Raw genomic sequence first — 121,115 nt, 5'->3', positions numbered from 1 at the left:
GTGCAGATAATTACCCACGTTTGTCCTGGAAAAAAAATATGCCACACACCGGGGTCGACCCAGGGGGGAGCTAAACGAACGCACCCCCTCTGACGGTAAATTAATTCCACTCAAAAGAGACAATACTCAACCATTTTTTTGGTGGTGTAATTAGTAATTAGTGGGTCTAATTACCCAAAACGGAATATTTAAACGTTTTATTAAATGGTTTTTAGTGGTTTGGTTTAAAAACACTAAAAAATTAAGTATTATTTTGTCAGTAAGACATTGTTTTAAAGGGAAGGTACACTATTGGTTGATGTCAAAGACCAGTGTTCTCACTTGGTGTATCCCAACATAAAATTATGCATTATATAACAAACCTGTGAAAATTTGGGCTCAATTGGTCATCGGATTGGGAGAAAATGATGAAAGATAAAACACCCCAGTTGGGCAAATTTGTGTGTTTTCAGATAGGAATATTATTTTAGTGAGAAATAACCTATATTTTAAAATTTATGCTACTTCAAAGGGAGCAGTTTCTCACAATGTTTTATATTATCAACATCTCTCCATTCTCCAATGTTTGTTACCAAGTCAGTTTACCAAACGTGTAAGACAAAGTTTACTATGCAGCGCTACTGTTTAAACAAACATTTATTCAAAAGAGACAAGCAACGCCATATTATAAAGTGGTGTAATTAGGCTAGGATTTTTTGTTCATGTGCTGGATTTGGAACTTTGTGACTTGTGATCCGCAGTAACCAACTCGACCGAAGTATCAACCGTAATGCCATTCACATCTATCACTCTACGTTTGGATAGTGCTATGCCTGTGAGGCTTGCACTGGACTCCATTTTGGGTGTTTTTCTGATATCACTCAAGAAGGAGATATTTTATGGACACTATTTCTGGCACTGGGTCAACACCATTTCCTACAGTAAGATGGCTATTCCACACACTCGTGTTGGTATTAAGTGTTTGTTTGCATACTGATCTCCATGTTCCCTATGCATATTGTCATCAAACAATCCTATGTTTCCAACACTATGACGACTTAAGACAGTCCCACAATAGGCCTATGTCCTATTATGCGAATTCATCTGGCACCTTTCACTTATCCAGTTGCGTGTTACTGAGTGGTGATGTTCACTTAAACCCAGGCCCTGCTGCAAAGCACCCCTGCACGCCATGTTCAAATCCAGTGACGAGAAATCAGCAGAGGGCAACCAGTGTAACACTTGTAATCTTTGGTGCCACGCCAGTTGTGAATTCATCTTAAATGTGTCAAACCCGCAAACCTGGATGTGCCTCTCATGTATCTCGACCGAGTTGCCTCATTCCTCCAACTCTTTTTTTGAACTTGAAAACCCTCTTAACCATCTTGTGATTATACGGGAATGCATCAATTGAGACGTTGCCACCCTCACCAATGTCTTGAATCGTCACGTCTAAGACCATGGATGCTAGGAGTATCAAGAACAAACTTTCCGAGTTGGAAGTCCTGCTTGAGACAAACCACATCCATATCATTGCTATTTCGGAGACATGGCTTGACTCATCAGTCCCTGATGGAACCATCAGTGGGAATCACACCATCTTCCGTAGAGATCGTCACTCAAGAGGTGGTGGGGTTCTTCTCGGCATATCACCCAACTTCCAACCTAGTGCCATCACCCATCCCAGCCTCGATATGCTGGAGTGTGTTTTTGCTACATGTATCGTCAAAGGCGAAAGATGGTTATGTGGTTCTTATAATCGCCCCCCTCATGATGCAACATCACTAGATCGTCTCGAAAATGCCCTGCTCGCCATGAACTTAAACCAGTATGCTAATGTCGCCATAATGGGTGATTTTAATAATAAACTGGATGAGAAGACCACGCCCTTTTGTTTCAGTTGAAAAATTTCACCTCTGCCCATAGTTTCCATCAACTCACCAATGGTCCTACTCACACCATGCCTAACAATCGTGCTACTTTATTGGCCTTGGTTTTTACGACAAATCCATCAAAAGTTACTAACATTTCTGTTCATGATCCATTTTCCTCTGATCATTCCATGATCAGTTTCTGCATTCGCGGGTCTCCACGGGTCATGGCTAGAACAATGAATCGGCATTATCTTGATGCCAAGTGAAACACTGCGTATATCTACGTGAGCTGGTAAGACGTTGCCCCTGGGACACAGCTTACTCTGGAGGTGTTGATGCCACATGGAACCAGTTCCTGGACCTTTTCTTTTCTTGTGTCAATGCGAGCATACCATGCAAAAGTCAACGTAAACGCAGGACATTTTGGATGACAAGTGACATTCTTAAACTTGTCTCATTGAAACGGAAGTGCTTTCACAGAGCAAGAACATGTACAAATGATGAACTTCGTGCGAACTTGTGGGGTCAATATTGCTCTGTTCGGAACAGATTGAAGAATAAGGTTAAATTGATGACTTATTGAATCTTAAGGACAATGGTAAGCATTTCTGGTCTTACATTACGTCCGAAACAAACGTTCTGTTGCTGATGTAAGGGCATTTAAAATCACTGGTCTCATGTCAACTGACCCTATTGTAATACCAATGCTTTCAATTCACATCCCACTTCACCAAACCCATAGACCGGCAGCCCAGAGCAATATTGGTTAAATGAACGAGGTACCAATATTGGAGTACTGGAACATTTAGTGGATAACCTGACATAGTCATTATATGGATGTCTGCCGGGGACCCCCCGCTGCGTTTTGCGCATGGACCCCCAACAAAGAGGAAAAATAATGGGCTGAATCAAACATTGTTGGTACCACATGAAACCAAGTGGAAATGGTCATTAACACGATGCTTAGTAAAAAATATCAACCGCCAGACAAATTATCTGTGGCATTAGGCCTGCCAGACACCCCCTCACCAAATATTTATTGTACAATTATTAGTAGCAGTGAAATAAAGTGCTCAAAATTAGTTTTTGTCGGGATCCCGACAATAACACGTGACCAATTTTTATGTGTTTTATATATAAGAAACGTTTTAAATTTTTGTCATGGTTCATGACCATTAAAAGTAAAAGTTAAACTTTTGTTTGTTAGAGCTGGTGGTACTCTTTGACTCAAAATTATTTTGAGTAATTACCAATAGTGTCCACTGCCTCTAAGTGAGAAATTACCTCTTTATAAAAACTATTCGTTAATCCAGAGAGAGCCGTTTCTCACAATGTTTTACACCATCAACAGCTCTCCAATGCTGTTACCAAGTAAGTTTTTATGATAATAACTGTTTTGAGTAATTAGACCTACCAACTGTTAGGTCTTTGCAATACTTTTTAAATTTTAAGCCTCATCATCTCAGTTGACCCAAACTTGTAAAAAGTTGATCATCTACTGGTAACTTTTATTTGTAAAACAATATCGTGGTTTATTTACTCTTTCTCTGAGGTACAGACTGACCTCGCAAAATAAGGCAGTAACCTTTGTTGCCTTTTTAAAAGTTAAAATGCATTAATTTCATAATTCATGACAATCCACAGTCACTAGAAAAATACCTTGACAAAAACAAAAATTATGAGAAGAAGAAAAAATAATAGTAATAATGCCTGAAATCTGAATTTTAATGTTTGATATCCCAAACTGAAAACAAATGTTTCAGGATTACAAACAAAATTGTAATTATCAAACCCTTTTACAAATAGTAGAAAATGTACCTTTTCCTTAAAAAAAGGAATGAACCCCTGGAAAACCTGAACTTTAATGTCTGAAGATATTTTGTTGTCTTCTAAACAAAATTTTACATTTGGATTGCAATGTTCCCAAAACAAAGGTATCATACATAAATCTACATGTGCGCCTAACCCTAAAAATAACAGAATAAATAAATAAAAACATTAGTTTTTAACCTATTATTATACTGCTGTTAACAGAAAAGTTTAGTTTTTAACCTATTGTACTGCTTATTAACAGAAAAGTCGACACTAGGCATTAACCCAATCTGTGTACATTTGCTTTACTATATATTATAACTTACCTGGAGGCAGATAAAATAGGTCTAGTTGCTTTACGTCTAGCTTATTTAGTATTGAGTGATCTACTTTAAACATTACTCTATGGAATTAGATCCCTGCTTAAAATGACTCATTGTAAAAAGAGTCTATTTCCTCGGGTAATAGGACTTGAGTAACAGCATTAGCTAAACACTTGAACACTGCCTTGTATGGTTTACACCATTTATAGCTCATTTAGAATTTCCAAAAGATTTATTGCTGCTGATGAAAGGACTGAAAATCTGTAAATATGTAAGCTTTATTATCTGTGAATTTCTCTTGAAATTGACAGCATAATTTCTAATGAACCACAAGTGTGTTGCTTGTTGCTTGGTGTGGGAAACTGGAATTAGTTTAAACTAAATACAATATTCTAAAGAACAATATCGGAAAAGATATCAATCTGATTTTAGAATGTAACAATCAATTTCCAGGAAAATGTTTATTACAATGGGTTAGAATTTTGTTTGGATGAAAACGAAAAACAATGGTTTTTTTAATGTTACTTTCGGGATATTTCCTCTGCATGTGTACATTTATAGCAAACATGATTTTTGTGGTCATCAAATCCTATTTTCCTGACTGTGAAAATAATTATTTCCCCCCCTTTTTTTTAATAGACAATAAATTAATTGAATTGAGGTGGGCTAGTATTTTTAATCACTGACTTTAGGGAAAGCAATCCTTCATTATCTTCAACATGAAAGCATTAACTTTGTTTTAAATTAGGGGACGTTGATTACACACAAAATGAAGGTGCAACGGCTTAAATCCTGCAAGCTCATGCCAACTTAGGAAAAGAAGACAACATACAGATTGTTCATGAATCAGTGTTGGCTGACTAATTATACAAGCATTTAGAAGGGGCTTAAGCGGCCCTTAAATGCGATGGAAGCTTCCATTAGAAACTCAATTTAACTTGATTGGGAATCCCTTCTTCACTAGAGAGAAACCTTAATAGGGCAATCTTTAATTAAACTGGTGAAATGCATGCAACCTTCTTGTCTGTCGGCCATGGCTTTATAATTAGATTAATTGGTTGATCAAAATGTTCAAGATGTACTTGCAAGGATTCCTGAACGATACTCAGTCGTTAGTATCCCATCCGTTATTAAGCAATTAACAGACACTTCAACTAGACACTCTAGAAGAAGGCTTTTAATCTAATTGAAATTTATTTATTGTTCACAGATCTTAATCAAAGACAAATATGTCTTTGTTTGTTTTCCAGTCACATCATGAAGCAGGTCTACCCCTTGGCTAAATTTACCTCCCATTTAGATCGGGGATGTGACATTCACCATCATAATCCAATCTTAATGGGAACGTGCTCCCCAAAGACAATTGTGACAGCTATGGACACACTACATTGTACATCGTCGGTCTACATGTAGTGTATAATATTGCCTATAGGGATGTAAGGAGATGAGCTTGGAGTATGCAGTAATTGCACACGTTTCCTGTCTGTGCAGGCTATCTGAACAACAGTTGTTAAGAAACCAACATTATCACAGCTTGGATGTCATAGGCAGTCAAGGGGGTGTGTATGCAGGTGCATGATATGCAACATCCATCCTTGCTGAAGCTACAGCTATTGCTGAGCTACCGTCCAGTATAGACAGACATTAAATGTAATGACATTTTAAATGTAGTCTACTGATTAGACAAACCATGTCAGGAGAGTTTGATGATTTGGTCAAACAGGGATACGTACGTACGCGGAGTCGCAATCTTGGGGTGAGTATTTTGCTGAATGCATCATGTTCTCCGCATCATCTGAAGTTAACAAAATGTAACAATTTTGTTTGCTGTTTTGGCTGACAAAAAACATAAATGTTACCTTCACAAATTTTGATTATTATTATTATGTAGGATGTATATTTCCATTGCGCAAATCATTTTCTTTGAACTAATGACTGCATGTTTATCATGGTGCAGTTTTCACTTGATCATCACTGATTATAAAACAGAGATTGAGGGAAAATAAGAAACTAAGACACCATGTTTGTACTAGCAGTATTCTTTATGACTTTTTATCAACTTTTACACACGAGAAACAGTGACAAAAGGTACATGTAATGTATTCTTCTACATTTATTTACAGAATAAATAAAAGAAAGCAGGTTAGATCAACGTTAATTTTTATTTATTTTGTATTTATTTGTTTTAATAGTTATTATTGATATCCAACAGCAGATAGCCGCCATTTACAGGTATCATTCAAAACAACAGATAAAACTATAGTGTATGATAAATATAACTGTCACCCTTGAAGCTTGGGACTAAATTAAAGGTTAACATGAGCTTTGAAGAAATTACGACTCATTTGGGTGAACCATTTGAGAACGATTAAAAAACTATTTATTCAGAATCTATTATTAGTACTGCTCGCTGATATTGCTGTAGTGTAGACGCTGAGGCCTTGGGCAGTCCTGTGTAATGTAAGGTCATATACATCTGTACATCAACTGATGCTGGACTGTTTCCCTACAGATTCCATTATGCTGATCAACCTGTATAACTTGAATAAACCCTTTGATAATGCAAAAGGTTTATAATATGACAATGGGATCATTTCAAGTTCATTTCCCTCCACAATTTTGTGTCTTAATAAAAGTAGTAAAAATATTCTTTTACAATTGTCCTTAAAAATAAAATTAAGTTGTTTAGTGATTAAACCATGAAACACAGTGTTGCTGAAAATTAAGGTTAATGAGATGAGATTCAGCTCATTAGCTGACCTCATGCCATAATATAGCAGACATATCACCAACAAAGGCACCCCCATTTATGAAATGTGATTCTAGTGTATGTGTATAACTAGATTTCCAACCATTAATTGGCAAATATTGCAAAACATTGATGACAAAATGTATGTGATATTCCTATGCAGTCAGTGTTCCAGCCACATAGCATTTATACAGCAGTGGTTAAAGAGATCTAGAACCAGCAGGGTCATTGGTGCTATATGGACCTCCACCCTCAAAACATGTGTACTATTAAACTAATCTGTCATAGTTATCTACAATATAGTGTTAATTGCAACACCATCTTCAATATGAACGCAAAATAACTTGACACAAAATGTATAATCTTTAACAAATTTAGATTCTGTTTAAAAATAAAAACTAATGTTTGCATAGGCATATGTATTGGGAAAATGCTTGATATACAATTATGTTAGTTTTTGAGTAAGCAGATAAAATGGTTTGAAACTGTGACCTTCAGACTAAGTGCCTGCACTTACAAAGTGAGCAACCCTAATTTTGCTGGTCTCCCTATTTTGTCAATAACTTAGTTCGGGGATTGCCAGTCGCTTGCCATTCAACCTTAAACTTCAGTATTGCGTTGATAGACCATCCGGCATGTTAATCCAGAGGTCACAGACAGGTTCATATCCAGTTGTAGTCACTTTTATTTGAGTTGAACATTACACATTAATATTCCATTTAATTGTGGCATATTACTATATAACCGAAAATTCATTGGGTTGTCCTTTTTAACCGATCCCTAGAAGAGGTGTTCCTTTTCAACCGTGCTGGAACAGCTGTAATCTTCTTAAATTAGTTTTCAGTTGATGAAACTGCCTACAGGATTAATATCTCAAATGCTGTATTGATTGCCTAGGCTATAACAAAGATCACAATCTTAAACCAAACATCTTATTTGTTCAGTAAAGTAAAAGGGTTGAGTAGACTATGTTAACATTTTACCAAAATATATTCCTGCAGGAAATAAAGCTAACATTACAGCCAGGCTTGAGTACAGCAGTGTCACTGTATATAGACATGTAGATATACCATACATTAACAGATAATTGGTTGGCAATGACAAACAAGCATTCTCCTATTTCCTTTACACCCACCCACCTTCCATTTTTGATAGAGATATGCATCTGTCAAAACTGTGAAAAATACTCCGATGCTGTGGTTGAAAAAGAAATCGGGGGACGGGGGGACTTAAAGAGGGACTTGTATTATTTTTTTAACTCTTATTTTCTGTTAATACTGCTTTTAATTTTCCGTAACATTCTTAAATAATTTACGTAATTTTTATATCGTAATTTTATCGTGTGATTTTATGTTTACTTTTAACATGTAAGTTTGTTCGCAGGGCCCAAATGGAAACCAGTTTTTTACTGATTTGGCTCACCCTGGGTAAATAAAGGAAATAAATAAATAGAGTGTGTGTAGAAAACACTGACTGAGCAATCGGTGCCCCCCCCCCCCATTGTGTATCACACATAATGTAAATGTTTTATCCACCATGAATGTTAATTGCTTGCATGGCTTTGTATAGTAAACCACTGAAGAACCATGTTATCGTTGAGACGATGAGCTAATCAGCTGTTTAGAGGAATACATCATAGCTCTGAGAAATACACATAGGACCTAATTTATATTTACTGATTAATTTGCATTGCAGATATGGCAGCGACGTTGGGTGCAGTTCAAGAAGGTATCCAGTAAAGGTCCAAAGCGACTTGAGAAATACATTGACGAGAAGTCTGCTCTTTGTGGTGGATTGCACAAAGTCATCTTTCTTGACCTTGTAGTCTCAGCTACTAGACTTCCTCGTGAGACAAGACGATATGCATTTGCAATCAACTTTAAAAATGATGTAAACAAACATTTCTGCTGTGATTCAGGTAAAAAACTTAATCATCTATTGTAAAACAATATGTTAAAAGAGACTATTTGTTTAAATATTCAGAGGTACTCCAAAGCTGAGATGTGTGTCTGGAGCCTGTCATAGGTATAGATTTGAACAAGCCACATGCTATTTGATTTTTACGACTTATAATTTTAGAGTTTGAAAACAGATACAAAAACAGTACAGAGGAATTCAATTCTCTAAAAACTAGATGTTCAAGTTTGTGATTGATAATTATATTTTAATCTTCACGATTCACCTTTTCCATACATGTTGGCTGCTCACCTTAAAAAGAGTTTGGGGAAGTTTTGTCATAGTCATACACTTAAATTTCTGGTTTGGATCAGAAATGATGGCTCTGAAAGTTTGTCCATAGGCACAAAATTTGTCACATGATCGATGTTGTAGTTATTTAAATAGTCAATCTGACTTTTGAGTTTGGGGAAAAGCATTACTTACACACACTTGCCATAAGAGAGCACTGTCAAATAATATGATAGCCATTGTTAATGGGTTACTTGTAGGTTTTTGAATATAAACCATGACAGAAATACTAACATAAGTTATTTTATTATAGAACAATTAATGTTTACAGATAATGCTGTTTCAAAATGGAAAACATTCAAAAACCTTCATTTATGCCACTGACAATGCACACAATACATTTAGTATGCAAGACTGTTTTATCCATAGCTGATGGACATAAGGTAATGTCGGTTGTAGATAATAATTCTTGCCTAGTTTGTAAATAACTCACTTATCAGTCTTAGATTTGTTCAAGTTCTAAATAAAAGATCTTGATCCTGACTTTTAAACAAGCTTTACAGCTATTGAAAATTTGAAGCTACATGTCAATTTTCAAACAATGAGACCTTTGTCACCGAGACTCCTAGAAACGTACCGAACAAAAAATTAATGTTTTGACAGCTTCTTCACATGTAAAACTATAAAATCACTACTTTTGACATTCCTTTTCCATGTTTGTTGTGGTAAATTTTGTAAAAGAAATCTGTTTACAATTGAAAAAAGTCTTAATTTTATTATACGGTAATGTATAAGCAAAGACAGTTTTTTTCATGAAATGTAAATTTTGTCATCAAAACAGATACAGAAGCTGATGACTGGTGTAAGGTATTGTGTCTAGACCTTCACTCAACAGAGCAGTGTGCAATACAAAACCAGGAACCTGACTTATTGTTGTGTGGACTTCATAAAGAGCATAGTGGTAAGAATGAATCTCCATTTGTGAATGTGATCAAACCAACCTGTCTGCTTGCCCTGTGGCTGGAATTGGGTAGACAAGTGCTGTGAGCAAATTCTTTGGACAGAATTAGACTTTACTTATACTGATTAAATCCCTTTTAAAATTTCTTTTAGTGTCGTTGGGCTTTAAAATAATCATCCATAACTTTAAAAAAATTCAGCGGATTCAAGACTCATGTATATATTTCTTTTAATCCAGGTTGAAACAAGGCATGATCAGGTGTTATTTAAAGCAAGACTTAAAAATCTATACCTCGATACCACAATTAAGCTGCACTTTATTCTGCATAGATTCTAAAAAGTTGTTTGTTTTGTTTGTTTGTTTTTTTATTTCCAAATATCACAATAAATAATCATAAAACATACGAGAACAAAAGAACAAAGGGTGATAAGAGGAGGGCACCAGGAAAAAGCCTAGGCTTGTACAGAGCCTGGACCCTTTATAATATAAATTAATTGGTTTTACTTTATAACAATAACAATGTTGATTGATGAAATAAAAGTACAGTGAAAGGTATAATGCAAGTTAGGATCAAGTTAACATCCTTGTTCCAGAGTTTTAACTTTCATCATTTGTGTATTCGATATGAAAGCCAAAAATCATTTTATAATCATTGTAATGAGTATTTTTATTGTGAAATACATTATAATTTAAAACAAGCATTTGATTTCAGAAAAACATGTTATTTCGGTAGAGGCGAGACTGGCACAGTCTTTTTAGAAGTCAGATTCTCAATTAGTTACTTTGTTGCACATGTTAATAGAGACCCATGCACCCTTAATACATGCCCCAGTGTCTTTACATGTATTTTTACTTCAAAAATGGCACATGAGAAGTCAGGCAGTTGGAGTTTGAATTAAGAGAGTCACTGGACACAATTGTCAAACACCAGTCTTTTCACTTGGTGTATCTCAACATATATGCACAAAATAACAAACCTGTGAAAACTTTAACTCAATTGGGCGTCGAAAGGTCGAGATAATAATGGAAGAAAAAGCACCCTTGTCACACAAAGTTGTGTGCTTTCAGATGCTTGATTTCTAAAATCTCATTCTGAGGTCTCAAAATCAAACTTAAATATTTTATTGGAAAATTACTTCTTTCTCGAAAAATACATTACTTCAGAGGGAGCCGTTTCTCACAGTGATTTTATACTATCAACAGCTCTGTTATGCTTGTTAAGTTTTTAAGCTTACAATTATATTGAGTAATTACCAATAGTGTCCAGTGCCTTCAAAAGTGGCTTTTTATTCCTCAGAGAGATTTCATGTAAATCTTGTTCCTACACCACAATTGTCCATTGCTGGGGAGTGCACACTTCAAGTCACGGATGAGAATATTTACCTATGGGATGTATACAATGTGCGACTCAAGCTAGCATCATGGTCATTGCAATCACTACTACAATATGGAAGAGATACTACAAGATTCATATTTCAAGCTAACAGGTAGGAATGTTGGTGTTTTAAAATAATTGTCTACATACTACATGTACTACTGCAAGAAATGTACCTTTACAGATTCCTTAAAAGATTTTCATACCTTTTGCAGTACAATTGTTTTGGTTATGACATGAATCCCTACTCACTGTGAGTCGAGATGTATATGTAATAAAATTTACCTGTAGAAGTTTCAGCTTCATTAGTCATCAAGTTTTTGAAGAAAAAAAAGTGAAAAACACAAACTATGTTTAGGAGAGTTGCTTCAATATGTTGTACATGTTAAAATTATTTTTGAGATTTTTTTTTACTCATTTCTCCTGGGTGTATCACAACTGCATAAAATAACAAACCTGTTTAAATTTGAACTCGAGTGGTCTTCGAAGTTGCAAGAGAATAATGGATGAAAAAATACCCTTTTTGCCCAAGTTGTGTGCTTTAGATGCCTTGAATTCGAGACCTCAGTCAATGTCTCAAATTCAATTCCAATACTCTAGTGAGAAATTACTTCTTTCTCAAAAACTACGTTACTTCAGAGGGATCCGTTTCTCACATTGTTTTATACTATCAATAGCTCTCCAATGCTCAGTACCAAGTAAAATTGTATGCTTACAAACATTTTGAGTAATTACCAATAGTGTCCAGTGTCTTTTAAGGGAAGCTTTTTACTATTATTATCTTCAAATCAGGTTAGTTCAATGAAATTCTGCGTGTTTTGTTTCGTACAAAAAGTACACAAACATGTACCCTTTATGTGAAGAGGAATTTACCAATAACATTACAGAAACGATAACTAAAAAGGGAAATTCAACAATTTTGACCAACAATTTTGTGTTCCAATCCACTACGTTAGTGTCAGAAGGAGAGACTGTAGTTGAATTGAATGATGAACCAATGGAATTCATAATCAAGCAAAACGTATTGTTTGTGTTTGTACACTGTAGGTATTGTGAGAGTGTGGAAGGTCTCTTTACAGTGCAGACAGTGAATGGAGAAGAAATCTACCAGAGAGTACACCAGGCATCAATTGCCATCGCAGAAATGTCAGACAGAATCAATCAAAGAGAACAACACAACTATCGACCCCAATACGTTCCTGTAAGAAACACATTTTCATTTGGGTGGAGTACTGGGGGTCCGAAGAGGGGCAAGCGGGGGGAAATAAATAATATCGGGTGGCTATTTACTGAAAAGTGTATCGAACCACTCTTTTGTAATTTGTGCATTTTCCCCCATTTATTCACTGTTGTCATGGTGATTGATTCAGTATGTTTGTGAATTTAATTAAGATGTGGCAGACAGGTTTAATCAAAGGAATCAAAACGTGGTTCAAAAAAATGTATCCGGAAATACTAGAGTTGGATCCCCTTTTAGAGGAATCAACTTATGAAAACAGAGGAGACAATTACATTCAGGGGCAGTAGTCACCACTTGTATGTGACCCACTCTGAAAATGAGTCACATGTCGCCCAATGCAATATTAAGTTATGGACAGTTTAATGTGTAAAAGGTAATTTAAAACAAATGGTTAACCTTTAGAACACTTACTTTTAGGCAATAAAGCTATGAACACAACAATTTTGTGATCATACTTATGTCTAATTTGTATCCTTTTTGCACACAATGGTAGTTTAAAATATCATTTTACTTGTAGTTCGTTTTTCACAAAAATGGTGTAGTGGCTAATTTCAAACGGGAGTAACTCAGTAACGCGATACACCCCAAAGCTTAGACATATACTGCTGCTGATGTGTTCTTTCCAGCCATGCATATAACTCAATTCCTGAAACTGCCTACATCTGACTCATTTTCACAGAGCGGGTCACATATAAATGTGTGTGTTATTCAAGATTCTGCATTACAAATAAATAGAAAACCACATACAATGCAATTTGATAATAACTCAACTTACTCTTACACAGATGGATGGATGTAACAACACATTCATAGAGTCTGCATCTCATCTCACCACAACAGATGAGAATGGTAACGACTGCACAGTTATTTATAGACAGCAACCCAAGAACCACAATGCAACATCATTCCACTTACCACTTGGTATGTATGTCTTATTGAATGTTCTTCAAAACCTGACAGTTTTGATTTGTAATTAATATTAACAAACTTGTTGTTTTGACAAAAACAACAACATACAAATGAAAACCATTCCAAAATTTGTCCAACATTGCCAACTGATTTTCCATTGGAAGAGTGACTTATGACCCAAGTACTATTAGGAGTGTAGCCTTTCTTGAGAAACTTCCATTCTGTAAGCCTTTTTTGAGACAATGTAAACATTTGCAACAGGGAGTTGTATTCCTTGTTATATTCTTGTAGAGGTGGAATAATATGCACAAACCAGACAAAAACTTAAATATTTGGATGTATGATGGAGTTGGCCTTCTAAGAATTGGAATTAATGAGGAAATATATTGGGAATACCTTTTGAAAGAGACTCTTTTAGATTTTTTTTTTACAAAGTAATTGCTTTGCATCCCCCCAAAAAAAATATAAAAAAATAAATAAAAAATACCCCCCCCCCAAAAAAAAGTAAAAAAATAAATAAAATAACAAATAAAAATAAAACAATCCAGAAGACTAAACAGACCATGGCCAACTCTGCCCTTTGATGTGGAATTGGTATCTACATAAAGACACCCATTGAGCGTTTTTGCCCTGCCCTGAGTACGCACAAATTCAAAATGCAGAATTTCTTATGAAATCTGTAAATCTTGATATTTTATGGATTAATCAGTAATTTGAAAAAGAATTTACTCTTTTTCAATCCATGTAAGTTGTTAAGTTCTATATAATAGGGAACTTGTTGTCATTTTTACTTAAACATTTGACTGTCTTTCTTGCGCATTGCGGGGAGTGGAAAACTATAAAAATTGCCTTAACTCGTGCACAGCGCCGCGCAGTTGCCTGTATCAAACAGCTTCTTAAAGCTGAACAGTTTATCTGTCCATTCATGTAACAATGATGATGTATGGTTGAAAAATTCGCTGTCCAATGAAATCCTTTGTTTTAAAGCATTACTTTTTCCTTGTTGTGTCATGTGGGTGTGTGCAACGAGTGCGATTATTAGGCATTGATTTCTTACAGGGACAGCTCATTTGTGGGGGGGGGGGGGGGGGTGTCATTTTCTTTCTGGGTCTTGTCCATACAGGAAAATAATGTTCAATAAATGCAATCATTGCAACTGTTGGACCCTCCAGCTGATAAGCTTTATCTATCGTTGTAATGTCTCAAACCACAAAATGATGTAGTTGACGACCAGTCCAGGAAAATGTTAAAGGAACATTACAGACATACAGAATTGGTTTTTCTGGCAAAAAAGTTGCTGGCAGTGTAAGCACTATATGTAATCCACCTTATACATAACTGACAAACCTGTGGAAATTTGAGGTTGATCGGCCATCTGGGTCACGAGAGAATAGTGAAAGTGCATCGATGGCAAAAAAATGAAACGCTCCCTGATAAACTCCAAACGCGAAATTAGATTCGCAAATATGAAATTTTAGACAGAAATATTTCAAGGGATGTTTTCTACTATCATCATCATTAGACCGCGTAAGTCTTATGTAAATCAGTGATCTTCACGATTTTAGTTTCTTACCAATTCTGTAACTTTCCTTTAAAGTGGTTAAAAAGCTTGCCATCACACCTACTATATACATTGTTAATAGTTATAAAATTGTGTCAAGTTTTATTCTTTATTAGATAAATTGAGTCAGTGTGCAACCAGTTCATCAAAGGTATCATCATCCTTACAGTCATCATCATCATTATCAACCTAATCAACATTGCCATTACCACTAGCATCATCAGCAACATCTTCATCATCTGGTTCTAGCAGTATTCATCATATCAAGCCTTTTGGCTATTGACCTCTTGCATGCCGCACTTACATGCGCATATCCTGTCCACTATTTCGGGAGTCAAAATGTACACTAAGGAATTGACCCCCCAAATAGTGGAAAGGGTAAATACGCATCGAGTGTGGAGGTGCATTCCATGGTCATGGGTCAGCTTAATTGCCAACTTAATGTGTCAGGATTTACCTTTAACCCTGAAACCTATGTATCCTTTAATGTTTATTAATGAGTCTTTTGTAAAGATCTTGTGCTACAATGGGCATTCATTGACCACCGTCCACTAACAAACTATTGCTGTCCCTAACAAAGTGAGGTACTGCGGCTCGATTGTTCACACAGCCTGACTTTGACACTTTATATCAGTATCTTAATGACTCTCTAACAGACGCCTTGCATAATGCTACACTGACGCGCACGTTACCTGCACAAAGAACAGCTATCGTCCAATCATTTGCCTCTTTTGACCCCAGTGAGGGCGCTGTTTGAGCATGCCAAAGTCAGTTCATGATTCATAAACAATTGTTCTGTGCCCCAACCCTCTTCTTTAGTGACCATTAATGACATTGAGGTGGGAAATCCTCGAAATACATTTTAGTTAATCAGAAGAGCAACTGTCAAAACAAAATGCATGGCATGTCACCTCAAACTTTTCTGAGACCCTTGATTTGCTACATTCAAAATTGCTATAGCTTATGAAGGATTCAAAGAATTAACAGGTCCCATAGAACTCAGCTAACTGCCCAAGAAACACATCGGGCAACAATTGTATGCATCAAATATTTGTACCTGCCATTAGTCTGAGGCTCTTATCTCCCTCTTATTAAAGGTCACACGTGGCAGTCATCATATCGCATCATTGCTCATCTTAATAAGGGAATCAATGTGTGGTGTGAAGAGGTTTTCAACTAGTGGTTTAATCCCAACGAGGCCTGGTTCTTGATAATTTTATCGAGACGAAGAACCACGCCTTGGCGAGTTTAAACCACTATAGTTGAAAACCGATTCAACACACTTTGATTCCCATTCATAAATACCTTTTCGGTAAAAAAAAACCATCAACACTAATGGTCAAAAAGTAAAAAAAATGCAAAAATTATAATTTTATTAATGATTTCTTTCAATACAATGACCCTCCAGCTATGAAATGGTAAGGCCCAGTCATGGCCCTCGGGTAAACACAACTCCTTATGTAAGAGAATGCTGTGAGTGTCGCGTGTATCGCGTGATATGGCACAACTGTCTCGGCTGTTGCTCTCGGCCAATAGGAATGAAGAAACTGTCTTATAAGCACAGGTGCAAACTCGCATGTCACGCCTATGTTTCAACACTTATTGGTCATAAACAAAGTTTTATACACACCCACGTGACGCGCTCTCCACCAATACGAATAGCGAAACTGTCTGAGGTATTTATGAATGTGTTTTTAGTGCAATGTTAGAACATTCACAAAAATAAGCTGAGGATTCCTTAAGGGGTGACCATCCAATCATGAACATGCTGACATGACCAAGGTCTCAATTCAACATCATGAACATGCTGACATGACCAAGGTCTCAATTCAACAAGGTTTCTGTATCCTGCTAACACTTTTTCATTTGTTATGAAATAAAATAGTATATAACTTACCTAAACCTTTTGCAAAAATGAGTGAAAAAATGGTGCCAGGATACGGAAATTTTCCCTTCAATTCTCACGGTTAGATTGTTACATTTTGCAATGGGTCTTGTCTATAAGGGAACCTGTAGGCTAGCTTTAGATTACAGGTGACAATTAATGGAACATTATTTTGTGTATCTTTTACCAATCATATCCTACCTGTAATTTTTAATTTTAAATTGATTTTAACTTTGTTATGTGCGTGTCTGAAAGTATAATATTCATTCGAGGTTTTATGTTTATTTATTTTATTAAGTCAAAACTCCTTAACTTTGTTGAAAGTATGGAAATTGATTATACATGTTTTATGAGCTTTTCTTTTCTATGTAACGTAAAGTTTAAAATAACACTTGTAGCCTACTTACTGTAGGCCTACATATTTGTAGATTAAATGCTTACTAATTGCTGCATTCCACCTTTCTGTGTAAAGCGTTAAGCTTCAGCCAAGTGTATACTCTCTGCAAGCTACAATTTTGTACTCAAGAGAGATTTATAGAAATCTTTGAGCTCAGTTCAAATTTCACTTTAAATAAATTTGTACTTAAACTGTAGGTGTTCAACTTTTGCTCATGCATTATGTACTATAATACTTGTACATGTCATGATCTCACATGTTACCCCAAATTGTAATTGCCAATTGTATACCAGTTGGATAGCTTAGTGTGCCGTATAAAAAAACCAAAACATGCTATATGAATGGTGCAGAAATATGTGTACAAAATGTTATGTATTTATACAACACCACAGACAAAGTTTAGAAAGTTTTGTGGTTTAACCATTTACATAAAGACTGTACTGCGTTGTGGTAGATCTAAACAAAGACTTGTAGAGTAACAATACATTTGTTGTCGTTATGCTTCCGTTAGACAAAACCCAAGGACTGTTTTTATGGTACTTTACTCAAACTTAGTACTAGCACTGCATTAGCAACCTAGTCATATTCAGAGTCCATACTTGGTACTCTACTAAGAAAGTATTTGTACGAAATACTTGACTGAACTAAGGGGCCATTCATAATAGTCAATGTTGAACAAAATTTATCATTTTTTCTAAATTGTGTGTGGTGGGTCAAAAGAAATAATTGAAAATCGAAATTCACTAAAAAAAAAGAAGAAAAAAACAATTTTGAAAAAACTGAATACAAAGAATATATATTCTAACATTAATTATTATGAATGGCCCTCAATCGTCAGACATTGATATGTGATCAAAGTACTACATTCCTTTCTGCTTTCCTATGTATATGTGTTAAATGCAAGTATAACAGGAATAAAGCTCTGAAAACCGTAAAACAGGAGTTGTCTTTGACTTTTCTTTGCATTCACATTGAAAGATAGTTCCGGTAATCGTAAAAAGCAATGTCTTTTAGTAGGCCGGTAACTAGGGTGTCTTGATGTCTGGCTGCTTAATTATGGCTTGGACCATATACAGCAGCCAGCCACTAACCCAGTCATTACCATGCAGTGAAGACTATAGGTCCTTACACTGTTATTCCCTATTTTTTAATCACGTTGACTATCAACTTGGATAGCTAGCTGTCAAACTAGGAAATTCAAGGGAGGGGGTAGCGGCTCGTTTATCTTTTAAAGGCATTGTACACTTTGTTTAATTGTCACAGACCAGTAATCTGATTTGGCCTATCCCATCATATGCATTAAAGTCATCTGGAAATAGAATTTTTTTTCCTTTCAAACATAAGAGTATATGCTTACGAACAATAAAACAATTTTTTTAGTAACTGTTTGTCACGATTTATATGTTTAAAAAATATATAAAGTTGTTTGGGGGGCTGACTCCGCCTACCCCTTTTGTGACGTAAATCGAGGCAGACTTTGCCTGCAATGCGTATACTAAACACACGTGCAAAGTACATGTACGTCCAAGTCGTGAGTTGGTACATTTCAAAAAGTGTTTTTCTACATTCAGCAGCAATACACCTGGTCGGCATTGCCGAAAAAAACAATTTTTTTTTTTTTAAACTTACAAACTCACGACTTGGTCCGTACATGTACTTTGCAATTGTGTTTACTCTACGCATTACAGGCAAAGTCTGCTTCGTTTGACGTCACGAACAGCGCCCTCTCGAGTCGGAGTCTACTCTTAAATTTGTAAATAACATAAGAACTGATTTTTTAAAACCTTAGTTAACTGTTTATTCACATTCCACTCATCAAAACACATATATTGGTGACAAAAGCTTTATTTTGAAAAAATACCACTTCCAGGTGACTTTAAGTAACAAACCTGTGAAAATTTTGACTTGATTGTTCATCGCAGTTGCAAGAAAATAAAAAAATATAAAGCACCCTTGTTCCAAAAATTTGTGTGCTTTCGGATAAATAAAAGGCTTCAAGCCTGAAGCCTTTTATTGTTTGAGTGAGAAAGTACCTCCGTCTCAAAAAACTACAATACTTCAGAGGGAGTAGTTTCTCACAATCACTAACTCTCTATCACTCAATGTAAGTTGTTAGGCTTACAACTAGTTTGAGTAATTACCAATAGTGTCCAGTACCTTTAATGAAGTGGCTTTAATGAGAAAATGTTTTCTCTACATGGAGAATTATAGGAAGATGGTCGTATATGAATAAACAGCCACCACCCACCAAAATGAAACAAAAACAAATTTATACTGTACAAGTGTTTAATTTTATTCGACGAACAAATTTCAAGCTGAACTAAATGGTAAATAAAATTGCTTGTCCATAATAGATTGATGATGACTGGTATACCTTTGTATGTGTATTATTTGTACAAATGATAATGGCAATCATTTAGGAATCAATCATATACATGTATGTACTAATAACAACATTTCAAGAGTATTAATTTCACAAAGGAAAAGTCTAATTTGGATTTACCAGTGATATCATGGCTTAAAGACACTGGAAACCTTTGGTAATTGTCAAAGACCAGTCTTCTCACTTTAGTGTATCTCAACTAATGCACAAAATAACAAACCTGTGAAAACTTGAACTCAATTGGTCGTCAAAGTTGCGAGATAATAATGGAAGAAAAACACCCTTATCACACAAAGTTGTGTGCTCTCAGACCTCGAAATCTTATTCTGAGGTCTCGAAATCAATCTCAAATATTTTAGTGGAAAATTACTTTTTTTCTCGAAAACTATGTTACTTCAGAGGGAGCGGTTTTTACACTTTTTTTTAATTTTTTTTTTTATTACTACATGTATCAACAGCTCTCCACTGCTTGTTACCAAGTAAGTTTTTATGCCAACAATTGGTTTGAGTAATTACCAATAGTGTCCATTGCCTTTAGAAAAGAAAAGCTTGAGACCATCAGTCCTGGGCCCAATTTCATAGAGCTGCTAAGCACGAAAATTTGCTTAGCAGGAAATTTCTTCCTCAAGTGATAACAACAGTCTTACCAACCGAATTTCCATGTGATTTTTAGGATTTATAAGCAAACAACAGCTGATTACTAGTAACAAGCAGCATACAACAAATAGAAATTTTGTTGGTAATCCTGTTTTTATCAAGAAAGAAATTTCATGCTAAGCAAATTTTTGTGCTGAGCAGCTCTATGAAATTGGGCCCTGGTTGGAACTGACATTGGGATTTTTGAGCCAGTTATTAAGGATGCTGACCCGAGTTACTGTCTCATACCAGACAGACACATGTAGATAGTACATAAGCAAATACCTTGTTCCTATAGACTAGTAAAACATGTACTGTAGAAGTTAGTATCATTTAAAGGCAGTGGACACTATTGGTAATTGTCAAAGACTAGCCTGCACAGTTGGTGTATCTCAACATAGGCATAAAATAACAAACCTGTAAACATTTGAGCTCAAACGGTCATCAAACTTGCGAGAAAATAATGAAAGAGACCTCAAGTTCTAAATCTGAGGTCTCAAAATCAAATTCGTGGAAAATTACTTCTTTCTCGAAAACCATGGCACTTCAGAGGGAGCCGTTTCTCACAATGTGTTATACCATCAACCTCTCCCCATTACTCGTCATGAAGAAAGGTTTTATGCTAATAATTATTTTGAGTAATTACCAATAGTGTCCACTGCCTTTAAACCAAAAAAAGGGAAATTAATATACACATATTGACTGGCAACGAGGTTACTAGTATACGTCTATTCCCACGAGGGACTTTGAGTGACCAGAAGAGCGACCTATTTCCCCGAGGCCAAAGGCCGAGGGAAATATGCCCCTCTTCTGGTCACTCACAGGCCCGAGGGGGAATAGACGTACTATACTAGTTACCAATTATGCCAGTCAATAGGTGTTTTATAACACAGCTCGGTTTATAAATGTCAAATAAGAACAGAAAAAGGAATTTTGTAGCTTGTTCACGGTTCAAGTCAAGAGAGGGCGCTGTTACCGCGGGCACTATTTGCAAAGACTAGTGCCCGCTCTGGTAGTATTCCCGCAAAACACGATCAATAGTCTGTATTAGTTCATCCCACGTGACTGTGTTTCAGCCAACCAGAATACAGAAAAAGCAAGAGGTGTGTTATAAATTAGGATATCACTAGTATATTGTCCTAAAAAAAAGGGGGGGGGTTTCACTTGAAGTAAACAAACTATTTCAAACCATAACATTAATATTTAATGCTTGTCAATTTACAAAACTGCCATGATCTTGATTTCTTTCAGGTAATCAAGACTGATCCTTAAACAGCAGAATTTCTGACCGCCAATAAATTCTTCTTTTTGCTAGATTCTTCACCTCTGTTAACTATCAATTATTTGAAAAAGAGATATTATGCTTAATATGCTTAAAATAGATCTTCAAACTCGTTTGTGCCATCACTTATATTGGTTTCTTTACAGAATTTTTTTGTTATCTAAGTATGGGACACACACAAGTACATAGTCTTTTTTTTAATTTACATAGGCTTAGTTCTCTATCAGTGTACATACTCGACTTAATAATAGTCTATCTACATTATTTAATATCAAAACTCCTAATCAATTTTAATACCAATTGACAGTAGGGCAGAGTTACCAAGTGAGCCATTAGTTCAATGACTAGAACAACATACAGTCAGCAAAGAATCCAGCACTTTTCAAATAAATATGGCCCACATCCTATCAAATACATACATTGTTAAAGGGAAAGGAAATTACAACCACAAAATATTTGTGACACTATGTATTTGCAATGAATCATGAAATGAATACATGTATATCCATCAAATACTTCCATACAATTTCCCCCATAAGTTTAAACATTGTTTTTGTTTTTTTAAAGTATGAATAGCTTCCACAATTATCAACATGGTCATAGCCTTGCTCAAGGCAGTCGAATTATTCACTCCGAAAAAGACCGCCGCTGTGCGTAAAACCCACCCGTATTCACTGTGCGTAAAACCCACCCGTATTCACTGTGCGTAACATCGCACGACACGATGCCCCCGTACACTATCCGCATGCGGAGGCCGTCAGGCCGACAGCCATGTAGGATCTGTGTTGAAGCCACTGACCTCATTACTATAATAAGCGAAGAGTTCCCACGGTCAGCTCATTACCATAATGCCCGCGAAAGACGAGACACGTTTACCTCACACACCACCACGGACGCATGATAGGGTCCAAAGGTCGTGATAAGGGAAGTGCGTGATTGGACGTCAAAATGAATAATTCATTTGCCTAACATCCTGTGTTGTCTGATAGGTCTGACGAACGATATACATATTCATGAGCTGCATACTAGCATATCCTCGAGCCCCCCCAATTTCGTCCACTAATGGAATTTTTTCAATACAACACATTAAAACGGGAAGATACAGATCCGACAAGGCTGTCGGCCTGACGGTCTCCGCATGCGGTTAGTGGTGTACGAGTGCGATGACTTGTGTGAACAGTATTCGTGCGATGTGACAGTGTGTATACGGGTTGGTCATTCGGTGTGATCGCATACACCATGCACAGGGTATACGGCGGGTGGGTTTACAGCTGCGTCTTTTCGGAGCGAATAATGCGACTGCCTTGAGCAAGGCTAACATGGTCAAGGTATTTCAATAAATGTTTGCATATTAATAATTAAAGACACAATAACTGCAAAAAGGAACAAAAACATTAGTATGGAATATCCTGGAAAGTTGTATGACATTGAACACAGTGACCAAGGGATGTCATGTTTTTTGTCATAAATCTTGGTTGTCTTGCAATTCAAGCCATATGACAAAATTACCAGATAACATTTCATTATTTCCCCTTTTATTTTAGAGTAGTGTAGACAAAGCAATGTCAGACATTACTAACCTTGAATTTAATAAACCCAACCTTATTTTGTAGCCTTGGAATTCCCAACGTTAAATATCTGTTTAAATTCCTAACGTCCGACGTTTTTCTGCCTGGAACAAACTCAGAGTAGCCTCAATCTGTTTCTATGACAATAAAAATTTGATAACTAAATAAATCTATGAGTGTATTATCATATTTTTCTTACAAAATGGTCAAACACTTTTAAGGTTCTCAATGATCTTCTTTTTTTTTTTTTTTTGGGGGGGGGGGGGGTAAAACAAGTATACCCAAAGTGTGCATGCAGTCATTTTACATGTATTTCGCCCCTCCAAGAAGTCCAAATTCAAATGTGTTTAACTATGGACTTATCAAATGCATTCAGTCACATATTGAGCAAACATTTTCAGTATTTACAATTGTTAAATTAGAAAGTCCAGCACATACAGTCAAAAGTACATGTAGTACTGGGTATTGTGAAATCTGTATCCTACTCACAATACAACTATACATGTCCATGCAAGATACGAAGCAAGTCTTTAATCAATATTTACAATCTTAATCCCATAGAGTGGTCCTGCATAGTGTATGCTGTTGGGAATTCAAACACTGGAAATAAGGTCAATCTCTTTGATGTACCATGGAGGTAGACACTTACAAATAACTTATCCTTACAATATGCAACACAAATTGATATTGTCATAATACCAAAGCTTTTGAAGCTAACAATATTTACCCACACACATGGGCCCAAGCTTATAGCGCTGCTTAAAGACATTGGATACTGTTGGTAATTGTCAAAGACCATTCTTCTCACTTGGTGTATCTCAACATATGCAGAAAATAACAAACCTGTGAAACATTGAGCTTATTGGTTGTCGGAGTTGCGAGATAACTATGAAAGAAAAAAACAACCTTGTCACACGAAGTTGTGTGCTTTCAGATGCTTGATTTCGAGACCTCAAATTCTAAACTTGAGGTCTCAAAATCAAATTCGTGGAAAATTAATTCTTTCTCAAAAACTATGTTACTTCAGAGGGAGCCGTTTCGCACAATGTGTTATACCATCAACCTCGTCCCATTACTCAATACCAAGCAAGGTTTTATACTAATCAGTACTTTGAGTAATTAAAGTCCACTGCCTTTAACGTTAAACAAATTTATGTGCTTACTGCAGCAGAAAAAAACTGCTTAGGCACTAGTGAATTTCAAAATAGCCAGAAAGTTAGGCAGCCATCTGGCTCACAATGGATTTGCTTTGTTGCGTCATTAATTTTCATACAAGAATAACTTGTCAGTGTTCTTCAGGTTAGCAGCGTTATGAAATGGACACCGCGCAGTAAGCACAAAATTTGGCCTTGGATGATGTAGTTAGTAGACTATTAAAGGACTACGTTGCCTTGGATCGGTCGAGTTGGTCTTTGAAAAGCGTTTGTAACCGTTTGTTATAAAATGCATATGGTTAGAAAGATATTTTAAAAGTAGAATACAATGATCCAAACAAATTTGCCTCGAAAATGCATGGTTTTACACATGTACTTTTACTTTGTGAACTATCATGGTCGGCCATTTATGGGAGTCACAAACTTGACTCCCATAAATGGATGACCGTGGTAGTCAATGAAGTAAAACGAAAACCATATTCTACTTTTAAAATCATCTAATCATATGCATTTTATAACAAAAGGTTACCAACGCTTTTTAAAGACAAACTCGACCGATCCAATGCAACGTGTTCCTTTAAATTCGCTTTAGCATTTTGCTGGTTTTACAGATCGGTTATCAATAGTTATATCAAACAGATGTGCTCATGAGAAGTGGCTTTGTCAGTATTATCACCATATCACCTCGGATTGATCTAGTTTGTGCAAGTGCTTTGGAAAACGATTCAAGGCCCTATTGTGAACAGTGTGTACACATGGTAGGCTTTAAATAATATTGCCTTATTGGCCAGATTTCAAAAAACAAGTAACGTCTATTTTAAAATGGAACTGCCATGGAACTGGCAAGCTACCTCTATTGCATCACTGTGAACAGGATGATTCTACATCACAAAATATATGCAATGATTTAAATTGTTTAAGATTTGTAGCCTAATTCATCATTGGTTTGACTCATAGTGCCATGAGTGACTAGCAGACATTGACCTCAATGTGCACAGAATGGGTAGAGAAGACGCTATTCTAGAATACCTGCAGCATTACAAAACCTCTGGATTCTGACTCTTCCATTATCTTGTTCAAAAAAGATGTACCAGCTTTTACTTCCCTGTATAAAGAGAAAATGCATCATTCAACTCAGAGTCAATGGGGGAGGGGGGGGAGGTGATGGATTGGCAAACAGGAAACAAAACAGATAGCAAGCGAGAGAGGGGGGTGGCAGACAGGAGAAACCCAGATTACAAGCGAGAGGGGGCAGACAGGAGAAACTAAGATTGATAGCGAGGGGGGAGGGGCAGGCAGGAGAAACTCAGATTATAACGGGGGGGGGGGGGGGGGGGGGGGGGGCACACAGGGGAAAATCAGTAGTCTGGTTCCCAGACCCAAAATCTCTGACTAGGCTCTGTCGAATTTAAGGTTCGGTATCACCCAAAATCACGTGACCAAAAAGGAGGAATTCCTCCTTTTTTGAAGTTATCCGAAATGTTCCAAACGTGTTGTCGTCAACATTCGGACAGTATCGTTGATGGTCGGTATGGAATCATAATGTCAGTCCTGTCGGCCCTAGATCCAGGAGTTTTTATGCCAGCTATTGTTATTTAAAGCCAATGCAGGCGTTGTGCCTAAATAAAGCGTTTACAAAGCGATGCGACAAGTTCAAAATATAAACCTTTTTCTTCAAAAATATTTTCTCAGTATGAGTCAATGGATGGTGTTTTTACTTGAGTGTTCATTAGAGTTAGACATTGAGGATTAAGTGTCATGATTTTTAAAGGCAGTCAACACTATTGGTAATTATTGGTTTTATTAGCATAAAACCTTTCTTCATGACGAGTAATGGGGAGAGATTGATAGTATAAAACATTGTGAGAAACAGCTCCCTCTGAAGTGGAGTAGTTTTCGAGAAAGAAGTAATTTTCCACGAATTTGATTTCGAGACCTCAAGTTTAGAATTTGAGGTCTTGACATCAAGCATCTGAAAGCACACAACTTCTTGTGACAAGGGTGTTTTTTTCTTTCATAGTTATCTCGCAACTCCGACGACCAATCAAGCTCAAATTCTCACAGGTTTGTTATTTTATGCATATGTTGAGATACAGCAAGTGAGAAGACTGGTCTTTGACATTTACCAATAGTGTCCACTGGCTTAAAATTGGTAAAAATGGGGCAAATCTGGTGACTAGCTGTGGAAATTATACGTGTTGAACCAGATTGTCATTTGCCAATCAAAAGAATCTTGTAACCCTCCGGCCTGGCGGCCGTCGGGAGGAGGGTTACGTTATCGCAACTAGTGCAGACATGGTTTCCCTGGACATGACCCCAGACCCTAAAAAGTTGCGTCATGCTTTATTTTTAACCGTGGGTGATACCTGACCTAAGATTTTTAACAAGAGACGTCAAGGAATCTTTGGTCAGGGGACCAGACTAGAAAGTCAGATGCAAGGGGGGGGGGGGGGTTGGCACACAGGAGAAACCTAGATCAAAAGAGAGGGGGGGGTGGGTGTCAGAAATGAGAAACTCAGATTACAAGCAAGGGGGGGGGGACAGACATGAGAAACTCAGATTACGAGCGAGGGGGGGGGGGGCAGACATGAGAAATTCAGATTACGAGCGAGGGGGGGGGGCAGACATGAGAAACTCAGATTACAAGCAAGGGGGGGGGGCAAACATGAGACACTCAGATTACGAGCAAGGGATGGGGGCAGACCACACCCAGGTTAATAGCACGGGTGGTGGGGCAGATAGGAGAAACCCAGATAACAAGCGAGGGGGCAGACAGGAGAAACTAAGATTACAAGCGAGGGGGGCAGACAGGAGAAACTAAGATTACAAGAAAGGGAGGAGCAGACAGGAAAAACCAAAATTACAAGGGGGGGGGGCAGGCAGGAGAAACCAGATCAATAACGAAGGTGGAGGGGGGGGGGGAGAGACAGAAGAAAGCTAGATCAATAGTTAGGGGTGGGGGGGCAAACAGGAGAAATCCAAATTACAAGCAAGAGGGGTGGGGGACCAACAGAAGAAACCTAGATTACAAGTGAGAGGGGGAGGGGAGGGGGGGGGGGGGTGGGGAGCGTACAGGATAAACAGTGATTACAAGAAAGGGAGGGGGCAGACATGAGAAACTCAGACTACGAGTGAGGGGTGGGGGCAGACAAATCCCAGAATAATAGCAAGGAGGCGGGGCAGACAGGACAAACCAAGATAACAAGCGAGGGGGGGGGGTGGACAGGAGAAACGGAGTTTTAAAAAAAGGGAGGGGGCAGACCGGAGAAACCAAGATTGTAGGCGAGGGAGGGGCACAGGTTTAATCCAGAAAAACCCGGACTACAAGCGAAAGGGGTGGGGGAGGGGGTGGGACATAAGAAACCCAGATTACAAGCAAGATGGGTGGGGGTAGGGTGGCAAACGGGAGAAACCAAAATTACAAGCGATTGGGGGGGGGGCAGACAGGGGAAAGTCAGATTACAAGCAGGAGGGGTGGGGGAAGGGGTAGCAAACAGGAGAAACCCAGATTAAAGCAGGAGGGTGGGGGAGGCAGACAGGGGAAAGTCATATTACAAGATTACAAGCAAGGGGGCACCCAGGAGAAACCCAGATCAAAAGAGAGGGGGGGCAGACAGGAGAAACTCAGATTACAAGCGAGTGGGGGGGGGGGGTTGGCAGACATGAGAGACTCAGATTACGAGCAGACACTGAGAAACCCTGAGAATGCTGGTCGATGGTGTTCAAATAACAGAGATGTCAAGAAATACAAGATGAACCTCTAGACATAATCAACTGCCAGCAGAAGATAGTTTTAAACACAAAGTAAAACAATCTCAGTTGAATGACAGAACTGATGCAGATTGAAATTTAGTTGTCTTGGAGATAATCACAAAGTTGATTGACGGGAACCCCTTCAATTAACTTAGGTATTTATAAACATCTGAATGGCATTTTTGGTGAGCAGCAGGTACAGCACCAGATATCAATATACATGTAGGAGACTTGACAATAGACCGATCCAGTAGGCTCCGCCCACGATGCACGTGTGAGCAAGAACACGTGGGGCTCTCCAATGCCTTTCTGCACAACTCTGCCGCACGTGCCAAGATACACGCACGCATGTCGGACCTTCGTTGCGTTGTGATTGGTCAATAAAACTGCAGTTCATTGATACAGGCATTTAAAGAATGCTCACTACCCCTTCACCCTTGGCAATCATCAAATCATCAAACTTCTCAAAACAATTTGATACATTGCATTACAGTTAGTTTTAAAGAGTGAAAGGCCACTGTGTTTCTTCTACATCTTCAGTAAAACAACACTGTTACCATAATAGTGTGATTGTATGGGGACTTGGGCTGGGGCAGGGAATATTATATTTACCTGATAACTTTAGTAGGCAAGGCAACTCTTGTATCTAGTCTGCAGGATGCTCAGGACATGACCGATTCCTCTCAAACCACATATCTATACAACTACAATCAAAACAATAATAACAACAAATTACAATCAATGCATGGAGGTAATAATAATAATAACTAATAATGAAAAATTTATAAAGCGCCTTTTCCAAAGGATGCAAAGCGCTAGGGATAATGCAAACAAAAACCCAAAAGAGAATAAAGACTAGTATTAAAGGCAGTGGACACTATTGGTAATTACTCACAATAATTGTTAGCATAAAACCTTTCTTGATGCGAGTAATGGGGAGAGGTTGATGGTATAAAACTTTGTGAGAAACAGCTCCCTCTGAAGTGCCATAGTTTTCGAGAAAGAAGTAATTTTCCATGAATTTGATTTCGAGACCTCAGATTTAGAACTTGAGGCCTCAAAATCAACCATCTAAACGCACACAACTTTGTGTGACAAGGGTGTTTTTTTCTTTCATTATTATCTCGCAACTTCGATGACCGATTGAGCTCAAATTTTCACAGGTTTGTTATTTTATGTATATGATGAGATACACCAAGTGAGAAGACTGGTCTTTGACATTTACCAATAGTGTCCACTGTCTTTAAGCAAAAATACAAAAAGTGACAGAATCAAAAACACATTAGATGGAACGATTAAACAGATGAGTTTTTTAAAGTCCTTTAAACTGTTCTACAGAAGAAGCGTTCCGGATGTTTGTTGGGAGTTCCAGTTTCGGGGACCAGCGATGGAGAATGCACGGTCTCCAAACATCCTCAAGGATTGAGGTACTACCAGATTGGATTGAGATCGAAGACCTCAGGTACATGTACATGTAGTAAGATTGTTAAGATGCAGCAATATTCGAACATCATGCTGGTTCGCATGTCTGTTACTGCTGACAATGCTTTTTGTCTATGTCCAATAACCTTTTGACAATACCAGCGGGTATTGTCAAAAGGTTATGGGAGATAGACAAAACCCGTTGTCAGCAGTAACAGACATGGGCCACTGACATTCCAAAGTGGCTTATGTACACAGTCCATGTGGATTCCGATTGTGCATTAGGCCGACACCAAAACAAACATAAGAAAAACAAGTTCATTCCTAGCTAAACCGGAAATGAGTCGACCACATTGAATTGCTAGGTGAGATCCACCATTGAAGTCACATTTCGTTTTTGGAATCCACTTTGTCCAGTTTTCTGAACATAAAAAACATTTTATTTTTGTAATGTCTCAGAAGTGGAATAATGTCTCAGAAGTCAACTGATTGAAATTATTGTTGTTGGTGTGATTCCTTCCCCCTGTTGCTATGGCATCCCTTGAATCGTGTAGCACCTCCTGTCTTACCTTTTATGATAAATACACAGGCATGGTAGTCTTGCTATAGTGTCTCCTTGTTGCATATCATCTAGGCATATGACACACTCTCCAGCATCTGCTGACAGGACATCCTCTGGGAAAAGTGATACATCCAAAAGGAGTATTACTGGTAACATTCATTTTGTTCAACTATCAGTTCAATTCCTACTCCCTCAACCTGTGTATCCTGATCAAGATGTGATTTCCCTTGTCAGACTGATTCACTCGTTGAGTTCTCAGATATTTGCATATTTACACTTGAAAAGTATCAATCATAAAAGTATTAGTTTATGCTGTACTTTTTATCCTTAACATGAAATTGGACATCACCTAACTACATTGTGGTTTAAAGGCTATTCATAAATACCTCAGACAGTCCCGCTTTTCCTATTGGTGGAGAGCGCGTCATGTGGGTGTGTATAAACCTTTGTTTATGACCAGTCAAAAGTGTTAAAAACATGGGTGTGACACGTGAGCTTGCACCTATGCTTATAAGACAGTTTCTTCATTCCTATTGGTCGAAAGCAACGGCTGGAACAGTTGTGCCACATCACGCGCGAAGCTCACAGCATTCCCTTATAAGGAGTTGTTTACCCGAGTTGCCCTAGGACCTTACCATTTCATAGCTGGAGGGGTGTTGTGTTAAAAGAAATCATTGAACCATTTAAATTTTGGCATTTATTTTACTTGAGACCCAAAAGTGTTGTTTTTGTTACCAAAAAAGGTATTTATGAATGGGAATCAAAATGTGTTAAAGCGGTTTTCAAGTAGTGGTTTAAACCCGCCGGGCCTGGTTCTTGATAACTTACCTTGACTTCGTCTCGGTAAAATTATCAAGAACCAGGCCTCGGCGGGTTTAAACCACTTGCTGAAAACCTCTTCACCACACACTGATTCCCTCATTAACGAAATTCATCTGGAGTGCGAAGTGGAATTGTGCGTTTGATAACACACAATATCTATCAAGTGGACTTGTTTCCCACCGACCCCATATGCAACACTTCCTATACACATCATGTTAGGGTAAAGTCAAATTTATTAATTAAATTTTTAATAAATTGTAGTAAAACTGTTCAGCTATAATGTATTTTAGAGGCATAACTCAACGGCAATATTTACTTGTTAACAGTTTATAAAAGAGACAAACTTAGTTAAAAATCATTTAATTTTTACCACACAATCAAACTTACCAATATGTTCACAATGTTGTTTCTCGAAAAGCTGTTTACCAACAATTGTATGAAAATGCAAGATGTATGCTGATGACTGTATTGATCATTTAAAACTTACCGTTATATACAATCCTTGGTTTTGTCAAACATATTACCAAATGGCATTCCACATCATCAGGGGGCACAGATTTAGCACAGACTGGGCACTTGATTCCTGAAACAAAGTGTATCCAATTAGATAGCAACAAAAACTTGAAGAAATTATACAAAATGTACACTACATAAGCCAGGTTTTACTCCTAGTCAGGTGTGTGTTAGACTAAAAAGTTCAAGTAATTTCAGGGGTGCCAGTCAGAAGCCTTTCAACCTGTACCTGCCAGGGATCACAACCAAGTTTACCATACATAATGGGACGAATGTCTTACCAACTAGACCACCATGAATCCATTAATTGCCTGATATGTAGATACTAGAGGCATGAATCCCACGTTTTAGCAGCAGGTACTGCAGCAATTTAAAATGTTAAATTTGCATCGGTATAAAGAACATATTTGTAAGGGTAAACCAAAATTAATATTCTTTATCCCTGACGCACATTTAATTGACCTCTATAATAGTAAAGATGTTAATTAAATTTGCATTGGGGATACAAAAACAAACCTTGTTGCAGAAGCATAGGTGTTGTGAAGAGGTGTGCTGGTAGTGACTGAGCATGAAAAGGGAAGGTCCTCCCACGACTGCGAGTTACAACAGGAAGGGATAAATTGTCCTCGGGAGAACTATCATCAGATTCTGTGCCAAGTGTCAAGTCCATTAATCCAGGTATGTTCATACCACTACTGTTGTTAGTATCACCATTTTGAGCACTACCAAGAGATCGGGCTCTGTTTCTAGAGTGTTGTTGAGAGGTGGACACTGATGATGTGGCTGCATAGGAAGAAGTACTGGCATGATATGATGCTCGTTGATTATTGGACTGGTGGCCGTTGCTTGTACCACTCCCCATTGCCAGATGATGTATTGAAGAAACAGGATTTGTATTACTAGATTCACCAAGACTATGAAGACCAGGACCAGCTATAGAGGGGTCATGTACTGCTTGGTGGGGATGCGTAATGGGACTACCATAATTTGTCCTCACTCTCGGACTCGAACTCACTTTCTGTCCCATTTTAGCTCTTTATTACTTCTGGCATGTTTAACACGTTCAGGTTTTTGATAAAGATGTAATGTCATGAGTGAGTCGGAGTTCCTTGTTGTCTTCAAAACATGCTCATCACAACATTGATTTGTTGTATGGATAAGAAGGTCAATCAGTCAGGGTTCACGGCTCAATTCAACAACCATCACGATCACGAAAACACTTGACATGCGACTTTACAGCATACGCATACACACCACTAGTCCTAACCTAAGCTAGTGTTAAAAACGAACGAGGATCACCCAACATGATGATGTACCATCCTCCATACGTTACGTATTTATTTAGTTAGGGAAACAGAAAATGAATGAAACATCAGGCAGGTTCTCGCTTCATTTCACACATGACATATTTGTTAATATGATGTTTGATTATTTACAAAGGCGTTTACTCATCAAGTGTCGACACATATACATACACATGTGCACCATACTGCCTTCTTTGTGGCATAAACATCACAAGCAACAGAGAAACTGCGATTTCTGGTGGTGCCATTAAATCATGGCAGCAGCGACATGTCAAGTTCCGGTATTCAGGATAGAGGAGAGTCGTCATTAGTCGAGTTCTGAGATGATCATACAAGCAATACAATATTCAATACATTGCGGGCTCTGACTAATGCTGTATGCTGTGTGCGTCAACATAGTCGGGGTTCTTGCCGTCGTTTTAACCCCTTTTCATTGTCCGCATGTAATTTTTTTTTGCTACCACACGCTGGCCAGCGTAGACACACATAAGGTATAGGCACTTTCCCGGATCCCTTCACTGTCAACCCCGTGGCCAGCGTGTGGTACGAAAAACAAAACTGTTGCCCGTGTTTACCCAATGCTGCATGCAGAATATACGTATGTCACGGATGGATGACCGGAACTATAAAAAAAAAAAAAAAAGCTGTGAAGAAGCCTCCCGGCCGGCTGTGAAGGTGACAGAAGTTAAAAGGGGTTGTTTTTGTCCCATCCTACAACCAAACCGATTCTGGCCCCCGGCGGTCAACCCCGCAGTACATCATACATTGTACATGCAACAACAAGGTACGTGAATATTCTTGTTTTGGTAGAGCCGTGTGAATGAATATTAACATTTATCTGCCGTCACCTCCCACTTGCCAACATGTTTATATGACATGATTGTTTCGACCATGGAGGAATAATAAACTAGTTTATTCCTCCATGTTTCGACTCAGTGATCGATACCATTGTTTAGACATGGCCATGGTGATACATGAGCGCTGTCATGGCTGGCTGCTGTATTGTCTGATGACTTAACCAATTTGTTTTGATTCTGAATTAGGCCTATGTATGTGCCAATATAAATAAAGGCCCCAACAAATTTTGTTTTTGTTTCATGTTTGTAAATGTACATGTAGTGTTGTCTACAAATTCAACAAACTCGGCCGGCGTACATTAACAGTATTAATTGATTATTGGGTGAGTATGGTATGGAATTCAAGCATGTAAAGTCGGGAGGTTCTGACCCGATTCCCCCTGTTTTGCATCACTTACACTGACTTACTACACTCATTTCCTCCATGCTACACTTATGGGCAGTGCACACTATTATTGGTAATTGTCAAAGACTTGCCTTCACAGTTAGTGTATCTCAACATTTGTATAAAATAACACACCTGTGAAAATTTGAGCTCAATCGGTCATAGGCTACATGTATATCATTGAACATTGCCTATATTGCAGATTTTATTGTGACATCCGAACGGCAGTGTTATCTGCACCGGTATGTCATTCAAATCGAAGTGTCATCTAACCAGCTGAGATCTCCAAACCAGTTAGACTTTTGCACCGTTTAAGACCTCTGCACCGTTGGTGCTCCACAATGGTCGAGACCTTTACTTTGGCGGAGACCTCTGCACCAGTGGTGACCTCCGCAACAGTGGAGACTTCTGCAACATTGGAGACCTCTGCACGGGCGAAGGCCTCTGCATGGGCAAAGGCCTCTGCACCGGTGGAGACCTTCGCACCGGTGTCCGAGACCTCTGCACTGGTGGAGACCTCTGCACTGGTGGTGACCTCTGCACCATTGGAGACCTCTATTGCAAGAGACCTCTGCACAGTGGAGACCTCTGCACCGGCAGAACCTCTACATCATTGGAGACCTCTGCACTGGTGGAGACCTCTACATCGTTGGAGACCTCTGCACCGGTGGAGACCTTTGCACTGTTTGAGACCTCTGCACTGGTGGGGACCTTACTTTGCACCGGCAGAACCTCTTCACTGTAAGAGACCTCTGCACCGCTGGAGACCTCTGCACCGGTGGAGACCTCTGCACTGGTGGAGACCTCTGCACCGGTGAAGACCTCTACATGGGTGGAGACCTCTCTGCACTGTAAGAGACCTCTGCACTGTTTGAGACCCCTGCACTGGTGGAGACCTCTGCACTGTTGGATAGCTCTGCACTGTTGGAGACCTCTGCACTGATGGAGACCTCTGCACTGTTGGATACCTCTGCACTGTTGGAGACCTCTGCACTGGTGGAGACCTCTTTACTGTTGGAGACCTCTGCACTGGTGGAGACCTCTGCACTGGTGGATACCTCTGCACTGTTGGAGACCTCTGCACTGTTGGAGACCTCTGCACTGTTGGAGACCTCTGCACTGGTGGAGACCTCTGCACTGTTGGATACCTCTGCACTGTTGGATACCTCTGCAATGTTGGAGACCTCTGCACTGTTGGAGACCTCTGCACTGGTGGAGACCTCTGCACTGTTGGAGACCTCTGCACTGTTGGAGACCTCTGCACTGGTGGAGACCTCTGCACTGTTGGAGACCTCTGCACTGTTGGAGACCTCTGCACTGGTGACTGAAAACCAACTATCTTATGTGTTTTTAACTATCATTTTCTTTCTATGATTTCTCACAGGTGTTGCAGACGTTTCCATGTATGATGAATGCTTCAACTTGACAAAATCCTCATCAAACTTCATGTTTGGACTAGAGTCGCAACAATACTTTTCATTTCTACCTGCCGAGATAACACTGTGTATTTTGGGAAATTTTCAAAATGTAAAAACTCTGTGACTTCTGATAGAAGAGATTATTTCAAAGAACTTGTTGTACCTTATAAAACATAGAAGGATATTAAGGATGCAGTACGGTGATACAAGATCCCTCAAATTTAAAGTGATTCTTTTGGGAGAATCTGGAGTAGGTAAAACGTCACTGTTTCAGAGATTTCGCTCTAGAGACATTCCATCATCTGCTAAGTCAGCACTGATGTTGGACTGCTATCAGCACAGTCGACAGTTTGCAGTTGGACCCCAAGGCCGTAAAATTCAGGTAGTTTTTTTTTTTTATAGATCCGTTTTGACTATTCTTCAATTTGTCCGTGGGCTAGAGTACCCCCCCATGTACCCCACCCCAAATCCTCCGCGAGTGGTATTATTTGATTCGGGAGACCCATTTGAGTGATTATTTTGATGTTACCAGTGAAAAAGGCCGCTTTCCGAAATTGGTTTTAGTGCCTTTCTCTCGGTCTGTGAAACTCATATAGAGACTTGGTTTTGGTGTCTTTACTAATGTTTAAATGGCCACTTTATCAAAATGATCCAATACTCTTTAATTTGATCTTATTGGGTTCCTCGACCCTGAAAACCAAGTCTCTATGAGTTTCACAGACCGGGATATGTATACAAAGGCACAACCAATTTCGGAAAGCGGCCATTTTGAAAAATGGCCGTCAACTTAATTCATCCCAACTATTTCACTGGTAACATCAACACAATCTCTCAGATGGGTCTCCCAAACAAAATGATACCACTCACGGAGGATCTGGGGTGGGGTGCATGGCCTTTGGGTGGTATTCTATAGCCCACAGACTTCAACACATACCTAAAACCCAGAAATATTCATACTTGAAAAATAAAAAATCTGACATAAAACTTCCAAATCAAGGTTGTGATCCTGTATGATCACTGTTTTGGATCTCCAGGCCGAGGCCTTCATGATCACTGTCTTGGACCTCCAGGCCATGGCCTGTGAAAATCACCGTTTGAACCTCCATGTCAAGGCCTGTATGATCCCTGTCACGGACGCCCATGTCAAGGCCACTATGATAATTGTCTTGCACCCCATGCCATGGCCTGTTACAGATCTCTCTCTTGAATCTCCAGACCATGGCCTGTATGGTTTTTAATGCACAAAGAACAACTTTTGTCCATAATTTGCCTCCTTTGACCCAAGTGAGGGCGCTTAACAGACCATTTTTATACAAAGGCACTGGTCTGAAAGTATCAGTAATGTGATAAATGTACGAAAGAGCTGGGCAAACGTGAATCGGCTCGGTCCAGTAACAGCGACCAGCCACCGACCAGGTCATCACCATGCAGTGAGACCGGGTCGTTGAACTACTATTCCCTTACTGTTTACTCTTTTTACTTTATTGACAGCTGGAGCTCTGGGATACAGCCAACATGGAAAGAGCTCGTTCACTCACGGAACAATACTATAGAGAAACATCAGCTTCTCTGCTAGTATATGACATCGCAGATTCTTATTCATTAAGAAACATTGAAACATATTGGCAACAAGAGCTGCAGAATCACGCGTCCAGCTCCTGTGCAATATCATTCATTGTGGGTAACAAACATGACTTAGAGGTAGCTAAATATGATTCTGAACATTCAACTGTTTCCTATGCTAAGGAGGTCATTGGAAAACAAAGTAAATGTAAAGAGGTATTTGAAGTGTCGGCCAGGGAAGATTACTGTGTGGAAAGGATGTTTCATGGGGTAGCTGAACATCTCTGGAAATGCCACACACAGCAAAGTTCTAAGCAGAAAAATACCTCGGGTGTAGCATCCGGAATGCATAGAAAGGAAAGTTTATCAATTAGATCTGCTGATGGGGGTATACATGTTGCACATCAGGATGTGAAGACATCAGGAAAAGGATGGGGATGTTGCTAAAATAACATTATCCATGTCAGTGGACAAACGTAATTGCCATAATGGATTGTATTTAGGAATGTAGCAAATCAACAAACTTGAGGGAGGGAGTGGTTAGGGTTGGTTTTACTTTTGATGCCCCCTCATTCCAAGCTATAATATGAAAATATAATTTTTTTTTTTTAAACAAGCCATCATGAGACAGTTTTGTCAGACTATTGTTGCTTAAAACCCAACAAACAAGAGAAGGGATTGTTGCACAGTAATGTACATGTAACAGACATACATGTAGGAACAAATTTTAACGGGAGGGCTGATTATATTTTTGTGGAAAGGGTTCTGGTCAGTTAAAATGTATAGATTTAGGTTAGGGGCATTAAAGGGTTTGGGTAGGTCTTTTGTCCACAGATTTACATTAAACTTACATATGTAGAAGTGTCGTGGCAGAGTGATTAACTTAGAGCACCAAATTCAAACTGATCTGGTGTTTCTGATCTGCAGAGTGTGGGGTTGAATCACAGTCATGACACTTGTTTCACTTTATGGTAATGGCATACTAATAAAACTCACTCAAAATTGGTTTGATTGAAAAGTTCAAACTATGTGGCCACCAACATAAGATACTCCTCTCACTTCCCAGTGTGAATGCAGTATCATTTTCAGAAATGAAAACAATTTTGTTTTATGCTTTTACCACAAAGTGCACAAAACTTCATAATTATTGCACCTGTCTGCTGGATTACAGTATGCAAATAGAATTATTTATCGAGAGGATTGTGGTACTGTTTTTGAATTTCACAGCAATTGAGCTTCCAGACTGAAATAATTAAATTAAAAAAACTGTTATTTGTCTCTTAGGTATGTAATAAATATATTGCATACATCAATAACTCACATGTGTAGGAAGTTGTATTGGTTTATTTTTGAAATGTTAATGTACTAATTAAATTGCTGCAAATGGTTGTGTTGTTCGCAGAAGTGTTATATTTTTATAAAACAACTAAGTGGCATAAAAATAGAAAACGCAAGGGAATTTTTCAAGCTTTAAGTGGGAATCTATAATTTAATCGAGATGAGCTTATCTTGTCTTTGTTCAAGTTGTAAACAAAGGGAACAATGGATTGACAGCACAAATAGCATTCAGAAGGTTATATGGTTGTGAGTCTGATGACTTTCACAACAGGGAATTAGGTGAGGGATAAACAGACTAAGGAGTTTGTCCATGGTTCAATTTGATGAAAAAACCAATGAGGATGTAATGAGAAAATGTCCCAACAACAGCAGAACAAGCAGATGTTCTGGTTTTACCAGAGTGACATGTATGTGTGTTTGTAAATCATTGTCATTATAATGACAAATGAAGTGTGATCAAATTGATATCTCAAATGTGAAAGGTTCAAACTTTAAAGTCCAATTCATACAGTATTTATAAGTCAATAGAACAAAGAACAGACATGAGCTCTTTATAGTTAGTATTCCTAGTATGATATACACAGTTACATAAAATGAATGCAAACAACACAAAGCCAACAAGTGTGTTGAAGCAGCGTTTGGATGCAAGTTAAACCGAATGTAATATAATATGTCAATACAAACCACAAGGGAAACTGACTGGGTAAATGTTTAAATGATTTTTGGGGTTGAACAAAGAATTGACTACAGTGGGATTTGAACCAACTATCTGCGGATTAACGTGCCGGCGCTCTACCACTATGCTCTGATCGTCTTCATCTTTCTCTCAGTTCCCGAAAAAAGATATTGACAAAATAGGGACACCGCCAACACAGGGTCAGATAGCTCAACTGGTAGAGCAGCAGCACGATAACCCCAAGGTCGTTGGTGCGAATCCCACTCTAGTCAATTCTTTTATCAACCACCAAAATAATATATGGAAAGGTTTGTGGTAACACTATGTAATGACTATCTCTAAATGAGTTGGGGTGGTTCTGAAAAGAACCGTTGGTTTCAATTTGACCATTCGATCAGTATGCTCTGATCATCTTCAGCTCACACCAGAAGACGATCAGAGCATACTGATCGAAACATCGAATTGAGACAAATGGTTCTTTTCAGAACCACCCCCAACTCACTTAGAGATAGTCATTACATGGTATTACCGCAAACCTATTCAAAGCGTATTTCCACCATGCAAAGTTTCAAATCCTACTTATAATATAATATAGTAAAGAAAGAAGTTCATGGGTTTTGATTCAATTTCTTTTATGTAGTTTACTAGTTATGAAGAAAATCTGCAATCGCATCAGAACGTTTCAGAGAAGGATGCAATGTGTAGTGATATAATGTGATGTATAAAGTACTTTTGAATAACCCTGAAATTTGTATACTTTAGAGAAGACTTCCATTTCTACCTTTTTAACTGGCAATATAAACCAGAGGGCTGTTTGATTGGCAAAGTGTATTTGAAGTGATTTAAAAACCTGCTTTGATGATTTTGTTGAAGTTGGTTTATTTCACCCTTCAAAACTTATTTTTATTTTTTACAGAACCTAACTACTTTCTTGCTGAATTTCAACTGTATGCTTTTAAAAATCATATGGAAATTTAAGTGCCTTTTATGAAACTTCTAAAATGTTTTTATCACATTCCATTTAACTACATGCAAGTCCATTTCGCCAATTTCATAGAGCTGCTTAAGCAAAAAAATAGCTTGCTTAGTTTACACAAGTTCCTGGCAAAACTGTCACGCCCTAGACATTGCCTGTGACTGGTGTTAAGCTGTTAATTATTTAGCATAACAGTTGAGTGGAGTCTGCCGTATAAAATGGATTTTTTTTTAGCTTAAGCAGCTCTATGAAATTGGGCCGTGATCGAGATGGCACATTGACATGTAGATTGAAGTAACCAACAATAAGGATTTTGTTGATGTCAGTTTCTAAATCATAGATAAATGTCTCTAACCAGTGCGAGGTCATTAACCCATTTTTAAGGAGGTGGAGGGGGGTTCTGTAGGTTACTAACAGTGTTAATATCTCGTCTCTTATCAATGAAGGGAGCATGTTATAAGTTTATATCACAATCATTGTTGCTATGGATAGACCAATCAGAATCAAGGATTCAAGCCTGCTTGAAGATTAACACGTTTTTGTCTATGGTAAAATTCCTTCATAAATTAAAGCATTGTATTATGTATTGAATGGTGCCTTGATTAAATTAAATGTTCATTTATTTGGTACTTTGATGCATTTCATTCGTGGCTGGTAGTGTTCACTGGTCTTTAATCGCTAATATAATAATAGTAGTAGTTGGTTAAAAGCACTGGACACGTTTGATATTGTCAAAGACAAGAATTCTCACTTGGTGTTTGTCACATCCCAGCATGTGCATATAACAGACCTGTGAAAATTTGGACTCACAAAGTTGATTATTTATGTAATGAGTTAAAAATTACCTTTCTCAAAAAATACGTTTAGTTTTAAAATGAAGGGAGACATTTCTCAAAAATGATGTATACTATGGTATTACTTTGAGTAGTTACCAATAGTGTTCAGGCCTTTACGACAGATTGGCTTATGCACATGGTGATCACAGCCACACACGTCTTGGCCCGCAAACTTGTGGGTGCTAATAACATGTACCGCTATCAACACATGCCAGGTCTTAATGTTCACAACACACAATCACAACCGTTGAGTATGCAATATGAACCCTACCAAACATTCAGCTTAAGAAAAATGTACATGACAAGTTTGACAGATTCGTCTGTGTTATGACGCTGTTTAATAACAAATTGAATTGATGAATGGGAATGAAAGCATATTGAGTGGTGACGGAAACAAGTAATAAAGTAAAGGCCCAAGCTGAAGGCGAGGGCCTTGATCGCACGACCACGATCCCTGCAAGGTTTTAAATGGTCGTTTAAGAACAAGTCACTGTTCTTTTATTCCCATTCCTAAATTCCCTTATGTTAAAAAGCGAAATAATTTTACAGGTATAAAAAATCTGTCACAATCTGTTTCTTTTTGCAAGTTTTCAAAGTCTCTAAATTTTCAAAAACTTTTGTAAAAATGTTTTGTTTGCATTGGGTTGTGTATACGCACGTGTATAGATACATGTAGATTAAGCACCATTACTAATGGCTATGATTGCAATCCCCGTAAGTAAATTGGCGTACATGTACATGAGCTTGCGTGCCAAACAGGCAAAGCCAGCTGGTCTTACACAGCTCCAGCTGTGTATTTATCGGCTGTTTAAACACAGTGTCTTTCCCAAACACGAAAATATCTGGGGGTATTTATGAATGGCTGTCAAAGGCTTTCAGGGTCATGGATGTGGGATAAAGGACCATGTCTTATATCGATTATCCTCAACCCTGCAGGTTTTAAACTGCCGGTTAATACCTCATCGCCATTCTTATATTCACCTGAAACAGTCAATCAATTTCACAAAAAATGACCTAAACACAAGAGACAATTGTTAAACCAATATTTAACAACACATCTTTTAATTTAAACTCTGTAACTTTAATTGCTTTAGTATTAAGTGTTTTACAGACACTACCCATTGGTCTTTTTCCTCCTTGTTTTATGTTTATTATTAATTTCTGATTAGAACCTTCATTAGCTTTGATGACAAGGTTGTCTTGATCTATCCATTCTACTGCCCAGCTCGCCACATACACACAGCCCACTCAGCCTGCTTCCCTGCTTAGGTTGCAAAATAATTGAGTCCAATAGACCTTATGCATTGACGTCATCCAGCCGCCAAGTGAGGTCAAATGGTGACGAAACAATCGAAACGCACTTAGATTGGCCAATGAACAACCTCCTTTTGACCTCAATGCGGGGGCGCCGTACTGAAATGACGTCATGTGCATAAGGTCCATCAGGTTCATTCTCACACTTATAAGTAAAATAGCTCTTGTGAATTTGGATGCAGTTCCAGGGGATTGTCAAGTTGGATAGGTATTATGATTAAATCACAGGATGCAAGATTACTACAGCCTACTAAAAGGATATTGGGTTTAACATCTTTGAGTAGCATTCACACAAAACAGAATGACGCTTTTGCCTATTAAATTGGTTCATTTAAAATAGAGGTAAAACTGACAAGGCAATCCAAAATTTGAAACTTTGTAAGAAATACACGTTAAAGCTATTATACACTTTCGGTAAACAGTAATGTCCAAGTCCCACACTTCGTGTATCACAACTTATACACAAAATAAAAAACCTGTGAAAGTTTAGGCTCAATCGGAGTCGGGAGAAAATAACGGGAAAACCCACTCTTGTTTCCGCATGTTTCGCCGTGTCATGACATGTGTTTAAAATCGAGAATTGATATTGTTATAATGTTTTCTCAAAAAGTAAAGCATTTCATGGAATAATGTTTCAAGAGAAGTCTTTCACCATTACCTTCTGTAAACCCTGTAAGTTATTTGTAAATCTGTGAACTTGTTTTTTCTTTAGTGTACCAAAAGTGTATAATGGCTTTAAGCCACTCCAAATTACAAACTATTTTTAAGAAGATGATACTATACCATGTACATAAATCTCATTGCTATGAAGCAGAACATACTTTGGTTCTATAGAAATAGCAAGGATTTCTCCATACTAGTCATTCAGAATGAAACACATAATTGTTAAGACTTGGTGTCGTTGGTGTTTGAATCCTCTTCACTAGGTGCGGACAACTTTGTAGTTGTGCCGTCTCTATATTCAGGGAAGGTTTCCCACGGGCTGGCTAGATCAAACTTGCGAAATTCTTGAGTCATCTCTATTGGTTCACACACAACTCGCTTCAACTCGTCATCATATCTCACCTAAAACAAAACAGACAGAGTATCAAAATAGTCAATCAACATGCAAATCTGTTTAACCATGTCAGCTCTTATTACAGAATACCACAGAACACCATGACCGACAAAACTTGCAAACATTATTTATTCGCAGTGAATCACACTTCAAGGCAGTTTTGGGCGAACAGTTTGTGATAATCTATAGAAAGGTTTGCGGTAACACCATGTAATGAATATAATGAGTTGGGGTGGTTCTGAAAAGAACTGTTGGTTTCAATGAAACCAGAACCACCCCAACTCTTTACAGATAGTCACTACATGGTGTTACCGCAAACCTTTCTATATCGTATTTCCACCATGCAAAGTTTCAAATCCTACTTGGTTTGTAATAACGTTAACCATATTCACATGAACCTGTGGGGAAAGTAACACTAACTCCAAAGAGTATTTCTTTGGGCTACAGTAATCAAGTAAACACTCTGTTTGCATTAATACAAATAACATTTGTACGTATTTTTGGATTATAAGACATGTAAGATGGTAATCATTCTCTGAAGGTCTCCATGCAGCTAAAAGTATAATTTAAACTAGAAACTCTAGTGTTCAAGTCTTACATATAGCAGGCCAATACTAAAACTTTAAAACAAAAAAATAAAAAAAATTGAACTAGAGCTACTTAATATACATGTGCATTTTACGTGAACTTCAAGTTTAGACAGGAATTTATGTCAAAGCAGGTAAAGAATATTTTCCTTATTAATACAAAAAAAAAACTAAGGAAACATCTACAAGTTTACAACAACTATAAGTTCTCATGTGTGTTATAAGAAACCTTTTAAATGATTGTCATGGTTCCTGACCATTTAAAGTAAAAGTTAAACTTAGTTTTGTTAGAGCGGGTGATACCCTTTGAAATTCACTCAAAAAAACATATTTTTTAATGTTTGGGGCCAAAAATCTGACATAGCATCTTTAAATGTTTTACTATTTGTTTAATTTTACCTCAACAAAACCACTCAAGGGGAAATCCCTCCTCATGGGGTGTCCTTCAAAACCGTAGTCAGTCAAAATTCGTCTCAGATCAGGATGGTTAGAGAAGAAGACACCATACATATCCCACACCTGTACAGGTAAGACATTACAAATGTTATTAGGCCTGTGGGGATTTTTCGAAATGTATACATTATATTGATTTTGTTTTTAAAAATCTAAACAACTGGACTTACTACTTTGCGACTGACAACAGTTTCACCACCCATCCTGGGTGCATCATCGGGCCGACTGACATTATATCAAGGTTTTACTCGCATGTCTCTTTTGCAATCATAGTAATAAATCTGTTAAACAATTATTGCAAAATAACACATGCTGTAACAGTCTAGGCTGATTCAGGTTTCTTTCCCCTAGTTAGGTTTCATTGCCCTAGTTTGTGTACTCTGCTGGAGAGTTTTCAATGTGAACAATTCCAATGTGATATATCCCTCTTACCGACATCATCATCATATAAGACAAAGGTACAAGTAGTTTACTGTATTGTGTAGTGTTTTCTGTTTAGTATGTAGTCACCACTGATCTTTATTTTCCATACATTAACACCTTTTTGATAAAAGGTGTAATAAGATTGGAAAATGTGTACAAACCTTCTGAAAATTAAAATTACCGTCATGTCCTTTGACTCTGTTTTACACAGACAGGGTAAAACTGTATGCTAAGCTCAACTGATGCTGATACTGATAGATTTGATATTGTGCAGCAGTATGTATTAATTGGGTTACATTGACAGTTTTCAAGCTGGCTACGCACATGATCCCTTCTAGACCAATCAGAATGGATTTAAACTCTCCCCGGGATTTATTTATGTCCAAATCCAAGACCAGGTGAGGCTTTATTCTAATACTTCCTTCTTTAGATATTTGCTACTTCAATATAGCTTACCTCTCTCTCGTACCAGTCAGCAGCTTTAAAGACAGATTCTAGGGAATCAACTGGACTAAGCTCATCCGCATAGGTCTTTACTCTGATACGCTCATTGAATTGCAATGACAGAAGATTGTAGATGAGCTGTTAATAGCAAATCACAAAGCACAAAATCATTACGGGAATTCTATCAAATGAATTGTTAAATGTCAGAACATACAGTATACATTACTAAAGCTTCAAATAATTGGGATATTTCTTCCCTCACAGACAACTTAAAGGGAATGTAAAAGTTTGGTATTTGTCGAAGACCAGTCTTCTCACTTGGTGTATCCAAACGAAGTAACAAGCCTGTGAAAATTTGAGCTGAATTGCTCATCACAGCTGTGAGAAAATGATGAGAGAAAAAACACCCTTGTTGGACGAATTTGTGTGCTCTCAGATAAGAAAAAGACTTCCAGCTAGAAGTCTTTTATCGATTTAGTGAAAAGTTTCCCTTTTCTCAAAATCTATGCAATTTCAGAGGGAGCCATTACTCACTTTTACACTACATGTATCAACAGCTCTCCAATGCTTAATACCAAGTCATTTTTTAAGTTAATATTTGTTTTGAGTAATTACCAAACGTGTACCTTCCCTATAAACACTGTCAACCATGTCAACATTTGCTAACAAATTGTATGCAAAACTGGAACAGAAATGTAAACAGTGATTTACCTCAAAGCGGTGCGTTCTTGTAGGTACATCAATAGCTGTAATGTCAACTAATGATTTGAATTGAGCATTATGATGATCCTTGAGAAATGTCATAACTGGGATGATGCCATCAGGGTGGATCAATACCTCAAGTTCATTCATATGGCTCACTTGAACTTCCTGAACATACTTGGGAAGACAATCTGCTACATATTGACCATATTCCTCCAGGCGGTTGGCCTGCAATTCATCACGTCTCCTTACAGTCGCTGGTTAAGAAAACATACAAGTCAATAAACCAGCATTCATGAGTGTCGCTAGAACTAGAATGCTATATTTTACTATATCATGCAGTACATGTAAATACATACACAACATTGCATGACCTCATTGTATGGAGACCTGTAAATGTATGCAAGATATGCGCGCCGTGCGTCTTGCGTACGCGCGACAGACTGTGAGAATACGGTCAAAACAGGAATTTTGTTGATGTTGGGAGCTGCATTATTTCATGAAAATTAAGGATTTGTGAAGAAAATGTGGCGACCAAAACCCACCCCAGAAAAATGTATGGTGCCAAGAAATGTGAACCTGTTGAAATTAGTGGCTTCTTGCAGGTAAGATTTAAGTTCATGAAGCTTTGAAAATTCCCCCCCCCCCCCCCCAAATAAAAATGGACCCTGATATCCAGGACATCACTGTAGTATAATACAAAAGTTAAAGGCAACAAACTTTCGCAACTCCTTGAAAATATGGAGCCCAAGGTGTTTCCTTCGCTCTCACACCTAGTTAAAAATACTTGTTGTCTTGACCTATTCGAGTCAAATCAAATGGCCCCAAAACTGAACTGTACCAGGAACAGAGCCAGATTGTTTTTCCTCTGTTAATATTCACTGACCTTAATTTTTTACTGGATTAAAGTGACGAATGTATGTAGTAATCAACATTATTTGTTCAAAAAAGTAGTACATTTTCAATTTTTAAATGAAAGATTAAGTTATGAACAACTGGAATCAAGACCTCCTCCAAAAATTCATTGCATCCCTGTTTAGAATCGCCGAGATCAGCCGATTCACGACAGAGTGGGAAAAAGATTGGTTATAACACACATTGGCAATGTTACACTAGCTGTCACTGTGCAGCTTTCAGTGAACACAATAAACAATGTTGCCATTGAACACCACAAAAGACATGTTTCTACATGTATGAGCTCTCGAACAGACTGGTCCTGGAGAGAGCGCAATATAAGTTTAAGAAATTATTTATGATTATGCAGTGTGAAAGGTCAGTTAGAGTTTGACCGACAAACTTGTTCAACTCATTTAGAGACTGTTATTACATGGTGTTACCACAAACTCTTTTATAAACTTGGTCAAGATAACTGGCGCCCAAGACCCTAGTTTGACTTTGTCGGGTGAAAAGGACACACATGTAACAGTGCCAGTTGTGCCTGCATTGATTAAAACTTAATTTGAAATCACTCCATTTCAAGAATGTGTTTAGATAGATGCAACTTTTTTAACAGACTTACAGTAAGCATTTTCAATGCCTGGGCCGATTTTAAGATCTAATAGATTGATCGTAACTGCAAATCAATTGTAGTTGCTACGTAAAATGTGATGTCACAATACAACTCACCATGGTGATACTGAACATTTGTCTTGCAATGCAATGAAATTGATTGCTTTGTGAAATCGGCCCAAACTTTTTACTTTCCTCAAATTTGTTTTGCTGACAAGGTACTTACGTTTCAGAGTAGAACTCGAGCACATACTTCTTGTTGCATTTTGACACAAAGCAGAACCTTGAATATAAAACAAAATACATGTAATACTAAATGTACTAGCAAAAAGGCACGACTAATTACCTAATGTATGTACCGTATGTACTAACTACTAAGTTGTGTAGCCACCCCAGTCAATGCCGGTCAGGTGTAACCGGCACTAGCTTTCACTGTCGCCACACAGCCTAAATGAGCACCAACCAGCACAAAATGATGCAAACTTTATTTTAAAGTGAACAGAAAACCTTCAAAACTATTTGCCATGGCCCCCCCCCCAGTAGTTAATGATTTTAATAAACAACACTTTCTACCAATGTTTTTATGTTTTAAGTACCACCAAGCATAAAGGTAGTTATTTTTAGTATAAAAGCAAATGTCCCAGACACTATCCAGCATATCTAGGCCAGTCCTGAGAGAATGATCAACACTCCTATTGGGCTCAAATTACGTCTTATCTTATTCCTCTCCAATTTATTGTTTCACAACTTGACATGCTTTTAAGAAAGTTAAAATTGGGGCCTTGCCGCATCCCAACTACAGAGTTGAGATGGTGCCCCATAGACGTGATAGAGGTCGTTCAGACACAGTACTAAAGTCGGTTTAACTCATGGTTCAACCCGATCGAGTTCAACTCGACCCATTGACCTTCGTTATCATTACGTAAACACACGGTGACCAATGAACAGGGCAATAATCAGGATTTTAGAGTATATAACAGGGTCGCGTTTGCTTTGACCTCTTAAAACCAAAGATAAACCGTCTCGGGTGTAACTCAGTGCTGTCTGAACGCAAGGGGATTTTATTTTTACCACCACCCCCTGCTGCTCGTAAAAGTTAAACCAGTTTGAGGATCAAGTTCGTGTTCCTAGAATTTGTGTCATGATTTTCACAAGTGGTAAAAAAGGAGCAAATCTGGGCCCAAGTTTCATGGCTCTGCTTACCGTAAGCATCACAGACTCGGCGCTTACGGAAGAAGGGAATTCTGTGCTTACAGCAAGCCTATTTCACAGGTTAGCGGCGAATTTTGGCTTCTGCCTGTGCGTACTCCAAATTACTAGGCATTCTACGCTTACAAGGCTAGCGCAAAAATTCGCGCTTGCACGTAAGCGGGGAATCGCGTTCGTAAGCGCAGAATTCGGTGGTAAGCAGAGCCATGAAATTAGGCCCTGCTGACTAGCTGTCGAAATTGTACGTTTTTAACCATTTCGCCCTGCACACATTGCGGAAGCTTCATAAAACATAACCCTCCGGCTACGTCGTCGGTGCAACTTGAGGTTTTACACTGTGTATCCTGGTGTCATGTGTTTTCAGTAGGATAACAGAAAAATTGTCACAATCAAAAACTAAATATTTTTTTTCAAATCATCCATGTCCAATTTTTTAACAATAACACTTTCACTTCATGGTGTGTTGAAATTTTTAATGTTTTGGTTTTACGTTGCAAGAGACGGTCCGCCATTAACAGTGCTTGTGCATGCACCACATTGGAGCAACGTCATATGTTTTCACACCTTTCATTGGTTGGTATTTTATTGAATATTCAGAAGCTAGTATGGCGTGCAAAATAAATCAAAAATATTATTCAATTACTACTTAACAAATTTAATTACATTTTTGGCCTAAAGGCATTATGGCTACTATCCAGAGATATCATAAGGCATGAAAGTAAAACACCCCACCCCCCTTGATGCACTCACACTTCATAACAATCCGTTTTCCCCCATTTCAGACAGGTAACTGGGTAATGTTTGGTTTCAGGAGATAAGAAACCAATCTATGATATTTTCTCGTTAATGTAGACTTAATATTTATTACGCTTATTGGAATTTATAACAGTTATGCAGTAAATAAAATAAAAAAATTGTTGTAATTTTCACTTAAAATATTTTAATATTTTCCCCACATTTGCACACCATAGAATCCCAAACAGTCACCACCCCACGTGATCCATCTAGTGACTAAAGCAGAATGGAAACCTTTCGAGGTTTGGTGATGTTTCTTTGACTCATTTAAATTTTGGCATAATAATGCACTAGTGATTTGTACCGAAAATCAATCATTTTATAAATGTTTGAGCATAACCAACGACAGGAAACTTTATTCTCAGCATGATTAAGTCTGATGAAAATACAGACCGTGAGTAAACTGCATAGCTTCTGTCACCGGTGCAGCTTGCACAATTTCGCAGTAAACAGGAATCAAAGTTGGGGACCGAAAACATATGAGGGTCGATAACGTATGACGCTATGGTAGTAGAGTATGTATACTTGGTATACTTGGTAAACTTGGTATACTTGGTTGGTTAGTTCTCTTCGCCGATGATGGGCAGAACTCTCAGTTTTCTCTAGTTGCGATAATCGTAACCCTCCTCCCGACGGCCGTCGGGAGGAGGGTTACGATTATCGCAACTAAGTTTTCTCTTGAATGTAGGTAACGAGTAGACCCAGTAACTGGGGCGCTGTACTCCTTTTCAACAATTTTTGACTTTATCTGTCGTACTAGCGCCCCAGGGAATGGCACAGAATTTTAACGAATACCCAGTTTTTCGCGACACCCAGCCACAAAAAATGCCTCAAAATGACAAAAAGACCAAACAAACTAGCTCAAAAATCGCCTACTCTATTCTCGATACGTCTAGGATGTAACATCAGGCATTTAATTGTACTCACGATCATTTTTTAAACTCCAAATCGATGATTTTTAACTCCGCATCGTGGAGCGATTGACAAGTCTGCGATTTTCGGATGTGTATGGTAACGAAACATGGCGTCGCGTTGTGGGTGGATGTCCATCAACGGCTGTTTAATGCTACACTTGTTACAGGCGTTGCAGCGAATGCTATACATTGTACACGGGGATGGGTACAGGCGCTGCAGCTAGCGAGTGCCCACGTGCGTTCAATCATGGTCAACGTAACTTACACGGTGCCGGGTTGTTGGAAAATTATCAGAAAGGGGGTGAAAAGTTCTCAGAAAGGGAATATTGTCTGAAAGAGGGGAATTTTTCACCCCCTTTCTGATATTTTTCCAACAACCCGGCACCGTATAAGTTACGTTGCCCATGATTGAACGCACGTGGGCACTCGCTAGCTGCAGCGCCTGTACCCATCCCCGTGTACAATGTATAGCATTCGCTGCAACGCCTGTAACAAGTGTAGCATTAAACAGCCGTTGATGGACATCCACCCACAACGCGACGCCATGTTTCGTTACCATACACATCCGAAAATCGCAGACTTGTCAATCGCTCCACGATGCGGAGTTAAAAATCATCGATTTGGAGTTTAAAAAATGATCGTGAGTACAATTAAATGCCTGATGTTACATCCTAGACGTATCGAGAATAGAGTAGGCGATTTTTGAGCTAGTTTGTTTGGTCTTTTTGTCATTTTGAGGCATTTTTTGTGGCTGGGTGTCGCGAAAAACTGGGTATTCGTTAAAATTCTGTGCCATTCCCTGGGGCGCTAGTACGACAGATAAAGTCAAAAATTGTTGAAAAGGAGTACAGCGCCCCAGTTACTGGGTCTAGGTAACGAGTTTGCAAGATGTCGAGTTTGCAGGTCCCTAGCCCTAGTTTGCAAGGTGCCGAAGTGACCGGCACCCTCGCCAATAATCTAAACTAAATTAATAAAAACTAGGGCTAATCATGACTATTCAATAAATTAAAAAAGTAACTAATCATTATTGATTAAAATTTTAAATTTAAAAAGGCAAATAAATAAAAATAAGCCTACGCTACATTTCCTTTAAAAAAAGTCACATCAAATTCAAAGTAAACGGGTCCGTATTTACTTTGACAATAAAATCCTTCTAAAGCAATTGGAAATGATGAACCTTGTTCAGAAATTAAAAGCACAAACCTTGTCTCCCAGCAAAATGTCGAAGAGCTGTTGAAATCCTCTGCACCATGAACGCCATGTTTTAAGAATTGTTAAGACAATGTAGCGCCCTCAACAGTTGGGGCTTGTAAAATAAAACAAACATGGCGGCGCCCTGTGCGTGCTGGTGGACACTTATTCTCAAACGTTTGGGGTTCATTGGTACACACTAATAACTATCCGAAGGAAATATTGACCATGTCCCGTGTTATTGCTAAACTTCACCTAGTCCCAACTAAAACGTTTGGGGGCCCATCGATTTCCGTGTCAGAATACAGCGTGTAGTCAACAGGCACGCTGACTGCAAGAACAGACCCCACTATTACCCTTCACATAACCCAACCTCATAATATTTAACCCTCGACGGAATTTCTTCAAATTTTTAGAATGTATTAATGACAAATGTAGCTTAATAAATAGTCTGTTTTCAGCTTTTTCCTATGTACAGTTGTCAACTTATTCAAAGTTAAAGTCATCTCAAACGTTTGGGGCTCATCGACTTCCAAGTACCGCCAATACAGCGTATAGTGAATACTGTAACATTCGTGCCAATCAGCCAGTAGACTTGATGACAAGTCGTTAGGCGCTGCCTATTTGTCTGCCTTTCATGCAACAGTCACAGTGCGATGTTACACATATCAGCCAGTAGAGGGCGCCAGCACGACTCCGCGGTGCAAAAACAGATCCCCACTATTATACCCTTCACAAAACCCGTCCTCATAGTATTTAAACCTCGGTATAATTTCTTCAAATGTTCAGAATCTATTAATGAAGAATGTAGCTTAATAAATAATATTTTTTCATATTTTTCCTATGTACAGTTGTCAACTTATTCAAAGTTAAAGTCATCTCAAACGTTTGGGGCTCATCGATTTCCCAGTACCGCCAATACAGCGTATAGTTAACAGGCACGCTAACTGCATAAAAACACCCCACTATTATACCCTTCACCGAACACATCCTCATAAAACTTAAACCTCGATGGAATTTCTTCAAATTTGGAGAATCTATCAATGAAGAATGTAGCTTAATAAATAATATTTTTTCATATTTTTCCTATGTACAGTTGTCAACTTATTCAAAGTTAAAGTCATCTCAAACGTTTGGGGCTCATCGATTTCCAAGTACCGCCAATACAGCGTATAGTTAACAGGCACGCTGACTGCATGAAAAGACCCCACTAATATACCCTTCACAGAACCCGTCCTCATAGTAGTTAAACCTCGACGGAATTTCTTCAAATTTTTAGAATCTATAAATGAAGAATGTAGCTTAATAAATATTATTTTTTCATATTTTTCCTATGTATAATTGTCAACTTATTCAAAGTTAAAGTCATCTCAAACGTTTGGGGCTCATCGATTTCCCAGTACCGCCAATACAGCGTATAGTCAACACGCACGCTGACTGCATGAAAAGACCCCACTAATATACCCTTCACAGAACCCGTCCTCATAGTAGTTAAACCTCGACGGAATTTCTTCAAATTTTTAGAATCTATAAATGAAGAATGTAGCTTAATAAATAATATTTTTTCATATTTTTCCTATGTATAGTTGTCAACTTATTCAAAGTTAAAGTCATCTCAAACGTTTGGGGCTCATCGATTTCCCAGTACCGCCAATACAGCGTATAGTTAACAGGCACGCTAACTGCATAAAAACACCCCACTATTATACCCTTCACCGAACACATCCTCATAAAACTTAAACCTCGATGGAATTTCTTCAAATTTGGAGAATCTATCAATGAAGAATGTAGCTTAATAAATAATATTTTTTCATATTTTTCCTATGTACAGTTGTCAACTTATTCAAAGTTAAAGTCATCTCAAACGTTTGGGGCTCATCGATTTCCAAGTACCGCCAATACAGCGTATAGTTAACAGGCACGCTGACTGCATGAAAAGACCCCACTAATATACCCTTCACAGAACCCGTCCTCATAGTAGTTAAACCTCGACGGAATTTCTTCAAATTTTTAGAATCTATAAATGAAGAATGTAGCTTAATAAATATTATTTTTTCATATTTTTCCTATGTATAATTGTCAACTTATTCAAAGTTAAAGTCATCTCAAACGTTTGGGGCTCATCGATTTCCCAGTACCGCCAATACAGCGTATAGTCAACACGCACGCTGACTGCATGAAAAGACCCCACTAATATACCCTTCACAGAACCCGTCCTCATAGTAGTTAAACCTCGACGGAATTTCTTCAAATTTTTAGAATCTATAAATGAAGAATGTAGCTTAATAAATAATATTTTTTCATATTTTTCCTATGTATAGTTGTCAACTTATTCAAAGTTAAAGTCATCTCAAACGTTTGGGGCTCATCGATTTCCAAGTACCGCAAAACAGCGTATAGTCAACAGGCACGCTGACTGCATGAAAAGACCCCGCTATTATACCCTTCACAGAATCCGTCCCCAAAGTATTTAAACCCCAATAGAATTCCTTCAAAGTTTTAGAATCTATAAATGAAGAATGAAGCTTAATAAATAATATTTTTTCATATTTTTCCTATGTATAGTTGTCAACTTATTCAAAGTTAAAGTCATCTCAAACGTTTGGGGCTCATCGATTTCCAAGTACCGCAAAACAGCGTATAGTCAACAGGCACGCTGACTGCATGAAAAGACCCCACTATTATACCCTTCACAGATTCCGTCCTCATAGTATTTAAACCCCGGCAGAATTTCTTCAAATTTTTAGAATCTATTAATGAAGAATGTAGCTTAATAAATTAAAAACTTATTCAAAGTTAAAGTCAACTCAAACGTGTGGCTCATCGATTTCAGTGTACACAATACAGCATGTAGTCAACAGGCACGCTAACTGCAAGAACAGACCCCACTACCCTTCACAGAACCCATCCTCATAGTATTAAAACATCAACAGAAATTCTTCAACTCTTCAGAATTTATTAGTAGGGAATGTAGCTTGATAAATAATATTTTTTTCATATTTTTACCAATGATAGTATTAAAACACGTGTTCTTGCTCACACGTGCGTCGTGGGCGGATTACTCTTCATGCGTGGACAAAACCACTCTGGCTTTTCGGCGATACCTCTAACATGCTACCACCTTTTGAATTGAAATCACAGGCTATAGTTATACTTTATATGTCTACATTTAACATAGATTAAAACAATCAAATGGTTAAAAAAACAAAGGTATACGCTCCCGTTAAGGCATTACAAGGCATCGAGTTTGTTTTATAAAGAACTGCTCGTTTACTTTTATAAGATTTGTTATGCCATAAAAACAAAAAAAACTAAAGAGTGAATTTTCTTTGGGGAGATTAATACTTGGATTAACCAATTGAACACAGAACACACATATTTGAGGATACTCAAACTTTCACCAAAATTCATCGTCTTCGCATTTCTGGTCAGAGACGTCAAGACTGCAACCTTGTGAAAAAGATGCTTTATGGCTTCTAAAACCAAGACGTCTGTCAAGTACTGGTATCTGTAAGGAAAATGGAGAATCCTGTAATGTTGCAACTTCGTAAGCTTGCATTTTAAAATTATCAATATTTGACGGTCCACACCGCCTTCGTGGAGGACGTATGACTAGCGGACACTATAGCTATTTTAACGAAATGTTTTAGCACCATATGAAAACAAATCTTGAAAGCATCCCATTATTTTTTGTTTACCTGTAAACATTAGGTAAAATATAGGATTCGTATTTATATAAAAACCTTATAATGTTGTATTAGTCTTAAGCCTAATTTTTAAGAAGTTCATTTCAATACAAGCCCCTCAAAGAAATAGTTGTTTCCAAAAATGTTGTGGAAGTCTGGAAATTTTTCATAAAATATAATAGAAACAAAATAAAAAACAATAATAATGTGAACGCTTTTTTCAATATTTTATTAATCATTTTTTTTTTCAATGTATACATTGAATCATACAAAGTAAGAACGCTGCATTATTAGTTAATCCTCCTCTCTTTTTCATTTTGTTGGCCCACAAAAGACTGTTCAAGCGTTGACACTTTGTTTTCATCCATCAGAATAATGATGTGCTTTTAAGATATCGAATCGACTGTATAAGTGTTATGCTTGTGCTTACTGCGGCCGATGACGATATTTCAACTTCTGAAGACGGCTGGTCAAAGTTTTCGGAAAGTTGAAGCTCTTAGGTGACACGAGTGAAAATAGCCCCCTGTGTACACGGAAATCGATGAGCCCCAAATGAAAAAAATTATATACTAAGCTACATTCCTCAACAATAGATTCTAAAAATTTGAAGAAATTCCGTCGAGGTTTAACTACTATGAGGACGGGTTCTGTGAAGGGTATATTAGTGGGGTCTTTTCATGCAGTCAGCGTGCCTGTTAACTATACGCTGTATTGGCGGTACTAGGAAATCGATGAGCCCCAAACGTTTGAGATGACTTTAACTTTGAATTAGTTGACAACTATACATAGGAAAAATATGAAAAAATATTAATTATTAAGCTACATTCTTCATTAATAGATTCTAAAACTTTGAAGAAATTCTACCGGGGTTTAAATACGTTGGGGACGGGTTCTGTGAAGGGTATATTAGTGGGGTCTTTTCATGCAGTCAGCGTGCCTGTTAACTATACGCTGTATTGGCGGTACTTGGAAATCGATGAGCCCCAAACGTTTGAGATGACTTTAACTTTGAATAAGTTGACAACTATACATAGGAAAAATATGAAAAAATATTAATTATTAAGCTACATTCTTCATTAATAGATTCTAAAAATTTGAAGAAATTCCGTCGAGGTTTAACTACTATGAGGACGGGTTCTGTGAAGGGTATATTAGTGGGGTCTTTTCATGCAGTCAGCGTGCCTGTTAACTATACGCTGTATTGGCGGTACTTGGAAATCGATGAGCCCCAAACGTTTGAGATGACTTTAACTTTGAATTAGTTGACAACTATACATAGGAAAAATATGAAAAAATATTAATTATTAAGCTACATTCTTCATTAATAGATTCTAAAACTTTGAAGAAATTCTACCGGGGTTTAAATACGTTGGGGACGGGTTCTGTGAAGGGTATATTAGTGGGGTCTTTTCATGCAGTCAGCGTGCCTGTTAACTATACGCCGTATTGGCGGTACTTGGAAATCGATGAGCCCCAAACGTTTGAGATGACTTTAACTTTGAATAAGTTGACAACTATACATAGGAAAAATATGAAAAAATATTAATTATTAAGCTACATTCTTCATTAATAGATTCTAAAAATTTGAAGAAATTCCGTCGAGGTTTAACTACTATGAGGACGGGTTCTGTGAAGGGTATATTAGTGGGGTCTTTTCATGCAGTCAGCGTGCCTGTTAACTATACGCTGTATTGGCGGTACTAGGAAATCGATGAGCCCCAAACGTTTGAGATGACTTTAACTTTGAATTAGTTGACAACTATACATAGGAAAAATATGAAAAAATATTAATTATTAAGCTACATTCTTCATTAATAGATTCTAAAACTTTGAAGAAATTCTACCGGGGTTTAAATACGTTGGGGACGGGTTCTGTGAAGGGTATATTAGTGGGGTCTTTTCATGCAGTCAGCGTGCCTGTTAACTATACGCTGTATTGGCGGTACTTGGAAATCGATGAGCCCCAAACGTTTGAGATGATTTTAACTTTGAATAAGTTGACAACTGTACATAGGAAAAAGCTGAAAACAGACTATTTATTAAGCTACATTTGTCATTAATACATTCTAAAAATTTGAAGAAATTCCGTCGAGGGTTAAATATTATGAGGTTGGGTTATGTGAAGGGTATATTAGTGGGGTCTTTATATGCACTTAGCGTGCGTGTTCATTATACGCTGTATTGTGTACACGGCCAATCGTGGGAAGTGTAAGGACTGTTGCTGCCAGTTTAGTGTAGCCTTATTACTTCGGATACTAATAGTGTGTACCAATGAACCCCAAACGTTTGAGAATAAGTGTCCACCGTGTGTGCTCAGTGTGCTAAGTTAGCTCCATGGTTGCGGTAAGAAGTTTTGTTGTTTGTTTGTTTTCCCATCAAAAGTAAAAACAACAATTTAAGACAAGATTTAAGGAATAACAATTTAAGACAAGATTTAAGGAATAACAAAACAATTTCCTTCAGAATTTTTTTTTAAATTTCTTTATAATTTGGTTGTTATCACTAGCTAGTCACACTCACACTCACAGTACAGTGAATGAGTGAGTAAAGTGACAGTCGAGTCAGTGAGGACTGTGTCCACAGTCCACAGATTTACACTAAACTTTGTACACAGTTTGAAGATTATGATAGTAGAAAGCTTCCCTTGAATTTTACTTACTGAGGTGCTGTAGTTTTTGAGAAATGAGTATAAAAGTAATAATTTTTGTCTCAGTTTTAGCATGTAAAAATGTATTTACCAGTTATGTTATGGTTTTGGTATACACTGTAATAATATCATAACTGGTTAAGGGGGTTTTACATGCTAAAATCATTGGTCTCATGAGACGAAAATGATTTTGTGACTTACTTGTTTTACACATTTCTCAAAAACTACAAGACCTTAGTTAGTCATGTTAGTACTAACATTTGAAGGGAAGCTTTCCACTATCATTCTCTTCAAACCCTGTAGGCCCTATATCGTTTAATGTAAATCTGTGGACATTTTGAAAAGTACCCGAATGTTAAACTTTTCATAAAATGAAAAAGTTAAAAACCTGACTGATTTTACCATGATTATTATAGTTTATACAGCTTTAGAATTAGAAAGGGTAGTACTGTGGACACTTCGGCACCTCGCAAACTCTGCATCTGCGACCTCCGTTCGGCACCTTGGTCCTTGCATCTTGCATGTAGCCCACCTTGTTGAGCTGTTAATTGGCTCGGCTTTTAACATCGTCTCATGAGACTGATGCTAAAAGCGGAGCCATTAACAGCTCAACAAGGTGGGCTATCTTGCACCCTGCAAACTCAGCACCCACTCGGCACCCACTCGGCTTCAAGAATGTCAAAACTGTTCAAACTTTTTTTTTACTATTACAATCTCAGCACCAAGCAATATCACTTGCAGAGTCAAGTGGTTAATATAAAGTAACAATACTGAAAAGGTTTGAACTGGTCACTACTCTATATTGCGACACTCCTATGTTCCGCAACCTCGGCACCCTGCAACCTCGGCACCCCGCAACCTCGGCACCCCGCAACCTCGGCACCCCGCAACCTCGGCACCCTGCAAACTCGGCACCTTGTGTATCCAGAAGACTGGTCTCCTTCCACTCTGGTCTACAATGCTCGATGTCAATACCCTCTGAAATGGGCACCAGTCTACGCCACCAACTGGGTCTTCTTTATTGTCTTTGGGAGTGTGGGGGTTGCTAGTGTGGTTTTGTTATGTAATGTCACGGCAATCTCTACCCCCTATACTCTGATGTAGTACTGGTGTGATCTTCCTGATTAAAGAAACTTTAATTTAATTTTACTTTTAAAAAGATTAAGTTTGTAAAAACCTTTGTTTAAAGATTCCAGGCACCATGATGCTGAAATCCACTTCAATGTCATCGGATACAAGAGCAAATGTTCAAGATAATGATAATAAAGTGACTCATCTTGTTTCAATGAAGACGGGACAGCCGTTGATCATACCAGAAAAAGACAGGGTAGGTCACATAGAAATGTAATACATCAGAAAGGAATAACACACTTGTTCGTTTGTCCTTGCTCATCGTTTATTGGAATAGCAATTTCTTTAATGTGATCTGTCAAAACAATTAAAAACAGCTTCCATTTTGAAAAAAATATGTACAAACAACTAATGCTTGGTGTAGACAAAGAGTGAGCACAATTTATAGTCTCAATTGTGGAATATTGCTAAGGAGGGATAATGGAAATATACAGATCTACATTATTATGTTTTCCTTGTGTATCCCTTGTAGCTTGGTTTATGTAGGAGTGTCTCTGAGTTTGAAAAGTTGAATAGAGTTGGAGAAGGCACCTATGGAATAGTGTGTAAGTACAAGCTTTTAAGCTCTTTAGTCCATAATATAGTGACTTTTGCATAATTATGTCAGTGTTAATGAAGGAAAGTTACAGATAAAACATACCTGTTTTTCACTTAGTTTTGGTAGGGTAACGTTTATTTAAAAAACTTATATAGTAATAACATGGACATTTAAGCATGCACATCATTGTAACCATGTCCAAGCATGTGTGTTGCTGTAAACATATGATGTCAAGTACAGTGTATGTGTTATTGTGACCATGTTAAGCATGTGTTGTAACCATGTAAAATGTGTGTTATTGTAACCATGTGAAATGTGTGTTATGTAACCATATTACATTTAATTTTGTTTGAACTGACAGACAGAGCTAGGGACACTCAAACAGGTGAAATTGTTGCACTGAAAAAGATGCGCATGGAGAATGAGAAAGATGGTAAGTGTGTAAACATCGTTAGCAATGACGAAGGTCTTGCTTCTTTTAGTGATAATTAACTGGACAGTATAACATAACAATTAACATAACAATTAAAATTTATAAGGCGCAATTCCATCTAGATCATAGCGCACTAGAAAGAAATTAACTAGGAAAAAGGTGAGTCTTAAGGACTTTACGAAAAGTAGAAAGAGTAGTAGATTCCCTAATGGCAGTTGGGAGATTGTTCCAAATCATTGGCCCAGCCACACTGAAATCCTTTTGACCTAGAATTTTGTGTGCTCGGGGAACATTCAGTGTGGACCGAAGAAATCATGGAGGAGTGTAATGTGACAGTAAAGTGGTAATAGATTTGTTGACAGTGTTTTAGTCATTCCGCAAAAACTACAGCACTCTACCTCAGCAAGGAATATTATTAGGTAAGCTTGCTTCTACCATTATCTTCAAACGGTGCAAGTTTAATGTAAATTTGAGGACATTGTGTTTTGTGTTACAAAGAGTACCCAAATCCTTGAACTCACTGTTTTACGATGTCATCATTCATAGAAATGTTATTTTCTTTTTGTAGGACTTCCTATAAGTGGTTTACGTGAAATTAATTTGCTGATCAACTTGAATCACGACAATGTGGTTCAACTGAAGGAGGTGGTGGTAGGAAGCCGTTTGGACAGGTACACAAGCACTGCTTAAAGGGAAAGTACTCGTTTGGTACATGAAGTTACTTAAAACAAATATTAACTTAAAAACTGACTTGGTAATGAGCATTGAAGAGCTGTTGATAGTATGAAACATTGTGGAAAACGGCTCCCTCTGAAGTAATGTAGTTTTTGAGAACGAGGTAATTTCTCACTAAAATAATAAAAGACTTCTAGCTAGAGGTTTTTTATTCTTATCTGAAAGCACACTCATTCGTCCAACAAGGGTGTTTTTTTTTCATCATTTTCTTGCAACTCCGATGACCAATTGAGCCCAAATTTTCACAGGCTTGTTATTGTATGCTTATGATGGGATACACCAAGTGAGGACACTAGTCTTTGACAATTATGAAAGGTGTACCTCCCCTTTAAAGTAAAGTAGTTGTTCATGAATTGCCAATTCACCTCTCCTCGCTGTATTTCATTGAAGTTTGATATATTTGGGCATCAAGACTGGGGCAATATTTCAAATGTTACGCTAAAATCGCTTGAAAAATGACCTTTACTTTCGTTCAGGCCAAAGTTGGTTGATTAAAAAGAAAAAAAATTCAGGGCTTATCATTACTCCAGATTTAAACTGAATTGAACATTGAAACTCATCAGACAAATGAAACTTATATTAAGATGACTCAAACTTGATTATGTGATGATGACATCATCAGTTAATAAATTATGTTAAATTATTGTTTCAGATTTGAAAAATCATAACTCATAAAGAGTGTGTTGGACTTTGACAATGTATACATCATTAGAAAGGTCATTAAAGGAAAACGTTGCCTTGGATCGGTCGAGTTGGTCTTTGAAAAGCGTTTGTAACCGTTTGTTATAAAATGCATATGATTAGAAAGATATTTTAAAAGTAGAATATAATGATCCACACAAGTATCACTTGAAATTGCATGGTTTTCTTTGTTTCTCGTTGACTAACACTGTCGGCCATTTATATGAGTCAAAGTTTTGACTCCCATAAATGGGTTTTTTAATTAACAAAAACTGCATTTCTATTTTGTTGTTTCTTTTGGTAGCATTTTCCTTGTGATGATGTACTGTGAGCAAGACCTTGCAAGTTTACTGGATAACATGCCAGCTCCATTTACCGAGGCCCAAGTCAAATGCCTAGCTCTGCAGATGGTCAATGGACTTCATTATCTTCACGACAATTTCATCATTCATAGAGATCTCAAAGTCTCAAACTTGCTTCTTACTGACAAAGGGTGTCTTAAAATTGGTTAGTTTTTAGAATGTATGCTTTGAAAGCAGGTTATTCTAGATGCCCAAAACCCAGAAATGACAATGAGCCATCCAAAGTTGATATGTTCATTTGTTGATATTATGTTGATATTTGCTTTTATTTTAAATAAGGGAATCAATGTGTGGTGAAGAGGTTTTCAACTAGTGGTTTAATCCCAACGAGGCCTGGTTCTTGATAATTTTACTGAGACGAAGTCGAGGTAAATTATAAAGAACCAGGCCTCGGCGGGTTTAAACCACTAGTTGAAAACCGATTCAACACACTTTGATTCCCATTCATACATACCTTTTCGGTCAAAAACATCATCAGTTTTTTGTCAAAAAGTAGAATAAATGCACAAATTATAATTGTTAAATGATTTCTTTCAACACAACACCCCTCCAGCTATGAAATAGTAAAGCCCTCCGCCGCCCTCGGGTAAACAACTCTTTATAAGGGAATGCTGTGCGCGTCGCGCGTACCGCGTGATGTGGCACAACTGTTTCAGCTGTTGCTCTCGACCAATAGGAATGAAGAAACTGTCTTATAAGAACAGGTGCAACGTCGTGTGTCACGCCCATGAATTAACACTTTTTACAGGTCATAAACAAAGGTTTATACACACCCACGTGACACGCTCTCCTCAAATAGGAATAGCGAAACTGTCTGAGGTATTTATGAATCTCAAGTAATAAACTTCAAGGGAAACTCACTGGGTAGATGTTTGACAACTTTGGGTTAAACAATTAATAATTAATAATAATTAATAATTTACTTGTGGGATTTAAACCAGGGAACTCTGGATTTAAATGTGACAAGGCTTTACCAAAGGAGCTTTGTTAATTGTTTTAGTTGCTTGAAATAGTTCTTCCCCTTACCCATCCAAGTGGCATAACCAGACATTTTTTTTTTGGGGGGGGGGTGAAGGGGGGTGAAGGGGGGAAGGCTTTTGATCCATTGAATAATTCATTTTGACATTACTTTCACGTATTTGCCTTTATGAAACAGCTGATTTTGGTCTTGCAAGAACGTTTGGTCTTCCAGTGCAGCCGATGACTCCAAGGGTTGTAACATTATGGTATCGAGCACCAGAAGTATTGCTCGGTTCTGTTACACACACAACGGCCATTGATATGTGGTATGTACAAGTACACTGTACTCAAAATAACATTGTTAATTACACTCAATAATTACACTAAATATCTGAAACAAAAAGTCGCATCCCCTTAAGGTGATCCCCTGGCTGCCGCTTCCCAGGTTGTATCGTAATTTGGGTGTGATCCCTGGCTACACGGCAGTTAACAGTTGTGTGGCTTCTGACTGGCACCCCCGAACAAAGATATTGACAAAATAGGGACACCGCCAATATAGGGCTAGTTAGCTCAGTTGGTAGAGCGCCGGCACGTTAATCCGGAGGTCGTTGGTTCGAATCCCACTCTAGTCAATTCTTTGTTCAACCCCAAAAATCACTAAATAATGTGTTAAGTTCAGTTATGGAACAGTCTTCCAGAGGTTGTTAAACAGGCTGAGACATCAGAACAATTCAAAACCCGGTTAAAAACATATCTGTTTACCTTGGTACAATAATTGTTGATTTCCTTTTACAGCGCATAGGGACCTCACGGTGATATGCGCTATATACATGAATGGTTTTATTATTATGTATTATATTTAAAATGCAATCATTTGAATTGAGCTACTGTTCAATAAATTAATGAATAATTAGTTTGTCTTGTTGGTTGAAGGGCTGCAGGATGTATCATTGGTGAGCTGCTAGCAAACCAGCCCCTGATGCCAGGTACATCTGAGCTGCAACAAATTCAATTCATTATTGATTTGTTGGGAACTCCCAATGACAGTATATGGCAGGTTTGTATAAGCAGAGTTAGTTTGGATCAGTGCATCTTATTATGATGTGTAGGCTTCTGCTATTGCTGTTTCTTCTGCTGCTTCTATGTCTCATCAATTTCAGTTCTATCTCAATTTATATTCCTCTAAAAAAATGTTAATAAAACACCAGGGGTCGATTTCACAAAGAGTTAGGACTCGTCTTATCTTGAGTTAGAACGAGTAACTCGTGCTAACTTACATGTAGGATCAATCTTAAGGTCTGCACGCTACAGTGCAGGGTTGGGACTCTTCCTAAGTCCTATAAGATTAGTCTTAAGTTAGGAAGAGTTTTGTGAAATCGAGGCAGGACAAGTGTCTGAGATCCAGTTGATGAAAAGTAACCTCTGGAATACTCAAAATCAAATCCAGATTTTGCTTGAATTTGACAGATCTAGTCATTGAATTTAAAAAAGAAGAGCAACGTTTGACAAGTTTTTAATTTCCTCAAACAAGATTACAAAATGGTAGGCACTGATTCTTACATTGAAACAGCAATGTGTCTTATTGGAATGTTGCAATTAAAGGCAGTGGACACTATTGGTAATTACTCAAAATAATTATTAGCATAAAACCTTTCTTGGTGACGAGTAATTGGGAGAGGTTGATGGTATAAAACATTGTGAGAAACGGCTCCCTCTGAAGTGCCATAGTTTTCGAGAAAGAAGTAATCCAAGAATTTGATTTCGAGACCTCGGATTTAGAACTTGAGGTCTCGAAATCAACCATCTAAACGCACACAACTTCGTGTGACAATGGTGTTTTCTTCTTTTTTTATTATCTCGCAAATTTGATGACCGATTGAGCTCAAATTTTCACAGGTTAGTTATCTTATGAATATGTTGTGATATACCAACTGTGAAGGCTAGTCTTTGACAATTACCAATAGTGTCCACGCTTGATCTATTTGTTGTAAAACTATTTAGCAGACAAAGGTGTCATTCAACTAAATGTTTATCAAATCAACTGATATAGATGTGGAAGTGTAATAAGAATACCAAATTCAAACTCTGGTGTTTCTGATCAGCAGAGTGTGGTTTTGAGTCCCAGTCAGGATGTTTGTGTCCTTAAGCAAGACACTTGACCATTGCTTCGTCCTTTGGATTTAGCCGTTGGTCCCATGTGTTGTGAACGCACGTAAAAGAACCCAGTGCAGTTATCAAAAAGAGAAGGGGTTTGCCCGGCGTTTCTGGCTGTGACTGCTGAATGCACTGAAGCACCTTGTAAACCCTTAAAAGGTGCTACATGATTGGGTCTCAAAATTCATAACTTTAATAACCTATCTTTCTGTAAAAATGTAAATTACTACATAAGTGCCTTAAGTACCTTGTTTGTAGATACGTGCACTATATAAGACTTGGATATTAATATTATTGTGTTGTCTTATTTTTCAGGGTTATTCCAGCTTGCCAATGTTAGAGAAATATAGTCTTAAGAAGCAGCCATACAACAACTTGAAGCATAAGTTTCCTTGGCTCTCCCAGGCTGGTCTACGCATGCTTAATTTCCTATTCATGTATGATCCAGTGAAAAGGTATGCAATGCTTTTAGGTTGAAGATTCTACATATTATCAGTTGTATACTATTAAGCCATTATATTTAAAGATCCGCAAAAGAAACTTATTGATATCAAAGCCAAGAGAACAAAGATTTTGTTCCAAGTATCTCGCTCTCTCTTTTGAGACTTTTATAAACACTGTGAGTCACAAAAACTTGGGCTTGGAGTCGCTGGTGGCAGCAAAAAAAGCGACCTTTTTTTGCGGCTCTGAGCGTGCGCATGCTCAGTATTGGGCGTAGGTCTGAGCATGCACACTACTGTGATAAAGGACCAATGCTCGAATCTTGATCCACTCAAACTTGCCTCAATCGAGCCAAAATACAATGAAATACAACAGGGGAAACCTTTCAATGCATGTACATGTGTAATCCTCTTCTTGCATCAAAATGTCAAAAGCCTAGTAATGAGGGTTTACCCCACATGTTTGGAATTGCAATTGGTTTCATAAAGTCCTTTTTGCTGGTTCTTTAACCACAAGTGGGTTTGGAGCACTTGGTTAAAAACCACAAGTGGATTTGGAGTGCTCTTTCAGCCGTCAGCTACTTTTGTCAACATTTCCTTTATCATCATTATAAAAAGAAAATGTACATAGTACACATGTATATATTAATGTTGTATTTGCCTTGATACAGGCCTGTGTTCTTCATTTATTGAAAGGGCACGGGCAACAAGGCAATTTCTCCTTGGTAAAGGGCACCTTATGAGGAAATTGTGAATTTCTATTGGAGCATTTCAAGGGTACCGGTACATGTATGAAGCAGTATTGTAGTCGAGACCTCAAAGTCGGAAACCAAGACCGCGACCTCCCCATCTGAGACCAAGACCAAGGTGTTGAGGGGGAGACATTTTGCAGTCAAAGACAGAGACCAAAACCGAGACACCAAAAAAGGTCTTGAGACGGTCTCGAGACCGAAACCAGGTCTCGAGACCTACAACACTGGTATGAAGGCATTGACCCGGGGGCATGGATGCAATAGCCTGTAGATATAAAGGGGAGGCTGTGTTTATTTATGTTCAACATTCTTGTGTTTTTCCTCTTGCAGGGCTACTGCTGAAGATTGTTTGACCCATTCATATTTTAAAGAACACCCATTGCGTAAGTTTGATTTGTGTGTAATTTTAATTTCTGTTGTCTAGTTCTTCATTTGAAAGAGAGTTAAATTTTGTATTTTAATAAACTTATAGCGCTGGAGGTAAAACTAACTTTAAAAATTGCAAGATTTATCTGAGCCAAAGTCTGGTAACCATAAATCATGTGAACTTAGTTTCCAAAATAGCCAAATTTGATGGTTTTTTTTAGGAATCATTCTAATCTACTCTTTGAAGACAATAGACCGATCCACTAAGCTCCGCCCCATTGCGTATTGACCAATCACAACGCAACAAAGGTCCGACAAATAAGGTCGGACATGCGTGCGCGTATCTTGGCGCGTGCGGCAGAGTTGTGCATAAAGGCATTGGAGAGCCCAACGTGTTCTTGCTCAGGTGTGCGTGGTGGGCAAAGCCTACTGGATCGGTCTATTGTAGTAATGTTTGGGTCAATTTTGTAGCCTAAATAGCCCAAAGGAAGCTGGTCCGCCCTTCCATGCATTTGGGGGTATCAAATATTCAGTCCCAGCCATGAAATTCATAGTTAAAGACCCCAGTTCCAGGCAAGTTGTTTGGTGTTGAAGACCTGATTCCAAATCAAGGAATTGGTTTGGTTTCTGATGTAAAGGTTTTATTGATATTGGTTATCTCCGTTAACATGACTCAAGTTTGAAATAACCTTCCAGGACATTTTAAAACCTGATTTTTATGCAAGACTTTCTTGGGCTGAATTGATGAAGTAATGTGGTTGGCATGATTTCCTTTTGCAGCATGTGATTCTAAATTGATGCCAACATTTCCACATCATAGAAACAAACGGAAAAAAACAAGTGTTCAGCACCCAGAAGGCAAGAGGTAAAGCTTTACTTTCATTTATATGAATATTACAAACTGTACAACTGTCTTAACTAAAAAAAACAGAATACATTAACTCAGTGTTTGATTGAAAATTATTTTGCCACATAAGTAAAATGAAAATAACTTTGTTTTTAAATGTCTCTAAATCACTACACAGTTTTCTATTGTAATTTGTTTCACCAATTTACTTTCGGGATTAACCCATCACACCATTGTGAAAAAAAACCTATTTTTGTCCCTCTCAAGTCACTATTGTTTAGTCAATGAAGTTCAGTTTTTACACCTATACAAAGAACTCTTCTCATAGACATTAACATGTTTTATTAGATCGTATATTTCTTGCGGTCCTGTGTTTGAGCCACATTCAAAGCAGAATATTTGTTGGGGTGGATTTGTGCCTCACGCCTTTAACAAAAGGCGTTAGGCACAAATCCATCCAAAAGGTTATATTGCTTTCATTGTTTGGGGTGCCTTTTGTCAAGGGCTACCAAACCAGCACACCACCGACTTTAGAATAGATTGCCTGCACAGGCTATCTGCTGCAATATCTCACCACATGACCACCAGCAACACACAAAATGCCAGTATCGTAAGCAAACCGCTGTAAGAATTGTGTTGTTCTGTAATCTAAAGTGAACTAGTTATAGGGTAAGGTACTCCCCCAGTTACCAAAACCAAGTCGTACGGTTCCCGCTCTTTCCAATATGCAGCAGTTCAGTTATGGAACAGTCTTCTCCAGAGGTTGTCAAACGGGCTGAGACATCAGAACAATTCAAAACCCGGTTAAAAACATATCCATTTACTTTGTACAATAATTGTTGAATTCCTGTTACAGCGCATAGGGACCTCACGGTGATGTGCGCTATATAAGAATGGTTTTATTTAAAGAGGATTCCAAATTTGAAAATTACTTTTAGGCTCCATGTTATTAAAGGTGATTTATAAAATTGTGTCTAAATCGATTTGTGTAAAGCCCTAAAAACTACTGTCAAAATGTTGTTAAAGCTTTTTTTGCATTGCATTTTTTTCAGCTCTACATATAAAAGAGAGGATTTTGGTCAAGCATTTGGACCAGAATGTGCCAAGAAGCTTAAAAGATGAGCATTTCAACATGCTGCATTTGGACTGAAAATTGTACCGGAGTGGCAGACTTGACAGTACATCAAAAACTTCTATCAATCTGATGTCTACAAACACAGCAGACTTGGAGCTTTGTACCAGTATACAATAGCAGACGAACAAGAAACAATTCCCTCGCCGGGAACGATCAAGGTGATGTACACCTGTGTACATCACTTTTCATGTTACCCGGCCCGTTGAGCCATGTAACATGCGTTTTTGTTGCGCGTCACATGATTGGTTCTCGACCAATCAAACGTCACAGTTTGTTAACGAGGTATAACAAGTAGAATGGTTCTTTAGGCACTTGTTCTATCATTGCCACTATTAAAAACCCTGACTTGACAAAGGAGAGACAACAAAGATCCTCAACATTTAGTTTTGAGATGTTTTGTGAGAAAATTGAGTAGGCCTTTAACTTCACTGTGATTTGCAGAACCTCCTTTTTCTTGCCTTTCTTGTACCATTAAGGAAATCAAATAATTGACAAACAATGGTGGCAGCCCACCCATTCTGGTCTGCCACATTTGTATAACATGGGCTAACACAACAACCCCTGTAAAAGGCAACTTTTCCACAACCTAATGCTACGAAGGCAACTGGTATGTCTGGGTGGACAAAAATTTGGCTGTCTCGCTGTCAGCAAAAAATTGAGGACAATCTGAAGTTGTTCGGTACAAAATGTCCTCTGTAAGTCTGTCTACAGCATTTTGCCAATTAACATGTCATCGAGGTATTAGATTTTGCCAAATTCACCTTTTCCTGTATCATAATACCAATTAAGTCATTATATATATACATGTAAGTGAGGCATGATTCTCAAATGGGATGCAATTATTTCCATCCTTACACACAACAACACTTAATGCATCCGAGAAAAACTTGTACAATGCTTTGAAACTGGAAGTTATTTGTATAAATAAAAAACCCAAACAATCGATACTCAAGTTTTTGACAATATTTGTTTTACTACCAATAACTTTACAAATGAGCACAGAAATACATGTATCCAACTTATAGACCCTATTCACAATGTGCAGCGCACACACATGCACCGTCTCCTGTCCGTAATTATTGATGTCAAAACGTGCACAAAATGATGGTACGTCAAAACGTGCACAAAATGATGGTACACGTGTTTTTGCACCACCGAACAATGCGCATCTACAATGTCTGCCTTTTTGAGGGTGTCCATTCCCTTTGTGCACGTTTTGACAACCAGGCATGCCTTTTTTCCTCGGATCAGCTGATTTCCTCTTTTTTAAATCTCAGTTTTACCAATTAAAATTGAAAAATACCAAATCATTGACATTTTGTAATGTCCTCTTTTTTGGTTAAGTTACAGTTGCATGCCTGGACACCCAAAATGGCAGACAGGACACACACATGTATGTGTGTGGGCGTTGTGCACAAGGTCTATACAATGATTTATCCTTTAATAAGATTCTACTTCAAAATTAAATAAAACAATTGACTTCATTTGTTGCACACATTTGGAAAAATGTTTGTTCAAACACAAATAACATTCCAGCTAATGAGCCATTGCAAAGGGCTCAATTACTTATGTTAATATTATTATTACATTTCTGGTAATGAAACAAAAGATTGCCACGTTAGTGAACTTCATCACTGTAGCTCACAAGCCTGAGGCAACCCGTAAGCGTGGGTGCTTGCTTTGTGAACCAGAAACACAGAGTTAAACCTACTCTTCACAATAACTGTTGTGTGTTCTTCAATGGGCACTGCTGATCCTTGTATGGGACGTCAGAATGACAAAGCAATTTTAGTTAAGTATCTCGCTCAAGGGTACAAGTGCCCGCCCCCCATGACCAGGATTCGAACCAACACTCGGCCGAATCAGAAACACTAGTCTGGTGTGACACACCCACACCACCCAATGCCAACCTTTGTTATCAACCATATGGACACCATATCTTTGTTGCATATGTTGCCTTAATGATCTGGGCCCAGCATATTTAAAATCGTGCTTGGTTTTGTACACACTGGGAGTCGGCTTGCGATCATCAAACAACACTACCCGTCTTGTCGAACACAAAATAAACCACAGATCTCTTGCTTCAGCTGCTGACAAATCCTTCTCTTTTGCCGCTCCTAAACTTTGGAATAGTCTCCCCCCATCTTTGCGCTCTGCTTATTCACTTCATATTTTCAAGAAGCATCTGAAATCACACCTGTTCCCACAATGATTTTTTGGCTGTTTGATTTAACTTGCATTTGTCTCATCGTTCATTTGTTTCTCTGTTTCATCACAAACCGCTGTGGTCTTGATGAAATGGCGGTATATAAAACATTTTTGTATTGTATTATATTGTGTTGGATAAGAACACCTGAATCAAGTACTTCAAAACATACAAACCTTGGACAAAATATTACAGTGCTGGAACCTTAATAAAACGGCGCTATACAAACCCATTGTATGTATAAGTTAACATGTATCTTCAAACTTAACTGGACAAATTACCCCAAAACAACAAGTAAACAGTGGCTTTGCTCATTGAGAACAGCAAGTGAAGGGTAGGCATTTTCCCCCGTTAAAATCTGGCCACAGCTTCCTTGTAAATTTTTAACATGGAGATGTTTGTCGTAAATCATCATTGTTATGATAACCCCTTACAGACTTGGTTTAATAATATAGAACATTACACAAATTGTAGGAGCAACAAGTCTAATGAAAAAGTTTTGGGCAAATCAAAAGGTATCTCCTGTTCGTTTCAAATATTTCATAAGTCGATAGTTTCACTCCCCTTCAAATTAAAAAAACACAAAGTATGTTATTATTATTATTATTATTATTATTCAGCCACTTCACCGACACAAGAAAATCCAAACATGGTATGTTGAGTATTAAAGGCTCTGAAAACTGTTGGTAACTACTCAAAATAACTTTAGCATAAAAACTTACTTGGTCATGAGCAATGGAGAGCTGTTGATACATGTACATGTAGTTTAAAACATTGTGCAAACAGCTCCCTTTGAAGTAACATAGTTTTTGAGAAAAAAAGTAATTTCGCACTAAAATATTTGAACTGAATGGTAAGGTCTCGAACTCAAGCATCTGAAAGCACACAGCTTGTGCGACAAGGGTGTTTTTTTTCTTGTATAATTCTCTCGCAGCTCTGATGACCAATTGAGCTCAAATTTTCACAGGTTTGTTATTTTATGCATATGTTGAGATACACCAAGTGAGAAGACTGATTTTTGACAATTACCATAGGTATCCCGTGCCTATAAGGTTGAGTTCAGTCTTAATCTGGAGCTGTTTCTGATGGCAGAAGAGGTGTTCAGCTAAATCTGGACACCTTCAAGAACACCAAAGTGTTACGCTGAAAATAGTTATAATTGTTCTAGCAAAGATTCTTCACTCTTTCTGGCAGAAATGGTAGTGATTTAAATGTGTGCTGAGTAATGCTTGTGGTTGGCATGAAGAAAGCAGGTGATTAAAAACATCAAATTTGAATTAATACCCTTTTGTGAAACTGTGGAATGTTTATTTTAGATAAAATTTTCATACAAATCATTGTAGAGAAATGCTTAAAAAAATTTATATCAAAATCAACTGCTCAGCATTGCTAGATTTGGGTGATGAAGTAATCTTGTACACATACAGATATAAACAATCAAAAGCTAAAATAACTTATTTTTTAATTAAACATTGACCTATTTGCACAAATGATAGGGTTTCCAAACTTAATATTCTAGCAGAATGCCCAAGATGCTCATCAAGTATTATTCAGTTTACCTCAAAGTCTTGTACAAACCTACACACATCAAAAATAAATAAAACTGCACTCCAAGAATAATGTACAATGTGAAAACAATCAATTAGCAAGTATCTGCACTCGTGTTTTTTGTTGCACTTGTTCAAGTTCAAGAATAGTCTTGTTCAAGAATTATTTGCGTACAAAGCGTACAAAGCGTACAACGCCTAATCTACTGTATCGGCAAGGTGAATCTAGAACTATAATAAACAGAAATGTTTTGCAACTTGCTTGATTGATTGATTTACTGTACCAACTTTATTTTTTACAATATATATATATATTTTTAAAAACCGGATCCTCCCGCTCCTGAAAGCTTGTGATACATTGGGCTATGTTGTAATATTACAATATATAATATATATATTTTTTTTTAAACCCGATCCTCCCACTCCTGAAAGCTTGTGATACATTGGGCTATGTTGTAATATTACAATATATAATATATATATATTTTTTTAAACCGGATCCTCCCGCTCCTGAAAGCTTGTGATACATTGGGCTATGTTGTAATATTACAATATATAATATATATATTTTTTTTTAAACCTGATCCTCCCGCTCCTGAAAGCTTGTGATACATTGGGCTATGTTGTAATATTACAATATATAATATATATATATTTTTTTAAACCGGATCCTCCTGCTCCTGAAAGCTTGTGATACATTGGGCTATGTTGTAATATTACAATATATAATATATATATATTTTTTTAAACCGGATCCTCCCGCTCCTGAAAGCTTGTGATACATTGGGCTATGTTGTAATATTACAATATATAATATATATATATTTTTTTAAACCCGATCCTCCCGCTCCTGAAAGCTTGTGATACATTGGGCTATGTTGTTAACTCAACTGTACTGATGGTTCAACAATTGATTGACAAGCATTTGGTCTTTCTCTTCAAGTTGATGTAAAGCTGTGTTAAAGGGAGATTCTTCACCTGAAACCAAAACATACACAGTTATTGCAAGAGAACCAACACAATATTCCCTAGACAACAAACATAATATACACTAGAAATTGAATGTTTGTTAAATTATAAATATACATGTACATGTACAGTGTACAGGGTTTGAATGAAGTGTACTTTTATCTGTTATGATGTCATCAATCAATATTATGAAACATTAAAGGAACACGTTGCCTTGGATCGGACGAGTTGGTCTTCGAAAAGCGTTTGTAACCGTTTTTTTTTTATAAAATGCATATGGTTAGAAAGATAATTTAAAAGTAAAATACAATGATCCGCACAAATTTGCCTCGAAATTGCGTGGTTTTCCTTTTACTTTGCAAACTAACACGGTTGGCCATTTCTGGGAGTCAAAAATATGACTCCCATAAATGGCCAACCGTGTTGGTCGACGAGGTAAAAGGAAAACCACGCAATTTCGAGTGATACTTGAGTGGGTCATTATATTCTACTTTAAAAATATCTTTCTAAACATAATGTATGCATTTTATAACAAACGGTTACTAACGCTTTTCAAATACCAACTCGACCGATCCAAGGCAACGTGTTCCTTTAAATTGTTTGGATTGACGGCAATTACAACAGCTGTCCTAACCCTATGTTGGCAGTCTCCTGTTGACATGTTCATGACAAATGTAACAGCGCCCTCAAGCTACAGCTGGGATACAGGACCCCATGTTTACAGTGTAGATGTTGTAGAAAGAGTGTAACCAAACCTGAAGGCTGATAAATAAAGAAGTGTTGTGTACTACTTTCTCCAGATAATTTACTCAGTTTTTTTTTCAAGTTTTTTTGGGGCTGCTTCCCAATGCCTGTTTGTCTGTTAAACTCCAGTAAAATTTGTAATGTACATAATTATATTTTAAATGTAATTTTATTGTAAACCAAACTCTTAGACTGTGACTTTTTATTTGGTGATGTATTTTTTTATAATAAACCAATTTTGAAACTTGAATTGTTTGCAACATCTCCCTGTTTTGTCAATGTTTGTGTCAGGATGCCATTCCACCTGTTAAGTAGTAGCAAGGGATCACACCCAAATTTACAATAGCGACCTTTTGATTTTCGGGACGGTAGCACACAGGCATGACAGGACATTAAACCATTCTAAGCGTGTTTTTTCCCCAGGGAAGATGAGGCTACAATAACAATGTGCGCCTTATTGAGGAAAACTCCATGGCCTTACTGTCCGGAAATCGAAAGACGGAGGACGCTACATGTTAAGGCATGGAGCTCGCATGGAGGTGCAATACAAGTACACATGTAGAGGGTACTCTAGACACGCTTGGTTGGTTGCGCCCATGTGAGGAAAGAATGTACAACACATCAAAAAATGCGTCATCTTTCCTGGGGAAAAAAATACGCTATAAGGGATTACTGATTGTATATAATCGAGATCAGTGTAAGGGAGCAGGAAAGTCGATTGACGCATCCGCCAAACTGAAGTAGTCTCCGTCGTGTGGAGATTTGGAACGATTTTGACGTCACTACAAGTTCAAGCAGCCACTGTCCTTATACACCAAGTTTCACCTCAGTCGATTTTTTGGTTTGGCAGACACACAGCTTTGAAAGTGCACCTTTAAAGTATAGGCTACCACGTGACACATGATGACGTCATCAAGGTACATGTAAGAGTCCACAGATATGTTGCTATTATGAAGGAAATTGTTTATACCAATTTAGAAACATTTATCATAAACTCTGACACAGACATCTAGTATAAGTGTATTTCTTGATGTTTTTAATCTGCCGCTAGAGGGCGCACACATTTTTGGTGACGTCATCGGTATTATTTTATTAAAACAGACCTTTGCCAGAGTTGTATTCTGTGATGTTAAAGCATCAAAAGGTGTACATTTCAACCTATTTTACAGTCACTACCGGTTTAGACAGATCAAAAGGTCAAGAAAATTTCACCAACATATCCATTTTTGTGATCTACGTATAACCCTTTCATATGATTGTCAAAATAGCTTTGTGGTTTTGTACGACTGAAGAGAAGACTAACTAACTAAATGGGAAATGTATGTTGATAACGCCTCTAACACAGACTACACCGAAACTACATCACGAGCTCAATTTAAGTGGACACATTATTTTTATAATACACAAACATTAACAAGATTGGAAATGCGAAACGCCACTACATTGCATTTGTTTACCTAACACCATGTAATGATAAACAGAGTGCTGTAGTGCAGTCTGCAGCAAAAACCCCCAGATAACACCAGGGCGAACCCCTTCTCTGAACTTTACGTCCCATCCAAACGACAAATCATTATAACGTTCAAGTGTCTTCCTTAAGACTGGAAGTTGTACCCACACTCTGCTGTTCAAAAACACCACAGCTAGAGTCCAGTGTAATTGAACATTTGGCCATGACATGGCACAATTATGTCAGTAGTCCAAGGTCACAAGATGTGTTGTGGAGGTTCTAGAACAAATCAATGGTATAGATCCAAATTCCTTTTAGATTTGTTTTCATTTGCCGTTTTTACATACCTTTTCCTTTTATGTTCCTGTACGACAGTTGCAGTTTTCTCAGGAACTCATTTGCCATGCAATAGAATGACGATTGCTCCTGCAGTTAAATAAATCATTAAAAGTCAACTGGTCTTCATCAACTGGGATTATCTTATCGATGTATGACCATCAATATGCAGCGTAAAAGGAAACCTTATACTTACTTGTTGAGGTATTCGATACAATCGCGATTAATTAAATTAAACATCATCAGCCTTCAAACTCCCAGTGAAAGTTGTAAAAGAGAAAGTCATAGCATTTAGAGAGGTGTTCTAATGACCTATTCTTCTGGTTTTACTCCAAACCTACGGGGTGCAAGATGTCTCAGCTAGGAAATACATCCCAATATTGCGATACTCAATTGATATTGTGATATATCGATATTTTGATTAAAACCAAATCGATCCGATATCGAAATCGTTTCCAAATTAGTATCACGTTATTCAATAATATCGTGATATCGCCCAAGCTTACTTGTTGATAACGGCAGTGTAAAATAGTTCTGCCATGCAATCAACAGAAACAATCAGAAACAGTTAAAAATAGTCTTCTGATTAAGCATGTATGACCTTTAAGTGTGGGGGTTGCATCCCTTCTATAACCAATAATGAGCATTTGTGTGTGTACATACACAGGGACTTCAGTCTAGAAATTAAGACTTCAAGGCAAAGGGTCAAACCTCCTAGGGTAGTAAGTAACTTTCATATTAATTTGTTATTAATGGAAGTACATCTTCGTCAATTGTTGATTAGTTTGTTCCTCAAAGACATGTTAGTTAGACTCACCTCTTGCTCATCATCCCAGCTATCCCAATCGGAATCTGAAATGTTCTGGTTACTCGCTGTTGTAGAAAGTCTATTCTTATCATGATCGGTAGTATGTACAGCTGGCCATAAGGTCTGGCCACTGCTTCCACTTACACTCAATGATAGGGACTCGGTAGGTGCATAGTTACAACCTAGTCAAGAATCATACACAAATCTTAGTTCAAAATATCATTTTGCATTTTCTTAAATTGTTATTTCAAAAGCTTTTCATACATGTATATAATAAATATCAACACGCCACTGTTTTGTTAAATACCTTCTAAGATTCCTACCAGTTTGTAAACTTCCTCAAATCAGCGACAATTTTAAGAGACATCGAAAGGACAACTATTTATGTTAAGCACAATGATCCAAAAGCCTCTTTCACATAAATATAAGGTCTCTAAACGATGGTCGATGGGAATTATATCGCATTAGTGTTATAAAACTGCACAACCTAAAATGCGTCGTGCAAAATAATTCAGAGCGATGAAATCACCACGACCTGCGCTATAAACAACGGGTATCAAGACCTCCAAAAACAGCATCCCATTAGGGGGCACTTTTAGTTTCCTGACTGTAACTTGAGTAAGAAGTGACAAGGTGTTTGGGGTGGAAGGGGGGTTTAGAACAAAGCCTCTTTTGGTTAAACCTGCCACTTTCCTCTATTCCTTTTGTTCATCCTTAACTTTTCTGTGTAATTCTTTCTTCCTTTCTCTCTTTTCTTTCAATTTGACTGTTTCTGTTCTACCCGTATACTTGTGTGTGTGTTGTGTGGTCATTTAGCCTTCGAGAAAGACTCTTAGGGTCAAAAAATACACAATCAAGTGGAAACAATTGGCTTGTCTTTGAAGCATAAAGAAACAGACAATTGTTGTTGGTATTTACTCACTATGTTTCTTTTCTTCTTCTTCTTCATCATCAGAGCTGTCTTTGGTGTCAACCGGACTAGCAGGGATATTATTCGACCGATAAACTAAAGTTGTCACTGTATTGTCACCATCTTCATTGACTGCATCACGTCGAACTTGAGCTGCATCTATGTTGGCGGACTAAAAATAAACAACATCTTATCATCTCCATCCTATCGATACAATCTTTACAAAAAATTAGCTGTTTCAACTCATTTTAAACAGCTTCAAAGTTCTGATTGTGTGATACTGGACCTTGGTTTCTGCACCTTGTGCTAATAGACCGATTGCACTACCTGTTTACATGTGATCACGTGATCTATAATGGGTATAGAGAAACAAAGCTACACAGTAAAGACATCTATTGAGAAAGGAATGACATTGTTACCTGGTTAAATCGCGATGCTACAGCTGACAACAACAAACGAAGAACGTCAGTTGACTCTTGAAAGATTGATGTCACAATGACAATGGAGAGATCAAGAACTTGCTTCAGTGTCATTATCTCTAAATCCTGGGGAAAGAATAACGAGCAAATGTATATATATATTTTTTAGCTGCCTAGTTTTCTATGGAAGCAAATAAAGAGCTGCTTAAAGCACGAAAATAACTGGCTCATTTGACACATGTTACAATGTACTGGCCAAAATTTCATGCCATATACATGTACATGTACATGTACATGTGTACATTGCTTGGGACTGGTATTTAGCTGTTGTTTACAATAGCATAACAAATGAGTGGAGTCTTGGCCGGTAATCTGTCAAGCAAGGATGTTTTTGTATGAAATTGGGCCCTGGTGTTTATACATGTATATGAAGTAATGACCATTATAGGTTCATATATTGCATTCATACGTTCAGCCAATTTGAATATGTTTGCAACAGTTGGACCAAATTTCAGAAATTTTTCTTAACATTTTCTGCTAAGCAAACCAACCAACAAAATAATTATGACAAAATTGGAATTGTTGTTTAGCAGGTAACCTAAAGCATTAGTTTTGTTGATTTTTTGTTGTGTTTTTGCATCTCTATGAAACTTGGCTATGGTCTTTTTATGTAGTAACACGCACAGCCTTTGGAGTTGTGCCTTTGTAAATTGTGATGAATGAAGCCCAAAGGAAATCTCCAGATTCACCCCAACTGTAGGTATAACCCAAACCTGACCCTGTTCATCTTAATGTTTTCGTGGGTCTCACTGTGCACTCAGTGCTTCTTGAGTCCTGCAAAATCCACAGTCACTTCGCGGGTTGGATCCAAAATCACAAGCAAGAATTCTGGAGCAGATAGCTTAACCACTACATGACAGAGCGAGCTCGGTGAGGAGAGGCCAGTATGAAGTAACTGCTTATCACACAACAGTGTCAAGTTAAACAAAACAACCCCCCCCCCCCACAACCCCAGCCCCCAGCTGTTATTGGCTGTGCATACTTCGACTTAATATCGGTAAGTTAACAATTCCGGCGGTGAGTTAACCATAAGTCCAATGCTAACCTGGCTTAAGATGTTATTGCAATATGAGGGTGGTTGGATTTCAAACAACTTAGAACCCAAAACAACTTACCATATGTTGAACCAAACTAGTAATCTCTATGACAGCAGGGCGTAGACTCGATACAAGTTCTTCATGTTGGTGAGTTTCAATGTGGTCCATCCACCTCAATGCCTTATTGACCACCACTGTGCACCTACCGAATTATAAAATAATCCTTATTAATGGGGTCGCCATAGCTAAATGGGTCACCAGTAAGATGCTAAATAACATACTGTACATATACTAAATGAATAATACCATTCTTGCCTCAGGGAGAGATCCTCACCATGTACATATTTGTACGAGATCATTATTGCAAATGTTGGCAACGGCGTTTTTTGACTGAAAAGGTATTTATGAATGGGAATCAAAGTGTGTGGCATCGGTTTTCAACTAGTGGTTTAAACCCGCCGAGGCCTGAATAATACCATTCTTGCCTCAGGGAGAGATCCTCACCATGTACATATTTGTACGAGATCATTATTGCAAATGTTGGCAACGGCGTTGGTAATAAATTCGGTCGTTCACAAGTTACTCTCCACCTTCTTACGAAGATTGGTCAATTTAGAAAGCGCTCTAAAATTCATTGAATGTTGCGAAGACGGTCATTCACTGTTTATTTTCATAAGCATTGGTAAGCCATTGGTAACGTTGGTAAACCGTGAGTAAGTGTGGCAACGTTCCTAAAGGCATTTGTACCTTTTTTGGGGTCCCCTTTCTTACGAATCTTTTACCACTGTTGCCAATATTACAAATGCTATACCAACACTTAACCAATATTTTACATTCACAACTTTCGTTAGCTATTTGTAAGGCATTGGCAAGCGTTGGTAAGCATTCGTAATATATTGGTAACGAGTGACCGAGATGAAAATATTCACTATCCAATCACAATTTTGGGGCGAATTTACCATGAATTCAAATATTCATTTGCCACAGTGTGATTGACACATCTTGACATGACTTGTGAGCATTCCAAATTTGTAACCAACGCTTCAAAGACAAGTGAATGTTGCGAAGTTTGAGCGATTGTCAAATATTTCCATTCGTAAGCACATTCACTAGCATCTTCGCCACAGTTTGAGAGCAGCATTACGGGTATCCATTTACCCCTAGGTGATGAGAAGTGTATTGACCAGGATTCAAGCCCACATTCCAGACAAGCCACCAGAACATCAGGCTGAAAGCATCACTCGGCCATCACAGGACAATAACAAACAAATCGCTAGCAAATAATTTAAAAAAATAGTTAATGGCCTGACGTTTCGACCCTAGCAGAGTCTTTCTCGAAGGCCTTCGAGAAAGACTCTGCTAGGGTCGAAACGTCAGTCCATTAACCATTTTTTGCATTTATACTCTCGGTCCATTTGGTTGGTAAGTTGCTTGCAACAGCTAATTCTATTTTCTCAGCAAATAATTTAGTGTTGTTCTTTTCTTGTTAACTTACCCCTCTAAACAATATTTGGTCATGTGGCTGTCTTCATGGTAGAATGCAACCCAATGAAGCATGAGTGGTAACAGTACACATGAATTGAGAACGGAGCAACTCTGGAGAAATGTAGGTATCAAGTGATGTATGTCTGTCAGTAAGAACCTCTCCACATGACGAGCTGCTGACTCTTGACTTTCAGCTTTATGGCAACAACTAAAAACAATCAACAATGCAAACACAAACCATCAGCATTTAATAGACCCGTCCTAAATACATGTACCTCACACAGTTTCGCTATTCCTATTAAAGGAGAGCGCGTCAGGTGGGTGTGTATAAACATTTGTTTATGACCAGTAAAAAGTGTTTGAACATGGGCGTGACATGCGAGCTTGCACCTGTGCTTAAGACAGTTACTTCATTCCTATTGGTCGAGAGCAACGGCCGGGACAGTTTTGCCACATCACGCGATACGCGCACAGCATTCCTTTATAAGGAGTTGTTTACCCGAGGGCGACGAGGGGCCTTACCATTTCATAGCTGAAGCATTTGTATTTATTTTACTTTTTGACCAAAAGTGTTGGTGTTTTTTGACTGAAAAGGTATTTATGAATGGGAATCAAAGTGTGTGGCATCGGTTTTCAACTAGTGGTTTAAACCCGCCGAGGCCTGGTTCTTGATAATTTACCTCGACTTCGTCTCGGTAAAATTATCAAGAACCAGGCCTCGTTGGGTTTAAACCACTAGTTGAAAACCTCTTCACCACACATTGATTCCCTTAGTTAAGCACTCTGCAATGACTGTATGATGAGAACAGTAGATTCCTTCACATTTTAATCGAACCTTGCAAAACATCCTCATATAAAAAAAAAAGTTTTTTTTTAGTCCATCTGCTTTTTGGTATTGCTAGATGTAAAGGCCACTTTATACTCGCTGCGACTGAACCACCCTTAAATATTTATTTAGTTTGACCTCACAGTTTTACTTGGAAGATATGTTGAAACTTGTTCATTCTAGGAACCAGTGAGGTAAAACTAAATAAATAAATCAATTGGAAACGAGGTAAGGGACAATGTTATTACTGTACTTAGTGCTACTCATACATGTACGGCCTTTCAATGTTTGAGCCCGTCAGTAAATACTACACTTTTATAACAAAAGAAACACATAATGCCAAAGTGTGTGGAAACAAGACTTGGAGATATTTTTTAAATGGTCCAATTTAAATCCCCAAAAGTCATTCCTATATTTCTTTCCAATATAACTAGCCTCCTCAAATGTATTTTTTATGAAAATGCAGGAGCACATTAATGACTGTTACAATGTTATACCAATCTGCTGTGAAGTTCTCAAGAAATCTCAAAAGTAGTTTTCATCCGCAAGTAGTCTGTTCTGTTACAACTCACTTTGTACACGATATAATATTCACTACTCATCATTTTAAAGACAAGTTTGTGAATTTTGTTTGTGTTAAAGACACGGACACTATTGGTAATTGTCAAAGCCAAGTCTTCTCACTTGCTGTACAGTATATCAACATTTGCATTAACTAACAAACCTGTGACAATTTGAGCTCAATCAGTCATCAATGTTGCAAGAAAACGTCACACCATGTGGTGTGCTTTCAGATGCTTGACTTCAAGACCTCAAATTCTAAATCTGAGGTCTCAAAATCAAATTCGTGAATTCTTTCTCGAAAACTACATTACTTCAGAGGGAGCCGTTTCTCACAATGTTTTATACTATCAAAAGCTCCCCGTTGCTCATTACCAAGTAAGGTTTTATGCTAATAACTATTTGGAGTAATTACCAATAGTGTCCACTGTCTTTAATCGAAAAATGTAAATTTGGCACAAATGTGCTTTTGTGAAAACAGTGTCAACATGAAACAGCATTGTTTGTATTTCTTACCATAAATATCCATCTGCAGGTGTATTGAATGGAGTCACATCTGCTGAGTTCTGTTGACTTATTGCATGCTCAGGATGTGCATGACAAAACACATGCAGAAGTCTTTTCAAGACAGCCATATCATAGTTGTGTCTCTGGAGAAAGAGGTACAACTTTTGTTAAACTCTTGTATTAACTCAAGTGTAACGGCCAAATTCAAGTTTCTCTATGGTCACACAAGTAATATCTTAGTGAATATTCCTTTTACATTGCACCAACATGTAACATTTTATAATCAGACAATCAAAATGCACGTTTAGATTTTGCAACTTGTAATGATTTGTTTCTTCTAAGATGGTGCTGCACTGAACTGATAGTAGAAGAAAGTTGGCCCCATTAATAGAGCTTTTAGGTGTAGCGTTGATTACATACACCATAGAGCAAGGACCAGAAGGAGTTACAACTAGCCGTACTTCAAAGGTTCCATGTGTCTTACCGCGGTCACAAACAACCAGCGCTAATCGGCAGAAACACCTGCGGGCGCATTTCTAGGCAAGCGAAGTATAAAAGAACCATGAAAGAACTAGCTATTATAACGTCTGTGGTTACGTCACAGAAAAATACACAGATTGCATTGCCTTCAAGCGTTCTTCTCAGCCAATGGCATACGACAAGGATGATTTTAGCTAAGAATAACGAGATTTCAATGATTTTGACAAACGAAAATGCAACAGGAATTACCACTTTGCAATATTCTTATAAAAAACACAAAATTAGTTGAATAATTACGCCTCTCTCAAGTTTCTTAACCAAAAATATCTCACCCAAAATTGTCCAAAAGTAAAAAAAAAAAATGCCATTTAATATCCCCTTTTTCAGTTTGTGTGCAGTTGTGTGTACCGTTCGAATGCATATCCGCTGATAGGAAAAACGTTTGCAAACAATCTCAACTCCTTTTCAATGGCCGGAGACCACCGACATTCTTTTCATGATAAAAAAATCATTATTACATATTTCATAATTATCCCGATCAACCTAACAAATGTCATAACTCAACACAGGAACGGCCAATTTGTTTGTTTTAAAATTCGGTAGAAAGCTCAAAGTCGACAGTTTCTAATGGAGCACTGTGCGCATGCAACAAGACTTACATCGTCTACTGCGCACAGCGTTGAACTTGTATGTTGCTACTTTACCACTACAATAATTATTAATGGAAAACGACGTGATACCAGCGAGTGACGGCAGCGAAAGGCGGTAACACACGTGGGGTTCAAAGAGCTCGCTGCGGTCGGAATGTGTACAGCCTTTTACAGACGCTGCGGTTCACATCCATAGTGTTTCCACTGGAGGCGGGTGCAGCGCTAATCGGATTAACTTGAGCTTTTTGGAGTTGTAACTCCTTCTGGTCCTTGCTCTAAGCATACACGTATACTCACCTCAGAAAGCAACTCAGGAAAATAAGTAAGAGTGGTCATGACTATTTCTAATGTGATCACTGTAAGCTTATCTGCAGTGGTACGATTCACCACAGCTAATGCAACATCACACCAGCTAGCTATACCCTCTGTCAAAGCTGTTATAATGGGTAATGTTATCCCTCGACAGACATCTGGATCCTGTAAGAAGAGACAACACAATGCTGTATATTAATAATTATCACACAAGTTAAGTGGAATAAAGACAAATAAAGCTCACTCAATCTGTAGTACATTAAGATTACTTTAAGCAAAGAGCAAGGAATCTTTCAGGTATTTCATTAGGGCGTGTGTGAAAAAGAATTTATCTGCAAACTAAGGTTGGGCGATATCGATTTATTTTATTCACGATATATCGCCGACAATATATCGCGATATTCGATATAATCGCGATTAATTAAATTTGACATCATCAGTCTTCAAACTCCCAGTGAAAGTTGTAGAAGAGACAGTCATAGCATAAGAGAGGTGTTCTAATGACCTATTCTTCTGGTTTTACTCCAAACCTATGGGTTGCAAGATGTCTCAGCTAGGAAATACATCAGGATATTGCGATACTTGATCGATATCGCGATTTATCTTCAAGTACGCGCTAATCCTTAAATCAGATTCGCAGAATGGAGTGGTGATAAAAACCTATATTGCACGGCTAATATCACTACCATGCGTATTGTGTGTTCTATGTGACGCGCCAAGTTTGCTTGAAGATAAATACGTTATCACACGCGCGCTCGTGGAAATACGGAAAATATAGCGCGTCTGCGTCCCATATCCAACTCGGCCTTCGGCCTCGTTGGATATGGGACGCAGAAGTGCTATATTTTTTCGTATTCCACTAGCGCTTGTGTGATAACTTATCATATCGCGATATATCGCGAAATATCGATATTTCGATTAAAACCAAATCGATCCGATATCGAAATCATTTCCAAATTAATATCGCGATATTTGATAATATCTTGGTATCGCCCAAGCTTACTGCAAACAGCATTGATAATGATATGCAGCTTAAAATAGAGCAAGACGTACGTAGAGTCAGAACATACGCAGCTTGCATTATAGACTGTGCAATATGACAAAATATCACACTGTGATTGACAATCAACATGCCTGTGTATATACGCAAACAAATTTCCCATTCTTCCTGTATTTATTCTGTAAATAAAACACATAATAAGCCTAAATGAAAGGCTGGCTGAACTGATTGGTGGACGTTGGTGTCTCAAGAGTGACGAGGTCTTAGAGCGGAAGGCGAAATGGTGCGCTCATGTGATGAGACAGGGAGGCCTACCCAGAGCAGCTATAGATGGTCTGCCTACAGGAACAATTCGAGGCAGAGGCTGCCCTAAGCTGTGCTGGATAGACAACGTCACACAGTGGAGTGGAAGAAGTGTCGAAGAACTGAGACGAGCAGCGATTGAAAGACACCAGGTGATGGCGGCAACTCCAAGAGTGCGCCACCATTACAACCTGAAGACGAGGCGGCCACGGACGCAAGTCTATCCGAATGATGATGAATAAGTCCATGTCTCACTGTGATCCTTGCTACTGTCATTACCCACATTAAACATACCTGGGGTCGATTTCACAAAGAGTTAGGACTAGTCTTATCTTGAGTTAGGATGAGTTACTCTTCCTAACTTAGGACTAGCTATACGTTTTTGCTATCTCTTAGGACTAGTCCTAAGTTAGGACTAGTCCTAACTCTTTGTGAAATCGACCCCTGGGCCAGGATCTCCATCTAACCAGGGTCTATATATGTATGCTTCTGACCTGGCTCCATAAAGCAATGGATGATTGGCATTTCTATTGTTAAGGGACAGACAATCATGTCCCCGTTCAACAATGCCTTACATGTAGCTAATAATTCATGCAACATTTGTTGATGGCCATAAGTAGGTAAACAAATACTATTTTCTTGGCTTTGACAGTAATTCAGACAGAGTTATTTTCCTGGAGAATTGATACCAGCATGAACTCCAATAAGCTCTTTGATTCGCTAAGATCTGGGAAACTTTGCATGGTAGTGAAATAGAATACGGAATGGTTCAGGCAGTTTCAGCCATCAGAGAAATTATTAACTCTTTTTAGCATCTACTACATTTTATATTGTATACTTGTATATGTAGCAACAAGCCAGTGAACCTTTAGATTAATATCAATTTGTTTTCTGATAACAATCCAATACCAGATTGGGTCTTGAATTGGTTGTCTGTTTGTCTTGAAGCATGTGCAACACCCAATCGTTTCTGGTTTGGAATTGTGCCACAATTTCGTCATGTGTGAAGATACACGTAAAGCAATTTACTGGTTGTATAAGTATTATCATTAATCTACTAACCTTCCATGAAGCAGGAGGAGTATCCATGAAGTGTACCAATCGTACAACATGATGAATAGACACAGCTAGGGTCAATGCTAATCCATAACTCAGTAAGGAATCATCAGGCAGTAGGTAACCATTCCACAATGAGGCCAATATAGACATGTCATACCATCGTATACATTCTGTAATCAGAGGTAAAGCCTTCAAGGACAAATCACAAAAACATGCTGGGATTATGACATGTACTCTGCAAATATCTTAATATTAGAAACACATGTTTTCTAAATGTACAAAGTGTAATCCTTACATACATGTACATGTAGTATTTACTTTTAATTTCAAAGGGATAAACACCTGGGGCCAATTTTATAGAGCTGCTTAAGCAAAAAATTCGCTTAAGCACGAAAATAGCTTGCTTGTTTTACACATGTTACCTGGTTACTGGCAAAAATTTCATGCCATATACATTACTTGTGACCGGTATTTAGCTGTTGTTTACTTAGCATAACAATTGAGTGGAGTCTTAGCTTGTAATCTGATTTTACTAAGCAAAGTTTTTTTTGCTTAAGCACAATTTTTTGCTTAAGCAGCTCTATGAAATTGGGCAAGGGCCGATACTTTGAACCTTGCCGCCATTCTTTGTTTCATAGGCTCTAAAAAGGCAATTTTGACAAACCTAAATTAATGCTCACATGCTTATTAAAAGAGTAATGATGCAGAAATAAAAGAAGAGGATCCGGCAATGGCGGATAGTGATCCTGCGTGATCATTTTCAGGCGCTGACCAATTGGGATTGTGTGAAAATTGAATATGAACCTGCACTAAATGATCGCAGTAACGGTGAATCAAGATTAATCTTCATTGATGGATCGTGATAATTATTGGATTAGATGATAGCCTTCAGGCCTTTCACTTTTGAACAAGTGATGTCTTGGATACGAGGGTATTGATTTATTTTATTAATATGACAGATTAATAAGGAATAGTTGACATCCAAAACCCATCGCCAACAAATACAAGTCAGCCATGGAATGTTAATTTGGTGAGGCTAGTAACTTATCACAGGTAAAGTTTAAGTTACAAAGCTCCGACAAATTGTTGATATCTAGGCCTGAAGAGTTCTACATACATGTAGGGCCAGATTGGATTCTAATGATGATTTTTTTATTATCATAATGTGCAGTTACATGTAGTTGAACATGATTGTTAAAATGGAATTTTCCTGTATTGACTTAACATGATTCTCTACTCATTAAACATGGTTGTTGAGCGGGGGCTAGACGAAGCCGGGGCTAGACGGGGGCAGTGGGAGGCATCGCCTTGTCATCAGATTCAGGGTCTGATCCATACTACTGAGACCCCAACAATTAATTTGAGTCTTTAAGGAATCTAAGACAACATGACATACCTGCTGAGACATTCTCCTGACCTCCCATCTATCATCATCTAGGCAACTTATTGTCTGCAGTAGAATGTGTCTGAATATTGTAGAAAGTTTCTCAAACTTGACTCGATGTATCCAGTCCACATCAGCTGCATCATTTCTATCAAAGGACCTACAGTAGTAAACATGTAGAAATACATCAGCTGACAAAACATGGTCAATCAATTGTCATAAACTCTTTTATGATAATAATAACACACATAATAGGAAGAAACAAGTATACATTATAAAGCTTAAGCCCTGTTCGCATTGGACTTAATGTGGGTAAACTAACCGAGCCAATGGGTAACTTACCCATTTTAAGTCCAATGCGAACAGCCCAGGAGGTTTTCCTCCCAGGTAATTTACCCGACCCGAATGGGTAGTTTAACCGACCCAAAGGTGCCCAGGAAGATCGACCAGGTCAGTTTAACCGAGCCAGAAAGTCCAATGCGGACGCGACGACTCGGTTAAATCTCCCATCCGTCCGTGGCCCGAAGAAGCTGACATGTTTTGTCATGGGAGAATAATATTTTCGTGATTATCGAACTATTCAATGTCACGCATGGGGCCAGCTTGGTTAGTTTACCCACGGTCTCGGTAAGTTTACCCAAGTCAAGTAAATCCAAGTGCGGACGCTGGTAAGTTTCCCCTTTTGAAATGTTAACCACTGTCTCGGTAAAACGTTACTCCAATGCGAACACAGCTTTAGAGTAAAGGCAAAAACAGGAAACTAATAATGTTACTACTTATACCCAAACCCGATCTGGCCAAGGGTTTTCTCAACAACATTACAACCAATTTTCTGTGAAATGTCTTACTTTGATGCAGATTGTGCTAATTGAAGAAGCATTAAAACATCAGCTGGTAGTGATTCCCTTGTCTCAGAGTCAACCGAACTCATTGGGGAAGAAATGCACAGCTTCTCTAGTTGGCAAGACTCGTCCTCCGTATCCTACACAAATAGTTTAAGTTAGTTTGGTTACTAATCTACACATTTTGCATAGGATATCAAAAGCAGCCTGCATGCAAACATATCCTTAAATAAACTCTAAAAGGTTGGGACCACAATGGTCCCAGAAGTTCAAATACAGGCACGACTTGCACAGCCTATTGAAGACTTCTCTACTATGATCATCAATGTCCCCACTAGATTGATAAATAACCAGTGTACACTGTAACTGATGCTCATGCCCTTTACATGTACATGTTATCCAAATTACAAATTATCATCATCTTTGTTTAGGTCAAGTAAAAAGAAATACCAGTTGATCGTCCGGGTTTTTCCAAAAAGAGGAAGATGAGGGCCTCTTATTTTGTTATTTCTTTTAAAGGTGGCCGACAAGCATTCTAATTCAAACTGGCCACCAATTTGTCAGTTTAAAAGTCACCACTTACTTAATGTAGTTACAAGTTCTTAAAAGTTTAGTAAGTTTAATTGTTAATACACAGAAAAATTGTCTTTTTGAAAAACAAAATTGAAGTAAAAAAGAAAATAGTAAAAATGTGATGCGGCCCCCAAAAAGGATGATGGAAATTAAAAAGGGACGATAAACTGGTATATTTTGTTTTCGACTTTTGAACAGGTGTGAGAACATAATCCATCTGTTAAGAATAATGTTGTCAAGTAAGAAAATAAGTTATACATGAACATCAATGAAAACTTACATTTAACGTTGCATCCAAATCTCTTGCTTTGCAAAGAAGTGATGTTGCAGAGGTATGAACACTGGACCTTTTCTCACCAACTGCAGCTTTATTGGTAAAATATGAGTAGTGTCTGCTAAGTTGACGTTTTAAAAAGGTTCCCTCTGCCAGAGTGCGTGATCTGTTTGTTATACAAAAATAAAAAGACATATATTTGCATCCAGACTAACAACTTACAAAAAACCTATTTATTAGATTATAGCTAATGACAGTAATGCCTATACACAAAACAAAAAGCGTACATGTCTGGTTTGATGTGCAGAGCAGCCAATCATGTATGACATTTGTGAACTCATCACTATCATCTTCAGTTTGCCCGTATCAAATATTTTGAAGAGATCAGCTCATACATGTATGTAGCAAGATTTGACAAGGTTGTTAATGCATACACCTAGTGTTTGACAGTTAATTATTCACTAAGACCATTTCAGTCATTAAGTTTAAGAAATGCAGTTCATATAATGCCATCCATTTGCCTCGCTAATTCACAAACTCATTTGGTGTAAGTGTCTGTGAGAATCACCAGAAACAATTACTATCAAACTATTTTTCATAGTTTTCTGCAGTTTGCTTTGGGTATCGTACTACTACTAAATGTAGCAGCCTGCTTTAATATGCATACCTGTATATAGTCTTGGTTTCAAGACGCTCCAGTTGTGTAGTCACGAACCATGTAGTCACGAAAACCTAACTGCTCTCACCACCCCACGAACCACTCGCCACCAGAGACGCTATCATTCCCGTAACCGCTATCAAACCACGAACCGCTCTCACAGGAGGGCTCCTGTGATAGCGGTTCGTGGTGTGATAGCGGTTACAGAAATGGTAGCGCCCTCTAGTGGCGAGTGGTTATCGGGGTGATAGCGGTTTAGATAGCGGTTAGGTTTTTGTGACTACACAACTGGAGCGACTACCACAATACACACTGTTGATGATATTGGATGTTAACCTACACAGTTCATTAGTAATTATACACAAACAAGTGGAATACTTAGGTAACTCACTTGTGCATCCCCTATCTAATTGGATGATGCGCTAAAATTGCCAGAGGCATGCAACACTTTTTAAGTCTATAAAAACATAATAAATACCAGAACAAACATGCCATGAATATAAGATAACAACACCCATTACTAATGAAAAACCACTGTTTGTTTCCACAGCCAACCTTTCATTTTGTACAGATTGCAGACTAAAAGGTTTGCAATGTTTGTGTTTGTACATAATCTGAGTTTAAAATGTGCACAATTATTCCAGTGCGAACATTTATCCGGGTAAATTGTTTTGACATCATTATACAACCTAGGTGAGCGATGTGTGGGGCAGCAATCACTATGTGAATCATCACTCAACATACCAACAATTAATGCACTGTTGTTGCAATTGGTGAAGTCTGTCAATTTAATTGAAACTTTGGCTACATCACTATAGATATTAAAATGTTGCTTGCGACAGGCACAATAATGTGGCGACATATATCTAAACTCATATTGATCTAGAATCTACTCAAGTAACACGGTTTGCCATGGAGGGTTTCTGTGATAGCTCTGGTAATGGTTTTATAACGAGGTGCCATACTTTTTGTATACATGTAATAAAATACTTCCAGTATTAGGTAGTTTTGTAATCAGTAATTCTCGTCTCAGTTTAGTAGACTAATTTTGTGCTTTTAAAATACTACTAAATAATGCAACTCACAACAAACAAACCATGCAGAGGAGGAAAAAAATGGATAGATTTTGCTAGTTTAGTTAACCAAATCGTTAAAAGTCTAAAAACCATGCACTTCAGCAAACAGTGAATATCAAAATATGAATATATCAAAATAAAGAATAAACAGACCTCTTGAGAGACTTTCTGAGCATCATTAAGCAGAAGGCCAAAATAAATGTAACAAAAACAAATTAAAAATCAAAACAAACACGATCATGAACAGGCAGTACAAACATGTCAGAGGATTTCATTCTTTCTGCTCTTTCTTAAAACATTCTCTTTCACACTATCACTTGGAATTACACTTTATGTCATGCAAACTGGTAAACATTTCCAATCTGCTGTTAATGTAGCTGCAAATTAGCTGTGTTTTCTTTTTGCACAGAACTGATCTTCAAAAAGGACATTTTAGGTGTCCAACAGTGTCCATATGTTTATGGTGCACTTACAAAAATAACAGTGGCACATTTAACCTGGGATTGCACTTTCAAGCAACAAGGATATGGGGGTATTTATTTCTGAATATTTTTCAGATAAAAACTTTTCTCTGGAGAGTTAATATTGACATAAACTTCCTCTTTGTTTAAAAGTTTTTTTGTGTGTAGAAGTGTCGTGGCCAAACAGGTTAAGATCACCGAAGTTGACCTCTGGTGTTTCTGTTCAGCAGAGTGTGGGATAAAGTCCCATTCATGACTCTTTCTGGGTCTATTTAGCAAGACACTTCACCAATGCTTCATCCTTCAGATGGGACGTAAAGTCGTTGGTCCCGTGTGTTGTACGCACGTAACAGAACCCAGTGCACTTAATATCGAAAAGAGTAGGGGTTCGCCCGGTGTTCCTGGTTTGATTGGCAGCGTATTGCGCCACAGCACCTTGTAAACCATACATTGTGCTTAAAAGGAATACACCTTGCAGGACTATCGAGCCCTTTGATATGCCCCTAGGGATGTGATAAAGCATTATACAACTGACATACAGATCCTTGTCATTTGATTGGTGGAACTTACTTCACGTGACATTCACTATTACTCCCATCCACACCGTCGATCAAAAAGACCTTTTCGCCCATGGGAATAGCATTTCCCATTCAACAGTTAGGATCATCCTTGTTCCCAATGTTTTTGAGCAGTACAGCGCCGCCGCGCCGCTGCTAAAACAAAGGAGCACCTATGCAAAAGGTTGTGATCCGATTTGTGCATTGTTGCCGCTACATGTACGCGGCGCTATATGATTTTTGGTTGTCAGTAATTTGTGTGATTTTTCATAAAGTTATACATGTACTTTTAAAATACATGAAAAAACAAGGATCTATATGTCAGTTATATCAAACAAATATTGAGTGGCTTTAATTTGAGGAATGGAAGGAGTATTACTGCTCGGTAAAATTTGGACTGTTCCATTTCACCAAATTTAACATTGCAAATAATATTCCTCCCATTCCACTCTGAGCGACTCAATATTTGTATACTATAATATACTTGTAAGAACCTAGTATCATTATTAGTCGGAATAATAAACAATCCTGTACTCTGCATTCAAATTAAAAAACATTAAAAGATAAAGAGGCCTTTGTAAATCTGTTTCCACTCAAACAAAATAAATGTAGATTATCTGCATCAAATCGATGTGTAAAGAAATAAAGTATCGCTGATCTAAAGCCCATGAGGATCAATTCAACTTCAGAAACTTGTTGGCTGACATTGGACTGGTTCAACAGATGCACAAAACTACACAGTTCTACAGACATGTAACTAATAACTCATGTCTTTTATTTTAAAAGTACTTAGATTTCCATCATAATAATTACTTTAAAATGAAGTACCTATGGTGGAATTTTGGTAAAATTATACACTACCAAAAATAACAAATTAGAGCCGGGTGTAGAAGCCGCAGTGCATGTAACACAAACCCTAAGCATGGACGCAATGTGTGCAAACATGGGGCAAATCATTCAACATACATTTTTTGTAAATAGATGTCAACTCAACCAACATTTCACAAATTGTTGGTTTTCAAGATCAAGAGTTCCAGAGGAGTAAAATGCACTTTAAAACATTGATGTACATTGTGTATACCATGTTTACAGTTAACCAATGCAAACAACAACAATGGATAACATGCACAGCATTATGAAGACATTAAGAACATTTTTTTTAAAACATATTAAAGGGACATGTCTTGTACCAGATTCAGCGTAAACTTTTGGTGCATTGACAGAATACTACATAATATTTACAAAAATAAAATTGATACTTTTTATTGTTGAATTTTTGTTGTTGTTGTTGTAAATATTTGCTTCTTCTCAAAAGTGCACACTAAGTTACAATACTCCACCGATGTTTTTAAACAGTGGTATTTCTATCTACCGTAATTCAATCTACCAACATAAAACATAAATATGTTTTCAAAATGCTTACCGTGGGCGAGCTGAAGTTTTCCTGGGAGAATAAATGTGGCTACTTATATACACACATTCAGGGGAAAAATAATGATTTTGAGGTGAGCAACATATATTTAACATGTACATTATTAATTGCAAAAATGTACAAGATTTTGCTAACGTTAAAGAAAGACAACATTACCAATATTTTGATACAACAATTTTTTTTGTTTACATACCTTCGTTCTTCAATTGTCTTTCGCCTGTCACTTCCACTTCTTGTGAGACACTAAATGGAAACAAGTGTGAGATTAGTGGGTTATACATGACTCGCTATTTGCTAAGGGTTAAGTTTAAGGGTTACATGTAAGTTTGATATATGCAATTTTCATCATTGTAACTTGAAAGGGGAGAGATACCTCCACCTTTTAGAAAAGTGAAGCAATACCGCTGAGGCCAATAACAGAGTTTTTGTTGTGATTAACGATACGGTACTGTAGATGGACTCTGACCCAAACCAACCCTACTCCATATTCAACAGGTTACGACTCCTGCATAAACATATGCCAACTGGTAGAAGTATATTATATACAAAAGAAGCATGTAGAAGAGCCTCAAGTGTTATATTTCAGTACCTGATGAGGGTTATCCTGGTGTAAGTAGAGAGGCTGATTTGTAGATGCTGATCTGTCATCAGACCATGACGTTTTACTCTTTACACCTCCACTCTAAAAGCAAAACAACCACAGTTAGTGGAAAATACTTCTGTGTACAGCGATACCCTTTCCATGTGGCCACTAACACTGTATCAAAGGTGTTACGGAGGGGAAGGGGGAAAGCTCATTCTAAAGATCAGTTCAAAAATACATACAGTCTTGGAAATTTTCAATAGTTTTCATTGCTGTGTAGGGTGTTTTAAGAGCTATATTTTGAGAGACATTATTTGCTCAGCATTTTCAGTTGTCAGTAAGAGTTTGCATTAGGTATTGACCACACTAGTTTTTGCAGTGCTCAATAATATGTGATACATATCCTTTCGATTAATTAATTCAGCTATTAATTTATGGATAAAAAGAATGTTGAATAACTAGTTGCAAATGGAAGTTACAACATTAAGTTAAAACACCAACAACAAAAACAGTGTGTTGATAAAACCGGAGTGCCTCACTGAGATTATTGTCATTCTTTTAAGTTTGCTTGGACAACCTTGTGTTAGCCATTGATCTAGCAGATTCAACGAACAACAGGCCTGTGTGGGATAAAAATACCAATCTACAAACCAAGTTTACAGTTGAAAGGCTAAGTCTTTCTCAAGTTATCGCTCAGACAATGCTTGCCCACACACACACGCAAGTGTGTAAACAGCCGATGTTGTGCTTACTGCGCGATTTCCATCACATGGCGCTGCTAACCGCAAGCACACAAAAAGGCATGCGAACCTAACAATACAAATCCATTGTGAACACGCAAGACGGTCGACTTATTTTCTTGCTAACTGCTAACCTGTGAAACCTGTTTACACGTTAGTAATTTATTTTGGTACAGTAAGCACAAAAATTTGCTTACCGTTAAGCAGCGCTATGGAATTGGCTCTGCAATCAGAGACCTCCCTTCATCCTTCTTTAGGTTAATTTTTTTATAGTTTTAACTAAGAAAAAGTTAAAACTTTTTGTTTATACTAAAGATGAAGTACATGTAAGTGATAAGTTTAGGAAATAAATCTATCAAGGGAAACTTGAACAAACAATAACATTTCAAAATGAGTGCAAAATTTAAATGCTAATCATCAATGCAGTTCTTTCAGAATGGTAGTTATATCACAAAATCTGTTTGTATTTGCATCAAGCCTATGTCTGGCCTAGCAGCAGCGCTATGTCTTCTTTGTATACCTTACCTTGAATAAGGTAAAGATCAAGTTAACCATCACAATAATCAAGACGGCTAGTGATGAAGGTATGAATTAAAATAACGAGAGAATTGTGAGACAAATATATACTACCGGTAACGCGTTTTATGATATGGAGATGATATAAACGTGGATAACAGACCTTAGAATGATGCCAGCATAATCATCAGTTGAAAAGAGTAAATGAGTGCAATCTTACCTGCAATCTTCCATCATCAGCTGAAGCTACAAAGGGATTCTTTATGTTGCTCTCTACATAACTTAGGCTCTTGCTAAGGGTAGCCCGTTGAGTTGACATTGGCTGATGACTTCAGCCATTCAAAACAAAACAAAATCACAAAAATCATAAATGTTATTTAAATTAAAAAAATCTGAATGTAATGAATACTAAATTTGCAAGTGACAGGCGTGTTGTCAATAAGGGAATAAAAGGGTTGCGACGAGTTCTTAAACAGCTGTTTAAAACTGGCATGGTCGTTGCTATGTGATAAAGCCCCGATCTGAAGTGAGGGCCTTTATTGCAGGGCAATGACCTTGCAAGGTTTTAAATGGCCGTTTAAGAACGAGTCACTACTCTTTTATTCCCATTCATAAATGCCTTTTTGGTTAAAAGGCATAAAAGAGTTTGAAACTCTGCAAAACTCTGCATTGTTATGACTGAGACAACGGTTTTTGGATCCGTTCGTGCGCATAGTCTTGGTGTCAGATATTTCTCGTTTTCCTTTCACACACAGCCCGGCCTACTCACTGACAGCATCTGCATTGCCAGTAACGAGAAATGTCTTGCAACAACACTAGCGCCTTGTATCCAAATCAACTGGTTACAAGCAGAGCGCCAGCTGGTCATTATCACCCATTTAAACACCCCCACGTAAATCTGTCTGAGGTATTTATGATGAGTGAAGTAATGTGGAAAGGTTCTGCAGTAAAACCACATAATGAGCTGGGGGTGGTTCTGAAAACAACCGTTGGTTTCAACTTGATATTTCAGTCAGTATGCTCTGATCATCATCTGGAGTAAATTAATGTTTATTTGTAGAAGTCAAGTTCGTTCTAAACTATAAAATGCTGTTAATATTTCCCTTGCAATCAGCCAGTCTGAGAGATCTTTCTCACACAGTTAAATTGCAAGGCCTTTTTATGCATGCAACAATCCAAACAAACATCTGGGAGCTTTCTACAGACACAGCATGTGATATGAAATACCTGTGAGGGACGGCATCATCTGCAGACACACTGCCATCAAACTTAGAAGGTGGTAATGCATATGAAGGAAACAGATAGTGAATATGATTGATGATCAGGAACTTGACTATCAGCTCATAGGCAAACAACCTTCCTTCTCGCCATTCCCATGCGTGGCTCAAAGACATGTCAGACTGCAAATTTTCTGAAATCAATCAATCAATCAATCAATCAAACCAACATTCAAACTTAATGCGTGTATGTACTTTATTAAGAATACTGTCAGGCCGAAACAATGTATTTCTTTGTATAATTTGGGGTTTGAACAATTACAAATGTAACAGAGTGGGACTTTAACATACGACCCCCATATTATTGTACTGGTGTCTACCAACTGAGCTTCATGTATTTAACTCTATGTTGGGGGTCTTCTTATTTTGTCAGTATTATTGTTGTAGACAAATGACGTCATCGAGATACACATGACATTTCTCACTTCCCTTAAAACACATCTTTTCAGACTAGCCTTTGAACACATCTGAGATTTTTTTCTTCTCTTTTTTCGACCTGGACCGGCGCCTTTGAATGTTTTTGCAGAGAAATTGTGCCTTACAAATGCTGGTGCAAAATCACATTTGATTTTGCCTCAGGCTTGAAAGGTCATATACATGTACATGTAAAGATAAAATATGGAGGGGTGTCTTCATGACGTCATCAGTTGTCACATTTTATCACAACCAATTACAAGATCTATAAGTAAGCTTGGGCGATATTGGTTTTATTATCCCACGATATATCGTCCAAAAAGTATCGCGATATTCGATTAAATCGCGATGTGTATTTGATGAATAATACTATGCCCAATTCCCATACTTTGAAAGTTCAAACAAATCGAAGTATGGATCTGTGAGGTGTACTGTCTACCCATGGTGTTGTAGCTCTATGAGTTACACACAAAGTGTCTTTTAAAGTGTCTACTGCGCATGGCTGTTCTTACATGTGCGTGTATATCCTGCCCATTTCAACCAATAAGCATCCATAATGCACATGGAGTGACCTCTCATTCATAAAATGGTTGTGGATGGGTTGTGGTTTTGTGTAATATGATCCCATTGTGGTCTGCAGTTCGGCGGCGAGGCGGCGCACAAGGCTCCCACACAGGGGAGGTAATTGATACATTGTGTTACTTCTAAAGTGTCTGTGGGAGACCGCCTGGGCGCTAAAGTGTTTGATGTTATTTTTTTTCAATTGGGGGATCTTGGGGTTGTTTCTGGGACTTGAATTTTTTTTTAAACAACCAGTTGTGATTGCAAGACGTCTCAATTAGGGAAGACATCGCGATACTTCATCAAAACCACGATATGCCGATAATTCGACTAACAAAAAATCAAGACGATATGGTAATCGTTTAAGAAATGGTATCGCGATTTTCGATTATATCGAGATATCGCCCAAGCTTATCTATAAGTACGGAAAAAATTTGGGGATCAAGCTGAATCTTTGTATGTATTCAATGCTGGGTTGTGTTACATCCAAAAATGTAGGATTCTTCTGAATAGTGAAGATCTTATATTTGAACATGTTACATCAGCAGAAGTAATTCACTGGATGCAGTTAACGTGCACATGCATGCCACCCCCAAAAGCAATCAGAAGCAAAGAAAATTATATAAAGAATATCACTCAGCACAACTCATAACAGACATGGCAGGATTGATATAAAACATGGTTTTTCTGCAACTCTTATCTTACTTCACAGGTGTTCCTTTAGGAAAGATGCATTCAATTACAAGACTCGTAAGTTATTTTACCTGATGTCAGCATGTTAAGTGTTGTGATGCTAATCTTGTTTTCCCCTTCTTGTAAGACAGTTGACTTGTCACTCTTTGTATTTGGCAGTGATATGTCAATGCTCCAATTGGCACATAAAGCTTGCAGAACCAGCTTCAGTAGACCAGGGTTGCTGCTTTCTTTTGCAACTTTTCAGGAAACAAAATAACAATATTTCATCATAAGGTAGTGTGTCAGTGTATTATAACTTTTATCTTCAAGTATGAGCTAATCCTCCAATCAGGTTCGCAGAATGGAGTTCTGAAAAACCCTAGAATAAAAACCTATATTGCACGGCCAATATCACTACCATGCGTCTTGTGTGTTCTATGGTCACGCAGCAAGTTTGCTTGAAGATAAATACGTTAACACACGCGCGCTCGTGGAAATACAGAAAATATAGCGCGTCTGTGACCCATATCCAACTCGGCCTTGGGCCTCCTTGGATATGGGACGCAGAAGCGCTATATTTTTCTGTATTCCACGCGCGCTTGTGTGATAACTTATAATTATAAGAAAACTTTCTTATACATCTGCTGTAATGTTAAAATTAAGTATAAATTATAAGTAAACGTATACATATCTGGGTCCGGTTTGGACTGAGTAAGGCAATCTACCCTAGTAATTAATATAAAAGTATAACCATTTTCAACTGTGTAATAATTTGCTAAACAGGTTTAACAGACTTTAAAAAAATTGTTTGTTACATTTTTTCTCAAGGACAGAGCAAGTTTTAATATAATAACTGCTTTGTTATGGGTTAAGGTGTACATTAATAAAAAAAAAAACATCTCACTTTACCACAGAGACAATGCTAACTTAACAAAATGGAAAACGATTTTCAATGCTATTAGACAAGAAATAATGTATTAATTTTGGTTGCAAAAGTTCTGCACGTCTATAATTTGATAGTTTTCTCTAAATAAGTTCATACCGATATATTTGAAAATGATACTTGCAGCTTGCCTGACTGTAGAGGCAGGATGCATGAGGTACAAATTAAAGGTTGAGAAGTATTGCATCCAGTATGGTAGAAGTACTCCAGATTGCACATACTGAAAGACAAACAGATAGATTTTATGTCATTTTCCAATCACACTTCAAAACACACTGAATAGTGAGTGCATGCATGTACATGTATACTACGTGCAAACAGGGATATGATTTGTTAAACACAGAAGAGGTCAACATTGACATTACATGTAGGTGTTTAATTCGCTTGTTTCCAACAAATAGTTGGATCAGTTTGCAATGTAAGTTCCCATCAGACATAGAACCCAATACCCAAATTATCCATACCAACTACATTCATCTGCAATAATTACATACACACATTTATGCACAGTTCAATCCAACAAACTTCTCCACCTACACATGAACCCATTATGTCATTCTTTACATGTAATGTAATGAACATTCATCAATACCCAAGACAGTTTATCCATTCTGATTGGTCGAAAGGGCATCACGAGGGGTTGTTTAAATGGATGATATAACACCAGTAAAAAGTGTTATAACATGGGCGTGAGACGCGCGCTTGCATCGGTGCGTATAAGACAATTTCTTCATTCTTATTGGTCGAGAGCAACGGCTGAAACAGTTGTGCCACATCACGCGATACGCGCAACGCGCACAACACTCCCTTATAAGGAGTTCTTTACCCGAGGGCGGCGGAGAGCCTTTTTTATAGCTGGAGGGGTGTTGTGTTGAAAGCAATCATTGAATAATTATAATTTTTGCATTTATTTTACCTTTTGACCAATAACGAAAAGGTATATGAATGGGAATCAAAGTGTGTTGAATCGGTTTTCAACTAGTGGTTTAAACCCACCGAGGCCTGGTTCTTGATAATTTACCTCGACTTCGTCTCGGTTAAATTATGAAGTCCGACCTCGACGGGGGTTTAAACCACTAGTTGAAAACCTCTTCACCACACATTGATTCACATTATTATTTTGATACACAGATATTGCCACACTGCCTTAAATTTGTTTAAAGACACTGGACACTATTGGTTATTCTCGCAGACTAGTCTTCACAGTGGGTGTATCTCAACATAGGGTGTATATGCATAAATCAACAAACCTGTTAAAATTTGAGCTAAATCAGTCGGTGAAGTTCGAAGATATGAATGAAAGAAAAGAACACCCTTGTCACACCGTGGTCACACGAAGTTGTGTGCTTTCCGATGCGTGATTTTGAGAACTCAAAAACCAAATATGTGGAAAATTACCACTTTCTCAAAAACTACATTGTATGATACTTCAGAGGGGCCGTTTCTCACAATGTTTTATACTATCAACCTAACCCCATAATACTCGTAATCAAAAAAGGTTTCATGATTATAATTATTTTGAGGAATTACCAAACGTGTTCGTTGCTTTATAATAGAATTGAACAAAATGTAGACCTTGAAGAAATGAGAGTCACCTGGGGCCAATTTCTTAGAGCTGCTTAAGCAACAAATTTGCTGAAGCACGAAAACAGCTCGCTTATTTTACACATGTTACTGGCCAAAATTTCATGCCATATACATTGCTTATGACCAGTATTTAGCTGTTGTTTACTTAGCATAACAATTGAGGGGAGTCTTGGCCGGTAATCTGATTTTACTAAGCAATAAATTTTTTGCTTAAGCAAAATTTTGTGCTTTAAAGCAGCTCTCTGTAGACCCCTGCTCTAATTGCTTACCTTGATGAGGTACAAACATACACTCAGAAGTCCTTCTGCTTCATAAGCATCCAAGAACTTGTAAGATGGCTTCAATACAGCATGCTGTAAGAAAACGCAGTCCCCAGATGACCAGGACTCAGCTTGATCGGATTGACACAGTCTTGACACAGCTTCTCTTAAACATTTCAGAGCCACCTGAAGTAAGTAAACAAGTGATTGGGACTTTTTAGGAGTTGTTATCAAGTATTAGTAATGGCATATTGTTCAAAAGAAAGCGGTTTCTAAACTTTACATTGCAGTGGAGGGAAAGCTGTCTGGTGTTTAACCACTATTAAATTGTTCCTTATGTAAAAATAATTGATTGAGATGAGTAGAAACAGGTTTGAAGCTCATACATATTTCTGGTCAAAGTCACAACAAATTGGATAATGTTCGTAGAGTGCAGTTTCCTGACAGCCACTTACCAGTTCAGCAACAGCCACGGTACACTTTTTAATAATAACAACAATAATAACAACAATTAAAGAAGGGCTACAGAATGCTCTGAAATGTATAGTTTTTACATAGTTAGTTTGATCTGGTATTACGAGTTGGGTCTGTCTGTGTACAGGATGAACGTGCTACATTGTGACACTGTCTAGAAAATCCTGTTCATCACCCCATTCTGAAACAACTACACTGGCTCCCCATCTCTCAACGAATCATCTTCAAGCTGATGCTCATTGTCCACAAAGCTCTTAATGGCAAGGCTCCCCACTATATTTCTGAACTGCTTCAAGTTTACACTCCATCAAGGAATCTTCGATCAAGTTCTATGCTTCTCCTCATTGAACCCAAGTCTCGACACTCATAGGGTGACAGGTCTTTTTTTTTTCAGCCGCGCCACGCATCTGGAACTTTCTACCACTTAATCTTCGATCTTGTGTTTGTACTGCAAAATTCAAGTCTCTTCTCAAAACTCATCTTATGTCACAGGTTTTCAATGACTAATTTTGTTGTGTCTGTTTTCTTTGTGTTGTGTTTTTGATTTTACATGTACTGCGCCCTGAACACCCAGCAGGGTGGATATGTGCGCATTACAAGTCTTGTTATTATTACATACACTTTCTATCTATTGTCTACTATACATCTGGCAGAGAAGGTCTGCGCTCCTCCTCTGATAAATCCCTTCTCTGTGAGCAAAGGCCTTTTTAGATCTGCCGGCTCCGAGTCTTTTTTCTCTGGCTGGGCCGAAGGAATGGAACAAATTACCCAAACTCATCAATTATCTTCAATTGCCTTTTTAAAAAAAAACTCAAAACCTACTTCTTCAATCAGCCTCGTCATTAATCCTTTCTGTTGTTCTGTTTTTCTCTCCTTTCTCGCTTTGTTCTTGTTTTATTCACTGTTCAGCGCTTTGATCTTTGTTAAAGGCGCTATATAAATACCTATATTATTATTATTATTATACACTCCAGACCCGGCATGCGTGTACACATAGACATCCAAATGGCGCCCAACCAGACCACACATGTCTAGCATGTTCCCAGTAAGATCCAGGTATAGCAATTTACCGTAAGTAGTACATGTACATGTATGTCTTTCTTGTTTTAAGTAAGTTGACACTCCGACCAATTAAATGATTGGACGGTCCCCTGAAAATTGGGAGCATGGCTCAAAGTTCTGGGCACCAATCCCGATTGAACATGTCAGAACCCCTCCATGAAGTTTGTGTACAGACCGTAAAAAGTTGCTACTGTGTCCATTCCATCTGCGCACAATTAAAGCCAGTTCAGCTTAAATTTTCAGAGCATAATGAGAAAGAGTTCTGTGTGATGAGAATTCACTGAAACAAAATGGATTCCTTTTCGTTAATCCTTTCGTGCCCCCTATATTCATATGGTCAACGTTTCGACTAGCTTCCTCTAGTCATTGTCAGGAGACCAATTCAGATCTGACAGTACAGTCCGCGGAAGTACAGTTATTTACGATCCTATAAGCTAAAGTAGTAGTCCAGTCTATTTTTATACCATCTGCCCTGGTAATAGTTAAAAAGCAGGACAGTTCTTTTCAGAACTGAGAAGTCTCCTGAACATCTGCTTATCTACTCTCCGGCAGTAGAACAAAGCAAGACAGTTCTCTAAGAACAAACTCTGCCTGGCAAGTAGATACACACAAGGTGTTACCGCAAACCAAATATTCATTGATACTTCACCATGTAATGCCTCAAATCCTATACACATTTAGATTGTAACCTTACCTTGAAGTCACATCTTGACAAGTATGTTGACAATGCCTTGGTTGCATTTTCTCTGACTCCAAGCTGAGGATGAGCCAACAGTGGGTACACAGTCATATGAATATGGTTGCTTACAAACTCTGGCAGTTGACTCAATTCCTGAGTACCAAACTGAAATAATAAGCCAAAGAAACACAGATTTTTTAAAGGTGTCATGATATTAATACACACTGTCAGACCACTATACTTGCATCTGCTTGAATAATTATTTGAAGTCCTTTGTAACAAGACAGAAGATAAATGAGAAGAGTTTGATAGATGTGCATCTCAAGGCATAGATAGATAAAAACTAATCTGAATGGGTTATTAATTTTGGTTTTCACCCATACACCGATGTGTTTTAGCACTGTATGCTCAGTACTTTCCCGAGTCCCGTGAAAAAATATCACAGGCATGTTACTTGGGTGGGATTCGAACCCACGCCCCTTGCAATTCTAGAGCAGTGTCTTACCAACTAGACTACCGAGGTTGCCCCGTAGCTAGAGGCAGTTCGAGTCCTATGTTTTGGCAGTGGGCACCGCAACAGATGCAAGTTTAGTTTCAACTCAGTACATTATGACTATTTAAAGTTTTCATTGTTTTAGCTCATTCAATTGGAACCAGTGGCATAGAGTTTGCCTTTTGTGTTAACAAATGATTTACTAAAATTTAAGTTTGGGTTTGGTTCTTTAAAAGCCATGGCAATGTTTGAGCCTTCAACATTTTATTAATTTTTTTTTTTGTATTCCAAAAACTTTAACATTTTTTTTATTCCCAAAACTTCAACATTATTGGAGAACATAGTTGGAAATAAAAAAAAAAAAATTACTGGCAATGTTATAACATTCTCACCTGGGCTTGTGCATACCAAAAACAACTCAACTCAAAGACTGAAACTTTAAAACGAAAACTTTAACATTTCCACTGAACGCGGACGCACGCCGGATGGAAATTGTAGGGTCACACTGCTTCGCAGCTTGCCAAAAAGTACACCTCGAGGAGGAACCAACTTAACTCATACTTTAACACAACTTATATAAATGACCATTGCCGTTTGTCGGCATTAACAAAAATTAGGATTGAAATAACTGGAAAGTTCTGCTGCAAAAAGATTGTAGCTGGTGAACTCACCTTTAAAAAGTATTTGCCCGTATTACAATGAGTATCACTCGAACTGGTCGACAGCACACCTATCCACTGGAAGCTTTTGAGTAGTGTACTCATGGCCATAAGAGCTCCCTCTATAGACTGCCATGTGCTGCTTGGGTTCTCACATATCTTAAACAAACCAAATACTTTTCTGTTTATAATCTGGATTGGTGCCACAATAATACAAATATTCAAAATCTCAGATTTTGTTGTTGCCTATTGACCCCTTGCATGCGCGTCACACACGGTGACTGGTGCCACACTCACCATGTTGGTGGGCAAGTTAGGTTTAAGTGTATTAACACTGTGTCGCCTAAAATGCGCACTTCACCATGTTCACTGCATAACGCACAGCATACTCTATGCATAGAGTTACAGTGAAATTATCCAAAAGTGCTATAATAACACTCTGTTGGAACGCAAAAAAGTCTGTGAGAATCAACTTGACCCTAAACAAAATGGGCTAACTACATGTAGTCCTTTAAAAAGGTGGAGTAACGCAGAATAGCCACCAAATTAACAATTTGTGTTCATTGGTTTTTGTGGATACATGTGAATGTTGCTGCCGGTCTTCACGATGTATACTTATTGCATTCACAGTTCACTAGGAACGTACACATGGTTGAACCCACAAGTTTACCATTTTTGTTGTAGTTTTTTCCTATTTATTCGCACCATGCAAAGCTTCAAACAATACGTACCTATAGTTGCATATGTACATACCTTAGTAAGCTCAGTGAAAAGGCCTTGCACTTCTTGTAAAGTGAAATTATTGACAATTCGTCCAAGACGTGTGACACAACCATTCCGAATGGCTGACCACACATCGCAAACACCACATAACACTACAGCTTGAGCATCGTTAAAGTGCTTGTGTAGACTTGGATGACTGGCATTTAATTGTAGCCACTCCATAATGTGGATAATTGTCTGGTTACGAACGACTGGCATAGAAGGGGCTGTCAGAATGAACAAAAGAATAATGAGGCTTAGAAACATGACCAAAGAACCATCATAACTGGCTAATTAAACACCTTTTCAAATAAACATTGATAAAGGCAGAATGGATTGTTTTTACCTGATTTCTGTTTTGCATTAGGTTATTTTGTCTTGAAGGAAACAAAAATGAGAAACAATGTTTGTTCCAAACTGGGACGTTTGTCCAATGCATTACTTTTGGCCATATTTTTTAAACAAACAACAAATATGCAGACAGTTCAGGTTGAGGACCGCTAAAATATGCAAACATCATGTCAGCAATTGACATGACCTGGTGAAATATTTTGAGCCCTAGTACTAGTAGTGGCAAACTGACTACAGTAAAAGCAAGAAATGCTTGATTTGCATAGAAAATATTATAGTGTAATCCTTGGAATTAACTATAAAAACTACTGCTCTAGTCTGAGGAATTAAAAACCATCAAGCAACTGGTAGGAGATTGTGGTTTGGCTCGTACCACTTATCAGCTGCCTAAAAGGAAACCAGTGGGCACATCAGCAGGGCACAAGAACAGTACATGTGTGATATGTCATGGCCAAGCAGTCTACTGCAACGAACTCAAGCTCTTGTGCACTGAACTGATCGGAAGAGTGTAGATTCAAGTCAAGTTAGTGACAGTTGTGTTCTTACGTAAGAAATGTAACCATTATTGCATCATGGAAGTGTCATGACTGAGCAGTTAAGAGCACTGAATTCAAACTCTGGTGTTTCTGATCAGCAGAGTGTGGGTTCGAGTCCCCAGCCGTGACACTTGTGTCCGTATTCAAGACACTTCACTATTGCTTTGTCCTTCGGATGGGACGCAAAGCCGTTGTTCCCATGTGTTGTGTGACGCATGTAAAAGAACCCAGTGCACTTTTCGAAAAGAGAAGGGGTTCGCCCCTGTGTTCCTGGCTGTGGCTGCTGTATGCGCCGTAGCACCTTGTGAACCCTTATAAGGTGCTAAATAATTGGTCTCAAAATTCATCACTGCAATCTTTCTGAAAGTTTGTATATACTCAGCGCCTTGAGTACCTTGTTTGGTAGATACGTGCGCTATTATAGGACTTTGATATTTTTATATTATTATTATCATCCTTTAGATGGGAAGTAAAAGCCGTTGGTCACATGTGTTGTGTATTGGACACAAAAAAGAGTTACACCTATCGCTAAGAGAAGGTGTTTTCCAAATGTTTCTGGCAGTTGCTGCTGAATACACCAAAGTACCTTGTTTAACCCTGTAAATGGATTATAATTTAAAAACTTCAAAAACCCGTCAGGAGTGCTTTGAGAAACCCATAAAGCGCTATTATATAATTATTATTATTATACTTTGTTTGTAGCAGGAAAGGTTTTTTTATGTAAATGTGTATGTCGTATAATTTAAATGACATTTTCATTGTGGCGATAAAAAGATATCTGGCACATTACCGTGATTAACTGTACCCTGTAGGCTCAATAGCAACACTTGGGAGATTTCTTGACAAAGATACCTGCAAAGAACAACCAATGAAAACAATAAGAACATTTGCTTTATTTAATAAGTGCAAGTTCATTTCAAATGAGTATCTTTACACTATATGTTTTAGCATTAATATCAATGCACACTGTATTATTAAAATTTATCAGCACACCCAATTTCTATTTGTTTCTTGTGGAAAGTTTAGGCCGAAGAAAAAAAATGTTTTTAAAACTTTTTTGTAATTTCAGGGACACCTTCTGTTGACTGCAATCAAAGGGTGTTTCTAGACTGCTTGATGATAGCACATTGTATGTATATGTCATGAAAGAAGTTCATCAGGCTGGTAAAATTATCAACTTATTAAATGAATTTTCTACAAAACACAGCCAATACTCACGTAAACTCTCACACATATGGGACCCCCTCATACCCAAGTTTCACCCCTGGGGAGGACACAATCAGCCAAACCACCATCCACTGGCCATAGCAGGAAACAGCACCACCAACAAACTGGTGGTGCCTCATTTCTGAGGATGACCAGTGATACTAGTTGAAACGTAAACCAAAACTTACGTGAGTATTGGCTGTGTTTTGTAGAAAATTCATATGGTTGCGTAACAAACACAGCTTTTGGTAAAAATCAGCAACAAAAATTCCATGTACCATTTCAAAAATTCATCTAATAAAAAGTTTAATCTGCTCTTAAGCTCTGCATCCCTTTCTGTTAAGATTGCAGGTTTTCTTGCCTCAGACCAGCTGAAACGCCGTTCAAACAGATAGCACGTAAACCTGAAATGAGAAACAAACTCATTTGAAGTGTATTAAAGTGTGCACGTTAAAGGCAGTGGACACTATTGGTAATTGTCAAAGACTAGCCTTCACAGTTGGTGTATCTCAACATATGCATAAAATAACAAACCTGAGAAAGATTGAGCTCAATCGGTCATCGAACTTGCGAGATAATAATGAAAGAAAAAACCACCCATGTCACACGAAGTTGTGTGCGTTTAGATGGTTGATTTCGAGACCTCAAGTTCTAAATCTGAGGTCTCGAAATCAAATTCGTGGAAAATTACTTCTTTCTCAAAAACTATGGCACTTCAGAAGGAGCCGTTTCTCACAATGTTTTATACCATCAACCTCTCCCCATTACTCGTCACCAAGAAAGGTTTTATGCTAAAAAATATTTTGAGTAATTACCAATAGTGTCCACTGCCTTTAAAAACAGGGCTCAATTTCAGTGTAATGCTCATTGCAATGAATAGTGGGCACAGTAAGCACAGGATATCTATGGACACTTTTCATCCACCAATCAACCATGGTGCCAGAGGGGGTATGGGGAATGAAAGAAACCCAACCCCCCACCTCCAGTTCACCGGTGCAACTTTTGAAACATCACTTTTTCTAGCCTCCTAAATCATCTTTTGCGGAATGATTACAAACAAAAAGCACACTATTTGATATAAATAAAATAAAAAATCCGAAAACTTTTGAGGAAATCTAGAAATTTTGCACGACCTACATGTACAACATCAGGTTCCAAGTGTAAAATTGAGAATTTAGGCTGACTGTGTTCTGTTACATGTAACTGTATTTTGACATTTTTATATTTGGGATACATGCTTTGTTACTTTGCTTGAAAACAGATCTTGTGTCACATGGATTTTACATGGTGTTGAATATTTACCAGGCCAGAAACATTCAAGTTTTGCGAGACCTGCACAGTCTATACAGGCTGTAGCTGCTGTACAAGGTGCCGGGAAGTAAAGATTCTTGAAAAAGGTCAATTTACAAAGTCTACACAATGTACAACAGAAAATAGTTGTGGCAGACATCTTCTTAGTAAAGAAAATGAAAAATGCACCCCTGAGAATAGGTCTGGATTATTTAGCTAAAATAATAATAATAAAAACAATAAGACTTGTAATGCGCACATATCCACCCTGCTGGGTGTTCAAGGCGCAAATGTAACTTAAACAGAGAAGGGTCAATTGTAAGAATATACATGTACTGTTCCAGATCTAACAAGATAAAATGTGAATTTTAAAAAAGAAAATTACACTGAATGAAATAAAGGACACCAATGCATACAATGCATGCAATTGGTTTTAAAATATTTGTATAATGATTAATAAATATTTACACCAAACAAATATTACCAAATAACCCCAAATATTACCAATGGCAAATTAGTAATGTCATATTTTGGTTAACTATACCTCATACATGTTCATGACGTCGAGTTCTTACTGGTCCATTCATCATCACGTGCCAAGTGCTAATTTTGCTGTTTACCTAGCGCCCCTGCGAGTAACCACGCACATGGTAAATGCGCATGACAAGTAGAATAGCGCCCGGGCAGCCCAGGAGCTACATGTATTCTACTTGTCATGCGCTTTACAATCGTGGTACGATCGTGGATCCTGTACATACAGGCACGAACAGCGCTATCTCTAGCGACATCCAACACATGAACAAACTTATTATGTGCATTTTATTTCACAGCTGTCATTTTCCCTTGCTGCAAACTCATGTTCCGGAAAATGAATGTATTAAGTATAGACCATATTGAATAATCCCTTTTTGCTATGAAAAGTCGCCATCTTGTAGGGCAAATCGTATGCGTGTCCAACGTATACATCATCGAAGCACACAATACGCAACATTCCCAGTTTGATTTCTACGGCACATGCACGCACACACACACGCACGCACATGCACAGACGCCATCTTGTAGGTCAGATATTTGAGCCGCTATGGCGTCATACTCAATACGGTCTATAGTAAAACAAATGTAACATGGATATTTCGGAAGGACGTCATATTCAATACGGTCTATAGTAAAACAAATGTGACATGGTTATTTCGGGAGACTAGTCGGTATTGGAAGTTGACAAACAAGTTCCCTCGGCTGCGCCTCTGGAACTAGTTTGTCAAATTCCAATACCTTTGGGGAGCTACGCTATCTGTATATAACATTCATGTTTAAAGGCACAGTATTACAAACCTTTCCAAATCCACTTTAGAGAAAAAATCTTGTGGAGCGTATGCTGGGAATGGATTGCATGGACCATCACCAAGATTATCAGCAGCTATTGACAACCACTGACGCTCAATGTCATCTTCACCAGTCACAGTTGGAGTTAGACTTTTACTGAGTTCTTGAAGAGCATTAATTTCTTCAGAGGGAGAGCAAGCTTTATGGAGCATTTGCAGAGGATTGGTGTCTCCACTGGTGGAAACACTTCTGCACAACATTTTTATTTCGACTTGGACTCCTGTCAAAAAAGAAAAGAAAATTTAAAAATGTACGATTTAACTTTACAGTTGGAATATTTCTAGACAGTACTATCGTGTGACGCAACTGACAGCTGGTCAAGCAGACTGGACTAAAGCTCTGGTGTTTCTGATCAGCAGGAGTGTTTTTCTTCAAGTCCAAGTCTTGGCTCTTGTGTCCTAAAAACAAAACACCGTTACATAAACTGACAAACCTGTAGAAGTTCCAGATCGATCGGCCATCCTGGGCCGCGAGAGAATAGTGAGAAACCAATTACAAAGTTTGCACTGCATCAATGCCAAAACATATGAATGAAACGCTCCCTGAGCGATAAACTCCAACAGCAAAATTAGATTATTTATTTCTCATCAAATATGAAATTTCAGACAAAAATATTTCAAGGGATGTTTTCTACTATCATTATCATTAGACCATGTAAGTTTTATGTAAATCTGTGATCTTCACGATTTTTGTTTCGTACCAATTCTGTAACGCTTCTTTAAGATAACCTTGAGTGTGCAAAGGCAGTGGACACTATTGGTATTACCCAAATAAATTATAATTTAGCATAAAACCTTAACGAGTAATGGGGAGAGGTTGATAGTATACAAATATTGACTGCTTCGAGTGCTATGGTTAAAACTATGACTCCCGAGGTGATCCACGGAGCGTTCTATTTTCCCGAGGCGAAGCCGAGGGAAAATAGAACGCTCCGGGGATCACCGAGGGAGTCATAGTTTTTAACCATTGCACGAGTAAAAGCAGTCAATATTTGTTTTATAACACCCCAAACATTTCTAAAACCTGTATTATTATTATTAAGTTACAGACCTGAATGCTACAATCCACGGACGACGCGAACACAGATTGCAAACACTTTTACCTACTGTGTTGCATGTAGTGTCGGACAATCCGAAATGGTTACAGACTATTAATTTATCATCCTCGTACACGCAACGGACGTCTGGGTACTGCACGCCGTGTGCTAGTCTGTCGGACTAGCGCACGGCGCCATGTGCTAGTCTTCGGACTAGCGCATGGCAAACCGACGCTCTATCACACGGCCGTCGTCTAGCAAAACTAAGACATGTCATGTGACGCGCTCTAAACCAATGAGCAGGCACAATACTTGCAAGGGGTGTTATAATATAAAACATTGTGAAAAGCGGCTTCCTCTGAAGTGACATAGTTTGGGAGATGAAGTATTTTTCCGCAAATTTGATTTCGAGACCTCAGATTAAGTCTTTTAGGTCTCGAAATCAAGCATCTGAAAGCACATCCTGCATGTGACAAGGTGTTTTTTCTTTTATTATTATCTCGCAACTTCAACAACCAATTGAACTCAAATTTTCACAGGTTTTTTATTTTATGCATGTTAAGATACAACAAGTGAGAAGATTGGTCTTTGACAATTACCAATAGTGTCCAGGGTCTTTAAAGCCCTATTTATTTTATCACATTAGTTTAAAAAAAGATCCACTTTCCTTGTGCTGGTTACTCCTGGAGTACGGCTACTTTAGCCTTAGACTCAAGGATCCTTATTGGTCCGCTGGCTAAATACCAGTTAAAACACCGTAGGAACAGTCAAAATTCACTTCAATATCAAGTGGTCTGTACTACTCCGTTGGATCGGGCTAAAAATTTGTGTGCATTCATAATCATTGCTCATTTTTTCATTAGGACCTACTTCTTCAGTACAAAAGCACGTCAATTTTTATCTATATTGGAAAACAGTGCGTTGGTCTGACATGGAATTACCCAAATATTAGGCACGATGAGCTTTATAATACGTAGTTTCTAGAAGTAATCAACCAGTAACACAATGTCCGTCTCCCTTTATTGCATTACATTGCAAATATGGGGGGGGGGTATTCAGCAGTTTCAGCTTGGCTTTATCCCAAGAAGATCCTGCATGTCCAAAGTAACTTCTAGTCAACCTTGAAGATATTACAACAAACCTGGACAGTGGGTCTGGAGTGGATGTTTTCTATTTGGACTACTCCAAAGCTTTTGACACTGTGCCTCCCAAGGACCTCATTTCCAAACTGAAAGCCTTTGGTTTTGAAGGAAGGATAATCAAATGGATCCAGGAATTCCTGAGTAACAGGAAGCAGCATGTAGGAGAAAGAGACAAGCTGTCCAACTGGGCAGACGTATTGAGTGGCATACCAAAAGGATCTGTGTTAGGTCCAATGCTATTCCTCCTGTACATCAACGACCAGATGGATATTGTAGCATCTAAATCCAAATTATTTGCCGATGACACCAAGCTCTACCACAAAGTCTCGAAGGAGAGTACAGATGGGGGAAACATGCTGCAACAAGATAATAATAATATGAACACTTATAGTGCGCCGGTATCCACCACAAGTGATGCTCATGGCGCAAGGAAGAAACACAAAATTAATGAAAAGCAGCTGTGAAAAAGTGGGTTTTGAGGGCCTCTTTGAACTTATGAATAGAGGACATGTTACGGATATTAAGAGGCAGATTATTCCAAAGTAAAGGACCAGCATGAGAAAAAGCCCTGTCACCCCAACTGTTGTGGGTGTGGGGAACAACCAGTAATGACGAAGTGGATGATCTAAGACATCTGGAAGGATTGTAACGGGTAATTAATTGACAATTATACTGAGGAGCAGAACCATGTAAAGAATGAAAAACAAGCAGAAGTAATTTGTATTGAATGCGATATTGAACAGGGAGCCAGTGAAGTGCATACCCAGGAGAAGTGGTCCGATACCCGGTTGCTGAGGTTTAATGCTTCAAGTGTAAGTGTATACATGCACATGGGCAAGGATATTCCACTCAAAAGTTACATCTTCAACCGTGTAGAAATACATGTAAGCAGAAGATAAAGAGAAGGATCTTGGGGTGTACTTCACACGAGACTGTAAACCCATCCTACAGTGTATGAAAGCTGCTGGTATAGCAATGCAGAGCCTTAAGATCATCAGAAGGACCTTCAAGTAAATTGATAGGGAAAGCTTTGCTATCCTATACAAAGCCTACATCAGATCACACCTCGAGTATTGCATTCAAGCATGGTGCCCATACACACTGTACATTTACATGTACCTACAGAACGATATAAAGTGTCTGGAGAAAGTGAAGAGAAGAGCCACCAAGCTAGTACCTTGTCTGAGGAAAAAGGCATACGGGGAAAAGAACGCTATAATTTCTCGAAATTGCGTGGTTTTCATTTTACTGTGCAAAACAGTCGACCATTTATGGGAGTCAAAAATTTGACTCCCATAAAAGCTATTAAAACAAGGCTTAACAAAGGCTCAATCTCAGAAAATACTTCTTCACACAGCGAGTTGTTGATAACTGGAATAGACTCACATCCAAAATGGTCAACGCCAAGACAACCAACCAGTTCAAAAATAGCTTTGACACTGAAAGAAAATGGATATGGGGCATTAAAAGGCATTTAAGCCTACATTACAAAAAAGCCCATCAAACCTTAAGTGTACAGTGTAAGTGTGGGGCCTACATGTACGTTATAATCACATCTGCAGGTCGGTAGCTGATGGTGTGGAACAAAATCACAGAGTGAGTGATAAATATTACTCAAAGCCATTGGACACTTTCGGTACAGAAAAAAACAAAAAAAGACCGTAGCAGATTTATAAATAATTTACAGGGTTTACAGAAGGTAATGGTGAAAGACTTCTCCTGAAATATTATTCCATGAAATGCTTTACTTTTTGAGAAAACATTAAAACAATATCAATTCTCGATAGCGAGAATTGCGGATTTATTTTAAACACATGTCATGGCACGGCGGAACGTGCGGCAACAAGAGTGGGTTCTCCTGTTATTTCTCCAGACTCTGATGACGGATTGGGCCTAAATTTTCACAGGTTTTGTTTTTTTATATATAAGTTGTTATACACGAAGTGTGGTACTTGGACAACACCGATTACAGACAGTGTCCAATGGCTTTAACGTTCGATACATTACAATACAAGAAATACAAATCATTCCAGTTTGAATTGAAGTTGTAGTACCTGTGCCTGTATCATATTGATTTATTTACTAATCACTTGTTATCATAGGGTCATGTTATCGCCCCTCACATTTTTTCATCCCCAACTTTGATTCCCGTTTACCGCAAGACTGTGCAAGCTCCATCCACGGGGATGACAGAAGCTCTGCAGTGTTTACTCACCCTGTGTTTGCATCAGGCTTAAATCATGCTGAGAATAAAGTGTCCTGTAGTCTAGACTATGAAGGTTATGCTCTCAGCATTTATAAAATGATGAATTTTTTGTATTTAAAATTAAATCACTAAAAATGTGCATTATTATGCCATTAATCAACAAAAGACTCAAACTCAAAGAAACATCCTCCAACCTTGCATCTATAATCTAGCAGATGATAATTTTGTTTTGAACATTCGAGGTTGGATGTTGTTTCTTTGACTCATTTTGATCGTTGGCACAAGACAATGCACTAGCCTGACGACTAGTAATTTACATACATGTAGGCCTATATATACCAAAAATTCATCATCTAGGCGGCCTATCCTACTTCTACTAGGCTAGGGGCCTACTATAATTATAATTTATAGGCTAATAAAGATAAATGTTTCGTTTAACCTCCGACTAGAAACTTTGTTCTCAGCATGATTAAGCCTGACGTCGACGGAAATACAGACCGTGAGTAAACTGCAGAGCTTCTGTCATTCCGGTAGATGGAGCTTGCACAGTCTCGCGGTACACGGGAATCAAAGTTGGGATTCTAAAACATATGACGGTCGGTAACATAATGACGGTCGATTATATAAATATGACCCTACCTGTACCTGCGAATACGAAATTTTATTCCCTCTTTTGAATATCAATATTGAATATACTTAACTTACTCTTTTTTGGATTGTTATAGAGAACAGGCAACGATTAAAGAAACACACAACCATTTTCTACGTCCATCATGATTGCACTAAAATTTCTACCATCATGTACAATTAGCACCGAACCTTTTTAGACAACTCCAACGGCAACGACGCTCTGCACAGCAAAGCAAACGAATGACCATGGTACGGTACATCGCACAAACAATGTCATGCATGTGTACATCATAGGTAACTAACGACGCCTGGGCGGTTGGTGGCAGCAGTGCAACCGACCGGCAGCTAGTCTTGGTTCAAGACTCTCCTGGATTTGTAAAAAGAGAGCGCGCTATCACCCCCAACGCACTATCAACCACGAACCGCTATCACAGGAGAGTCTTGGTACATTCGTTAAAGGAACACGTTGTCTTGGATCGGTCGAGTTGGTCTTTGGAAAGCGTTTGTAACCGTTTGTTATAAAATGCATATGGCTGGAAAGATGTTGTAAAAGTAGAATACAATGATGCACACAAACATGCCTCGAAATTGCGTGGTTTTCCCTTTAGCTTGTCGACTAACACGTCGGCCATTTATGGGGGTCAAAATTTTGACTCCCATAAATGGCCGACCGTGTTAGTTCGCACAGTAGAAGGAAAACCACGCAATTTCGAGGCAAACTTGTGTGGATCATTGTATTCTACTTTTAAAACATCTTTCCAACCATATGCATTATATAAACAACGGTGACAAACGCTTTTGTTTTGACCAACTCGTCCGATCCAAGGCAACGTGTTCCTTAAAATCTCCCCCCAAAATCGGGGGGAAACATAATGCGCGTGCGTAGGTTTCCCGCAGAGCCCGCCCCCTTTTTTTTTCTTTTTTTTTTTGGGGGGGGGGGGGGAGGGAGATTTAACGAATGTGCCAAGACTCTCCTGTGATAGCGGTTCTCGGGTGATAGCGGTTCGTGGTTGATAGGGCGTTGGGGGTGATAGCGCGCCCTGTTGTGACAAATCCAGGAGAGTCTTGAACCAAGACTAACCGGCAGCAGGCAGGCCGTTGAAGCGTTGACTTATTACCAACTAGCGGGATGCCGCGCTTCGTGCGGCACCCCACTAGATGGAGGAAATTCTTTAGTAGGCCTATACATGTTGTGAAATAAAAGGTAATGTGGGGGTAAGGAGGTTTTCTTACAGGTAATTAATTAAAGGGGCACACGTGGGACAGGGAGTCGAGGAACGGCAAAATAAATGACGGGGGAAATAAACGGGGCTGGGAATATAATGAGGGAAAAAGATATAAAAAAATTGCTCAGTTGGTAGAGCGCCGGCACGTTAATCCGGAGGTCGTTGGTTCGAATCCCACTCTAGTCAATTCTTTGTTCAACCCCAAAAATCATTTACAAATTTACCCAGTCAGTTTCCCTTGTGGTTTGTATTGATATCTGAAACAAAAAAGTCGCATCCCCTTAAGGTGATCCCCTAGCTGCCGCTCCCCAGGTTGTATCGTAATTTGGGTGTGATCCCTGGCTACACGGCAGTTAACGGTTGTATGGCTTCTGACTGGCGAACAAACATATTGACAAAATAGGGACACTGCCAATTTAGGGCTAGTAGTAGACCAGCCAAACTTTAAAAAGTGCTCTAGAAAAAAAGAAAAAAAAAAACACGGCATAGTTTGTTAATGGCTGGCATCCATGCTAGATGTATGGATCATGGGCTCGGGAAGACGATTAGGGTGGATGCCCAGCTTGATTTTGAATTTTAAGGTCGTTTTGGGGTAAAAAGGTCAAAAAAGGTCAAAAATCAATATTTTCAAAATTTGTTTTAAATTTATTCACATTTGATAGATGTATCCATAAAATGTATTTTTAACTTTATGTTGATACTACAAATCTATGTAATTAACGTATAAACTTTGACCTTGGGCACAAATGTATGGCAAAACGAAGTGTTAAAGTGTGATTATCTTGAAAAGGGTACATTTTGAGTACACCAATTGTTTTTGCACTCCCCATCCTCATTGGTGCATATATTGGTTTCAAACAACTTTTTTTGAAAGGTAAATATACCCAGTATAAGGGCATTCATGAACGTGAATAAAAGAGTAGTGACTTGATATGACGTTTAAATCCTTGCAGGGTCGTTACGGTGCGATAAAGGCCCTCGCATTCAGCTCAAGCCTTTATCAAATGGCCACAACCCTGCCAGTTTTAAACGTCCGTTTAAGAACTCGTCGCCTACTCTTTTATTCCCTTATTAATTTCATTGTGTATTCCAAATGTAGGGCAACAGATCTACGGATCATTGTATGTATTTGTTTTTCTTGTCCCAGTGCTAACTAAATTAACCATAATAATAACGTGGCCTTTGTGTACTTATCAAATTTGTACAAAGCTATTGGGTTAGTTACTAAAATGTGTACTTACCAAGGTTTGCCTGAAATTGTGTATTAGGTCTTGTGTACTGATAAGATTTTGCATGAAATTATTAAATTTGCCAGAAATTGTGTACAAGGCTATTGTACCTCAGCCTCCTTTACTAAAATTTAAACTTTGCCGAAAATGTTTGTACAGTGCTTTATATAGCCTTGTGTACTTATAAAACTTTGCCTAAAAAAAGTGTTCAAGTGTGCTACATGTATAGCATTTGCTACAAAATGTGTACAAGGCTTGTGTGTTTGGAAATGTGTTTAAAGCCATTATACACTTTCCGTACAGAAAAAACACTTTGCTTGAAAATGTAAGAGCTAGTACTTACTAGACTGGTGCATATGCCTTGTGTAGTTGTCAAATGTTGATTGAAAATGTTTACAAGGCCTCATGTACTTTTTCGTTTAAAATTATCAAATTTTGCCTGAAACTGTATCTCAGGCCTATATAATAATAATAATATAGCCTTGTACAGTTGCCATATTTTGCCTGAACGTTATCAAACCTTGCCTGAAACTGACAAGGCTTAGGAAATGTGTGTTATCAAGTTTGGTTGACAATGTGTTTTTGTGTTGAAAACTATAGCCTTGTGTACAAATTCTGAACTATCACATTTTGCCTGAAAAGATGTACAGGCCTTGCGTACTTACAAAAGTGTGGTTCTTAAACTAAAACTGTTGAACTATTGTGTACAAGACTGTAGCCTTGTGTAATCATCCAATTTTGCCTGAAATTATCAAGTTTTGCCTGAAGTTATCAAATTTTGCCTGAAAATAAGTACAAGACTATACGGTACACAAGGCTTGTGTACTTCCCTGTAGCATGTCAGTTACAATCTTGTCTGACATAGAATAACTTTTACTCATTGATGCAGTCTGCTTACCGCAAATTCCATAGTACCAAAACTGCTCTGTTGAAAATTCAAAACGATTTGTTAATGGCTATGAATAGAAAACATGTTACCCTGTTGGTTTTATTACATTTAAGTGCTGCATTTGATACACTGGATCATGGTATTTTACTGAGTACACTTAAGTCTCGCTTTGGAATTGATGGTACAGCCCTTAACTGGTTTCGCTCATACCTTGATGGCAGATCACAAAGGGTTTCGATTAATGGTAAACTGTCTCATAATTATAATTATTTGCTTGCTAATGGTTTGTATCTAAATGACAATAAAACTGAATTCATAGGTACCCGTCAGCAACTATCTAAGGTTACATTGGATGGTATTCAGGTTGGGCAGTCAACTGTGTCACCTGTTTCCCTTGCCCGAAGTCTAGGTGCATGGTTTGATGCCAATACGTCAATGAAAACTCGCATTACTAAAGTTTGTGGTAGTGCATTTTATTATTTGCATAACATTAGGCGCATAATAATTTTTTTGTCTAAGGAATGTACTGAAACACTCATTCATGCGTTTGTCTCTAATAGACTATATTACTGTAATAGTCTTTTTTTATGGCTTACCCAACACTAAGATTAAACAACTCCAGAGAGTGCAAAATGCTTGTGCCAGGCTGGTCTGTAATGCTTTCAAATATTGCCATATTTCTCCACTACTTATGGATTTACATTGGCTCCCTGTTCGGTTTAGAATTGAATTTAAAATTTGAATGATCACTTACAAAATTCTTCATATTTTAGCTCCTCAGTATTTAATTAGGCTTGTTTCCATCAAACCCCTATCTCGCTAAGGCCTTCGCAGTTCTGATATTAGTATTTTTCTTAGTCACCCTGTAGGTTGTAGTAAGGCCGCTCTTGGGGACAAGGCCTTTGAATGTAGTGCTCCCCACCTCTGGAACAAACTCCCCCTCATACTAGGATCGCTGGCAGCCTCAATATTTTTTAAGACTTATCTTTTTAAAGAAGCATTTTACTGATTGTGCATATTAATATATTGTTCCTTTACTAGTTTGTTTTTGGTCTGTCTTATGTTTTGCAATTTGAACTCTTCGGATTGTCCTGTAAGGTTCTTGTATTTTCAGTTTGTTTGGATTGCTGTATATTTTCCTGTTGTTAAAAGTTATGTTATTATAATTACTTTGTTATGCGCTTGTGTACATTTTTTGGAATGGGCGCAATATAAATTAATAAATTATTATTAAAATTAGTATCAAATTTTGTTTGAAATTGTGTTCTTGTGTACTCCCTAAATTCTGCCTAAAAACAAGTACAAGACTATAACCTTGTGTACTTATAAAATTTTGCCTGAAATGATCAAATTTTGCCTGAAATGATATAATTTTGCCTGAAATAGTGTAATCATAAATTTTTGTCTGAAATTATCAAATTTTGTCTGAAATTATCAAATTTTGTCTGAAAAAGTGTACAAGACTGTAGCCTTGTGTAATCATCAAATTTTGCATGAAATGATCAAATTTTGCCTGCAAATAAGAAACAAGACTCTATGGTACACAAGCCTTGTGTACTTATCAAGTTGTGCCTGAATAATTATATAAATTTTTTTCCTGAAATTGTGTACTTGTGCACAAGACTATAGCCATGTGTACTCCCTAAAATCTGCCCTAAAACAAGTACAAGACTATAACCTTGTGTACTGATCAAATTTTGCCTGAAATAATAACATTTTACCTGAAATATTAAAAGTTTGCCTGAAATAGTGTAATCATCAAATTTTGTCTGAAATTATCAAATTCTGCCTGAAAAAGTGTACAACACTGTAGCCTTGTGTAATATCATCAAACTTTGCCTGAAATGATCAAATTTTGCCTGAAAATAAGTACAAGACTATGGCCTTGGGTAATCATCAAATTTTGCCTGAAATTGTGTACTTGTGTACAAGAATTGTGTACTCCCTAAATTCTGCCCTAAAACAAGTACAAGACTATAACCTTGTGTACTTAATAAAATTTTGCCTGAAATGATCAAATTTTGCCTGAAATTATATAATTTTGCCTGAAATAGTGTAATCATCAAATTTTGTCTGAAATTATAAAATTTTGTCTGAAATTATCAAATTTTGTCTGAAATAGTGTACAAGACTGTAGCCTTGTGTAATCATCAAATTTTGCCTGAAATTGTGTTCTTGTGTACAAGACTATAGCCTTGTGTACTCCCTAAATTCTGCCTTCAAACAAGTACAAGACTTATAACCTTGTGTACTGATCAAATTTTGCCTGAAATGATCAAATTTTGCCTGAAATAATGTTATCAACAAATTTTGTCTGAAATTATCAAATTTTGCCTGAAATTATCAAATTTTGCCTGAAATAGTGTAGGCCTACAAGACTGTAGCGTTGTGTAATCATCAAATTTTGCTTGAAATGATCAAATTTGCCTGAAAATAAGAACTATACAGTAAACAAGCCCTGTGTACTTTCCCTGGAATTATCGCATTTGACCTGAAATTGTGTACAGACTAAAGCAATGTGTATAATTCAAATTGTGCACAGACTTATTGTGTACAAGACTAAAGCCTTGTGTACTTTCAATTTTAGCCTGAGACTATCAATTGTTGCCTGAAAATGTGTTAAAATTTTAAGCCTTTCATATTTGCATGAAGCTTTCAAGTTTTGCCTAAAATTGTCTACTTAACCAGCCTTTTCTACTATTTTTTTGTTTATTTTGACTGAAAAGTAGCAAATTTTGCCTGAAATAGTGTAAGACTTGTGTTATCAACTTTTGGCCTGAAATTATAAGATGGTTGCTGAAAATGTGTTCAAGGCTAATGTGTACCTTACTAAAGCCATTTTTACTTACCAGGTTTTGCCTGAAAGTGTGTATAAAGCCTTGTGTGCCTGAAATTATCAAACTTTGCCAGGAGTTGTGAACTTTTGGCTTGAAATAATCAAATTTTGCCTGAAATTGTATACAGTCTTGTGTACTTAACAAGGACACCTGTCCTTGTGTACTATAGCCTTGTGTATTCACCAAAGTTTGCCTAAAATTATCAAGGTTTGCCTGAAATACTGTACAAGACTGTAGCCTTGTGTATCATCAATTTTGCTGGAATTATCAAATTTTGCCTGAATATATCAACGTGAAATTGTCTACTTGTGTGCAAGACTTGTGTACTCCCTAAATTCTGCCTAAAATCAAGTACAAGGGTGTACTAGCCTTGTATAC

At 37.9% G+C, this 121,115-nt stretch overlaps 6 protein-coding genes across 10 annotated transcripts; 3 read left to right on the top strand and 3 right to left on the bottom strand.

Annotated features, from left to right (window-relative positions):
- Positions 1-5,522: 5,522 nt before the first annotated feature.
- Positions 5,523-18,283, top strand: LOC139934762 (docking protein 5-like). Of its 2 annotated transcripts, XR_011785725.1 has the most exons (8): positions 5,523-5,744; positions 8,433-8,655; positions 9,766-9,885; positions 11,183-11,372; positions 12,308-12,461; positions 13,286-13,421; positions 15,087-16,752; positions 16,792-18,283. XR_011785725.1 is itself a non-coding variant. In XM_071929169.1 (7 exons), the coding sequence occupies exons 1-7, from the start codon at positions 5,679-5,681 to the stop codon at positions 15,161-15,163; spliced, it is 966 nt and encodes a 321-aa protein (XP_071785270.1). In that variant the 5' UTR covers positions 5,523-5,678; the 3' UTR covers positions 15,164-18,283. The 2 variants fall into 2 exon arrangements, 1 of the variants encoding a protein (XP_071785270.1); XM_071929169.1 differs by having other exon boundaries at positions 15,087-18,283.
- Positions 18,284-19,376: 1,093 nt separating this feature from the next.
- Positions 19,377-32,981, bottom strand: LOC139934838 (E3 ubiquitin-protein ligase znrf2-like). Of its 2 annotated transcripts, XM_071929246.1 has the most exons (6): positions 32,823-32,981; positions 31,864-32,578; positions 31,322-31,417; positions 30,020-30,125; positions 28,641-28,732; positions 19,377-25,380 (listed from the first exon to the last, which is right to left on the bottom strand). In XM_071929246.1, exons 2-5 carry the CDS (start codon positions 32,372-32,374, stop codon positions 28,675-28,677), a joined length of 771 nt encoding a protein of 256 aa, XP_071785347.1. In that variant the 5' UTR covers positions 32,375-32,578; positions 32,823-32,981; the 3' UTR covers positions 19,377-25,380; positions 28,641-28,674. The 2 variants fall into 2 exon arrangements, with proteins under 2 accessions (XP_071785347.1, XP_071785346.1); XM_071929245.1 differs by having other exon boundaries at positions 31,864-32,981.
- A 204-nt stretch (positions 32,982-33,185) lies between these two features.
- On the top strand, positions 33,186-40,493 carry LOC139934551 (ras-related protein Rab-13-like). The gene is made up of 3 exons (XM_071928813.1): positions 33,186-33,435; positions 35,278-35,693; positions 36,803-40,493. Exons 2-3 carry the CDS (start codon positions 35,502-35,504, stop codon positions 37,319-37,321), a joined length of 711 nt encoding a protein of 236 aa, XP_071784914.1. The 5' UTR covers positions 33,186-33,435; positions 35,278-35,501; the 3' UTR covers positions 37,322-40,493.
- Positions 40,494-41,731: 1,238 nt separating this feature from the next.
- LOC139934550 (NADH dehydrogenase [ubiquinone] iron-sulfur protein 3, mitochondrial-like) lies at positions 41,732-51,392 on the bottom strand. The gene is made up of 6 exons (XM_071928812.1): positions 51,311-51,392; positions 47,416-47,472; positions 45,690-45,937; positions 44,991-45,116; positions 44,058-44,177; positions 41,732-43,079 (listed from the first exon to the last, which is right to left on the bottom strand). The coding sequence occupies exons 1-6, from the start codon at positions 51,366-51,368 to the stop codon at positions 42,900-42,902; spliced, it is 789 nt and encodes a 262-aa protein (XP_071784913.1). The 5' UTR covers positions 51,369-51,392; the 3' UTR covers positions 41,732-42,899.
- A 27-nt stretch (positions 51,393-51,419) lies between these two features.
- LOC139934562 (cyclin-dependent kinase 10-like) lies at positions 51,420-70,247 on the top strand. Of its 3 annotated transcripts, none has more exons than XM_071928830.1 (13): positions 51,420-51,448; positions 57,293-57,327; positions 58,821-58,958; positions 59,235-59,307; positions 59,662-59,733; positions 60,302-60,404; positions 61,454-61,656; positions 62,668-62,797; positions 63,405-63,528; positions 64,941-65,080; positions 66,148-66,200; positions 66,964-67,048; positions 68,083-70,247. In XM_071928830.1, exons 2-13 carry the CDS (start codon positions 57,319-57,321, stop codon positions 68,150-68,152), a joined length of 1,200 nt encoding a protein of 399 aa, XP_071784931.1. In that variant the 5' UTR covers positions 51,420-51,448; positions 57,293-57,318; the 3' UTR covers positions 68,153-70,247. The 3 variants fall into 3 exon arrangements, with proteins under 3 accessions (XP_071784931.1, XP_071784932.1, XP_071784934.1); XM_071928831.1 differs by having other exon boundaries at positions 51,430-51,448; positions 58,828-58,958; XM_071928833.1 differs by lacking the exons at positions 51,420-51,448; positions 57,293-57,327 and adding an exon at positions 57,571-57,590 and having other exon boundaries at positions 58,828-58,958.
- Positions 70,248-72,096: 1,849 nt separating this feature from the next.
- Positions 72,097-114,798, bottom strand: LOC139934561 (uncharacterized). Its single transcript, XM_071928829.1, is given in 28 exon segments — positions 72,097-72,821; positions 72,823-72,896; positions 75,429-75,507; positions 76,235-76,407; positions 77,148-77,307; positions 77,555-77,680; positions 78,730-78,853; positions 80,147-80,344; positions 82,040-82,173; positions 83,458-83,637; positions 85,838-86,023; positions 87,231-87,378; positions 88,067-88,200; positions 88,914-89,073; positions 93,285-93,334; positions 93,681-93,773; positions 95,151-95,259; positions 96,158-96,341; positions 97,947-98,114; positions 98,900-99,020; positions 100,657-100,833; positions 102,878-103,027; positions 104,027-104,173; positions 104,768-105,003; positions 106,454-106,515; positions 107,148-107,273; positions 109,492-109,762; positions 114,632-114,798. Coding segments are annotated over 27 exon segments (3,780 nt in total). The 5' UTR covers positions 109,743-109,762; positions 114,632-114,798; the 3' UTR covers positions 72,097-72,791.
- Between the last annotated feature and the right edge of the window lie 6,317 nt (positions 114,799-121,115).

The sequence above is a fragment of the Asterias amurensis genome, chromosome 3 (assembly GCF_032118995.1).
Source record: "Asterias amurensis chromosome 3, ASM3211899v1".
In the NCBI taxonomy this organism is placed as follows: Eukaryota; Metazoa; Echinodermata; class Asteroidea; order Forcipulatida; family Asteriidae; genus Asterias; species Asterias amurensis.
This window is presented reverse-complemented; position numbering and strand designations above follow the sequence as displayed.

What these genes read in the sequence shown, in the direction of transcription:
- LOC139934550 (XM_071928812.1), bottom strand. Translation starts at nt 51,368, where the DNA reads ATGGCGTTCATGGTGCAGAGGATTTCAACAGCTCTTCGACATTTTGCT. An exon ending in ACATTTTGCTGGGAGACAAG is followed by an intron (nt 47,473 to 51,310) that starts GTTTGTGCTTTT and finishes TTTATATTCAAG; the next exon opens with GTTCTGCTTTGTGTCAAAAT. An exon ending in CCTTGAGTGGTTTTGTTGAG is followed by an intron (nt 43,080 to 44,057) that starts GTAAAATTAAAC and finishes GTTTTGTTTTAG; the next exon opens with GTGAGATATGATGACGAGTT.
- LOC139934838 (XM_071929245.1), bottom strand. Translation starts at nt 32,374, where the DNA reads ATGGGACAGAAAGTGAGTTCGAGTCCGAGAGTGAGGACAAATTATGGT. An exon ending in ACCTATGCTTCTGCAACAAG is followed by an intron (nt 31,418 to 31,863) that starts GTTTGTTTTTGT and finishes ACTTTGTTTCAG; the next exon opens with GAATCAAGTGCCCAGTCTGT. An exon ending in ACCAAGGATTGTATATAACG is followed by an intron (nt 30,126 to 31,321) that starts GTAAGTTTTAAA and finishes CACTTTTCCCAG; the next exon opens with AGGATGTCCTGTCAGCAGAT.
- LOC139934562 (XM_071928830.1), top strand. An exon ending in CATGGAGAATGAGAAAGATG is followed by an intron (nt 59,734 to 60,301) that starts GTAAGTGTGTAA and finishes TTCTTTTTGTAG; the next exon opens with GACTTCCTATAAGTGGTTTA. An exon ending in ACAACGGCCATTGATATGTG is followed by an intron (nt 62,798 to 63,404) that starts GTATGTACAAGT and finishes TGTTGGTTGAAG; the next exon opens with GGCTGCAGGATGTATCATTG.
- LOC139934762 (XM_071929169.1), top strand. Translation starts at nt 5,679, where the DNA reads ATGTCAGGAGAGTTTGATGATTTGGTCAAACAGGGATACGTACGTACG. An exon ending in CGCGGAGTCGCAATCTTGGG is followed by an intron (nt 5,745 to 8,432) that starts GTGAGTATTTTG and finishes TTTGCATTGCAG; the next exon opens with ATATGGCAGCGACGTTGGGT. An exon ending in ACATTTCTGCTGTGATTCAG is followed by an intron (nt 8,656 to 9,765) that starts GTAAAAAACTTA and finishes TCATCAAAACAG; the next exon opens with ATACAGAAGCTGATGACTGG.
- LOC139934551 (XM_071928813.1), top strand. Translation starts at nt 35,502, where the DNA reads ATGCAGTACGGTGATACAAGATCCCTCAAATTTAAAGTGATTCTTTTG. An exon ending in CCCAAGGCCGTAAAATTCAG is followed by an intron (nt 35,694 to 36,802) that starts GTAGTTTTTTTT and finishes CTTTATTGACAG; the next exon opens with CTGGAGCTCTGGGATACAGC.